The sequence below is a fragment of the Schistocerca cancellata genome, chromosome 3 (genome assembly GCF_023864275.1).
Source record: "Schistocerca cancellata isolate TAMUIC-IGC-003103 chromosome 3, iqSchCanc2.1, whole genome shotgun sequence".
In the NCBI taxonomy this organism is placed as follows: domain Eukaryota; kingdom Metazoa; phylum Arthropoda; class Insecta; order Orthoptera; family Acrididae; genus Schistocerca; species Schistocerca cancellata.
The window spans coordinates 899952094-900096272 of NC_064628.1; the positions used below are offsets into that span (position 1 = coordinate 899952094).

At 38.8% G+C, this 144179-nt stretch overlaps 1 protein-coding gene across 1 annotated transcript; it reads left to right on the forward strand.

Annotated features, from left to right (window-relative positions):
* The first annotated feature begins 8944 nt into the window (after nt 1–8944).
* On the forward strand, nt 8945–89584 carry LOC126176639 (transmembrane protease serine 11D-like). Its single transcript, XM_049923797.1, has 9 exons — nt 8945–8963; nt 12233–12352; nt 36410–36663; nt 49080–49490; nt 69437–69588; nt 72932–73155; nt 82539–82741; nt 87754–87942; nt 89142–89584. Exons 1-8 carry the CDS (start codon nt 8945–8947, stop codon nt 87937–87939), a joined length of 1569 nt encoding a protein of 522 aa, XP_049779754.1. The 3' UTR covers nt 87940–87942; nt 89142–89584.
* Nucleotides 89585–144179: the final 54595 nt, after the last annotated feature.

The window sequence follows — 144179 nt, forward strand, 5'->3', positions numbered from 1 at the left end:
ATACAGCATTCCCTATTGAAAGCACATATAATCTGGAATGGCTGAAATGAAATAATAATATGGATTTATTGACCAGGAGACACTGTTGGGGCTGTTAAACTGCCAGGTATAATTCTTTCTGTTAGACACTAATTCAGTGATTTGTGCATTTGATGAAGATGAGATGAATGATAATGACAATGGCAACATACAGTCTGGAGCAGAAAAAATGCCCAATCCATATGGGAATTGAACCCAGGGCCCCACAATATGTGGACAGCAATGCTAACCACTAGATAATGAACTGCCTACTAGAGTGGCTGAGGTCAACTCTGAGATGCAATAGTTTGAAAATGGAATTGATCATTCTGCTTTTGATTTACCATCACCAATTTCAGTTCTTGGGTCATTCATGGGTGCCTAGACACTAACTTCGGCACCACTGATAGCATTTACATATGACCAGAATTTCTTTGGATTCTGTGAGATATCTGTTGATAAGATTCTGCTGTGAGAGCCATCAAAGGCTTCATGCATTGGCCTTTACAGTCAAACATGTTACATTTAGAGCTTCTCTATCTATGGCCCTACATTTTATTTTACACCTACCATGCAGTAGTTGCTATTTTTTAGAAGTTTCTTTACAACACTGTACCATGGAGGGCCCTTCCCATTATAAACTGTACTATTAGGTACATACAGGGACAGGATAAAAATGTGGGAACACCAAGAACACAATACATTACCATGTCTAACACAGTGTATGGAAACCTGTTGGCATTCAGAACAAATTCCAGCCATCTCGGAATGGATAAATGCAGGTCCTATATGGTTTTCAAGAGAATCATATACTATGCTTCCTGCAAAATAGTAGCAAGTTCAAGTAACAATGATAGAGGTGGATCGAAATCATGCTCCCTTCTCTCCAAAGTAGAACACAAAGGTTCAATAATATGGAGATCTGTTGGTCATGGGAGATGCGAAAAACTCACAAAACCAGTCATGGATGATGTGAGCAGTGTGTAAAGGGGCCCTGTTATCTTGGAACATGGCATCACCATTGGAGAACAAACACTGTACCATTAAATGGATTTGATCAGCCCAAATGGTCACATAATCATTGACAGTAATGTGACCTTGCAGAGAAACCATTAGGCCATAGAATACCGTGATATGGCCACCCAGATTGTTACCAAACCCCCACCATGTTTCGCTCTTGGGATTTATACTTGTCTAGAATTTGGAAACGCTGTGAAGCAAGATTCACCTCACCAAATGACTTTCTTCATAATTTTTCATCATAATCCTTTTAAATGACTATCTGCCACGATCACACAACACACATTTTCATCTGCTTTGTGACTTAGCAGATCATGTTTTCCCACTTTCCCTTTAAGCAGTGTAAACCTTTGATACAATGCCTCTTGAAACACCAAACACTTCAAATACCTTGATTACAGAAGCACCCATCATATGAGCACCAAATATTTTCCCACATTCAAATGCACTGAGCTCTGACTCACAACTCCTGCCCAGAGCTCAGTGTTTCAAATTACTCCTTGATATATGATATAACTGCCTCTTTTTTCAGTTTACTCAAAGTATCTTATTCTTCTTTTGTTTGAGGCTCTGTAGAATAACATGTAGCCCCATCATGGATTGCATTTTCTTCTCCTCCTCCCAGAACTCCTTCATCCACTCTCTTCTTCTCTCCTTCTCATTTTTTGTGATCTTCAATATCCTCTTCTCTAGTCTGCTTTGTTAGTGACTCTCTTATCCTCTTTTTGTATCCTTCTCTGTTGTTAACTCTGGGATATTGGTCAGCGCATACTTGCTTCTGCAGTTTTTCATCCATTCCACCTTAATCACCAATTTTGACCAATCCTTCCTGAGTTCAACAATCCACTTGGCTCCTATCTTTGCTCTTGTCCTTTCTGTTGTCCCAAATACTTTTTGTCATTCATCCTCATCACGTCTCAAAAAACTTGCCCTTTTCATTCAGATTTCTCCTGATATCATACTCGTGCTCTGGCACAGTTCTTCTCTCAGTCTTCATATTCATCTCTGGTCACCTCTTTTAGACTCAATAATCTCCTCAGTACTTTTATTTCTTCTTTTTTCCAGATGTTCCATGCCATATCTTTCTATTCATATCTTCTCACTTGCATATGTTACTGCATTCCTGATCATTGCCTTGTAGGGTATGATCTTTATGTCTGTAGACATATTCTTTTTATTGTATGTATCTCTGGCCATACAGGAGGGTGACCCCATCTTCTTCATCCTCTCTATTATTCCCCCACTGCTCCTGTTGCTTCCTATTGTAGATTCTCTCAGGTACTGAAATGTCTGCTTTTGCATGGTGTTTTTCAATCGCAAGTGGTAAGTAGTGTCTTTGTCTTGTCATAAGTCAGAGTCAGCCATGCTTGCACATGTGCAGTCCAAGGCACTGCCTGTATCAGTACCACTCAGTATGAGAATCACAGAGAAGGATGAGGACACTCAATAACTACTATGTAGATACATAATCAATGGCTACCACAAATTTGCTTCTAAATAACATTACAGAACCATGTAGAAAGAATTCAAAGATTTAGTTTATGATGAAAGAGTTAAAAATTTTAATGATCAACAACTGATTGGTTCTGGATTAATTGTTCTGTACACCAAGAGGAATTTTGAATTAAATATGCAGCGATAGAACACATGATGGAATTGATGGTGCAAATAGCAAATTTTCTGAAGTTGCACACATTTTTACATCAACAGTTGCAACAGTTTTTGATGTAATTGAACAAAGAGTATGGAGATGTTATACACTGAAGCGCCAAAGAAACTGTTATAGGCATGTGTATTCACATACAGAGATATGTTAACAGGCAGAATATAGCGCAGCGGTCAGCAACACTTATATAAGACAACAAGTGTGCGGCGCAGATGTTAGATCGGTTTTCACTTCTACAATGGCAGGTTATCAAGATTTAAGTGAGTTTGAATGTGGTGTTATAGTTGGTACATGGGCGATGTGACACAACATCTACGAGGTAGTGATGAAGTGGGGATTTTCCCATACGACCATTTCATGAGTGTGCCTTGAATATCAGTAATCTGCTAAAACATCAAATCTCTAGCATTGCTGCGGTCAGTAAAAGACCCTGCTAGAATGGGACCAATGGTGACTGCAGAGAATTATTCATTGTGATAGAAGTGCAACCCTTCCACAGATTGCTGCAGACTTCAGTGCCAGGCGATCAACAAGTGTCAGTGTACAAACTATTCAATGAAACATCATCGATATGGGCTGGACTGTTATTGATGGAAAATGTGTTGCCTGGTCGGATGAGTCTCATTTAAAATTATATCAAGTGGATGGACGTGTATTGATATGGAGACAGCCTCATGAATCCATGGACCCAGTATGTCAACATGGAACTGTTCAAGCTGGTGGAAGCTCTGTAAAGGTGTGGGGCATGTGCAGTTGGAGTGAAATGGGACTCCTTATACATCTAGATATGACTCTGACAGGCATCCTGTCTGATCACCTGCTTCCATTCGTGTCCATTGTGCATTCTGATGGACTTGGGCAATTCCAGCAGGACAATGCAACATCTCACATGTCCAGAATTGCTACATAGTGGCTCTAGGAACCTTCTTCTGAGTTTAAACACTTCGATAGCCATCAAATTCCCCAGATGTGAACATTATTGAGAATATCTCGGAATCCTTGCGATGTGCTGTTCAGAAGAGGTCTCCACCCCTTCGTACTCTTACAGATTTATGGACAGCCCTGCAGCGTTGACGGTGTCAATTCCCTCTAGCACTACTTCAGACATTAGTACTGTCCATGCCACATTGTGTTGTGGCTCTTCCGTATGCTTGCAGGGCCCCTACACAGTATAATACTGTTTCTTTGGCTCATCGGTGTTTATTGCTCCAAAGAATGTTGGTTAAGTAAAAGGACATGTCTGGAATGAGTTTTTGATTTAAGCTTCATTATTGTTGAATTTCTGAAGGAAAAAGTAAAGCAAGAATGAAAATCAGAAGATCCTAAATGGATTGCATACCTCGCATTTGAAATGGAATTGACTGGACACAGCACTCAGTACAACATTGAAAGATGAGAAGCAATTTATTTCTGATTTCATGGCAAAATTGGATGTATTTAAAAAGATAATTGCATTGTGGGAGGGACAACCTCTGATAAGGAACACTGTATATTTCCCTAAACTCATTGGCATTAAGGAAAACACAAATTTTGAAAAATCCATAGCTGCATTGAGAGAAATGCAGGAATAGCTTTTTAAACATTTTGAGGCCACTGCCAGTGTTACATCTATGTGGTTTTCAAGACCATTTGCTGTTTCTGTTTAAATTGTGCCAGTGCATGTGCAAATGAATCTGGTTGATCTGCAATGCAATTCCCATTTGAAAGAAAAATTCTTTTATTTAGTAACTGTCCAGATGTTCCATGTTGTTTCCTCAGGAAGAGTTTCCTTATCTCCATAATGAGATTGGACACATTATATCAATCTTTCAGTGAATATATGTGCGTGAAAAGCTTTTTTCAATTATGAAACTAAGTAAGTCACAATTACATAGCAACTTGACTGATGAAAATTTGTGAAACTGCCTATACCTGTCCAAATGTCAACAGTTTGTGCTAGATATATATTTTGTCTTCAGTGTGCCAAAAATAATAAAATAATACCAAAAAACTCTTTTGTTTGTGATCTATGTTGTCAAGAGATATGAAACTAATACAAATGCTGTATGTGGCACTTTTGCTGTTCCCTCTTCCCCCTCTTTCTGCTACGGCAGTGTGGTTTGGTAGAGAGGAAAGTGTGCACTCAGGTGAGAGTGATTGACAATAAGTGTTCTTCAGTCCCACTACCTTGGCTGTCTTGCTTAGGCTGTCGAATCATTTCTTTGCGTTTCCTTCTGTCTCACTTACTATCGCTACATTGTCGGCCAATATTAGGCAGTCCACATGAACTCTGTTGCTCTTTTTTGTGCCACATGCATCTACAATATTCACACTTTCTCATTTATTGCACTCCAGTGTCTAATCACTTCATCCAGTGTTTGGTGAACATAACAGGTGATATTCCATATTCAAGTTTTACACTGATCTTGATCACAAACTCATCCAGTCTCCTCTGCACCTTAGTCTTCCTTTGTTTCTGTCAGAATTCCCATTATCACTTCACATTTACTACCACCTTGTCCTCTGCCCATGAGTATCCATCCAAGAGTATGTCTGTCAGAGGAGTCTATGAATGTTACTACTATTTTTTTGATCTTTAAGACACCATGTTCTATCAGTTGATTGTTGAATCACAGTGATTAGCAAGATGCAACTACTGACCACTGTCCATGATTTGAGGGACTTTGCAATAATCAAGGTTTATAATAGATGGAGAAAAATCCCATGCTAAGATTCTAATAATGAAACTCCATGTTTACTCTTTTTCAAATTAATATATTTTTGTAACTGTTCAAGTGTTACCTTAAGGTTCACATTTGTGTGTATCATACTCTCATTGGATAAATGGAGCTTCTTATTATTTCCTCAGGATCCAGAAAATTATTTTTCTGTGTGAGAATTATTTTATTAATTGATAATTTTCAATTTGAATATTAATGAACTTGATTTAGTGTAGGTACAGTGTTGGCACTAACTTCAACACTGACAAATCTGATACTATGTGTATATTCAGATATTAAACAGATATGAACAAGAAAGTAATTAACCAGAATTGATCTAAAACAGGAACAGGTTTAATCAGAACACTCACTATGTGTTATGGTACATCATATGCAGCCAGGCATGGTGCCACAATTGTTGGATTGTCTTTTGACGTGGAACATACTGCCTTACTTGACAATATATTCACTTCTATGGGTGCACTACTTATATGTCAGAGAGTGAGCTAGTTTTCTATGTAATAATGTACTAAAAGTGTTGTTGAAATCAAGCACAAGTTTGGATACTTTTTTTTGTTCTTTCTATTAAATGAATAAATAACATTGTATTCATGTACTCCTTGAATTGTATAGTGGTGTCTTAAAGGTACAAAAGAGGGGATGACAAAATATCTTTTAAGTTATAGACCTATTTCTTCTGAAAGTTATAAAATTTACGTGAACAAAAACCCTCCACCGTCCGCCTCTATCCAAACAAGTACACTCCTAAGCAAAAGTAGTTTTCCTGATACTAGACAAGTACAGCATATCATGACTCTTAATGAGTTCTTAAATTTGTTAATAAACTTTACAACAGTTCTAACCACAATTTTTGCATATTTTTGTGATTATTTTAATAGACTCTGGCCAGCATGGGAAGCCATATATGTTAAAGCATCACTGCCCATATTTGGAGAGGTGAGCAAGCCCTAGATCAAATCCACCTTGCAGATTGACAGCAAATACTAGTGGTCCAATGGTTTTAGGCAGTTTCCCATGGCCATCTAGGTAAATAGCAGGCTATTACCCATGTCCTGCCTCAGAAACATGTTATACAAACATTTAGAAAACATTCTCACATTTGATAATGAGATTTACTCTAGATGTAGACAGATGGGATATGCAGGTTACAGGTTTCATCCGAGGGGGGGGGGGGGGGGGGGGGGAGGCTAGTGTTGTCAGTACTTAGCACTGGCATCCTGACACCTATTGTCAGTGACATTGCCAAAACCCATATAACAATACTGACATCACAGAGAAATGGAGAAAAGGCAAGGAAGAAGGATATTAATAGAATCTAGCACAAGTATATCTTAGTACACACCTGATGCATTTGTGTATTTGTTTAATGTATTCATTTCAGTCATCTATGTTGGTATAACAACAATGGTAAATCTGTGATAAACTGTAATTATCTGGTGAGAGATCACTACTAAACAAGCAGAAGAGGTACGTAGCCCAGATTTATTGTCTTTTTCTATTTGTTCATCTGATGCTCAGTGCTTTTTCTGCTTGCTGAGTAAGGATCTATCCTGTGGTACATAATTAGTGTAGGACCATTATTATATAGATACTTTACCTGAGATACCAAACGGCACTTAAGAATTTGAAAAACTTAGATGAGTTACAATGTCCGTTGTTGTCCTCATTGGAATTTATAATTACAGGCTACTTACTTTGTTGCTGTGGCTGACTGTGCTTCTAAAGCAGTGTAATGGAGACTTATTTTTTTTTAGAAAAAGAACTAATATGATTGAATAAGAAGCTTCTCTAGAAGTTTGCTTCCACTATCCACTTATAGGTACAGTGGACTACAATAGCAATTATAAATAATTCCAGGTGCATTATTCCTTTGTCCTGTTACCTCAATAAATAGCATGGAAATTGATTCCTTCTTCAAATGCTTGAATTTTTACAGTTGCACACAAGAAGACACCAAAGGAAAGTTGCAACTTAATCTCAAGTGAACCTCAGGTTCTGTTTGAAAGCCCAGGCTTTCCTGGTCCAGTAGGACAACCTGTAGTTTGCAGTTTGGCATTAGTGACATCTCCTGGAGACTGCGGTGTTCGGTGAGCCAGTCACATTTCTTCTGAATACTTTGTGTATTCATTTGAATATTCATTTGCTGCTCATATCGTAACTGATACAAATATAGAACTATGATAACACACCAGGATTACATACCCACAAATATATATACAAGTACAGATAATTCCACCAATGAATAACTATGGAATGATCCAGTACTAGCACAATGAAGACATATGCCATTACAAGTGTCTTACATTTCCAATAAGATAGCAATGTCTTGTTAGTTTACTTTCATTTAGTGGAAGAGTTCTGTGTAACTGCCTTCTTCTTTTATACAGGAAATTGTAATGACAAAGGAGAAAGTTTTCAAGCTATTTTCATCTTATAATGACTTGAGACTCCCTTTCTTATCTTTTATAATGTTATATGCACAGTAATTATATATAAACAATTTTCCATCTAATAGACAAAAAGCAGAACTAGTTCTTTTTATAGATGATTGAAGCATATACACTTGAACAGAAGAAATTGTAAGCAATGTTCTTAATAGCCTCACTGACTGGTTTTTTGTGAGTGGTCTCACTCTTGATTTTAAAAAGACACAGCATATTCAATTCTGCACATCTAGAGGTACTGTACCAATAATGAAGGTAACACATGGTGAAGAAATACTAAAGAGGGTAGAAACTTTGACATTTTTAGGTCTCCATATTGATGAGAATTTAAACTGGGAAACACACATTTTGGAACTTCAATAAACAACTTAGTTCAGCCACATTTGCACATAGAATCACTGCAAATCTTTATTGCTGAAATACATGCTGTAAGAATAATATTTGGTCCTCACCTACAATCAGTTTCAAGCCACCTGTTTAAGGAGTTAGGCATTCTGCTTACTGCCTCACTGTATATTTATTCCCTCATTAAGTTTGTTGTAAATAATCCTCTGCAGTTCAAAAAAAACAGTGATGGGCATAATTAAAATACCAGAAAGGAAAATGACATTCATTACTTCAAATTAAGGTTCTAATTAGCACAAAAAAGGGTGCACAATGCTGCAACTAAAACTGACAGACAGTGAAGTGAAATTTGAAATGAAAAAGTTTCTCCTTGACAGGTATTATTCCATAGAAGAATTTCTATTATTGTAATATGTAAAAGGCGGTGGGCAGGAATTCCTAACCCACATATTTAAGAATAATAATAGAAGAAAAAAACTTATCAATGTTCAGCAATTAACCAAAATTACAAATTAATTTGTGATATGCATGTAAAATGACTCATTCCATGTCATTACAATTTATCTTGCAAATAATCCATGGAAGAGGAAACTAGCTAAATAACTCATTTGCTTTGAAGGTTAGACTTCGTACGTGCAAATCTTACACCTGCAATGGATGTAGTGTGTTATCAAGACATCGTCATGCTGATTTCATCTCCGTCAACAGTACAAAGTGCGCCTTTTTGTGGCATGATTGAAGGTTACTCTAGTAAGTACCTACTATCAAATTCAATAGCAGAATAATGCATTTTTCCTTTTATACATAAGTATACTTACTTGAACATATGAAATGCACCAAAGTATGGATTTCTATTTGTGTCCATTCTTTGCATGTCCTTGTGACTTAACATGCTAGTTGAACAAATATTTTCTGTTTCATCTCCTACAGCTTCTTACTAGCAACTTCCTCTTTATTTCTCTGCAGAAAGTCAGAAGTCTCTGAACATTTCAGAAATGCAATTACTCATAAATTGAAGAATCCTCATTTAGGACTAATATTTATTATATTAGCTTTTAAATACAAGTTTTTCTATTTGTAAAATGCCCAAATATGAAGTACAGAGTTTTTATTCATATACTGAGTGGATAACATTCAATTCTGTGGGATATAATTAATCTTTTGTGTCATCTATAAAATTTAGATCTTATGATGGGACATGTCTCAAAACTGACCCATTCATTACAAAAAAATAGCAGTTTTAGACCCTTGCTGCCCCATGGAAAAATATTTGTAGACACCCATGCCTCTCCCTCCCTCTCTCTCTCTCTCTCTCTCTCTCTCTCTCTCTCTCTCTCTCTCTCTCTGTGTGTGTGTGTGTGTGTGTGTGTGTGTGTGTGTGTGTGTGTGTGTGTGTGTGTACACAATTGTCTTGTGTGTGTGATAAGCAGTATGTTGCTCAAAAATCAAAGTATGTATGGGCAGACCACACAGGACACCTGTGGGAGGCCCATGAGGCTTTCCAGAAGTGATAGTAATGCTCTTGTTAAATTTGTCTGCCGCATGTGATGAGTTTACAGCAGGAAACAATGTGACACAGCCTGAGATGTTGGAGTTGGTGGTCATATGTGTATGAGATGTGCTTGCTTATATGTATGAATGGAGTGTGATCCTCTTCTGTTGATGAAGGCTGTGGCCGAAAGCTTCATATAAGTGTCTTTTAATTGTGTCTGTGTGCATCGTAATGTGTCTTCTTTACAGTAAGTAGCAATCTGTCTTTTTCTACATTGTTGATATTCTTACCTGGAGTTTCCATTGTTTGATTTAAACCTTGCAATTCAATGGCATATTTTATATATGATTTACCCAGCTATTTCACACAGATTTAAGCCTTGTGGCTATAACGTGTGTTTGCTCTCTGTAACGTTTGTCCTTTAAATGACAAACTACAGACTCTCTGAACTACTTATGTCAGCCTATAACTTTTGAACTAATTTGTATTCCTTACTGTGCAAAGATAGTAAAGTAGCACATTTGTAAACAGAGTCCAAATGCCACTCATATTCTAGTAATGATGAAAATGTTGGTTATAGACTTCCCAATCTTACTACATCTCATCAAAAACTGTTGGCTGTTGCAGAAGCCATTTCAGCTGCAAATGTAGTTCCTCCTGTTGCTGTTGTAGCATCCTTTTTTGCTGACACCATAGGTGTTGCTGATCTAACTGTTATTTCCACAAACTGAAAACTAGTGAAGCCACATTCCAAAGTTCATTACATCATGCGAATTTATCGACTATTGTGCATGATAGTTCCACTAGAACATGGTCACTGAGTGGGGGAGCAAAGTTGGTGGCAACTGTTGCTAGCGGCAAAAATGTGAAAGTCACTGTTCATTGTAGTAGAACTATTGAGAACTACTATAGAACCCCCCCCCCCTCCCCCTCCACCTATGCCCATCCTTCCTCTGCCACATTTGGTTGTTAAATTAGAATACAGATTCACAGAGTCAGTTAAAAAACCAATAAAAAAAACAAGATTAAGTCAGAGTCATAGTGAAAAAAATTTGTGATACCAAGTTGCAAGTCTGTCAGCATAAATAGGAAGAGAGCACCAGGTTGTCATACATTTACTGCAATATTGCTTTGCTGGTGGTTTCAGTCAGTATACTGTATGTAGTGTCTGAATTACACCCAACTGTTTATCAGTGTTTTGCCAGATGGTGTCTCTATTTGACTCGTGAGGCACATCAAGAGTGTAGGGGACTGAAAGATATATATTGCGATATCTTAATGTGTGGTTTGTTATCATAGACAACACTTCAGTTAATCAATAATAAGCCAAACATCTAAACATTATAAATATGACTGCTAGGAATGTGGTTAAGTTAAAAGTAGCACACCCAACTTGAAAGCCTTACCATTAAAAATTCACTTATCATACATTAAAAAAACTCTGGAGTTAGTTCAACCTATTCTCCAACAAATTTTGAGATCAGTTTACATAAGGATAGTGGTATGTGAAACATTAGTTGTATTTATATGTCCTAAATTATAGACACTCAGTGCTGCTCTTCCCATTCTTAATATTTGCCATATCTTCTCTAACTTGCTGTCCAGTAGTGGTATTATTTTGTAGATAAGAGAACCCATTACCCATCTTTTCATGCTTATTTATATCTTAATTAAACATGCTTTCATTATTGCTTTGTTCATCTTCATTTATTTACAATATATATGACTGTAATGACTATTTTCATGCTGTTTTCTTATATTTGTTGAATGATGCCTAAAACAATAAGAAAAGAGAAAGGAATATCAGGGTTTAACATTCTGTCAACAATGACGTCATTACCGACAGAAAACAATCGGATTAATCACATTTGTTAAGATATAAAATAAAACTGTTTTGTAAAACTGTATGGAAATTACAATGTTTGAACATAGCAAAAATGCCAATAATTATTTTCAGGTTGTTGATGCTGACCATATTTTTCTACTGTAAGAGAATTACTTATCAGCATATAGTTTCCTCTCACACTACTGCTGCAGGAAATCATTACACATTCCATATGGCAACACTGCAGTGCAATGACAACTTCATGAGCGTGAGCAATGACTGTGTGTAAAGAATTAAGTGTGAAATATTAAGAAAACTGAACCTACGAAACTATTCTATGAACCACAACACCCTAGTATATCCTATCTTACTTCTTCCTACATCCCTTTATTCCCATCACTAAGATAAGACCCAGATGCTCTAAAGCACTGTTCAAGAAAAATGAACGGGTAATAAAGGACCTTATGAAACATAGTGTGCATCATGGTTTGGAGGGATGCTGTAAGAAACATACTGCAACAAACGGGAAGCACTGGAAGACTATATAAATGTATATCAAAGTCCAGTAACAAACATCAATCACAGGAAACAAATGCATCTTTTTTTATTGTGCCCTTTGTCTTAATATTCATATCAAACACAGATACGCTTTGACAAGTCCATATATGTCATACAATTGCTGAAAATATTAATTTTCTGCAGCTGTACTTGAGATAGCTGGAGGATCTACTGTGACTCTTGTTGTCCTGACACAAAATCCATCATCTTTTTGGAAGTTCCACATTGGCACCGTCAGCTGTCAGCATAACATAACCCCACCAGGTAAGAGAATATTTTTATTGTTTCAATTTTAATAATAATTATCATTCCTCAATGTTTGTTCTACTGACTGAGAAGTGACCTCTCTTCAAATAAACATTTATTTGCCACCTAATTTACTGGAAATGATCTCTTGTTCTGCATCTTTAACCCTTTTTTCTCCTGCATCTCACCTTCAACAGGAAATTTCCCTAGACAACACATCTGAAAGATCGTAATGTCTTAAAGTGTCTCAGTGGTATATCCTGGAGTAAAACAGGTCATTGTTGCTTTTTTTATTTTTTTATTTTTATTTTTTTATAGAGGCTTTGTTCAACCCGAGCAGGATTTTTTTGGTAGTGTGTATGGTTTGGCACAACCATCCTATCTGAAGAACCCGGGTGCTTTCCACCACAAGCACATAATAATGTGCAGAGCAAGCCATTTGCAGCCTGTGTGCTGAGTCTGGAGAACTGCCTTTAACCTGATCTTGCAATTTGAACACTCTAAGACAGCAAAGTGAAAAGTTCTCAGGTTAGAGTTTTTTCATAGTGTTGAGTTTTTTTAACTCCGAGCTGGAGTTTTCTTCAGGAGTAATCATGAGTCATCAGGTAGATGAACAGAAAGTCATGGTAAATGACACTAATGCGGAACCAGTGTCCTCTTCTTGGGGCACAATAAACTGTGGAGTCCCACAAGGCTCTGTTCTGGGTACTCTACTTTTCCTTGTTTTCATAAATGACCTTCCAATGTGTACAAGGGCTATGGTAAAATTTACTTTGTTTGCCGATGACACAATGATTCTGATAGACAATTCAACAAATACTAATCTTGAGATCACTGTAAATGCAATTTTTCAGGCGACCTTTAACTGGTTTACCTCTAATGAATTATCACTAAATTTTGAAAAAACTTAATTGATCCAATTCCATACAAGCCAGAATATCGAAGGTGAGATTAATGTTAAATACAATGATGGGAATTTAACAAGAGTGAAGTCAACAAAGTTCCTGGGTCTACTTGTTAATAGCAATCTAAACTGATCCTTAGACATTTCTTGCCTATATAAAAAACTAAGCTCAGCAATTTACACTATTTTTTGCGATTGCTTCCTTCAGTGACTTAAATACTTTGAAAGCTGCCTATTTTGGTTATTTTCATGCCCTGATGGCCTATGGAATTATATTCTGGGGAAACCAACCAAAGGCAAACAAAATCCTCATAGCCCAGAAAAGAGTCAATTACAGACATTCCTGCAGAAAACTCTTCCAAGGGCTGAGAATACTCACAACAGTATCTCAGTACATTTTCTCTTTCATGTGTTTCTTGTGTAAAAACAATTCCCTTTTTGAAATTAACAGTGTGTATCATAACTATGACACTAGGGTAAAAAATTATCTACATCTTGAACAAAAGAATCTAAGTATGGTACAAAAAGGAGTACACTACTCTTGCATAAAATATTTAATGCTCTCCCTCAGGCAATAAAAATGTCAGTTACTGATTCACATACTTTTAAAGATTAACTTAAACAATATCTTCTAAGTAGAACCATTTACTCACTGGACAAATTTATGTATGAGAATATATGAATTGATTTTGATCTATTGTAAGTCTGTTCAATGTAATTTGTAACTTAAAAAAAACAATTATTGTAAAAATTTTTTCTATGTAATATATTATACATTTTACAACCTATTATTATAAACAAATGTCTCAAATCTATGTAAATGACACATTCTACACACAAGCGATTTATCGCTAACGGGTCTGCAGAACATAAATGAAATAAATAAATAAATTGTTCAAAATTAATGTTCCAAATCAGAATCAGAATTTCTCTCATGACACGCAGATATAAATAATTGCTTTTAAGTACAGGAGGCTTATCAGTATGAATAATGTTGCAGACATACAATATATAAAAAAGCTAAAATCAGTCTTAATTTACAAAAATCATTATTAATTTTTTTAGTTATACTACAAAGAAATATTCATCATTTAAAGATTACATGAGTGAATAATAACATTTTTGCACTAGGATGATGAATGATTTTATCTTCAGTAAACCTAGTACCGTGTTGTGAAAGTTTTTCATTTTTAATTTATTATAAATTTTCATGGCCTTGTATTGAGTCTGGGAGTAGAACTTCTTAGTCCATATTTTTTGAGTCATACATATATATGATTATGTATAAATAATATTGAATTGGTACAGATAAGGATAACAGTTCATAAATGTAAATACAAGGGATAATTAAAATTATTATATCCCTGAATAAAGGTCAGCTCGACTGTCTAGGATTAATATTACACATATTTCTAATAATAGTATTCTCAAGTAATAATATTCTGTTTACACTACTTTCATTACCACAAAAGATTATTCCGTATCTAACAATAGATCCAAAATAGCTCCAACCAATAACTTCTCTAGTGCACATGTCACTTGTGTAGAGCAATGTTCTCATGCAAATGCAAGACTGTTAAACTTGTTTGCTTAGATGATTAATGAGAAAAGCAGGATAATTTTTTTTTCAAGAAATATCCTCAGTTCCTAATTTTTGTGGGTAATTTGGAAGTCACTTGATTTTGACTGCTTGGTTTTAAACTGTGTAAGTTGAGTTCTTTCAGATTTAATTTTAATCTATTTACAGGGCTATTACAAATGATTGAAGCGATTTCATAAATTCACTGTAGCTCCATTCATTAACATATGGTCACGACACACTACAGATACGTAGAAAAACTCATAAAGTTTTGTTCGGCTGAAGTCGCACTTCAGGTTTCTGCCGTCAGAGCGCTCGAGAGCGCAATGAGACAAAATGGCGACAGGAGCCGAGAAAGCGTATGTCGTGCTTGAAATGAACTCACATCAGTCGGTCATAACAGTGCAATGACACTTCAAGACGAAGTTCAACAAAGATCCACCAACTGCTAACTCCATTCGGCGATGGTATGTGCAGTTTAAAGCTTCTGGATGCCTCTGTAAGGGGAAATCAACGGGTCGGCCTGCAGTGAGCGAAGAAACGGTTGAACGCGTGCGGGCAAGTTTCACGCGTAGCCCGCGGAAAATTGGCTCGTGCCTCAACTGGAGACTGACAGCGCCGACTTCATCTTTCAACAGGATGGTGCTCTACCGCACTTCCATCATGATGTTTGGCATTTCTTAAACAGGAGATTGGAAAACTGATGGATCGGTCGTGGTGGAGATCATGATCAGTAATTCATGTCATGGCCTCCACACTCTCCCGACTTAACCCCATGCGATTTCTTTCTGTGGGGTTATGTGAAAGATTCAGTGTTTAAACCTCCTCTACCAAGAAACATGCCAGAACTGCGAGCTCGCATCAACGATGCTTTCGAACTCATTGATGGGGACATGCTGCGCCGAGTGTGGGAAGTACTTGATTATCGGCTTGATGTCTGCCGAATCACTAAAGGGGCACATATCGAACATTTGGGAACGTCTAAAAAAACTTTTTGAGTTTTTGTATGTGTGTGCAAAGCATTGTGAAAATATCTCAAATAATAAAGTTATTGTAGAGCTGTGAAATCGCTTCAATCATTTGTAATAACCCTGTATATTAAACCAATGTTCTAAACTATTTAGGGTGTCAATGACTCTTTCGGGAATTTGTTCTGTGGTTTCATTTTCAATGAGTACAGATATGTCATCTGCAAATGAAACTGAGTGGCATGTTATATTTAATGATAATCAGTTACATAAACTAAAAATAGGATTGGGCCTTAGATGTAACCTAGTGGGACTCCCTGTGAAATATTTTTTTTCCATTCTGAGAAACACTTTCCTGTGCCTGATGTCACAACTGCCCTTTGCTTTCTACCTGTTAAATATTATTTGAACCATTTCAAAACACTCACATTTATTCTGTATCTTTCTAATCTATGTAACTGTAGAGTGTGGCTAACACTGTCAGAAGCCTTTGTAAGGTCATAGAAAATGTGTGTGTCTTTTTGGGATTTATCTAGAGATAAGCAAATTTTCTCAACAAATTTGTTGGTGGCACATATTGTATTCTTCCCTTTCTGGAAGCTGAACTGGTTTAATGTGATGTTATTAGATTTTGCTAGAAAAATTTTGGATCTGGATTACAACTTTTTCAAATACCTTTGAAAATATTGGGAGAAAACTTACTGGTCAGTAGTTTCCTATATCTTCCTTTGAACCTTTCTTGAATAATGGCTTTACTATTGCATACTTAAGAGCATCTGAGAAGCATCCTCCCTCAAATGATGGTTTTATTATTTCAGATAGGGGTTGTTACATTATACTAGAAAATCCTGTAATTACTCTCATGGGTATTTCATCCCATCTAGATGATTTTTTTCTCTTAAGGGAGAATACTTTTTTTTTTTTTTTTACATCTTGAGCTGTGACTCATCAAATTTAGTTAGAACTTGCCTATTATCCTGATTTAAACGAAAGGGTTGGGCATTATCTATGTAATCATTTACACCAACATCTGATTTTTATATATTACAAAAAACTCATTGAAATATTCTGATATTTCTGAATTATTACAATGCATTTGTCACCTATCTTAGTTTTGGAAATCTGTGGACTTCCAGCTATGACATCAAGTTCACATTTCTCCATTGATCATACTGTGTTTGATTTATTTCTATGGTTTAGAATGAATTTCTTGTTTGCCATTTCTTGTTGTGCTCCCACATAAAACATGTTCTCTAGCAAGCACATCAGATTGAGTTTGTAGATGAGAAAAATGATGCAGCCTAATTGACCAAAAAGGATTTACTTTAATAGTCTACCTTTCTCTTTAATCCTGTAACATTTGTTTCCTTTAAACCAACTATAGTGCTCTTCCTTCAAATTGCTTTTACCTATAATTACTTACAGTTGTTTACTTTCTTCTGAATCACTTTTCTTTGCTGTTTGCCCTTTAAACATCACATCAACATCCATGGGATATCTTATCTTCAAACTGTTGCCTACAGAACACTCAGCCTGAGGCATATAATATTGTTTAACCATGACTCTCAAAAAGAAGTTAACACAACTGCAGAGACTCCAATACACTCCATTTGTATTCCCAATGCTGCAGACTGACGGAGCCCCTTAAACCAACTATAGTGCTCTTCCTTCAAATTGCTTTTACCTATAATTACTTACAGTTGTTTACTTTCTTCTGAATCACTCTTCTTTGCTGTTTGCCCTTTAAACATCACATCAACAGCCACGGGATATCTTATCTTCAAACTGTTGCCTACAGAACACTCAGCCTGAGGCATATAATATTGTTTAACCATGACTCTCAAAAAGAAGTTAACACAACTGCAGAGACACCAATACACTCCATTTGTATTCCCAATGCTGCAGACTAAATCTTAAGAATGTACAAATATATGTTGTTTAAGGTGGGACTTATGTGAAATAGGTCAAAAATTTTGAAATCTTTTTGACACCAGATAGTTCTGTAGCATGTTAGAAATATTGTCTCCAACTTGCAGAGTTTAATTTGTGCTACATATTATGTAAAAGCCATCTTGTTTCAACAAATGCACAGTGCTATGCCTCCTTTTCTACATGACTCTGTCCTTTTTTGCAACATTTTACTATGTCCTGCCATCAGAGAAGACATGTGTAGAGTATAAAAGGCTGTGAGCCCATTTACAATGTGATTAACTGTGATTTATTAAGGGAATGTACACATGGTGGAACACAAAGCCCAAATGCAAGCTTTACTGACCTCATTTAAAGAGATGCCGAAAGACAACATTTTGCTCATCTACTATTGCTAAAATCTCCTCATATCATGCTTATCTCAGGTTCATTGATGGTAAGATTGAAAGAGTGATGACTCTTATAATCCTAGGATTTGATTCAGTTTGATTCACTAAAACGTAATGAAGAAGACTGATGATATGCGTCGTACTGCTTGTTCTGGAACGCAGTGAAGATTATTGCCAAAAGGACATGTCAGATGGATCAAACTATAGGAAAAGAGGTACATGAAGTCCAAAAAGACCAAATTTATGCTCATGGCCAACACTAAGGTACTTATTTCTGGCATAAATGCGAAAAAATCTTTTTTCTGCATTCCCTGCAACTTTTTCTGCTAAACCATTGCAGATAAAAATGTGAAATTTGCTTTGGACTTTGTACATACTATACTGCAACTTCTTGTGGTACAAAATTTTTCCAAGTGCACTGCTACATAATTTATTTAAATTTTTGTGAAATAAAAATTGCTATGTATCAGACACATAAATTTAAAAAACTCTTATGAGAGTTCCTAGACTGATATTTAGAAACTGGTACACATATTTGTTTATCTAATTACTAAGGATATCCTACCACAGAGAAAATACTCCTCATGTGATATAATGTGTTCTTAAAGTAAGTCAAATTATTTGACAAAATAATTGGAAAAGAATCCAGATTATAACTACTAGCATAATGACACATGCAAATGTGGTTCAATTATCGCTCAAACAGCGAAAGTTACATTAACTTATATGCACTTCATGTACCTGTATATTTTCTCATATGTCTCCCCTTAATAGAGCTATAAATACACTATCTGATCAAAAGTGTTTGGACACATATTGGTGGACATTCTAATGGTGTGTGTCTGCTGTTCAACTTTATGGCAGCTTGGACTCTGCTGTCCAAATCTTTAGAGCAATGGTGCTCCATTCTTCGTCAAGAGCTGAAACCAGAGAAAGTAGTGATGTTGGATTTTGGTGTCTGGAATGAAGCTGATGTTCTAACTCTTCCCAAAGGTGTTCTGTCACATTCGTGTTGGGATTCAGGGCAGGCCTGTCCATTTCAGGAATGTTACTGTTCACAAACCATTGCCTCATATATACTGCTTTATGACACAGTCCATTGTAATGCTGATACAAACAGTCATCTTCTCCAGACTGTTCCTCTACTGTATGCAGTATACAATGCTGTAAAATGTATTCATTTCTTTCCACATTTAACATTTTCTTAAGTGCAGTAAGAGGTCCACACACTAACCATGAAAAACACCTCCATACTGTAACACCATCTCCTGTGTATGTCACTGTTGTCACTAAACATGATGGCAGGTAATGTTCTCTAGGTAACTGCCAATCCCAAAACACTCCATCACATTGCCACAAGGTATTGATTTGATTTGATTAATCAGGAAGACAAAACAACAGTGGCCTTAGCCTCCTGTTGCCTGCACAGAAACTAAGTTTGTTGTGTTGTTTCTCACTCTATCTTCTAGTACGGCCTTAAAGAGTAGTAGGAGACCCTTTATTAGATCTATTCAGGAGTTAGTGACCAAATATTTGGTGTCTTTTGGCCTCCAGTGGTTATCACTGGAACAAATAGACTGTCACTGTGACAGTCTTTTTGTTGTGCCTATCTGCGACTCAGCATTCTGTTATATGGTGAGTAGCAACTTTCCTTTTCACAATATTGAATGTAAATACTACAATCCTTGTAGCACCTATGTAATTCTCCTCTGGATGGTATGGTTTCATCCCCCACGTCATACAGTCTGCACTTGGGGCTTCTCTCTCTATACCCATCATGTGAAGGTGTTTCCTGAAGTTCCCATAGGCAATCACTAGACTTACCATGAGTTCAATGTGCTTCCCGTTGAAGCGCAGGGTTGCAGAACTTCTCTTAGAACAAAGCTTCACCCTAGTTGTGGTTAAGAGAGGCTATAGTCTAGCAAATGGAGTTATCACCCCTGCCCTGGCCAGCCTATCAGTTTATCCATAACTATTAATTCTTGAAATGACCGGACACCCACAGAAGATTTACCCTATTGCTTTCCCCTAGTCTCTCAAAGGATTTATGGCATTCCAGGATGACCTTTGACCTTGTTGCAGGACTGATAGAAATTTCAGAGCTATTTGGCTGTGTGAATGAATGTAAATACTCAAATAAAGGAAAATCCAGGGTGGAATGTAACAATATTATGAAAAGGAAAGTTGCTACTCACCATATAGCAGAGATGCTGAGTCAGAGATAGGCACAACAGCACAACAAAAAGACTGTCACTGGGACAGTCTTTTTGTTGTGCCTATCTGCGACTCAGCATCTCTGCTATATGGTTAGTAGCAACTTTCCTTTTCGCAATATTGAATTAAATACTACAATCCTTGTAGCACCTATGTAGATTCTCCTCTGCACGCTTTCTGATAGCAAATATCTCCACCAATTCTACGTGTAGCGTGATTCACCATTCCAGATTATTCATTCCCATTCATCCAATGTTCAGCGCTATCACTCTTTACATGACACCAAATGTTGCTTAGTGGTGACTATAGAAATGTGTGGTTTATGAGGAGCTGCTTGAAGATTGTACTCTATTCTCTTTAACTCCCAATGTACAGTGATTGTGCTAGCTGGACAGCTGGTACCACTTTGGAGTCAACTCACTAGTGATTCCTTTAACTCATTTCATATTATATTTTACAACCACCCTCCACAGTGCCCAACAGTACATGTCTATCACTATACGAGATCTCCCTGGGCTTGTTTTATCTGTTGTAGTTCCTTTGCATTTCTGCTTCACAGTTTGCATCACCAACAGCTGACTTCAGCTGCTTTAGAAGGGTGATATGTTTCTGATAATTTATTACTCAGTTAACATGCAGTGACTAGCCATGTTTGATGTCACAGAGCTTTCCTGACTGACCTATTCTGGTGTAATACATTCTCTACTGACAACGCATTACTCTTACCTCCTTTCATACTGGTGGGTCTGCCACTCATGACATTTCACATTACATAGTGGTGTCTAGATACTTTTGATCAGATAGTATATTTCTGACTGCACTTAAGATGAGTATTCTACATACTGGAGCTCACTATTTATAGCAGTTGTTCACTGAACATCCAATATTAACCAGTGTGTTTTTTCTGCCCCAGTAACTCTGTTGGTAGTAGTTTTTATATGTGTTCCTTTTCAGACAACCCTCTCTCATCTTAACATCAACTCATGATAGTTTTTATATCCTACTCAGCATACACTGTTCATCCAATGAGTGATGTCAGTGCAGTAATTATGATGGCAGCTTGAACGAACAACTGTAAAGGACAGATATGCATTTGAACAGTCAGCTGTAAGCAAGTAGTGCTAAGTAATGGATGTGAAGCCATAGTGTGTCAATGTTGTTGTGTCACAAATTACAGCGGAGCAACATCTCTAAATCAAGTGAACAAGGAATTCTCCAGAATGTTTCAAAGAGGAGAAAAAGGTGAGCAAAATTTGTTCCACACACCTTGCTTGACTCTTGAGCAAAAGAAGCATGGAAACCTGCTGTGACTACACTGAAATGCAAGACATAGTTCTTTTCTGGAAAAGAATCATTGTAGGTGACGATGTGTGTTGCTACCAACACAAACCTACCACAGATTAACAAAGTGCAGAAATTTACATGAAGAGTCAACACTTTGACAATACAGTCAACATTTGGGCCAATGTGAGGCAAGAGTTGACAACATCCAAAATGTGTTTTACTCAAGTGTGGGGAGAAGAACTGAAACATTAAAACCATTAACTTAATTTTTCACTTTTGTCAGCAAATGTACATTGTAGCTGTCCAACTCCAGTTCCATTGATCCTATAAAAAAGTATCCATTCATCCATTTTCGTACCCTGTATCCAGCCAATGCTGGGTTGGGAATGGTATGGTACTTCTTCAGTTTCGCAGAGAACCATACCTGTACATAGGCTATTATTATGGTGGGGTCACCACCACCAAAGGCATTTAAAAGCTTATTGCCAGCTCTCCCAACAGCAGAATCCAAGTACCCCTACTGCCTGGTCCTACATAAAATCACTAAGCAGGTCAAGTCTTCTATCCAGTCACCCCAGAACAAGTCTGATTCTGCAGTAAAACACACCAAAACAAACAAACCACATAAAAAAAATCATTCATGCAGGAGGATCATCACACAAATTCTCATATGGAGGACATAGAAATAGGTGTCCCTGACACTGAGAAGCAACTGAAATAGTTGGAAAGAGATAAGTTGCCAGGGGCAGATGGGATTGGCCCTTTGCTCATCTTGCACTTATCATGGATCTTCTGCCCAGTACAAAGCCCCAATGACTGGAAAAAATACTTGTTTTGTAAATAAACCACCTTTCCTTGCTGCCATTTAATTTATTTTTTCCAGATGCATTTTGCCTTTTTCTTGTTCTAAGGCATCATCAGTGGGATCTATAACAATACAGTTTTGTTACTTTTAGGTTATCAAACAGTTCACATTGCAATTACTTTTTTACATAAAAAATCGCAACATGAACTGTTTTATAACCTAAAAATAACAAAACTGTATCATTATAGTATTTTATGTAAAAAAGTAATTACTTATGTAATAGAGGGAAACATTCCATGTAGGAAAAATATATCTAAAAACGAAGATGATGAGACTTACCAAACAAAAGTGCTGGCAGGTCGATAGACACACAAACATACACACAAAATTCTAGCTTTCGCAACCAACGGCTGCTTTGTCAGGAAAGAGGGAAGGAGAGGGAAAGACGAAAGGATGTGGGTTGTAAGGGAGAGGGTAAGGAGTCATTCCAATCCCAGGAGTGGAAAGACTTACCTTAGGGGGAAAAAAGGACAGGTATACACTCGCACACACACACATATCCATCCACACATACACAGACACAAGTCAATGACCTTCCCTGCATTACATTGTCTTTATAGTATCGTAATCAGTAGTATTGTAATCAGCATAATCTGTAGCAGAAATCTTGTATGGACTATTATCTCCTTTGAAGCTGAAAATTATATCCAGTTGTCCACACAGTGAAGTGATGTATTTTGCCTGCAACATGTCTGTATATAAGGCAACCAACAAGCATCAAAGCCACTATGTTGTGTTATACATAGGTCCAGAGTGACAATGGCATTCAAGACAACAAACAAATTTCAGACTGAGCTGATGTTCACCCTCCACTTTGATGGAGAGGACATGGTATTGCAAGATGACATGGAACTGCTGCTTCATAAATTTATGGAAATATGTAGTTCTCTAATGATCACGATAAAAATGTTGTGGCCCACTTTTTTGTAAATTACTTTATGCAGCCGTATTTTTGTTGACAACACCTAGTATAATTTTCATTGCATGAAGCAGTTGAGTTAGCAAGGCTAAAAGACATGTGAGTTACATTGCCTACATCTTATGTTGTGTCAACTACCTTGGCAATATTATTGTAATAGGGACTGTATGGGGTAGCATTTGCATAATTTAAAAATTTTATTCATTCTGCTCCAAACTAGTGGATTATGGTGAAGTTAGATGAATACAGTTTCTCTGGGGCAAGTATCGAATACCAAGGCCACATGCTGAGAGGACAATAGACCACTGTCAAAGCAGTTAACAGCAAAGACATCTTAAGAGCACCTAAAAACATAACGGAAGTGCATTCTTTCCAGTCTGATGTTTGTTAATATAATGAATCAATTCCCAACATGACTCAAGTAACGTTTTACTTCACCTCAAGAAGAAATGTTTCAGATTTGAATGGCCTATGGCTCACCAGAAGGCTTTTGTACAACTAAACAACTGTCTTATATCGGTTTCTTGCTTGGCCACATTTATGCCAGGCAATGTTTTATTTTTACTTATTAGGCTGTAAGACAGCTTTCAAGCTACATTCCATGCAGTTACATACTTACATGTTATCTGTGTTGAGATACAGGCTGTATTGTCAGTATGCAATTCTATAACTATACTTTAATTAAACACATGGCAGATAAGCTAACTTTAGTTATACTACACATAGTTGTTATACATACACTCTTAAGAATAATAAGGATAGAAACTGTTTGTTTAGAATTAGATTAATAGATTACTTGCATCATTATTTACCAATTCTTCAACACTACAGAAAGTTTTTTTCAGCAGGATTCTATAGCTTATTTGACCTTATTAGCTTTCAACTGCTTCAGCCCACTAAGTAATTTGTTAATAAGAAATTCTCCTGTCTGCATAATTTATTTACACTCCTGGAAATTGAAATAAGAACACCGTGAATTCATTGTCCCAGGAAGGGGAAACTTTATTGACACATTCCTGGGGTCAGATACATCACATGATCACACTGACAGAACCACAAGCACATAGACACAGGCAACAGAGCATGCACAATGTCGGCACTAGTACAGTGTATATCCACCTTTCGCAGCAATGCAGGCTGCTATTCTCCCATGGAGACGATCGTAGAGATGCTGGATGTAGTCCTGTGGAACGGCTTGCCATGCCATTTCCACCTGGCGCCTCAGTTGGACCAGCGTTCGTGCTGGACGTGCAGACCGCGTGAGACGACGCTTCATCCAGTCCCAAACATGCTCAATGGGGGACAGATCCGGAGATCTTGCTGGCCAGGGTAGTTGACTTACACCTTCTAGAGCACGTTGGGTGGCACGGGATACATGCGGACGTGCATTGTCCTGTTGGAACAGCAAGTTCCCTTGCCGGTCTAGGAATGGTAGAGCGATGGGTTCGATGACGGTTTGGATGTACCGTGCACTATTCAGTGTCCCCTCGACGATCACCAGTGGTGTACGGCCAGTGTAGGAGATCGCTCCCCACACCATGATGCCTGGTGTTGGCCCTGTGTGCCTCGGTCGTATGCAGTCCTGATTGTGGCGCTCACCTGCACGGCGCCAAACACGCATACGACCATCATTGGCACCAAGGCAGAAGCGACTCTCATCGCTGAAGACGACACGTCTCCATTCGTCCCTCCATTCACACCTGTCGCGACACCACAGGAGGCGGGCTGCACGATGTTGGGGCGTGAGCGGAAGACGGCCTAACAGTGTGCGGGACCGTAGCCCAGCTTCATGGAGACGGTTGCGAATGGTCCTCGCCGATACCCCAGGAGCAACAGTGTCCCTAATTTGCTGGGAAGTGGCGGTGCGGTCCCCTACGGCACTGCGTAGGATCCTACGGTCTTGGCGTGCATCCGTGCGTCGCTGCGGTCCGGTCCCAGGTCGACGGGCACGTGCACCTTCCGCCGACCACTGGCGACAACATCGATGTACTGTGGAGACCTCACGCCCCACGTGTTGAGCAATTCGGCGGTACGTCCACCCGGCCTCCCGCATGCCCACTATACGCCCTCGCTCAAAGTCCGTCAACTGCACATACGGTTCACGTCCACGCTGTCGCGGCATGCTACCAGTGTTAAAGACTGCGATGGAGCTCCGTATGCCACGGCAAACTGGCTGACACTGACGGCGGCGGTGCACAAATGCTGCGCAGCTAGCGCCATTCGACGGCCAACACCGCGGTTCCTGGTGTGTCCGCTGTGCCATGCGTGTGATCATTGCTTGTACAGCCCTTTCGCAGTGTCCGGAGCAAGTATGGTGGGTCTGACACACCGGTGTCAATGTGTTCTTTTTTCCATTTCCAGGAGTGTATTTATTTTTTTTTTTTTAATTTAATCCAGGGAATATTGAAAGAGTTTCTGTTCCTAATTCTATAGGAGTAAATACTCAATCTAGCATCATGTTTACCCCAATTGATTTTGGTGTGAAATATGTATAGATATGGGATAGTTATTATTCTGTTTTCAGTGAAATGCATTTTGCAAGGAGTGTCAGCTCTTATATCATATCTGCATCAAATAGTATTTCTGTAAAAATAACTCTTCTGACTCCAGCTGGGCTGTTGTTGGTGTTGTAGTTGTCATCATCATCATTATCTTCAGCATCATCATTGTCTTCAGCATCATCATCATCATTGTCTTTCGATGCTACTCTATCCTAAGCAAGCCTCTTCATCTCTGGATAACTACTGCAAACTACATTCTTTTGAACCTGCATACTGTATTTACCCCACACACTGGCCTTCAGTACAACTGGTGACCCCTTGAGTTGCAGAATGTGTCCTATCAACCAGTCCCTTCTCTAAGTCAAGTAATGCCAAAAATTTCTTTTATCCCCAATTCTGTTCAGTACATACTCACTGGTTGCATGATCTGCCCATCTAATCTTCAGCATTTTCTGTAGCACCACATTTCGAAAGCTTCTATTCTCTTCTTGTCCAGACTGTTTTCTGTCATCATTTCACTTCTGTACAAGGCTACATTCCAGACAAATACCTTCAGAAAATACTTCCTAATACTTGAACCTATATTTGATATCACAAATTTTTCCTCTTCAGGTATGCTTTTCTTATTATTTCAGCCTGCATTTTACGTATTCTCACTACTTTGGTCATCATACGTTATTTTGGTACCCAAATAACAAAATTCACATAGTGCTTTTAGTGTCTTGTTTCCTAATCTAGTACCCTCAACCTCTCCTGGTTTAATTCGACTATGTTCCATTACCCTTATTTTTTTATTTTATTTTTTGTAAATGTTCATCTTATATCCTCCTTTCAAGACACTGTCTATTCTGTTAAACTACTCTTCTAAGTGTTTTGCTGTAAAGTAAAAATATCACCAGCAAACCTCATACTTTTTATTTCATCTCCTTAAACTTTAATTCCTTCCTCAGCATGATTAGCTCACATTGTTATACTATAATTTATGTGGGTGTGAAAAAGTGTGCAAGGAGTAGCTGTCTTTCACTACACAGGTTCTTAATTTCCTGATTAGGTACAATGCAGAAGATAGTTTGCTGCATAAATTATCTGCGTGTGTTTCAGTTCAATTTGATGTTGATGTGGATACCCAGTAATTTGACAGAATCTTTACCTTCTCATAATCATCACTGATACTGCACAACATGGCACTGGTACTGTCTTACTGTACCACAAAAAGAGATCATTGACACAGATCATCTACCGACTTTTTTCGTAATTTAATTTCTCCTAACTAGAGGAGGATATTTTACCAAAAAACATAGGAGGTTAAGAAATTTCTCATATATCTGCATGGAATGAAATTTCGCATAATGATTGATAGTAAGTCATCTCTTTCTGGTAGACCACTGCTCTATGTTCCCAAAAGAGACAAAGCATGCTTACAATGGTGGACCTTATTCTTAACCAACTACCAGTACAATATCAATTACAAGCCCACCCCACAGGGCCTGGCACTGAATGTGCATGTTTAAGGAGACATGCTTTAAAATAGCTGATAACATGAAGAATTCTATAATCTATAAGCATTCTCCATTACTGCTCATGAAGTAGCCCAGCTTATGATGCAGGAACTGTTATTTCACATAGTACTGTTGTCTGCTTGGCATTGCTAGTCAGAGTCTACCAAAAGGGTCAGAACCAGGTTTTAAGATTTACTTCTCACCATAAACTGTATGCAGCTAATACACATACTATTATTGGCTATAAGGGACAAGAAATGCAAGGTTTATCCCACCTATGCTCTGGCCATGGCTCCTCCCATTACAGTGTCTAAACCACTGGGGGGGGGGGGGGGGGGGGGGGGGTGTTTGCATGCCTGAAGGTCCTGCTATGTACTGGCTAAGTAACCCATTACTACACAGGCAACTGACAGCCATGGCACAGATTACCTTTTCAAAACATTTAGAAAATGATGTAAGGAATGACAATGGATGGTAGTTATTGACATGTGGAGTCACCCATCTTACAGAGGCAGGTAACAATGGTCTGGGAAAACACCCTGAATTAATTATGCAGTACCTAGTTGACTAAGGATATTACATATTATAGGGCCACAACATGTTAGTGTCTTACTAGAGACATTATCCACCTCATATGATTTTCTCTCTCCTATTCTTAAAAAGTAACTGCTAAATTATCTGCTACACATGAACTGTCTTTGTCAGTACTCCAATTCCCTTTAATGAAATAATATCATCTTCTACAGCTTCTTACCTAGTGTCTCTTTTAGTAATTCTCCTTATATATTTTTGTCTAATCAGTCAGATACATACAAAATGCATACTCCTGGATTTCTTTCACAGTTAATTTTTCTTAAAACATTACAAAAAAGTTTACAATATCATTTTGTTGTTCTGGCTATTTTGCACATATCCTTTTTTCTTTGTGCAGAGACTCTGATACTTACAGTAATCCAAGTTTTTTTAATTACTGCATCTAATTATCTTTATTTAGGAAAACAACACTAAAAAACTGATACAAACTCATTAAAAAGTGTGTTGAATTTAGAGTTAGCATTTAGCTCATTGTAGATTTCATCTCAATAAAAAATTTTAAGTTTTCTTTAAAATCTTCAATAGTTTTATCATCAGTTAGCCTTACTGCTTTCTTTGAGTGTTTTTATATGATACATGGAGCTGAGTCATGTAACATGACTAATTGTGCATTGTGTTCTGACAGTCTGTTTATCACAGGATAACCATGCATTTATTTAACTTCCCCTTCTTGCTTAAATACATTATGTATTAGGGTTCTATTATTTTGAGCATCTTGGATAAAACTGATGACTGATATTAAGTCATAAGTAGAGTGTAACTTGATGATGATGACCAAATTATAAGTGGCTGCCAGCAACTGTAAACCACTTTTCATGTTATATTCCTTCAAGAAATTTACATTTCAAACATCACATATCAATAATCTCTCTTTTTTTGTCCAACAAAATAATGAATTTTTGAAAACACAATGTCAGTGGATGGATAAAAATCCACTCACTGTGCAGCAGTAGGAGAAAACACGTATAAAAGCTGACGAATGTGCAAGCTTTTCAAGATTGTGGCCCTTTCTTCTGACAGAAAGGTTGAAGAGAAAGAAAGAGGAATGAAGAAAAAGGACTGATGAGTTTTAGGATAAGGGGAGTGTTACAGAAAAGTTGCTTGGAAGTCCTGGTCAGGGAAGACATACCAGTTGGGATTTATTTATTTTATTTATTTATTCTATGTGATCTGATGGTACACAGTGTGTTACAGATGTTGGAAAATATCAGTTAACATTGTTAACATATTTTAACATATAGTATCCTGTATTATATTGCAAAGATTGGTTAGGTTTACTTCACTCCATTGCTCAGTGTTTCCAATTTAACATAAATAGCAAGATTACTGTTCTAGGTATTCATTTATAGAGTAAAAACAGTGACACAACAAATATGACTTTGCAGCTTTGCTAAATTTTATGTTGTCTTTGATGTATTTTATACTAGTGGGAAGATTGTTGAACAGTTGGAGGCCCATATGGAAGGCTCCCTTTTCACACAGTTGAGTGTTTGTACATAAAACATGCAGATTTGAGTTTTCCCTGGAGTTGTGTTTATGTATTTCATTATTTTTGTGGCTCTGGAGTCAGTTGGCACTATATGGTTTCTGAAAAATTTTAGAGTCTCGAGGCAGTGTAAGGATTTCCAACTTTCTGAAGATGGGTTTTCAGGAGTCTCTGGGTTTGCTCCCAGTAGTAATCCTCATTGCTCTCTTCTGGATTTTGAATGTGCTCAGGGCAGTTGGAGAATTTCCCCAGCATATCGCACCATATTTTAGGTGGGTTTGTATGTAAGTGGAGTATGCGCTGCATAATGTTTTCAGGCTAGCACATGATTTCAGTACACTCAATGCATAACAGCCAGTACTACTTCTAGCATTTACTTTTCCTGTATGTGTATTCCATTTCAGGTTATCTTGAACCCATAGACCCAGGAATTTGAAAACAGTGTCAGTTTCTGTTGGCTGGTTATTTACTGTGACAAGCGGCTGAGAGGAATTTGCATTTTGTGTTGTGTGAAAGTTCATGGAAGCTGTCTTTTTGGTGTAGGTAGTTAATCTGTTGATTTTAGCCCAGTTGCTGAGTTGTTCAGTGGCCAAGTTCACAGCTTTTTGCACAGCCTTTGTATTCTCCCCTTTGAGAAGTACAGTTGTGTCGTCAGCAACTATTATTGTTTTATGTGCAACTACGTTCAGGCTCAAGTCATTAATGTACAGGAGGAAAAGAAGAGGTCTCAATACTGAGCCCTGTGGTACACCTTGCTTTACAGTTTTATTACTCAATAGGATTTCGGTTATTGAGTTGCTTTGTCTATTGGTGTATTTCATGCTGACTCTCTGCATCTAATTGGTTAGGAATGAAGCAGTCCTATTGTTTACAATTCCTCTGATACCACAGTGTTCTATTTTTCCCAGCAATATTTTGTGGCCAACAGTGTCAAAAACCTTTGACAGATCCAGAAATATGGCTGTTATGGGTTGTTTTTTACCTAACAGATCTAATAGCTAGCGTATTTATGCAATCATATACTGCAGTTTCAGTAGATTGTTGCTTTTGAACCCATGTTGAGCTAAACTTAGTAAATATTTCTTTTTCAATTAAGTCTATCAGTTTTTTGTACATTATTTTTTCAAAAAATTCAGAAAAGCAGGATGAGATTGAGATAGGCCTTTAGTTATTCATATCTTTATTATCACCTTTTTTGAAGACAGGAATTACTTCAGAAAGTTTCAGAGCTTCAGAGAAAGTACCTGCCTGTAAAGAAAAGTCACAGAGGTGAGTTAATGGTTCAGCAATTGTGTGTGCACAATTTTGATGACAGCTGCTGGGATACCATCAATTCCAGGTGAATATGAATTTTTTAACTCTTGAAGAAGGAAAGATTGCCATGGATGAGATTCGAAAACCTGAGAGCTAGGAAGTTGATAGAGTAATAAACAAGACAGAGGTTACTAGAGCGGAAAGATAGATGCATTGTGTGGCTGACAAGTGGAGGTGGGAGGTAAGAAGAAATAAACAGATCAGAAAATAAAATATATAGAAAACTAAAAGGGAGTGAAGAAAGAAATAGTTACTGAAAAGAAAATAATATAAATTAAGGCCACATGGTTGATGCAAACCAAGGAGATGTAATGCCAGTTCCCACCTGTGGAGTTCTGGGAAACAGGATGGAACTGGCGTTACAACATACCCTTAGTTCTCGCCACCCACCTGGCCTTAATTTATCATTATTTTTTCAGTATCAGCATGTCTTTTCAGTAACTACTCCTTTTTTCATCCCCTTGTAGCTTTCTTCATATTTTATTTTCTGACCTATCTATTTTTCCTGCCCCCCCCCCCCTCCCATCATCTCTCATGCATAATACACTTAGCTTTCCTCTCTTATTAAGTCTAGTAAGCTTTGTTTTGCTTATTGTCATTTCCATGGCAGGCAATGAAAACCTTATAACTCCATTTTGTTAAAATTTGCAAGAGGCACAAAAATTGCTTCTTAAAAAATAATATAAAGTGATAAAGAAAGTTGCTGCATGTGCAGCTGTATAGTAGAAGCCTAGTTATTGACAGATTAGAGAAACCCATGCAGTTTCAAATCTCTCTTTGACTATGGAGTTACTGGTTACTGATGGAGTTACCAGGTTTTCATTGCCTACCATCAATATTTTTCACCCCCAAGTTCTCTAGTTTTCAAATCTCATCTGATGTTGTGCCCAACAATCACTCTTTCCTTCTCATCCTGTCAGCTAAGTCTTCCCTGACCTGGGGTTCTAGACAACTCTTCTGTAACTCTCTCAATTTCCTAATCCTTGCCAGTCCTTTTCCTTCAGCTATTCCCCTACAACCAGAAGAAGGAGCCACTGGTTTTGAAAGCTTGCACATTTCCTTAACTTTTGTGTTTTCTCCTCCCACCCACTCGTGAGTAGATTTTTTTATCAATCTAATTACTAAGTGGGTAGATTTTTTATCTATCCAATTATACCTTTTTTGTCTGATATACAGCACAATAAACCATCTAAATTTATCTCAAAAATTTCCCAGTCAACCAGTGGAGACTAGTATGTTGTATAAATCACAAATACCACATTTCCCAACATTAACTTATAAGCAGATGCTTCTGTATCCTAATATATACCAAATTTACGTATTTCTACAGTTTTTTTAAATTTATATCCCTGTTTTATGAATGTGACAGTTGCTCCATTCTTCATTTTGGATCTACATGAATGTGCAGTTAATTTATAACCACTTACATTAATATGCTCTACCCCTGTGGTTACATTATGTTCAGTCAGACAAATGACATCAGTTTCCTTCTAACTATTAATATCTTGCAAAAAAATTAATAAATAGTTTCCTAATATTCTGATGAAGCAAAATGATTTCACCTTTCCTTTTATTACTGCAAGATGAAGTAGGAGTCTCTTTCAATTTAAATTCCTTTAATACTGTCTGACTGAATTTTCCCTAAAGTTGCTATCTCACCTGACTCCAACAACTACAGGGTTGTGTGCTGATGGATCCCCTTATGCCTTCAAGCTATGATAATTATATCACCATCTTCCTACTGCAACTACTCAAACGATGTAAATATGAGATTTTATGTCCATCTGAAGGAGCCCCTCAGCTCCGTGTTCACTCGCTTAATGTCAGAGTCAACCCAGTGCTGGTCATGGCACCACAGAATCTTCTCAAAACCCATGTTTGTGTCCTAAGTAGGTATTCCTATTTTGTCCAGATAAACTCTGATATTGTATTTTTTTGGTTTTTGTCAGGTTGTTTCTGGATCCTCCAACTATCAACACCTGATCTTGTTTGATGATATCATGATATCCTTACTCTTTCAATATGATTCTAATTGTACAATTAGGCCTAAAAATATAACTGTAGACAACAGAAGAAAAATATACTTTTCACGCTGTTTTCACTTATTTAACATGACACTAACACTCAAGTGTAAGTAATCTATATTATATGTATAACAAGAAGAAACGTTTTGAAGTAACATCTATTTCTTATTAATATACTTATTTATGAGAGTAGGATTCACAATAATCTCATGGCTGCAGTATTGCCACAGTTGTGTTACTGTATTTGTAGACACATCACATTATACAACACATATTTTCAGGTGTTCATCCAGACTGCCTATTGCATTTTTCTGCATAATATTTCAATAACTGACTTAACAGCATTATGAAAAAGATAGATTGATACTCTGGTGCTGGCCAGAGCAGCTGGAGATAGCGGTCACGCGTGTGTGAGGTGTGCATGCTTGTGTGAATGTGTGTTTTCTTTTCATTTCTGAAGGAGGATCTGGTTGAAAACTAAATGTGCAACAGTTTTTTCTTGTGCCAGCAATTCAATGGTCATCTTTATGGTGAGTAGCACTCTACACTTTCATAATATTGTTGATATTCCTAACTGGACTTTACATTGATCAACAACTGACTTAGTCATTTTCGTAGGATGCTGGAAGTGATGATTTTTCTTTCTAAACAGAAAAGTCTAACAGCAGGCCTATATCTTCTATCAGTCATGCTGAGAAAAACATTGCATCATTTGGACTTAGTGAACATGCTATACGTAGGAGCAAGTATTTTCCTCAGAATACACACCGAGCGAGGCGGCGCAGTGGTTAGCACACTGGACTCGCATTCGGGAGGACGACGGTTCAATCCCGTCTCCGGCCATCCTGATTTAGGTTTTCCGTGATTTCCCTAAATCACTTCAGGCAAATGCCGGGATGGTTCCTTTGAAAGGGCACGGCCGATTTCGTTCCCCATCCTTCCCTCCCCTGAGCTTGCGCTCCATCTCTAATGACCTCGTTGTCGACGGGACGTTAAACACTAATCTCCTCCTCCTCCTCGGAATACAGGTGTGCTCTAAATTTAGCCCAACTGTTTGGAAAATTAAATCACTTTTGTTTGCACACAAATATTTTTATTTATTTATTATTTATCTAGCCTGACCAGATTATGGCCTTAAGTTCCTCTCTTACATCTGACTGTGAACAACATATGCTAAAGATATTACAAAAACTTTCATAACAATAATAATTACAATAATGGCAATATGGTTGTTGCCAAGACAGTGAATACGACATCCGTGTGTCACATAATTATACACAAGTGAATTTACCTTTATCTTCTTTTCCTTAATTTTTGGTGTTTCATGAATGTTCAATCAGGTGTTTAAATTTAGTGATGCTTTCTGGAAATGGACTGTGGGTATCTCCTGGCAAATTGTTCCACTCCTTCACTCCTCTACCAACATACGACAATTTGCTCCAGTTGTTGTTTCATAATCTCACACTTATTCTATGCTGGTGGTCTCTCCTTTCTTTACATACCATGTCAGAGATCAGTCTATGTCCTACATCTTTCCACACATCCTTACCCACATTTGTTCAGTAAATTCTCCCCAAGTCTAGTTCCTATTTATCTTTGTGTGAGGTTTCCCTTTTCAGTTTCTTATTCATTTCTGTGATAGTGCATGCTGGACTGGTTTAAGGCACAAGCAACACAAGGTGCCACATGGGGCACCATGTTGACATAGTTGCTGCAACTGTAAGAATTCTGTATGGAACATACCACAATTAGTAGCTGTCGCTTGTCATACCTAGCTGAGAGAGGCACCAGGGGCATCCAAGAGCAAGATCTGTGTATCACAATTAGTAGTAAAGACTGACTCAGGTGGAAGTGTACAAGGGAAAAGGGGGGTGAGGGGTAAGGGAAGGCTGCCAAATAATAAATTGCTTATGTGAAAAAATGTTGTCAAACTAGCTGTGATAACTTGTGCAGGTTGGAGCAGAGGAAACACATCTTTTTCACTACTGAATGACTCAGACATGGCTTGATCAAAATAAAAACAAGTATTGAGTGATAGATTTTTTAATGCAGGTTTGAAATATACATACTTTAATTAGGTTCAAAAAATGTCTTGGAGATGACGTCCTTCTTGCTGGATACAAATTTTGCTCCTTTACCGAAAGTTACGCATTGCTCTCTCTAACATTTCATTCAGCACGGCTTCAATTTCCTGATGAATGGAGTTCTTCAGGTCATTGATTGTGTGAGGCTTGTTCATGTAGACTTTTGATTTTAAATATCCCCACAAAAAGAAGTCACATATCGACAAGTCGTGTGAGCGATGGGGCCAGTAAACATCACCATATCTCTAAATAACATGTCCTGGGAACATATGTTGAACCATTTCCATGGATGCTCTTGCCATGTGAGCTGTGGCACCATCCTGCTGAAACCATATTTCTCTCATGTTCACTTGATGCCTTTCAAGTTCTAGACAAAGAAAGTTGTTTAACATTCTAACATAGAACACTGATGTCCCAGTAACTGCAGTTCCCTCCTCTACAAAAACATAGGGTCCACCAATCCCCATCTTTGAAATGCAGCACCACAGTGTTACTTTTAAATTGTGGAGAGGTCTTTGGTGTAATTAATGTGGGTTCTCTGGCACCCAATACTGACAATTTTGAACATTGACATAACCATCTACATGAAAATGTGCTTCATCACTCATGAAAACTGTAGCATCTGCATCTTCCGTAAAAATTTCGTCCATTACGCGACAAAACTCTCTGCACTGAACAAAATCCTCTTCACTAAGCTGCTGGATGATCATTATCTTGTATGGGTGAAACTTAAGATCATCATGTAAGATGTGGTGTAGCGAACAACGTGACATACGCTGCGCTACAGCCTGTTGTCTAGCCAATCGTTTTGGACTAGCAAGAACTGCTGTTCTCACTCGGTCTGCATTTTCTGGAGTATGAACTGAACAGGAAGACCAGGTGGTTTCTTTTTCATCACAGATCCAGCGCTTCTAAATGCTGCAACCCATCAGAGTACAGTATATCGATCAGGCACTGCACCTTGACGTCCAACTCTAAAATTTTGACGGAAAAAGACGTTGCACTGTGACTAGGGAATCATTGTTTCTAAAGTACTGCTCGACAACAAACACACAATTCTCTATGCTCCAATGCTACATAGCGACTGAAACTACATTGTATGGGCAGTTTGGCAACATTCATTTAAGGTCAATACCCCCTCTCGTCGCTGTTTACTAGTGGTTCAAAAAACATGTTTTTCCTCTGCTCCACCCTGTACATTTAGAAGATTTGAGATGGATATTTAGATTTACCAGAAGTAGTGTGGCAGTTTATTGAGTAAAAATCAGGAACTTCAAGCCTCCTTAAAAACATAATATGATAGTAGTTATAACCGCTAATGTAAACAGCATCTCAGAGAAGACAACAACAAACTTTGCAAAACAGATATATTAGTAAGAAATTTTGGAAGAGTAGGCTGTCAGTACCATCATTGTGTAACTTTAGTTTCTTCTTTTCACTCTGTTCCCTTTCATTTCCATGTAAATATTTCTGTATAGCAATAGTATTTAATATACCAATAAAGGAATGACTTTTGTTCCAGGAAAGGATGCATGTGGATTGCGAGGACCACGTCATGCACGGCATCGGTGGGATAAGGTTGGAGAATGGGATAAAGTGGTTCTGAAGAAGAAAGAGCAAGACATTCCAAGTACACATTCCAATACAGCTCAATCCATGAAACAAGAGTCTGAAAAGTTCCTTGCTGCTTTCAACCTGCGGAATGATATTGATACTGGAGACATCTCTGAATATTCGAAAAAAGTGAATAACTCAAAAGAGGAAAACTATGAACAGGTTAGCAGAAATAATATTAACTATGTTGGAAAATCATAATTCCTTCAAAAAATTCCAATTTGTGTCACAGAAAGCTACACATAAAGTTAGAAAATGTGGAATAGATGAGCAGTTTCTTTCAAAATGAAAAATCAGTCAAATTTTCCATTCACTGACAGTTAGTAAACAATTTCATTAAGACTGCTATTATTAATTTATACCTTGTTCAAATTATCAGTTCATTCTGCATGCATTTTTCTGCAGAATAATAGCATCCCTGCAGAATGGTAGCATTCCTTCAACAACGTCCTAAAACCTGCTTTTTAGATAATATAGCTTCATGTGAGTATGTTATAGCCTACAAATTTTGTATATTTTCATCCCTATATGAACACATCATTATAGTTGGTGTGTGGGAGCATATAATTATCTTTTTTTCCTGTGTTGAAAGTGTAGTCAAAATGATTTTTTATCAAATAATTGTAGTATCTATATAAAATTACATTATATGAACACATCATTATAGTTGGTGTGTGGAAGCATATAATTATCTTTTTTTCCTTTGTTGAAAGTGTAGTCAAAATGATTTTTACCAAATAATTGTAGTATCTATATAAAATTACAATTTTATAAATTTATAGGAAGGGGTCAATTAAGAGAAACAAGTCTGTTTTTGTTGTGTACATCCTATTAAAGAATATTATTTTGAAAAGCATTTACATGAACTCTCCTTTGAGTGGCTAGTATACAGAGGAGCAAGGTGCAATGCTCACTTGATTGTACAGGTAATGGTTGGTGTGGATAAAAATTTTGAAACAGGTAGTAGAATTGGCACAGTTAAACTCATCACTCACTGCAGGCTCTCTACATCGCTGCACTTTAACTGCCAATACAAACAGTGCCACAAAATTTAATCCAGAAAGGTTAAATCTGGCACTCATTCAATCTAAGAATAATTATGCAGACCAGTGTATACTTAAATTGGTGTCTTTTATTATGTAGTCCAGAAATATTGAGATAATGTTTGAATAATCTGGATGACAATCTCCATGCCCAAGTTTTCACACACAACCGTGAATTGATACAGAGTCCTTAACATCTCATTCCTTTGTAAGACAATGGATAATGAACAAACGACTGGTAGAAGAGAGAACAATAAGCATTGGGCACAAAAGATCACTAACACACAGTCAATAGGAATTCTGGTGAACAGAAATCTTGTAACACAACATTAATATACTAAAACATGTATCTAACAATTTTCTTCTGCAGCTTCAGTATTCAAGATATGATATTTGACCTTTCCTGCAGAAATATACCTTACCTAATAACAGACTGAAAATAATTATGATACACTACTTTTTAGTTTTGATGTCAAAAAAATTTGCTAATATTTGCAAAGAAAATGCAAACCAATAATTTGTTTGCCATGAATTCAGCATGTGTATTTTAACTGAAATTCCTGTCCCAATTTAAACCAAGAAATTTGATCACATGAACTTCTTCCATAAGTTGAGTATTATGATCTATTTTAATCTTTTGGCTTTATTAATGTGCGATTTTGAACAGTACCAGTTGGGTTTTTATAATACGGGTGGATTACCTCCAACCAAACTGAGAGAATTTATATTTATTGATAATTCATTGAGATGATACAGGAACATGACCTAATATGAGACCCCCAGGCACAACAACTGCATTCGAAGAAGCGAGTATTCTTAGTTTTGTCTTTGTGTTGAGCTGCTGTGATGTGATCAACTGCAGAATACAGCTCTTAATCCCACATATTTGTAATCTGTTGATAAACAATGCATAGTTTACTGAGTTGAAGGCCTCATTAATATCACAAAAGGTACTTGCAACATTAATCCTTTGATGTAACACTATGCTAGTCTTTTCGAGAAAGATGTTTACTGCATCTGCAGTACTTTTTCTGCATTCAAACCCAATTAGTTTACTTACAATATTCTCATATTATACCACAAAATTCTTGATCTAGATTTCAGCTACTTTCACCTGCATTTTTGATGGGGTTTGAAAAACAAAAATAAGTCAGTAGTTTCCCATGTCTCACCTTGACCTTTCCTTGAGCAAAAGTTTAACTTCTGTATACTCCAACATATTGGGAAAGCAGCTCTATTCAAAAGTTTGTCAATTATTAGAGTTAGAAGAGGTGCTACTATGAGATATACTGCTTTAATTACTTCAGTGTGTACCCCATCTCAGCCTGCAGAAATATCTAATCACAATTTTTCTGAATATTATATTGAAACTTTGGAAAAGATTCTGAACATTCTAAACCTGTCATTTTGTAAATGTAATTTCTTCAGTTTGAGTACATATCATGTTCAAAAACTAAATTTGATAAGAAGGTGCCAAAACATGTTGTATTTCAAACACTAAATACGTATGTATGTTTCCTTAATGTAGGCCACTTTTATCTTTTTATATTACTGATATGAATATGAATGCCAACTTCTTATTCAGTTACATTTATTTATTTATTTATCTGTCCATATAAATCTCTTTCTCAGTACATATATTGTACACAGGATATTGGACAGAAAACCTTTTCAGCTATTGGTTTTTCAAATGTCAAACATACATTATTTAAATTTTTATAACAAATTGGATCTAGACATTTAATAATTACAATTTTTTTTAAATACTGTATAATTATAACTTATTATGAAATGACTTTCTCATTATCATTAAATATAGGATATTCAATGAGTTATCCCAAAGTCTTGTTATTCCTGTACCAATAATTTCAGGTCCACTCCCTGTCCCTCCCTCTCCTTGCTCACTACACCTGACCCACCCTCTCGCACATGTCAAGCTGCAGTACTGCATATCTACCACAGTGCATTCAGTTGGCACAATATAGCCAGCACAATATGTTTGTTTGTTCGTTTGTGTGTGTGTGTGTGTGTGTGTGTGTGTGTGTGAGAGAGAGAGAGAGAGAGAGAGAGAGAGAGAGAGAGAGAGTATGTGTAGTTTAGCTCAAAAACAGATTCATGTGATAGCTAGCAAAGTTCAGTTTTGTCTGTGTGCCTATCAATGTCTCAACACCTCTACTATTTAGTAAGTTGTTGCCTTTACTCCTAAATTATTTATCCAGTAACCAGAACTTCAATACCATAGTTACATAATGTAACCTAATGAACTTTTAATTAGTGCCAAAACTATAAAAGTATGATAGTGTTACTAGCAACTTCTTTGTTTATATTTATTCGTTTATTTATTTTGGACCCAATAATATGGTATTGTACAGTGAACAAAATATATATGACAAGTCATGTGCATTGAAATACAAACATGTAGCATAAAAATATTTTAATATGCTATAAGGAGCAGTTACATGAAAACTGAATGTCCACCACAGTGGGGCCATGGAATAGTTACATTCAAAATTAATCACCAAACATGTTAAGACATTTATACCACTGGGAGTTGAGATGACCAATTTCTGTTTGGTAGAATGCAGTTGGCTGCTGACTGATCCACAACCACACCTACTATTGTACTACCTCATTCAACATAAACTGACATCCACAAGTGTTTCTATAGGTCACCGGTGAAAGATCCAGGCTGTATAGAGGATGCTGCAGTATTTCCCAACCAAACAGCTGTAGCGTAGCCTTTTTGTGACTGGCAGTGTGGACATTGTGCAACAAAATGATCATCCTGTCCAACAGTATTCCTGGGCATTTTGACTTTATGACACAACACACTTTCTAAACTGTGTTTTCATACTGCTGTGCATTGATTGACAAGCAGATACCCCTTGCAGTTGAAGATGGTCATCATGACCTTACCAAACCTGTGTAAACTGCTTTGGATTTCTTTCGCAGAGGAGATGCAAGATGTTTTCATTGTTGGCTTTACTTTTTGGCTTGGTCTGTCAAAATGCTGTTGGACGGAATTGTCCTATTGCACAATAATGCCCACCTCACACTGTCAATCAGATGAAGGCTATGCTTCAGCGATTTGGTAGGGTCCCTACAGCCTTGATCTTTCACAATGTGATTTTCACATCTTTGGCAACCTGAAGAAAGACTTGCGTGGACCTCGGTTTCATTCAAATGTAGAAGTGCAAGAGTGGGTGCAATTGTGGATCTGTCAGTGGTGGCTGACCGCATTCTGTGAAACAGGAATTGATCATCTCATCTCCCAGAGGGATAAATGTCTTAAAGCATGTTGTGATTACTTTTGAATGGAACCGTTCCATGGTCCCATTGTGGCATGTGTTCAGTTTTCATCTCACTTCCATTCATATAATAAGCTACAATAATACAATTATATAGCACGGCTTAACAAAAATTATGTAACTTCTGTGTCAGACTTATACAGTACAATTTAGTAACACTGTAACATTGAAAGTGATAAAACTTATAATACTAACAATAACTTCAATAAAAGTTCAACTGGTGCTAATGCTAATTGGTCTTTAGATATTCGTTAACTGAATAAAAACTGTGTACATAAAATATTTTTAACTTTATTCCTAGATGAGATGCATTATTGTTTTCATGAACGGGGTGGGGAGGATGATTTACTCCCCATATTTCTCACAGCAAATGGACTCCTGGCCATTATTTGGTTCACAAAATGTTTGCACTGAAAAATGTATTATAATTGTTAACAGACACGTTGACCTCACAGGTCCTTGTTAACAAAGGTTACTGCCTCTAATGTTGCTAATGCAAAATAAACTGTCTTCAGTGTTGTGATATCACAGGACTTCCTAAAAATTTGAAATGCATCGCACAGACTGCTCAGTCTTTTGAGTAGCATTCCTCTCATAATATTCTGTTGTAAGTTACTGCCCATTCATATCCCAATAAATTTTAATTTCTTAACTTGTTCTATTGTTTCAAGTTTAGGATGAGATCCATACAGGTAGGGTGATTTTTGAAGGCCCTAAATAGGTTATGTGCAGCTTTGCTTTTATTTTACAATAATCTATTATTATACAACCAGGAAATTAATTTGTTTATAGAGTCAATAGAATCATCCATCAACACACCATCATTTGGATGGGTTGTGAAATGCTACCACAATTCTAAGTCAGCAACAATGATGCAACTGTGAACATTAATGTCCCACACATTTTGATTTGGCAGCAAAAAAATTAAGGGACCAATATAAGTGTAGAAAATTGTCTATTTTAAGGGTATATACATCTCCTATTGGAGATATGTATATATTTTTGTATAAACTAAATCAAGTTTGTGATATGACATCCACTCCAAGGAGCAATATCCTCAGATGTGGAGACCTAAATACATATACATTTACTGAATTTTGGTGTTACCTCTGACCTATTCTTAAGCATCAGTCCAAGTTTCAATTTAGTGTCAATGGTTAACAAAGCTACAAGAATAACAAACCAATTTAGAGCAACTACTGGTGATGTGTTAGCAGATTTAGACAAAGAAATCTGTTGGGTGGGTTAAGTAAATCTAGAATTATCTGACTGCTTCAGTCAAATTGCAAAGTATAAAGTGGCTATAGAAAAACAAAGAAAATGCACACCTACAGTTGAACATTTTCTAATCGAAAAAGGCATAACCTTGTCAAATAAATAATAGACCAAACATGTGAAGTAGTACACACAGAGGTAGATGCAAATGAACACATCAAAAATTTCATGATACTATTCAAACTAAAATTTTAAGGAACTTTTCATAAAGTATTACATCCTCTAAGAACAGTCAAACAAACAAAACAGTGACAAAAGATATCAATAAACCATCCCAAACACTGAAGTACCTGAGCTCCATAAAAACAGCAAAACTAATCCATCTTTCTCACACTTTTATAAACAGTCTAAGGGAACATATGGGAAAGTGTTCCTTGCAGCAAAGAGTGCTCATAATTCCAAACTGATACTCACTGCTGAAAAGGATAATAAACCACTATGGAAGGTTGTAAAGCATGAAATACATAACATAAAGATGAATCGATCAAACATAAAAATCAAAGACAAAAGGACACTAATAAAAAATCCAAAGATTTGGCAAACTATATAAATAACTGCTTTAAACAATGCAAAGTCCAGGATGGAGTAATACACTATGATAAAGGATAAACTGCTACTCACCACACAGAGGAGATGTTGAGTTGCAGACAGGCATATTGAAAAAGACTGCTAAACTATTTGAGCTTTTGTACTTGGTCTGCATCAGACAGAGTGACAACTCACCCCGGTGCCTGGAGATAGTAGCCATGCGTGTGTGAGTTCTACTTCAGAAGAAGGAACTTGTTCAACAGTTCATACATTTTATCAGTCTGTTTCATTATGTTAATGTATGATGATGAGTAACTACTCCAGGAGTATCAGAGCTAAATTACAACCCATTATCTCAAAAACCTAAATAAATGTGTATTACCACCTGCAGTAAAGGGGGAAGTTTATAAAGCAGTTTTCAAATCCAAAAACAAAATTTCAGTAGGTTTGGATGAAATACCATTTTGCCTGAATCTAATATCCCCCATTAGCTGACATCATGAATCAAACATTCAAACAGGGCTGCTTTTCTGGCTCTTTCCAAAGACCAGGTCTGCTTTCAGTCAGGGAAAGACACTGAATTGGCAACAATATACCTCACAAAACATGTCCTAGAAGTATTGGATAAAGGAAAGTATGAGGCAGGTATATTTCTTGGTCTAACAAAGCATTCGATGTGATAGATCACAAAATACTGCTCAATAGATGAACCAGGAATAAGGAATGTGGTGATCAAGTTGTTCCAGTACATCTAGAAAATAGAATACAACTGAGTAAAAAATATATATATGGTATATGTCTGCTTGTGCCTGTATATGTGTGGATGGATATGTGTGTGTGTGCGGGTGTATACCCGTCCTTTTTTCCCCCTAAGGTAAGTCTTTCCACTCCCGGGATTGGAATGACTCCTTACCCTCTCCCTTAAAACCCAAATCCTTTCGTCTTTCCCTCTCCTTCCCTCTTTCCTGATGAGGCAACCGTTGGTTGCGAAAGCTAGAATTTTGTGTGTATGTTTGTGTGTGTATCGACCTGCCAGCACTTTCGTTTGGTAAGTCACATCATCTTTGTTTTTAGATATATTTTTCCCACGTGGAATGTTTCCTTCTATTTTATATATATATATATATATATATATATATATATATATATATATATATATATACACACACACACAAAATTCAAGCTTTCGCAACAAACGGTTGCTTCGTCAGGAAAGAGGGAAGGAGAGGGAAAGACGAAAGGATGTGGGTTTTAAGGGAGAGGGTAAGGAGTCATTCCGATCCAGGGAGCGGAAAGATTTACCTTAGGGGGAAAAAAGGACAGGTATACACTCGCACACACACACATATCCATCCGCACATATATGTGTGTGTGTGCGAGTGTATACCTGTCCTTTTTTCCCCCTAAGGTAAGTCTTTCCGCTCCCGGGATCGGAATGACTCCTTACCCTCTCCCTTAAAACCCAAATCCTTTCGTCTTTCCCTCTCCTTCCCTCTTTCCTGATGAGGCAACAGTTTGTTGCGAAAGCTTGAATTTTGTGTGTATGTTTGTGTCCGTTTGTGTGTCTGTCGACCTGCCAGCACTTTCATTTGGTAAGTCACATCATCTTTGTTTTTAGGTATATTTTTCCTACGTGAAATGTTTCCTTCTATTATAACTATATATATATATATATATATATATATATATATATAATAGAGGGAAACATTCCACGTGGGAAAAATATAATTAAAAAGAAAGATGATGAGACTTACCAAACAAAAGCGCTGGCAGGTCGATAGACACACAAACATACACACAAAAATCTAGCTTTCGCAACCAACGGTTGCCTCGTCAGGAAAGAGGGAAGGAGAAGGGAAGACAAAAGGATATGGGTTTTAAGGGAGAGGGTAAGGAGTCATTCCAATCCCGGGAGCGGAAAGACTTACCTTAGGGGGAAAAAAGGACAGGTATACACCCGCACACACACACATATCCATCCGCATATACACAGACACAAGCAGACATTTGTAAAGGCAAAGAGTTTGGGCAGAGATGTCAGTCGGGACGTCCTTTTTTCCCCCTAAGGTAAGTCTTTCCGCTCCCGGGATTGGAATGACTCCTTACCCTCTCCCTTAAAACCCATATCCTTTTGTCTTCCCTTCTCCTTCTCTCTTTCCTGACGAGGCAACCGTTGGTTGCGAAAGCTAGATTTTTGTGTGTATGTTTGTGTGTGTTTGTGTGTCTATCGACCTGCCAGCGCTTTTGTTTGGTAAGTCTCATCATCTTTGTTTTTAATTTTATATATATATATATATATATATATATATATATATATATATATATATATATATATATATATATAAAAACAAAGATGATGTGACTTACCAAATGAAAGTGCTGGCAGGTCGACAGACACACAAACGAACACAAACATTGCACAAAATCCAAGCTTTCGCAACAAACTGTTGCCTCATCAGGAAAGAGGGAAGGAGAGGGAAAGACGAAAGGATGTGGGTTTTAAGGGAGAGGGTAAGGAGTCATTCCAGTCCCGGGAGCGGAAAGACTTACCTTAGGGGGAAAAAAGGACGGGTATATATATATATATATATATATATATATATATATATATATATATATATATATATATAGTTATAATAGAAGGAAACATTCCACGAAGGAAAAATATACCTAAAAACAAAGACGATGTGACTTACCAAATGAAAGTGCTGGCAGGTCGACAGACACACAAACGAACACAAACATACACACAAAATTCAAGCTTTCGCAACAAACTGTTGCCTCATCAGGAAAGAGGGAAGCAGAGGGAAAGACGAAAGGATTTGGGTTTTAAGGGAGAGGGTAAGGAGTCATTCCAATCCCGGGAGCGGAAAGACTTACCTTAGGGGGAAAAAAGGACAGTTATACACTCGCACACAAACACATATTCATCCGTATATACACAGACACAAGCAGACATTTGTAAAGGCAAAGATCGAAGGCATGTTTGCGGAGGGAATGTAAATAAAACTTAATGGGGTCGTTGTGGAGGTGTTGTGAGGGTGACATGGTACTAGAAGGTGGAAAGTGTAACATGAGGCTGAAATGAAAATTAAAATAAATATAAAAATATATGGGGAGAGATAAAGGTGAAGTAGAAAACAAATGGAGATCTGGTGTGAAAAAAGGCGAAAAAGGGTGGGTTAGAGCTGGGCTATGTTGATCCTGTGGTGAACTTGTGTAGGTAGATAACGATCTGCATAAAGGTTAGGTGGTTGTGTTGCCGCCAAAACACGTTAAAGGCTGGAGAAATTCGGGAAAATTTCGAAAAAACTACGTGAGGATGTATTAAAAGGAGTGGTATGGTGGTGGCAGATTATGGAAATGAGGCTAACAATTGTCTGATGAAGAAATAATGACGTTAAAACCTGTGGGAAGCGGCTAAAAATGATCGGTGATGTGAGAAAAACGGAAATGGAAATAAAGCAAAAGTTATTAAAACTAGCCGAAAAGGTTGTTTAATAGCTGAAAGAAACTGTTTGTGAATTAGAAATGGTGGATTTTATAGCAGCGGTAGTGTTGAAAGTGGAAAAAAAAATTTTTTTGGTTATGGTTTGGAAGTGGGTTACGTATTATTACGTATTATTGAGTATATATTGGTGGGATAAAATTTTATAGTGGATTATGGTAAAAAGGAGAAGGTGAATACAAAGTGAAACTACTGGCAAAAACAGGAGGAGGAAATTTTCCTTTACAAATGTCTGCTTGTGTCTGTGTATATGCGGATGGATATGTGTTTGTGTGCGAGTGTATACCTGTCCTTTTTTCCCCCTAAGGTAAGTCTTTCCGCTCCCGGGATTGGAATGACTCTGTACCCTCTCCCTTAAAACCCAAATCCTTTCGTCTTTCCCTCTCCTTCCCTCTTTCCTGACGAGGCAACCATTGGTTGCGAAAGCTAGAATTTTGTGTGTATGTTTGTGTTTGTTTGTGTGTCTATCGACCTGCCAGCGCTTTTGTTTGGTAAGTCTCATCATCTTTATATATATATATATATATATATATATATATATATATATATATATATATATATATATATATATATATATATATATATATATATATATATATATATATAGAAAGGCATTTACAAATGTCTGCTTGTGTCTGTGTATGTGTGGATGGATATGTGTGTGTGTGCAAGTGTATACCTGTCCTTTTTTCCCCCTAAGGTAAGTCTTTCCACTCCCGGGATTGGAATGACTCCTTACCCTCTCCCTTAAAACCCATATCCTTTTGTCTTTCCTTCTCCTTCCCTCTTTCCTGACGAGGCAACCGTTGGTTGCGAAAGCTAGAATTTGGTGTGTATGTTTGTGTTTGTTTGTGTGTCTATCGACCTGCCAGTGCTTTTGTTTGGTAAGTCTCATCATCTTTCTTTTTAAATATATTTTGCTCTAACTATACTGAAAAACATGTTTGTAATCCAAAATTCACAAATCAGATATACCACAGGGTAGTGTGCTAGGTCTAATACTGTTCCTAATTTACATTGAAGATTTCCCCCCAAATATCAAACATGGGCAAACAATACTGTTTGCAAATGACCAGCATACTAATCACTGACTAGTCACCAGAAGTACTAAGAGTCAAAGCTAATTGAACACGTAACCATGTATCTAAGGGGGCAACAAACAATGAAGTCACCACAAAAACCAGCTTACAATAACCATAAAGTAAATAATGAATCCAATCAAAGTGTGAAACATAAAAAACTTCTTGGAATGCATGTTGACTGTCAAAATGGGAAGATAATGTAAAAATATTCAGTAACAGAGTCTACGCTATAAGGAAAAGACAGACTGCTACTCACCATAAATATGACACATTGAGTTGCAGGCAGACACAATAGAAAGAGAATTACGGATTTCACTTTTGGCTGAAGCTTTCTCCAGAAGAATAACACACATGCTTTCATTCACATAAGCAGGCACACCTCATGCACACAATTGCCATCTGTGGTAACTGTCGCATAGAATGGAAGCAGCAATCTGGAGGAATGAGGTTTGTGTATTTTGGGGAGCATGTAGAAGGTGGGTGTGCAGGGTTTCATAGGGGTCAGGAGGGAAATGGATTCAGGGGAGGGCTCTGGGAAGGGCCTGAGGCTCTAAGGAGGGATGGGTATTATGTTGGACTTCCAGAAAGGGATAATTCTGGCAGAGTTTATAGGTGGAGGAGGCAGATAACTGACAGAATCCTTCTGCTAGATAATGTCATTCAAAATAACAGTGGTGGAACCTTTCTCTGCAGGTACAATGATTAGATCAGGATTTATTTTGAGATTGTGTATGGCTGTTCTTTCTTCTGCTGAAAGATTTGTGTTCTGAGGGAGGTACCTGGGGAAGGGTGCTGAAGTCAAGTTGGAGCTAAGGAATTTCTGGAAGGTGACCTTGGAGTGGTTAGGTGGGAGGGGGGAGGATCAATGTTAGAGGGTGGTATGAACTGGGAGAGGCAGGGTTCTTGTTGGAATTAGGTTGACTTTGGTTGGAGGGATTGGTGGCAAAAAAGTGTTTACATTGCAGGGGTTGGGAGACGGAGAGCAGGTCTTTGAGAGGTCCAACATGGTTAAATTTGGGTGTAACACCTAAGGTAACAGAGTCTGTACAGCATGCTATGCCCTCTGATTTCTTATGTCAGTTTGAGATATTTAATGTATCAGATCATAGAAAAGAGCAATATGTATAATAATCAAGAGTGGAGTATGGTTCACTACCTTAAACTTCTTAAAGTGCTGGACATCTTACCTGTCCCTTGTGAATATATTTTTCAGAGTGTCACATATGAAAAATATTGAATACCATGTTCAGAATTGTTTACTACAGGATTATGAAACTAGAAAATAAATTACCACACCATATAAAAGACATCGATATGATCTGCTATTTCAAAGCAAAACTAAAAAATTATTTACAAATTAAAAGTTCTTATACAGTAATTGAGTATATGCATTAAAATTTTTACTTAATTAAAAAGTTCTGTATTATAATATATGAAGATATAATAAATATTTAAGACTAAAAAACAAATGTAATTAGAGATTAAAAGATAATTCATTGTCTGTTATTATGTAAGAAACCAAATGTGGGCTGTTAATTTGTCTATGTCTTGAATGATGAAATCCACATGGTGTAAATTGTTTCATGGATTGAGAAAGAAATCAAATCAAATTTATAATGAAGATACACAATGTAAAATGTTTCTTCCACATCATACAATTTTCAAAAGTAACAGTGTTCATGTGTGCAAGACTTACACAGTTTGCATGTCAGTAGTAGAAGCAAGCATGCACATTTCCAGCACAGACATACAATGTTGGTGGAATTTGCCGTAGTGTTGGCTTTGAGCCATACAGCTAACTGTAAACTTTCATTTATCTTTTCATGCTTTACAGGTGCCATCCAATATTAATGCTGCAGTGAGAGGACATCAGGACAGCGGATTCAGATTCATCATTCCAGTCAAGATAAACATCAATGAGCAACATGGAGGGATTTTTCAACAGAATATTTTCAATATTGCCATACAGCTTTGGAAACCAGATGGTACAGATGAAAAAACAACAGGGTTGCAATCCAAACAAACAGACTCCCAAAGCACGGGAAACACTAATTTGGATTTAATTGCAGAAAATGGGCCTAACAAAACTGCAATCAGCACGAACATTACAGAACTTGCTGATAAACATAGCCTGGGGAAGCTTGGTACAATTTCTGACAGCACAAGTGAGCACCCAGTTAAGAAACTTGACTCAACAGATGCATCAATTAGACAGTCTGATGTTCAAACCCCAAAAGAAGAGCTGGTAGAGTTTCTCATTGCCACATAAAGAAAATTTAAAATATTATAAGCTCTATATTTATACATTACTTTTAATGTCATGTAAATTTGTTGTCAACAAATACATCTGACAATCAACATAATTATAAAATACGGTTATAATAGAAGGAAACATTCCACGAAGGAAAAATATATTTAAAAACAAAGATGATGTGACTTACCAAATGAAAGTGCTGGCAGGTCGACAGACACACAAACAAACACAAACATACACACAAAATCCAAGCTTTCGCAACCAACGGTTGCCTCGTCAGGAAAGAGGGAAGGAGAAGGAAAGACAAAAGGATATGGGTTTTAAGGGAGAGGGTAAGGAGTCATTCCAATCCCGGGAGTGGAAAGACTTACCTTAGGGGGAAAAAAGGACAGGTATACACTCGCACACACACACATATCCATCCACACATACACAGACACAAGCAGACATTTGTAAAGGCAAAGAGTTTGGACAGAGATGTCAGTCGGGATGGAAGTACAGAGGCAAAGATGATGTTGAAAGACAGGTGAGGTATGAGCGGCGGCAGATTGAAATTAGAAATTAGCGGAGATTGAGGCCTGGCGGATAGCGAGAAGAGAGGATATGCTGAAGGGCAAGTTCCCATCTCCAGAGTTCTGACAGGTTGGTGTTAGTGGGAAGTATCCAGATAACCCGGACGGTGTAACACTGTGCCAAGATGTGCTGGCCGTGCACCAAGGCATGTTTAGCCACAGGGTGATCCTCATTACCAACAAACACTGTCTGCCTGTGTCCATTCATGCGAATGGACAGTTTGTTGCTGGTCATTCCCACATAGAATGCATCACAGTGTAGGCAGGTCAGTTGGTAGATCACGTGGGTGCTTTCACATGTGAAAGCACCCACGTGATCTACCAACTGACCTGCCTACACTGTGATGCATTCTATGTGGGAATGACCAGCAACAAACTGTCCATTCGCATGAATGGACACAGGCAGACAGTGTTTGTTGGTAATGAGGATCACCCTGTGGCTAAACATGCCTTGGTGCACGGCCAGCACATCTTGGCACAGTGTTACACCGTCCGGGTTATCTGGATACTTCCCACTAACACCAACCTGTCAGAACTCCGGAGATGGGAACTTGCCCTTCAGCATATCCTCTCTTCTCGCTATCCGCCAGGCCTCAATCTCCGCTAATTTCTAATTTCAATCTGCCGCCGCTCATACCTCACCTGTCTTTCAACATCATCTTTGCCTCTGTACTTCCATCCCGACTGACATCTCTGTCCAAACTCTTTGCCTTTACAAATGTCTGCTTGTGTCTGTGTATGTGCGGTTGGATATGTGTGTGTGTGTGTGTGTGTGCGAGGGTATACCTGTCCTTTTTTCCCCCTAAGGTAAGTCTTTCCGCTCCCGGGATTGGAATGACTCCTTACCCTCTCCCTTAAAACCCACATCCTTTCGTCTTTCCCTCTCCTTCCCTCTTTCCTGACGAAGCAACTGTTTGTTGTGAAAGCTTGAATTTTGTGTGTATGTTTGTGTTTGTTTGTGTGTCTATCGACCTGCCAGCGCTTTTGTTTGATAGGTCTCATCATCTTTCTTTTTATATATATATAAAAATAGAGGGAAACATTCCACGTGGGAAAAATATATCTAAAAACAAAGATGATGTGACTTACCAAACGAAAGTGCTGGCAGGTCGATAGACACACAAACATACACACAAAATTCAAGCTTTCGCAACCAATGGTTGCTTCATCGGGAAAGAGGGAAGGAGAGGGAAAGACGAAAGGATGTGGGTTTTAAGGGAGAGGGTAAGGAGTCATTCCAATCCCGGGAGCGGAAAGACTTACCTTAGGGGGAAAAAAGGACAGGTATACACTCGCGCACACACACACACACACACATATCCATCCGGAGCTTCCATAAATGGCGGTCATTTATGTTTGCTTGTGTGAATGACTGTGTGTGTGTGTGTGTGTGTGTGTGTGTGTGTGTGTGTGTGTGTGTGTCTGTGTGCACTTCCTCTTCTGAAGAAGGCTTTGGCTGAAAGTGCTAATGTGCATTTTTTCCTTTTTGTTGTGCCTATCTACAACTGTTGTGCCTGTCTGCAACTCAACGTGTCATGTTTATGGTGAGTAGCAATCTATGTTTGCCTTATATTGTTTATAGTAGTTTGATATAGTGCATGTATTTATTGGCAACAGATTTAGCTCATCCAATCTTCTCACAGTCTTCTCAACCATTGTTTTTGATTAAGAAAGCAATAGTTTAACATCCATTTTTGTTTAATAAGAGTGTAGTGAAAAATCATTTTTTCCCATTGCACATAATTATGCGTAATTGGTTACAGTACCCAAAACTTTGTTGAAAAATTATGTTATTTTAATTAATTCCAATTTATTACCATTGGTATGCTTTTAGAGCAATGACATTATGTATGAAACAGATTTTCCCCTGTGGAGGAGTTCTTTCATGAGGTATGATTCTATTGATTCAATAATTTTGCAGTTGTTGACAATAAAAAAATGACACAAAAATTAATTTACCATGTTCCAACTTTCTGGTTATGGTACTGAATGAATACATTAAAATCTTCATTTAGGTTCAGAAAAATCAGCTGTGGAATATTGCAGCACACATCACTAGTCTGCTGCTGCACATAACTCTCAAAAATGATGAAAAAAGTGTGACAAAGTTGTGACGAACTATAGAAATTCTGAGCCATCATATACAGCCATGATATATTCCAGCAGGCTTTTACAATTAGAAAATCACTCTGTATGGTTTGAGAATATAATTAACATACCTTAATGTTAACAATATGTACAGTGTACAACTGAAAGGTGGATATCTACATTTCACAGAATGCGTTTTGTTGTTGTTGTTGTGGTCTTCAGTCCTGAGACTGGTTTGATGCAGCTCTCCATGCTACTCTATCCTGTGCAAGATTCTTCATCTCCCAGTACCTACTGCAGCCTACATCCTTCTGAATCTGCTTAGTGTATTCATCTCTTGGTCTTCCTCTACTATTTTTACCCTCTCCCTCCAGTACTAAATTGGTGATCCTTTGATGCCTCAAAACATGTCCTACCAACCAATCCCTTCTTTTTGTCAAGTTGTGCCACAAACTCCTCTTCTCCCCAATTCTATTCAATACCTCCTCATTAGTTATGTGATCTACCCATCTAAAAATGGTTCAAATGGCTCTGAGCACTATGGGACTTAACAGCAGTGGTCATCAGTCCCCTAGAACTTAGAACTACTTAAACCTAACTAACCTAAGGACATCACACACATCCATGCCCGAGGCAGGATTCGAACCTGCGACCGTAGCAGTCGCGCGGTTCCGGACTGCGCGCCTAGAACCGCGAGACCACCGTGGCCGGCCTCTACCCATCTATTCTTCAGCATTCTTCTGTAGCACCACATTTTGAAAGCTTCTATTCTATTCTTGTCCAAAGTATTTATCGTCCACGTTTCACTTCAATACATGGCTACACTCCATACAAATACTCTCAGAAACGACTTCCTGACACTTAAATCTATACTCGATGTTAACAAATTTCTCTTCTTCAGAAACGCTTTCCTTGCCATTGTCAGTCTACATTTTATATACTCTCTACTTTGACCATCATCAGTTATTTTGCTCCCCAAATAGCAAAACTCCTTTACTACTTTAAGTGTCTCATTTCCTAATCTAATTCCCTCAGTATCACCCGACTTAATTTGACTACATTCCATTATTCTCGTTTTGCTTTTGTTGATGATCATCTTTTACCCTCCTTTCAAGACACTGTCCATTCCATTCAACTGCTCTTCCAAGTCCTTTGCTGTCTCTGACAGAATTACAATGTCATCGGCGAACCTCAAAGTTTTTATTTCTTCTCCATGGATTTTAATACCTACTCCGAACTTTTCTTTTTTGTTTCCTTTACTGTTTACTCAATATACAGACTGAATAGCATTGGGGAGAGGCTACAACACTGTCTCACTCCCTTCCCAACCACTGCTTCCCTTTTATGTCCCTCAACTCTTGTAACTGCCATCTGGTTTCTGTACCAATTGTAAATAGACTTTTGCTCCCTGTATTTTACCCCTGCGACCTTCAGAATTTGAAAGAGAGTATTCCAGTCAACATTGACAAAAGCTTTCTCTAAGTCTACAAATGCTAGAAACATAGGTTTGCCTTTCCTTAATCTTTCTTCTAAGATAAGTCATAGGATCAGTATTGCCTCACGTGTTCCAACATTTCTACGGAATCCAAACTAATCTTCCCCGAGGTCGGCTTCAACCAGTTTTTCCATTCGTCTGTAAAGATTTTGCGTTAGTATTTTGCAGCTGTGGCTTATTAAACTGATAGTTCGGTAATTTTCACATCTCTCAACAACTGCTTTCTTTGGGATTGTAATTATTATATTCTTCTTGAAGTCGGAGGGTATTTCGCATGTCTCATACATCTTGCTCACTAGATGATAGAGTTTTGTCAGGACTGGCTCTCCCAAGGCTGTCAGTAGTTCTAATGGAATGTTGTCTACTCCCAGGGCCTTGTTTCGACTCTGTTAAACTCTTCATGCAGTATCATATCTCCCATTTTATCTTCATATACCTCCTCTTCCATTTCCATAATATCGTCCTCAACAAAATCGCCCCTTTATAGACCCTCTATACAGGGTGAGTCACCTAACATTACCGCTGGATATATTTCGTAAACCACATCAAATACTGATGAATCGATTCCACAGACCGAACTTGAGGAGAGGGGCTAGTGTAATTGGTTAGTTCATACCATAAAAAAATGCACGGAAGTGTGTTTTTTAACACAAACCTATGTTTTTTTAAATGGAACCCCGTTAGTTTTGTTAGCACATCTGAACATTTAAACAAATACGTAATCAGTGCCATTTGTTGGATTGTAAAATGTTAATTACATCCGGAGATATTGTAACCTAAAGTTGACACTTGAGTACCACTCCTCCGCTGTTCGGTCGTGTGTATCGGAGAGCACCGAATTACGTAGGGATCCAAAGGGAACGGTGATGAACCTTAGGTACAGAAGAGACTGGAACAGCACATTATGTCCACATGCTAACACCTTTTTATTGGTCTTTTTCACTGACGCACATGTACATTACCATGAGGGGTGAGGTACAAGTACACACGTGGTTTCCGTTTTCAATTACGGAGTGGAATAGAGTGTGTCCCGACATGTCAGGCCAATAGATGTTCAATGTGGTGCCCATCATTTGCTGCACACAATTGCAATCTCTGGTGTAATGAATGTCGTACACGCTGCAGTACATCTGGTGTAATGTTGCCGCAGGCTGCCACAATACGTTGTTTCATATCCTCTGGGGTTGTAGGCACATCACGGCACACATTCTCCTTTAACGTACCCCACAGAAAGAAGTCCACAGGTGCGAGATCAGGAGAAAGGGCTGGCCAATTTATGCGTCCTCCACGTCCTATGAAACGCCCGTCGAACATCCTGTCAAGGATCAGCCTAGTGTTAATTGCGGAATGTGCAGGTGCACCATCATGCTGATACCACATACGTTGATGCGTTTCCAGTGAATCACTTTCGAGCAACATTGGTAGATCATTCTTTAGAAACCCGATGTATGTTGCAGCTGTTTGGGCCCCTGCAATGAAGTGAGGACCAATGAGGTGGTCGCCAATGATTCCGCACCATACATTTACAGTCCACGGTCGCTGTCGCTCTACCTGTCTGAGCCAGCGAGGATTGTCCATGGACCAGTAATGCATGTTCCGTAGATTCACTGCCCCGTGGTTTGTGAAACCTGCTTCATCGGTAAACAGGTAGAACTGCAACGCATTCTCTGTTAATGCCCATTGACAGAATTGCACTCGATGATTAAAGTCATCACCATGTAATTGCTGATGTAGCGACACATGAAACGGGTGAAAGCGGTGATGATGCAGTATGCACATGCCACTACTTTGACTCAGTCCACTGGCTCTCGCAATGTCCCATGTACACATGTGTGGGTTCATGGCAACAGCAGCTAACACACCAACTGCACCCGCTTCTCCTGTGATGGGCCTGTTACGGACCCGTTTGCGTGCTATGACCATACCTGTTACATACAGTTGGTGGTAGATGTTTTGCAATGTGCGGCACGTTGGATGCTCTCTGTCCTGGTACTGTTCTGCATATACCCTGCAGACTTCAGCTGCATTTTGTCGACACTTGCCATATATGAGTATCATCTCCGCCTTTTCAGAGTTCGAATACACTATGGTCACAGTTCCTACAACACTGCACTATCACAGACGTCTGGTAACATGGTGTACTGCAGTTGGTCTGCGTGCAGAGACAAATGCAGAATAACAATAGCAGCAAGTGCTACATGCGGACACTGCGACAGCTAGACCAAACCACAACAGTGCACTACAGCCACACTCGTAAACATGGTCGTCATCATAAACATGTCCCTGCAGATGCTGCTCGCCGACCGTGGCCCGTGTTTGTTACAACACGCAACTGAACGTCGGTGGTTTCAAGTGTCAACTTTAGATTACAATATCTCCGGATGTAATTAACATTTTACAATGCAACAAATGGCACTGATTACGTATTTGTTTATATGTTCAAATGTGCTAACAAAACTAACGTGGTTCCATTAAAAAAAACGTAGGTTTGTGTTAAAAAACATACTTCTGTGCATTTTTGTATGGTTTATATTAAACAATTACACTAGCCCCTCTCCTCACGTTCGGTCTGTGGAATCGGTTCATCAGTATTTGATGTGGTTTATGAAATATATCCAGTGGTAACGTTAGGTGACTCACCCTGTATACACCTTCCACCTTTCTGCTTTCCCTTCTTTGCTTAGAACTGGGTTTCCATCTGAGCTCTTGATATTCATGCAAGTGGTTCTCTTTTCTCCAAAGGTATCTATCTTACCCCTCGTGAGATAAGCCTCTTCATTCTTACATTTGTCCTCTAGCCATCCCTGCTTAGCCATTTTGCACTTACTGTCGATCTCATTTTTGAGACGTTTGTATTCCTTTTTGCCTGCTTCATTTACTGCATTTTTGTATTTTCTCCTTTCATCAATTAAATTCAGTATCTCTTGTGTTACGCAAGGATTTCTACTAGCTCTCATCTTTTCACCTACTTGATGCTCTGCTGCCTTCATTATTTCATTCGTCAAAGCTACCCATTCTTCTTTTACTGTATTTCTTTCCCCATTCCTGTCAATTGTTCCCTTATGCTCTCCCTGAAACTCTGTACAACCTCTGATTCTTTCTGTTTATCCAGGTCCCATCTCCTTAAACTCCCACTTTTTTTGCAGTTTCTTCAGTTTTAATGTACAGTTCATAACCAACAGATTGTGGTCAGAGTCCACATCTGCCCCTGGAAATGTCTTACAATTTAAAACCTGGTTCCTAAATCTCTGTCTTACCATTATATAATCTATCTGAAACCTTCTAGTATTTCCATGGTTCTTCCATGTATACAACCTTCTTTCATGATTCTTGAACCAAGTGTTAGCTATGATTAAATTATGCTCTGTGCAAAATTCTACCAGGCGGCTTCCTCTTTCATTTCTTAGCCCCAATCCATATTCACCTACTACGTTTCCTTCTCTTCCTTTTCCTACTGTTGAATTCCAGTCACCCATGACTATTAAATTTTGGTCTCCCTTCACTACCTGAATAATTTCTTTTATCTCATCATACATTTCATCAATTTCTTCATCATCTGCAGAGCTAGTTGGCACATAAACTTGTACTACTGTAGTAGGTGTGGGCTTCGTGTCTGTCTTGGCCACAATAATGCATTCACTATGCTGTTTGTAGTAGCTTACCCGCACTCCTATTTTTTTATTCATTATTAAACCTACTCCTGCATTATCCCTATTTGATTTTGTATTTATAACCCTGTATTCACCTGACCAAAAGTCTTGTTCCTCCTGCCACCAAACTTCACTAATTCCCACCATATCTAACTTTAACCTATCCATTTACCTTTTTAAATTTTCTAACCTACCTGCCCAATTAAGGGTTCTGACATTCCACTCTCCGATCTGTAGAACGCTAGTTTTCTTTCTCCTGATAACAACGTAATCTTGGGTAGTCCTCGCCCGGAAATCTGAATGCGGGACTATTTTAACTCCAGAATATTTTACCCAAGAGGACGCCATCATCATTTAATCATACAGTAAAGCTGCATGTCTTCAAGAAAAATTACGGCTGAAGTTCCCCTTGCTTTCAGCCGTTCACAGTACCACAACAGCAAGGCCATTTTGGTTAGTGTTAAAGGGCCAGATCAGTCATCCAGACTGTTGCCCCCTGCAACTACTGAAAAGGCTGCTGTCCCTCTTCAGGAACCACACGTTTGTCTGGCCTCTCAACAGATGCCCCTCCATTGTGATTGCACCTATGGTATGGCTATCTGTATCGTTGAGGCACACAAGCCTCCCCACAAACAGCAAGGTCCATGCTTCATGCTTTAGCAGACCAGTTTAAGTGAAGATATTAGACAGCACTGTTACTACTAACATCATATTCTTAAAATTACCAAAAAGGCATATCTGATACAAATGCAGGATTAATATTGTGGAGTCAGAGAATTGTCACAGACTGCTCATTCATGAGGTTAGCTCTGGAGATAAATCTCTAACCCCACACAGGATTATGTACTAAAATAAACTCTAATAGCTTTGTTAGAAGTGTTGGACAAAAACAGCAGCTCTGTAGTATAGCTATATTTTTTTCCTAACAATCATTTGCAAAGTAATATAGACTAACTGCTTTAATTACAATTTGAGTAGATTAGGGCACTTCCATAATTATAGTTTGAGTAGATTAGGGGTTATCATAATTTGCTGTTAGCTTAATTTACATAAGTAGCTAAAATTGGTTACTTCTGTCTCCAAATTTATAAGTTGGCTCATTCCAGAGCCCTGAGGGCTCTGTACTGGATCACAGGATTTATGGAACACAATGTTTGTATGAAGAATGAGTTAATGATTAGAATAAGAAATAAATATTTCTCTTTGTAGTGGAAAGTGTACAAAAACCCAGTGGGGATTACAGCAATGTACCTGGCAAGAAACTCTGTCCTCTGTTGGCAGTAATGCATTGTCTGACCTATCTGAGGATGAATTTCAGAGTGATCCAATGCTTTTTTGCAAAAGTTCTCTCCTTTTCCACTTAACCTCCCGTTCCCTTCCTGCCCTCCATCTAACCTCCTGATTGCACCCTGTTGCCCTACCCTCTCTCCATCTTGTCCTGGTATGCTCCCACAAGCAGCACTTTACTCTCACCCACCCCTATCCTAGCATCCTTCCCCATCCTCACTCCAGCCTCCTTCTTATTCCCACCAACTGGTTACTTCTCCCATCATGCACTGCTGCTCGCAGTCTGGCCTCAGAGAGTGTTTGTGTGTGTGTGTGTGTGTGTGTGTGTGTGTGTGTGTGTGTGTGTGTCTGTTGTCTATTCACAATGACAGGCTTGTTGGCCGAAAGCCCACTTTCTGAAAGTCCGTTTCTTGTTCTTATCTATGACTCATCATCTCCACTTTATAGTGAGTTGCAAATATCCTTTTCATAATATTGTTACTCCTAACAAAGCATTTAAGTAATAGTACTAGATAGTTAGTATAAGATTACCTGCAACTAGTTGGTAAAGTAAAGAAGTATACTGGAGTAGGTTAAATTGTGGAGCATAAAAGGCATTTAAGCATGTAGTTTTAATTGGCTATGAATGTTCAATTCAACATGCACTCAAAAAAAGTGGATCATTGTAGATTTCATTATAAACTGTAAATCTGTTTAATGGTGGCTCTATTTTATGTCACGACAGTGAGTGAAAAATGTCTGATGATGATGGCGATCAATACTTTATTTACCATATGCTTAAGAAAATAAAAACAATGTTCTCTCCGAATGACAGAAGTTATGTTTGTGCTTGCTTTGCAATACTGACAAAAATACATACTGTTGGACATTTACTACAGGAAACATCATGTGCAATGTTTTCAAGGATCTAAACAGACAATCTGAAGTGTAACCAAAAGATTCACAAGCTTATCAATACACTTAGTACAAACTTCTTTGTCTTTAAAAGTTTGCCTCTCATTATAACATGCAAACATAAACACATACGTAACTACAAAAGAAAAGTCTAACATGTTATATGTATTTTCACACTCTTATATCTTGTGGGATTCCTTTTTGGGGAATGAAGTTAAAGCATATAATATTTCTGTTGAAAAAAAAACTGTGCAATAAGGATATTATGTATATACTTTAGGATGATACAACTGTGCATGGATGGCTCCCAGGTAGCAGTGAATTTCAGAGGGTACATATCCCCCACCTTTCCAATTAAAACAGGCTTACAACAGGGAGATGATCTTTCATGTGTCCTCTTCAACCTTGCATTAGAGAAAGTGGTTCAGGAGAGTAATTTACATCTATACAGTGGTCTCCGACTCGAACACAGTGAAGTAAAACTCCTGGCTTATGCAGATGATATAGTGTTGCTGAGTGAAACTGAAGAAGAACTGAAAGACATGTACAGATCTCTCAGGCAGAGTGCCAGAAAAATTGGGCTTTTGATCAACCAAGAGAAAACCGAATATACGGAAATAGGTCGAGTCATAAACCCAAATCCTTACTTTGAAATTGACCAACATTCTATATCCAGAAAAGTTCTCCAGTTTAAATACCTTGGATCACATTTCAACAGTAAAAAAAACATAACAATGGATATAAATGAAAGAATAGCCTCAGGGTCAAGATGTCTGTACTCACTAATCAACCCACTCAAAAGTAAAGCTTTGTCAATCACCACAAAGAAAGAGAAAAACTGAATGTTTTTGAAAGAAAAGTAATGAGAAAAATCTGGGGACCTGTGCTGGAGAATGGAGTATGGAGAATTCAAAAGAACAATGAAATTTATCAGTTAAGGAAGCAACCCACTATCATCCAGACATTAAAAAGTGGGAGACTGCAATGGGCTGGACATGTGGCCACAATGGAAAACAACAGAATCGCCAAGAAAGCATTTGAAGGAACTCTCCAGGCAACAAGACCATTGGGCCGACCTCGTACAAGATGTAAAGATGACATAGAGAAGGACTTCACAGCATTAGGAATTTCCGCAGGGTGGAAAGAGGCTGTGAGAGGTAGAAGGTGGTGGAATCAGATTGTTGATGCAGCACGCGGTCTACAGGGCCTGTGAAGAGAGAGAGATAAAGGAGAGAACTCACCAAACAGTAGAAGCACAGAGTTGTCAACAGGCACACAATAATGAAGAAAACTTCACTAGCTTTCAGAAAAATCCTTTAATGAGCTAGAGTACACAGAAAAATACACACACACACACACACACACACACACACACACACACACACACACACACAAAAACAAGCACACACCCACATACACACTTGTGTTGCTACATTATGTCAGTTAAACACACAATGCTGGGGCTGAAGTTTGGCAGGTGGGTGGAGGCAATGGGTTGTATAGGGTGAGGTGGTTAGAGGAAGAAAAGAGGTTGGCAGTAGGAAAGGGGTTTTGGAAGTGTGACTGTTGGCACAGAGGGAGACAGTAAGTATGTGCGATAGGAATTTGACACAATGGTGTGTGTACGTGGGTTAGTGGACATTGAGGCAGGAAGGTTATGGGAATGAAGGACATGTTGCAAGGATAATTCCCTCTCCATAGTTCAGAAAAAGCTGGTTTTCATGGGGGATGGCTGGGGGGAAGTTGGGAGCCAGATAGCATGGGTTGTCAAGCAGCCACTGAACTCTTGTGGGGTCAGCAGCATGTGCCACTATTAGCTTATCAAGTCTGCTCTTGACCACACTTTGACAGTGGCCATTCACTCTGGTGGACAATGGGTTGGTGGTCATACCTACATAAAATTCTGTGTAGAAATTGCAGTGGAGCTGATAATGAGATGATTGCTTTCACAGTTGGCCACACCTCTGACAGGATAGGATAAGCCCTCAACAGGACTAGAGCAGGAACAGATTGGTGGATGAATCATGTAGGTCTTGCACCTGGGTCTTTCACAAGGATATGACCTCTGTGGCAAGGGGTTGGGAGGCATAGGGATGGAAAATTATCCTGAGCAGGTTCGCTGGGTGGTGGGAAACCACAGTAGGAGACGTGGAAGGATTTGAGTAGTGTGTCCCCACTTTCTGGGCAGATGATAGATAGTCAAAACCCTAGCAAGGGACACTGTTCAGTTGCTCCAGTCTGGGTAATCCTGGGTGATGAGGGTGCTTCTTTGCAGTTGGTTTTTAGAGGCACTGGGGGGATTAGGGGTGTGTGAGAATATGGCATGGTAAATTTGTTCAAATGGCTCTGAGCACTATGGGACTAAACTTCTGAGGTCATCAGTTCCCTAGAACTTAGAACTACTTAAACCTAACTAACCTAAGGACATCACACACATCCATGCCCGACGCAGGATTCGAACCTGTGACTGTAGAGGTAGCGCAGTTCCAGGCTGTAGCCCCTAGAACCGCTTGGCCACCCTGGCCGGCGGTAAATTTGTTTGGGAACTAATTTTGAAAAAACGTGCCTATCTGTGAAGGCCTTTGAGAGCCCTGAGTATACTCGGAAAGGGGATGCTCATCACTGCAAATATGATGTCCATGGGTGGCTAGGCTATATAGCAGTGATTTTTTGGTTTGGAAGGGATGACAGCTGTCAGATTGTGTGTACTGTGTATGGTTAGAAGGCTTGACATGTACAGAGGCATGGATGGATCAAAGAGCTTGAGGACAATGTCCAGAAAGGTGACACATTGGGCTGAGACATATGGGAGAGAAGGTGTTGGAGCTGTGGAGGAATTTGAATAGGGTATCTCGGCTCTGGATCCAGAACTAAAGATATTGTTAATAAACTTGAACAAGACAAGGAGTTCATAGTTTCAGGAGGCTAGGAAGGTGTCCTCTAGATTGCCCATAAACAAATTGAGAGAGAAGGGCACAATAAGGGCATTCATGGTCATGCTGTGGATTTGTTTCTATATCTTCCCCTCAAAGGAGAAGTTGTTCAATGTGAGGATATAATTAGTTAGATGTATAAGGAATGAGGTAGTTGGTGTGGAGTACGAAGAATACTGGCAAGGTTACTTCTCAGTACCATGCCATGTTCATATGGGATGATGGTGTATAGGGAGGTGACATCAACAGTGACAAGTTGGGGTACACCATTGTCATGTGCCCCATGATTACACCTGCTATGGTGCCCGTGTGTCACATTCCTATCCCACATAACTGCTGCCTCTGCCTCCCACACTTCTATCCCACACACCTGCCACCTTCCTCTGAGCCATCAGCCATCCTTTCCCAACCCCTGATCCCACTTCCATCCTCTTTTATAACTCTACCCACCCCACAATCCATCACCCCAGCCTACGTGCTGAACTATAGTCCTGGCATTGTGTGCAAGCCGGCACAATGTAGTGACGCAATGGCAGAGGTGTGCATGTGCGCTTGCGTGTGTGTGTGTGTGTGTGTGTGTGTGTGTGTGTGTCTGTGTGTGTGTGTGCGTGTGCGCTTGTGTGTGTGTGTGTGTGTGTGTGTGTGTGTGTGTGTGAGAGAGAGAGAGAGAGAGAGAGAGAGAGAGAGAGAGAATATCGATCCATGTGTTAAAAAATTTGTCGAATGCTTGCAGAGTTTTCAGTCCTTTTTTGTGTCTGTCTACAGCTCAAAGCTTTCATTGTTTGGTAAGTTCTTTCCTTCACAACTGAATTAGAGACATTCTGCCAGAATACTATGTGGCATCTACTAGGGATGGACAAACAGTTCCTGGCTTTGTACAGAAAAAATAGTCAGTTTTAACAGTACACATGTACAACACAATCACCTATCCCCTTCAACACTGATGAACTTGTGACATTGTTTTTGCAGATTCTCTGGTTCACTTTAAAAGAAATTATATGATGAATGATAAACCAGCTCTCAGCAGCATGTTTGACATCTTCAGTATCATCAAAACAAAAACTCTGTATCTTAGGAAACAAATGGAAGTTGAGGGTGTCAAATGGAAATGCAGGGATTCCAATTTGGTAGCCACAACAGTGGGCATTGGTAAATTGTCCTGCAATAAAAGCATCCCTTTAGTTAACTTTCTCTTTTCTCCTTAAATGCCCCCTTTGGTTGGTTGGCTGTTTATCCTTGCAGCCTTCAGTTACAGTCCACCAACAAAATACCATATTAATCCCCCACAAAATGGCAATATGACTTTTTTGGCCAGTTTCTGGGTGCTGAGTTTCTTCAGTCACAGGGACCCCACAGTACTGCCATTCTTTTGACTTTTCTCTGGTTTTGGGATCATATAGGTGAAGCCTTGTTTCAACCTCAGTCACTAGCCTAGCCAAAACGTCTTTTACAGCATCAGAATAAGCCTCTACAGCTGTGAATGCTTCAACCCATGCCTTCTTCTGTTCACTGTCCAAATATTCTGGCACCCATTTTGTCATAAACATCCTCATGTCCAGGATATTGTTAATAAAAAAAAACCAACATGCTACTAGGAGATGTGCACGTATCAACTTATAAACAGCATCACACATTGCTAGTTCTATTCATCTACAGCTGCATGTACATGGCAATTCTACATATCACACTTAGGTGTGTGGCAGAGGGCTCATCGAAGCACTTTCACACTAATTCTCTATTATTCGGCTCTCCAATGGGAAAAAGTTGGTGACTGAAGTTTCATGAAAAAATCCCACTGCAACACAAAAAATGCCTTTATTTTAATGATTTTCACCACAAATTCTATATCATGTCCATGACACTCTCTCCGCTATGTCTTGATAATAAAAAAATGTGCTACCCTTCTCTGAGTTTTTTCAATGTGGGCTGCCCGTTATAAGATTCATTTTCAATTATGAGATGTCCAGTTTGACATGAGACACCCAGGTGTTGACAGTGTTGCGGGAAAGATGCTCCCCTTGTGACTGTGACACATCAGTGCGAATTTTTTCAGGACTGTCTATGGAGAAACGAAAACTTCACAATCCCCAATAACTCCAAAGACGCAAACCTTGTTTGTGCCTCTGACAAGTCACATTCTCCTGCAATTGAAAATAGTTATAAGAATAGGAAATGTGGTATTTGCACAGTTACATAAAAAGATATCAGGTTTTCATACAGTCTGCTACTAATTTCATTTTTCAATTGCAGGCCAAAGCCAGGTGCTTTTCTGCCCCTATCCCCTCCAATAACTGAATATTTTGTAGAATACTCAACAAGGACATTGTAATTACTACATTTACTTAACAGTGGTGTTATTCCATAGTATTACCTATTGTAAGCAATAAGAAGTTGTAAATGAACTACAGAATCCTTGCCATCAGTAGAAAAGATTTTGGCTCTTTGTTGTTGTTCAGCTATACAAGTGGAGTTCTTTATTGACTTAAAAATACACCCATAGACATAAGAAATGAAACTGGTAAGGTCCTGAAATTCAGCTGGAGGAATATGTTATCAAATGCTTCTGAGTCCTCATTAACTCACATACTCAAGCAGTGGGTGAAGTATGTTGTGATAGATTAACAGCAACTGAGTTGTGTAATTATAAAAGCAGAATCTTTTCTTGAGTAAAAGTAACTTCCTAATTATGTAAGACCCTAACATCAAGATTTTTAAGTGTGTGAAATAAAATACGCAAGAATAGTTCATTGCAAATATAGATTGCTGAAGCAGTTCACCATAGCTATGTCTCTATTACAAAGTATGTTTTGACTCATTTTATGTCTCAGAAGGTTCTCCAGAACACAATGTGTGTTTGAGTAAACGAATAAATTATGTGAAGAAAGCATATAAAGGTACTACCAATACCTTAAAAAATTAGGGCCAAATTTATTTTAAGCAAATTGTGGTACTCAGTATTTCTGAACACAACCAAAAAAATTAAATGGCGTTATTCACTTGACACAGTCATACATAACTTCATCATAAGCAATAATTTGCACAGTATAAATGTTTTTAAGATGCAGTTAACAGCAGAACGTAGCACAGAAAAATCTTACACTTCCATCTCACTACAGCAGAACGAATTAATAGCTGATAGTATTTCAATGTACTTTAGTTGTAATTTCTATTGAGATATACAATGACCATTGTTGTTATATTTGTGTAGCACAGATTCATCCTCAAATATTCTTTATATGTAAACAATATGACAGTGGAAGCTCCAGGTCAGAATACCAACAATGTAAGGAAAAAGATAGATTGCTACTAAGCAAAAAAAGATGACAGGCACAGTGAAAAGACTGTTACATATTTAGCTTTGGGCCAAATCCTTCTTCAGAACATGAAACACACACACACACACATTGATTACACAAGGAAGAACGTATCATGCACACATGACCACCATTTCCAGCAGCTTGGATCGGAATGCTTGTTCTTAGAATAAAGTTAGTAAGGTCAGATGAATGGTTGATTGATTTGGGGGAGGGTACCAAACAGTAAGGTCATCAGTCTCATCAGATTAGAGAAGGATGGGGAGGGATGTTCACTGTACCCTTTCAAACAAACCATCCCAGCATTTGTCTGAAGCGATTTAGGTAAATCATGGAAAATCTAAATCAGGATGCCTGGACATGGGTTTGAACTGCTGTTCTCCTGAATGCGAGTCCAGTGTGCTAACCACTGCGGCATCTTGCTTGGTTTAGTAAGGTCTATGAGGAGTAGTGGGTTTGGGGTCTGAAGGACATTGGCAAAAATAATGTTCAAAGCTGCAAGTCCATGGGCAGGAGGGATGCTGGTGTTTAGGGAAGTGGCATGAACAGTGGCAAGTAGGGTCCATGAAGTAAAGGAGTAGGAATGGTGGAGAGTCAGTGTTGGTTGGGGGCACAATAATCAGCTACAATGGGGCATTCAGGATTGTTAGGGTAGTGGATTCTGGAGAGCATGTAGAAGATAGGTATGTGGCATGTCATAGGGATGAGGAGGGAAATGGATTCAGAGGAGAGGTTCTGGGAAGGGTCTAAGCCTTTGAGCATGGATTGGAGGTTATGTTGGTCAAGGGATAGGATCACTAAGTGGACAAGTCATATAATTGGTAGAGGCCTTCCGCCAGCTATATACTGCAATTCATAATGACAAAGTGGAACTTTTGTCTGCAGGTAGGATGACTAAGTCAGGATTTGTTTTGAGGTTGTGTACGACTGTCCTGCTGAAAGGTTGGTGTTCTTAGGAAGGGACCTGGAGAAGGATGGTGAGGCCAAGTTGGAGGTAAGGAATTCCTAGAAAGTGACCTGGGTGTGGTTAGGTGGGAGCAGGGGACAATCACCATTGGCTGATGATGTAAACTGAGAGAGACAGGGTTCAGTGTTGGGATTAGGTTGGCTTTGGTTGGAGGTATTGGTGGCAAAGAAGTAATTCCATTGCAGAGATCAGAAGGAGATTAGATCTTTGACAAATTCAATGGTTAAATTTAGGTGTAGGGCTAAAACTGAGCCCTTTGGATAGGACTGAAACTTCATGGACCTGAGGGTTTTGTTGGAAAGATTAACAACAGTGTTCCAGGAATGTTCTAGCTCTGGATTTGGTGGAGTGTAGATAAGTTGTTTGCGAATGTGGCAAGTTGAAAAGGTCAGTTGGGCTGGGTCTGGGAACTATGAGGGGTGATGAAGAGGAACACTGTGGGTATATAGAGGGTTGTATAGTGGTGAACCAAGGAGGCAGCAGGATGCCAGCAGTTGGATACCTTATGGAAGTGCTCCCCTAGATGCTGGAAGTAAGGGATTCAATTTCAGAGATGTGATGTATGTAGAGGGATTGTATAGTAGCAGTATCTTGCAGAGGGTGGACAGAGGTGGTTCTGGGATGCCTGTGCCATGGAGGTTGCGATTTTGCAGTACTAGGTATGTTAGTGCCAGTGACCGACAGAATCTGAAAAGGTGGTCATTGTGAAAGTAGGCGTGGGATCCAGGGAAAGGAAATTTTATGGTTATGCCATTGGGGCTGGGGGAGTCACATGGTTTAGGTAGCATTTACAGGACAGGATGCAGGACAGGGTTTTAGTCAGGGATAGGGGTAGTTTTCAGGACTGGTGCAGAAAAATGGATCAGGGGTCCATTGGGCAGGGATGGTATAGGGGAAACAGGGATGATGCAGAAATGGGCAATGGAAGTGTTGGTGGTCATGAAGGGAGCTGGATAACAGAAAAGACATGTAAAAATAAATAATGACATGCAAAAACACCTACAGATACATAAAAAATGTTCAAATCCATAAAAATAACCACAAATACTTTAAGAACATGCAAATACACAGGAGAAAAGGAACAGATGAGATTTTGGAGTACATATGGGTTGGGATAAGGGAAGAGGGTGCAAAGGAGGACTGGTTAGGTCAAGGATCACAAGTTTGTGTGACACAGGAAGATGTGGAAAATAAGAAGCAAAAATATCGAGGATGGCACAGGAAATGGGCTCAGTAGGAAAAATTATAACTATTGGTGGGAGGAATTTGAGGCATCAAATGCTGGCACCATCAACAGTCCACACAGTCATGTAGCTGTCTGTTGTGAGCAGATAAGATTCTTGATACAGTGTGGCTTGGAAGTCAGAGCATGTGCAGATTGAATGGTGATGAATAAACACAGGAAAGAAGAGAGAAAACAGACACTGAGAAGATTAATGCTTTAGAAAATAGTAACTAAACAAAAGATCACAAGATTGTGGGATGGAAGAAAAGGCATTAAGCAAAATCAAACAATGGAAACTCCAGGTTGGAAGTAGATTGCTACTCACCATAAAGATGACATGATGAGTTGCGGACAGGCATGATGAAAAGACTGCTACACCCTTTGCTTCTGGCAAAGCCTTCTTCAGAAAAAGAAACACACACACATTCATTCATACATACAAGCACACCTCATGCACACATAATCACCATCTGTTGCAGCTCGGACCTCTCTATCCTACCCTCACTTGCCTGTCGCACCGTATCTCGCCTGTGTGCCCTTTGCTTGGCCATTTCTCTCACTTTGTATTCTCTGCCTTTTCTTATACTCTTTTCTCACTGTGTGTTCTATAAACACCTGTTCTTCCTAAGCGATTTCCCTGCTATCTCATTCTATTCTGCACCTCTTCCATGTTTCCACCATTCATGTCACCCAAGATCACTACTTATCCAAGTTCAGCCACTGAGGGTTTTGTCTGAAATTTCATTTGGTAACAGTCCTGTTACCTACTGTCAACACCACCTCTATTAGATGAATACTATTGCTATGTAAATTATCTGCACCTACTGTCAAAACCACCTCTATTCGATAAATACTATTGTTATGTAAATTATCTGCAACGTGCAGAGTCCACATGCATCACAAATTGTTTAAATGACAACATTTGGCCACAATGACTGCCACTGGATGGGTTAAAATATCTCTCTGTTTTATATTACACTGTGACAAGAACAGTAGGGGGTAGCAAGGAATAATCTTTCTAAATGGGAATATTTGAAATGTAATCATAGCACTCAGTAAGTCACACAACAGTAAAAATAGATCATACTGTACAATGATTTGGCTTCACAACCTAAACTGCACAGCACTAAAAACAAAATAAAGGGCTGTTCTCTCCCATCTGTCATGCCAGTGTGGTGGAATATTGTCAATCAGTAAATTATTAGTGCTCATAAGTATTAGTGCCCAACTTTTTAAGGTTGATAGCTATTTTCTCTATTTGTACTATCCAAATTAAATCTTTATTTTGCGTGCCAGAAATTTCAGCATCACTTCTCATCAATTTCATTAATTCTGCTTTTGCTAAAAAAAAAATGTTCAAATTTGATGATTAGTTGAAGTGTTCAGACATCTCTTGTGGTATGTGGTGACTGTCATTTAACAGTTCTGTTTTGGCAGCCATTGTCTTTACATATTTTGCTTGTTACTTGTTTGTATGCAAGTAGTAGTTGTGCACATGTGTGTCTCATTCAGGCTGATGACACAACACGGATCCTTGGAGGGAATCCAGTGCTGCCGCACCAGTTCCCTTGGCTGGCTGCCCTCCTGCTGGATGGAGAGCTACAGTGCGGTGCAGTCATCATCTCCCATCGCTGGCTGCTCACTGCAGCTCACTGTGTCACTTTGTCAGTACTCCTCACCAAAAAAATTAAGCTCAACACAAGTAACTTCACTCTAGCGTTTGTTGTTCATCAAAATAAATTATAGCAAGCTCCTGATTATCACAAAGTGGATTTTCAGGCTTGTGGATTATCTGTGTATATGTTCATACCGTATTTACTCGAATCTAAGCCGCACTTTTTTTCCTGTTTTCGTAATCCAAAAAACCGCCTGCGGCTTAGAATCGAGTGCAAAGCAAGCAGAAGTTATGAAAAATGTCGGTACATGCCGCCACAACTAACTTCTGCCGCTGAATATATGTAGCGCTACGCAGGCATGTTTTGTAGGCACAAGGATAAATACTGGCGCCAAAATCTCAGCGTCAGTAAATAAATTTAAAAAAAAAGTGGAAGACGAGCTTTTTTTTCTCCGCCGTGAGTTTCGACCACTGCATTTTCACACATTATCCAATGAAGTAAATACAAATTCCGATTTGTTCATCTTCGAATGTAGCACAATTTCAGTGTACTACGAAAATCTGATTGGCAAGACTGTTTGGGATGTTTGTCAATATGGCCAACTCTACGTTCTGAATTTTTTCCTATCTGTGAGAAGAGATGGTTGCTAATAGGAACCTGATGAAATTTGAACCATATACAGTATTCTCTTCACCATAAGAATTATACAAATATAAACATTTTGCCATGTATTCTTTTGTGTTTGCTGCTATCTCATTTAAATCCTGTCTGCCTAATAAACTACGAAACTGGAGTGAGACAACAGCAAACGCGGAAGAATATACGTATCGTGTCATGTTTATATTCGTATTATTCTTATGCCTAATAGTGATACAGTCAGAAATGAAGCACGGCAAGTGACTAGATTTTTAAATCTAAAATGACTAATTTCTGTGCAGAATTTGATGTAATAAAGAAGCGACCGCAAAGATTTTCAAACGGAGAAAAATTTTCGCCTAACTTTCGTTCAGAACATGTTCTATCATATGCAGTATATTATTTGATTCTTGTTGATCATTATCAAAGAAAGCAGCAGTGTAAGTAACAACAAATTGCGGTCTCTTGCCATTGTTTCGCTAATGAGACGATTCCTCTTTTTTTTTTAATTGTACGCGGTGGTAGCGCGCACAAAAGCAAGCCGAGCCGCGAGCCGCGACAGGCCGTAAACACGCACTATCAGAATGCGACAAACAATGCATGACACAGTGCAGTAATGCATTTTCAGCTTAAGAGTGACGCAAACACCTATAAAAAAGAAAACGGCAATTATCAGATCAAAGCAAAATAAGCAATCGATTCAAACTAGACGAAGCACGTGAAAAAGGAAGGGCACCCGTATAAATACGGACGGAGCGCCTGACGCATAGCAATGGCTACGTGGTAAAGCTTAACTGCTAAGCTTAGACTCGAACCAAACTACTGTAGCTGTATCGTCATTCATTCAACCTAAATTGTGTCTCATATTACAATGGACAAACTTTGTTTCGATTTGGAGGTGCGGCGCAAAACTTTTCTCTCCCCTTGAATTTCGAGTCTCAAATTTCAGGTGCGGCTTAGATTCGGGAAATTTTTTTTTCCTTTATTTCGAGTCTCATTTTTCATGTGCGGCTTAGATTCGAGTGCGGCTTAGATTCGAGTAAATACGGTATTTGCCTTGTTATTGGCCAAGAGCATTACTTTTCACTATAAAGTTTATTTCAAGCAGTGCTCACAAAATTATTTAGTGGCCACACCTGGTTTCAACTGTCTACTTTTTATGAGTATCCCAGAGATTTTGATTTGCCAATGGCTGCACCAAAATGTGCTAGGAGCCAACATTTCATTGAAGATACTAGTAGAGGACTTCCTCTAATAGAAGTTCAATATTAGAGGAGGAAAGTTCTAATCACCACATAGGGGAGATGCTGAGTCATCTGAGGCACAACAAAAAGATACAATTATAGCTCTTGGCCATTAAGGCCTTTGTCAGCAGTAGACACACATACACACACACACTCACACAAATGTGACTTGTACACACGTCTGCAGTCTCAGACAACTGAAACCACACTGCAGTAAAGTTGCGTTTGTGTGAGTGTGTGTGTGTGCATGTGTGTATGTGTGTCTATTGCTGACAAAGGCCTTAATGGCCAAAAGCTATAATTGTGTGAATCTTTTTGTTGTGCCTATCGCGACTCAGCATCTCCGCTAGACGGTGAGTAGCAATTTTCCTTCTCTAATATTGTTACATTCCATCATGGATTTTCCATTGTCTAATAGAAGTCCCAAAGAAACGTTTACTCCCAGCATGTTTTAATGCAACCATCAGCCAACCTATAGTTATTTGGGCTACTGATAGTACACAGTTGAAACTGGTGTAGTCACTGAATAATTTTGTGAGAGTTGCCCAAAAAACAACTTTATGAGATAGCCATGTATAGTTTGGTGACTTTTGAAAAAATAAAAACCTGACACATTAAATTATAATTAGGTTGAATACTTTTATTTAGAATACAAACTTTTGGTTGTGAAGATGTAGATGACCAAAAACATTTGCAAGTGGTTAAATAGTGATGCCTATGAACCAATATGTGAGCAGTTAACTGATAGTGAAAAAAGTGTGTTCAGTAGGCAAAGAGAGTGAAGATGAGGCACACTGAGGCAATATGCATGGATCTGTTATTAGAGTATGCAGGACAAAATTCACCTGACTATACTACTGTTTTGATTCTCCAATAAATGAGAACCATCATCAGCAAAAATGGAAAAGAAAGACAGAGACAGGAAAAAAAATAGCTTTTTATTTTTCAAAAGTGAACTGAAGGCAAGTTGTAAGAAATATAGTGTGTTTTAAGTGTAGTTTTGTTAATAAGTTGTCAGTGTTTGCACAAGTAATGCAGTGTGCTTTCAAATGCGATATGTAATGCGCTTTTTAAATGTAGTAAATACCTGTTATATTTTGGATTATTCATGTTGTGTGGTTATCTGTGGCATACTCAGTCTGCATTAACTCAGATACTGGGAGGCTGCTGAGGGTAGCTGAAAATTTTGTTTGAAAGATCACTTGATTTGTTGTAGTTATGCACATATGAAGAACATTTCAAAACCAAATACTGATACTCTGAAACATTGTAACATGTGGATGAGTTATATTCAGTCATTTCTTCACTGTAATTGAATCAAACAATTTCTCATTTTTCTTATGTTCTGTGTTCACTGTAATGATTGGTTGTTATTAATTTAAGTTAAATTATACAAAAATGCATATGCCTGAAGGAACAAAAATTCAGGACTAAGTATGCTTGTCTATTATTGATTCCACTTTTTATTTTGTGGTTCCTGCTCAGCTTATTGTTGTGCACAACTGTTGCAGGTACTCCAGCTCACGGCCTCTACTGGCTAGATTCTCGGTGTACTTGGGCGCACATGACATATCTGCAGTCTCCGAGCCTCAACGTTTACAGATGACACTCAGTCGTGTGGTTTTTCATCCAGGGCATTTGACTATTCTCAGAGACATTGCCCTTCTCGAACTGAAGGAAAGCATCAGTTACTCATCTGTGATCAGGCCAATTTGTTTGCCAAATGCTGAACAATGTGAGTGCATGAATTACGACTAGTCATTACTTTTATCTTACCATAATCAGAGAAGAGTATAAAAAGTAAGAATTAATATTCATAAAGGCAGTTTTTTCTGATTTATAATCAGTCATCCAAACCATATGACAGAGATTACCAAAGATAAAGCAGTGTTTTGCAGCTTTGCATGTTGACATGATTACAACAAAACTGGTAACCACAGACTATGTACACTGATAGTTCCCAGAGCTCTGTGGGACACATGCTATGTAAAGTTGCATCTGATTCCTATTACTCACAAAACATAAAGAGTGATTCCATCAGTGTTAAGCTTACGCTTACCCAGTCACAAATCTCCTTTCCAAGTACATCTGTGGTCCTACCTCCAAATTATGCCTGTTCTATGCAGATTTCTTCTGCAAAAACCTCTTGCCCTTTGTCAGTTTTATCATCAACCATTACTTTTGAAACATGCCCCTTCTCAATAACTTTTTTTTCCTCTTATGACAACACTGTGTCTCACTTTCTCCACCCATACCATTCTCCTAAACTTAGAGGCTGCTTCCCAGGCTGTGTTCATTGTTCTACCCTTTTTGTCATTGTATTCTGCCTCTGTGTTGGTTTCCTGCCTCTCATATTTACTCTCCCACTTGTACTAACTGTTGTTATTGGCTTCTCATACTCATTTTTTCTTGCTGTTTGCAGTGACATCTTCAGCTCCCTTCCCCTTCTGTTTTACTGCTTTCATCTCTCAGAGATAAATTGTCTTTCCTCATAATATCTCTTTTTCACTATTGCCCCTTCATTCTCCTGCTTGTCGATTAGTCATGACTTTTTTTTTAACTTTTGTGTTACATACTTTTGTATCTTTACATGAGTAATGTGCTTTCATTATTTATCGCCTCTGCCATCATAATTCATGTAGCTTTGGGTGAAAGAGGGAAGATTTTGGAGTTAAGGCATCAAGTGGGCCCATAACAACAATCTGATACACAACATTGTAATATTAATGTGGAAAACCTGTAATATATAGAACTCTGAGACTAAAACTCAAATGGATGGATAGGATGTGTGACTGCTGTGTACGGACACAGGAGGAGCTGGGCATTGTTCACGAACAGCTGAGCATGTTGATGGCCGCGGTCAGCCATCTTCAGGCTGCTGCCTCGGAGTGTAGTGGCAGTGGTGAGTCTGGTGCATCGCATGGTACACCCCAGGTGTTACATGCTTCACCCACTGTCCCTGCTGTCGAGACATCTTCGCGGGTACCGGGCGCGGTTGGGCCACCCTCTCCCCAAGGGGAGTGGCGGGTTCAGCGGCGTTCACGGCGCACAAGGCGGAGGGTCAATGTGGAGGCTGGCTGTGTGGCATCGCCCACTCTGCCTGTGAGTAGACATGTGGTCGCTCCTTCAGCAAGGTCCGAGCAGGCACACGGGTGGAGGGGTTTATTAGTTATTGGGAGCTCCAACGTTAGGCGGGTGATGGAGCCCCTTAGGGAAATAGCGGAAAGGTCGGGGAAGAAGGCCAGTGTTCACTCTGTCTGCTTGCCGGGGGGTCTCATCCGAGATGTGGAGGAGGCCCTGCCGGCGGCGATAGAGAGCACTGGGTGCGCCCGACTGCAAATTGTTGCTCATGTCGGCACCAATGACTCCTGCCATCTGGGTTCAGAGGTCATCCTCAATTCATATAGACGGTTGGCAGAGTGGTGAAGGCGGAAAGCCTCGCTCGTGGGGTGGAATCAGAGCTAACTATTTGTAGTATAATTCCCAGAACCAATCGCGGTCCTCTGGTTTGGAGCCGAGTTGGAAGGCTTAAACCAGAGGCTCAGACGATTCTGCAGAGATCTGGGGTGCAAATTTCTCGACCTCCGCTATCGGGTGGAGAAATGTAGGGTCCCACTGAATAGGTCAGGCGTGCACTACACGCCAGAAGTGGCTACAAGGGTAGCGGAGTACGTGTGGAGTGCACATGGGGGTTTTTTAGGTTAGAGAATTCCCTCCCTAGGCCCGACAAGACACCTCCTGAGACGCAGCAAGGTAGGAGTAGGCAAAATGCAACAGGGAATAACAATATTAATGTGCTAATAGTAAACTGCAGGAGCGTCTATAGAAAGGTCCCAGAACTGCTCTCATTAATAAACGGTCACAATGCCCATATAGTACTAGGGACAGAAAGTTGGCTGAAACCAGACGTAAACAGTAATGAAATCCTAAACTCAGATTAGAATGTATACTGCAGAGATAGGCTGGACAGTGAAGGGGGAGGCATGTTTATAGCGATAAGAAGTGCAATAGTATCGAAGGAAATTGATGGAGATCCGAAATGTGAAATAATTTGGGTGAAGGTCACGGTTAAAGCAGGCTCAGACAATTGGATGTCTCTATAGGCCCCCTGGCTCAGCAGCTGTTGTGGCTGAGCACCTGAAGGATAATTTGGATAATATTTTGAGTAGATTCCCCCCCCCCCCCTCCACCACCATGTTCTGGGTGGAGATTTTAATTCGCCAGATATAGACTGGGAGACTCAGATGTTCATAATGGGTGGCAGGGACAAAGAATCCAGTGAAATTTTTTTAAGTGCTTTATCTGAAAACTGCCTTGAGCAGTTAAACAGAGAACCGACTCGTGGTGATAACATATCAGACCTTCTGGTGACAAACAGACCTGAACTATTTGAAACAGTTAACGCAGAACAGGAATCAGCGATCATAAAGCGGTTACTACATCGATGATTTTGGCCGTAACTAGCAATATTAAAAAAGGTAGGAAAATTTTTCTGTTTAGCAAAAGTGACAAAAAGCAGATTATGGAGTATCTGATGGCTCAACACAAAAGTTTTGTCTCAAGTACAGATAGTGTTGAGGATCAGTGGACAAAGTTCAAAACCATCGTACAATATGCGTTAGATGAGTATCTGCCAAGCAAGATCGTATGAGATGGAAAAGAGCCACCATGGTACAACAACCGAGTTAGGAAACTGCTGCAGAAGCAAAGGGAACTTCACAGCAAACATAAACATAGCCAAAGCCTTGCAGACAAACAAAAATTACGCGAAGCAAAATGTAGTGTGAGGAGGGCTATGCGAGAGGCGTTCAGTGAATTCGAAAGTAAAGTTCTATGTACTGACTGGGCAGAAAATCCTAAGAAATTTTGGTCTTATGTCAAAGCGGTAGGTGGATCAAAACAAAATGTCCAGACACTCTGTGAGCAAAATGGTACTGAAACAGAGGATGACAGACTAAAGGACGAAATACTAAATGTCTTTTTCCAAAGCTGTTTCACAGAGGAAGACTGCACTGTAGTTCCCTCTCTAGATTGTTGCACAGATGACAAAATGGTAGATATCGAAATAGATGACAGAGGGATAGATTGTTGCACAGATGACAAAATGGTAGATATCGAAATAGATGACAGAGGGATAGAGAAACAATTAAAATCGCTGAAAAGAGGAAAGGCCACTGGACCTGATGGGATACCAGTTCGATTTTACACAGAGTACGCGAAGGAACTTGCCCCCCTTCTTGCAGCGGTGTAGCGTAGGTCTCTAGAAGAGCGTAGCGTTCCAAAGGATTGGAAAAGGGCACAGGTCATCCCTGTTTTCAAGAAGGGACGTCGAACAGATGTGCAGAACTACTGACCTATATCTCTAACGTCAATCAGTTGTAGAATTTTGGAACACGTATTATGTTCGAGTATAATGACTTTTCTGGAGACTAGAAATCTACTCTGTAGGAATCAGCATGGGTTTAAAAAAAGACGGTCGTGTAACCCAGCTTGCGCTATTCGTCCACGAGACTCAGAGAGCCATAGACATGGGTTCACAGGTAGATGCCGTGTTTCTTGACTTCTGCAAGGCGTTCGATACAGTTCCCTACAGTCATTTAATGAACAAAGTAAGAGCATATGGACTATCAGACAAATTGTGTGATTGGATTGAAGAGTTCCTAGATAACAGAACGAAGCATATTATTCTCAATGGAGAGAAGTCTTCAGAAGTGAGAGTGATTTCAGGTGTGCCGCAGGGGAGTGTCATAGGACCGTTGCTATTCACAATATACATAAATGACCTTGTGGATGACATCGGAAGTTCACTGAGGCTTTTTGCAGATCATGCTGTGGTGTATCGAGAGGTTGTAACAATGGAAAATTGTAGTGAAATGCAGGAGGATGTGCAGCAAATTGACGCATGGTGCAGGGAATGGCAATTGAATCTCAATGTAGACAAGTGTAATGTGCTGTGAATACATAGAAAGATAGTTCCCTTATCACTTAGCTACAAAATAGCAGGTCAGCAACTGGAAGCAGTTAATTCCATAAATTATCTGGGAGTACACATTAGGAGTGATTTAAAATGGAATGATCATATAAAGTTGATCGTTGGTAAAGCAGATGCGAGACTGAGATTCATTGGAAGAATCCTAAGGAAATGCAATCCAAAAACAAAGGAAGTAGGTTACAGTACACTTGTTCGCCCATTGCTTGAATACTGCTCAACAGTGTGGATCCGTACCAGATAGGGTTGATAGAAGAGATAGAGAAGATCCAACGGAGAGCAGCGCGCTTCGTTACAGGATCATTTAGTAATCGCGGAAGCGTTACAGAGATGATAGATAAAGTCCAGTGGAAGACTCTGCAGGAGAGCCGCTCAGTAGCTCGGTACGGGCTTTTGTTTAAGTTTCGAGAACATACCTTCACCGAAGAGTCAAGCAGTATATTGCTCCCTCCTACGTATATCTTGCGAAGAGACCATGAGGATAAAATAAGAGAGATTAGAGCCCACACAAGACTGGAATAGAAGGGAGAACCGATAGAGGTACTCAGGGTACCCTCCACCACACACTGTCAGGTGGCTTGCAGAGTATGGATGTAGATGTAGATACAGACATACAACTAACCATCTGGCTTCAGTATGTACTATAATTCAAATATTCCCACATCAAAAAATAAACAAATAAAAATAAAACAATGGAAGCTCCATGCAGGAATACTGATGATGTTGGAAAAGACAGACTGCTACTTCCATAAAGAAGACATGTCAAGTGGTAGACAGTTAAAAGACACTCACATGTAGCTTTTGTCCACAGCCTTCATCACTAAAAGACAGACACACAATATTCGCCCACACACAGAAGCAAGCACATCTCATGCACATATGGCTGCCAACTCCAGCATCTCGGGCCAAGATGCTGGAGATGGCGGTCGTGTCTGGTTGAAGTGTGCTTGCTTGTGTGTGTGTGTGTGTGTGTGTGTGTGTGTGTGTGTGTGTGTGTGTGGCCGAAAGCTACATGTGATTGTCTTTTAATTGTGCCTGTCTGCAACTTGACATGTCTTCTGTACAGTAAGTAGCAACATACTTTTCCTATATTGTTAATAAATAAAAATGTATATGTAAGACATAAAGATAAAAGTACAAAAACACATCAAGGTTAATAAGCCTAATGTTAATGTTGTTCATAAACTCTGCAAATGGGGTGAATTAGCTACTCTGGAATATATTAAAGTCTCAAGAGAGAAGACTGAAAGTCTCTTCTTGTCAATACTTACAAAGCCCAAATATTGGTGAAGAGGTAATGTATAGTAAATTTTCACGTGAATAGGCAACCACTTTCCTGGAAATGACAAGGGAGTGGCAGAGAGACAAATTTAAATATTGAGGAAGGTTACTGACACACACACACACACACACACACACACACACACACACACTCACTCACAGACACACACACACATACACATGTGGAACATAGCGATCATTTTTGTCACAATATTTTGAAATAAAAAAGCATGTTAAATAGATAGACAGTCCCTGTTTGCAAATGCAGTGTGCAATGGAAAGAATTTGACAACTTCAGAAACTTTTTGCCACACTACCTGTACTATCTGATTATCAGTTAGATCTGTAGCCTGCATTTTTACTTGGGTATATTTAGTTCATTATCTTTAATATCATCTTATTCCTTTATCAGATCAGGCCCATAAGCTCTAACCCTTATGCATTTAACCATTCATATCTCCTTATTTCCCTCTTTACATTATTTGCTCAGCTGGACCAAGGCACCACCAGACCGAACACTGTACTCTGTGTCATTGTCATCATGTGTTGGACACAGAATGCCGTTTTTGTCCACATATGGCACAAAATAATACTGTACTGGTTTATGTGTTGCCACCTCACTAAACCACTTTATCAACTCCATTTTCAATTATTATTTGGGCATTTCTGTCTGATGGATAATATTTACAAGTGTTTACTTTTATGTACAGCTGCAATTTTATGACATCCTAGCGTCACCCAAACTATAATTGCTGAAGGTGCCTCACCAGAGTAAGCATAGCAAAAGTAGGATTGGTTTCAGGTCACATGGGATCCATTAGCACCTATGAATTGCGGAGTCCGTATCCAGGAACATGTACTGGTACTCATAACTTTTTAAATATTTTATTTTACTTCCATATGACATGTAAAGTAACATCTAATGAAATTCAATTATGCTAATGTAAACCATAAAAAATGCTTTATGCTTTGATTTCTAACCATTATCTGACCAACATAATAAACATTAGTCAAGACATTAAAACTGCCCATCACAGCTGACATTTGTAAACTCCTTTACACAGCAACAAAAAACCTCTGTTCAGCCAAAAAAATAGCAGAATGTATTTTTTTGCGCTTTCCAAACAATAAATTTGTTAACCTGTTGAGGTGGCTCTGCAGCACCATTTCAGGAATGTTAAATTACAGAGGTGACTGCTGTTTACATTCCACATGTGATCTGTTGGTTACCCTCACTGTTGTGTTCAGGCAGTTACCTCTACTCATCAATGCATTAATGAGTTGGGTAACCATTTTAGCCCCAATTGTACAGAAATAATGTGTATAAACATTCTACATTAGAACTCCATGACACAGATAAATTTCACCACTAATACAACCACTTGTATGTTTAACTACTAGTCATCTAGTCCAAACAGAACACACAGAGGACATTTAAACAAAAAATGGTCACTTTGAAATCATGTTGCATGCACTCAGAACTGTATTTATGATGTACAGTATATTTTTGTTTGTGCTGAGGCAAACCACAATTTTTGATCATGTAACTTTTTGCTAGACTAACATTGCCATAAGATTTAAACATTTACAGGCTATTCAGTTTGCCTGATGTGTGTTTCTCTCCATCACAAAACTGAAATAAGATTTTATACTTTTACGTGCATAGATAATGTATATACCGAAACTAACCAAATGAACACGGTGTTCTTACTTTTATTTTTGTTACTGGAAGAGAGTTAATCTCTATTCCACATCTCTACCATCATTTGAATTACTGGCAAGCAGGACTGACAGTTATGCCAGGGTGGCCAAATGGTTAGCACATCCACATAGTGAGATGGAGACACGGGATTGAAACCTGGCCATGGTACAAATTTTCATTTGTTGCTTTAGTTTGCATATATATGTCACAGAACTGACAGTTGCCCATCATTGCAGGCACTGACTTCTAGATTCTCTCAATACTGATCATAAGTTATTACAGATCACATTCAAAATAAAATTAATTGTATTACGAACATTAAATTTAGACTTCAGCCTAGAATAAAATTTCTTAATACTCTCTTGAGGATGCTACAAAGGTTATAAAAGTCACATTGTTGTATTTATCGCTGGAAGCTGGAAACCTACTACTGCAACACTTGGCAGCAGGCAATAAACTAACTGGCACACCTGAATGCACCTGAAAGTTTTACATATATCACAACTGGGCTGAAACAGGGTATACAAACATATGGTAAAGGCTGAACATGAAATTAGTGAAAAGCAAGTGCTACACACTGAGGTGACATAAGTCATGGGATAGCAAAATGTACTTATACAGATGGCAGTAATATCACATATACAAGGTATAAAAGGGTGATGCATTGCCAGAGCTGTCAATTGTATACAATTAATTCATGTGGAAAAGGTTTCTGACATGATTACAGCTGCATGATGGGATTTAGCAGACTTTGACTGTGGAATGGTAGTTGGGGCTAGATACATGGAACATTCCATTTTGGCACTTTTTAAGAAATTCAATATTCTGAGATCCACAGCATCAAGAGCGTGACAAGAATACCAAATGTCAGGCATTACCTCTCACCATGGACATTTCAGTGGCTGACACCCTTCACCTAATGACCAAGAGCAGAACTGCTTTGCATAGAGTTGTCAGTTCCGACAGAAAAGCAACACTGCATGAAATAACCACAGAAATCAATGTGGAATGCACGATGAACATATCTGCTAGCACAGTGTGGTGAAATCTGGTGTTAATGGGCTATGGCAGCAGACAGCCAACACAGTGCCTTTACTAATGGCAAGACATTGCCTGTAATGTCTCTCCTGGGCTTGTGGTCGTATTGATTGGACAATAGACAACTGGGCTGTGTTTACATGTAATGGACTGGGTTCTGGTTATGTTCAGCTACTTAGAAACCATTTGCAGCCATTCATTGATTTCATGTTCCCAAACAACAATGGAATTTTTACGGATGATAGTGTGCCATGTCTCTAGGCTACAATTGTTTGCAATTGGTTTGAACAGCATTCTGGACAATTCAAGAAAATGATTTGGCCACTCAGATCACCTGACAAGAATCCTATCAAACATTTATTGGACATAACCAAGATATCAATTTGTGCACAAAATTCTGAAACGGCAACAATTAAGCAATTATGTACCACTATACCACTATACAGGCAACATGGCTCAATGTTTCTGTAGAGATCTTTCAACAGCTTGTTGAGTCAATCACATGTTGAGTTGCTGCAAAATAAGCTGGGCAAAAGGAGGTGTTATATGATATTAGGAGGTATCCCATGACTTTCATCACCTCACTGCATTATCACTAACCATAATTCAAACAAACAGATATCAGACTGTTAAAATACTCTGTTTTGCTTAGCAGCCTACATTATTTGGTGTGAGAATATCAACAAACAATTTTTAGACTAGCTCAGTTAATGACTGAAAGCAAACAATTTCTGTGGTGACAATTTGTAGTAATGAACAGCAGAGCAATTGTAAAATGTGGTTTAATAAATTAGAATAGTGACAAATATAGTCTTCAAACATTGTAAAATATACATCATTTTATGTCAATGGTCTATTATTTCTTGAGCTTCAAAAATACCATACAGTTATGCACACACAATGCTAAATAGAATTATAATTTGCAATTCTAAACTGCTAGTGTTTAATTTTCCAGCACTATGACACAAATGGTGTCCTATTCTTATGCAGTAATTAATTTCTATTCCAAGAATTCTGTATAATCTTCATAAGTGCACATTACTCCAGTCAACACTAGTCTTTGATTCCTTATGTGCAGTTCCTCAAACAGTAGAAACATTTGTTACAGTTGAAGCTCTAGAAGAGGCAGGCACCCTGTCAGAGGTGCTGGGCTGGGGAGAGGTGGGAAACGGCCAAGTGTCAGCACTGCCGCTGCTGGCCCCAGTGCAAGTGGTGGGCCGTTCCATCTGCCAGCGTGCCTGGGCTGCACTTGGGGTCACGCTCCCACCCTACACCCTGTGCTCTGGCTCGCAAACTGCTGGCACTTGCAATGTGAGTCTGTGTGTACAAATGTCACAATATTAGTGCAAAAATGTTGTTTCTGCAATTAGACATTTCAAAGAATGTTACAGAAAAACTTCAGATATACTTCAGGATGAAAAGCATGTTGACTAACAGTTGACCATTATAACTGCTGTTGTACATTTGACCATTATAACTGCTGTTGCACATTTGACCATTATAACTGCTGTTGTACATGTGAGTAAAAAGCATGCTGTCTCCAATTTTGTCACTTTGAGTTAGTCATTACTTCTTGTAGCTGAGAAAGAGATATGTCAGGGACAAAGTATACCACGTCCTGGGGTGTATATTTCCCCAACAATTTATCAGTTTACTGATCCAGTTGAATGGGTGTTTTAATATGGCTTCTTCTTTTCTTTGTGTCCAGTTAATGGTTGCTTGGTGGCACAAGTAAATTTTAAATAACTTTTCACAACTCCAACAAATTTGATTTTCCAAGTTTATGTACATTTATTATCACAGACCTTGGCTGATGATGAACAGTTTTATATAGTAAATTTCACAGATTAGTAAACCTACAAAGACTACAATGAGTTTAAATTGCACCAACAAGTGGCAGTATGGCACTGGTACATATTCAATAAATGTCCATTTGAAAATATACACAACTGTCTACATGCATTTGACTGCGTTTTATAGCTGCTTGGCATGGACTGAGTTATGTATCAATGACTACAAACATTACTTAAAGAAAGCTGTATGTGGACTGACACGGAAGTTTACATAATGAATGTTAGATGCAAACTGACTGTGGCTTTGTGCACAGCACCTATTAAAGGCATGCATAGGACAGTTATTGCAAAATGTTAAAATATACAGTTATTAAATTTTCAATGTAAACAGAAAAGAAACTTCTCTCTGTCCAAACAGGCCTTGGAAGGCCCAACGGTACTGACCGACAGCCATGTCATCCTCAATCTATTGGCGTCACTGGACACAGGAGCACCTGGTCAGCACACTGCTCTCCCAACCACTGTCTGTTTTCATGTCCAGAGCCACTGCTTCTCAATCAAGTAGCTTCTTAGTTGGTCTCACAAAGGCTGAATACACCTCATTTGATAACAGCACTTAGTAGATCTGAACAGTCACCTATCCAAGTGCAAACCCAGCCGGAAAGTACTTAACAACGGTGATCAGATGGGAACCAGTTTACCACTGTGGCAAGGCAACTGGCTAAACAATAAAAGAGATGACTGATAATTAATAAATACATAGGGTTTTTGACCATTATAGGTATCGATGGAAGGGGTGAGTAGAGGAAAATGAAACAAGCAAATAATCCTAATAAACACAGGTCCAGAAATCAATTGTTTCCCCAATACGACATATGTACAAGTGCAGTCATGACATTATTACAGCACTGTTAATATCTACAGCTAAATATATTATGTAGCTTCATTTCTGGCACATTGCTGTCAGTTATTTCAATACATTACTTTCCTTTGTTGAAGCAAAGAGTGAATTCGAAGCAACCAATCACAGATCGAGTTTTGAGCAGTGCCAGCAATATGTGGGCAGTGAAGCTGTTGCATAAACATGGCCTTATGATTCAGGTACCTGTTCCTGGCCTACCAAACACATTCAAATGAAGAAATGACCGTTTTCCACAGCTCACTAGGTGAATACGAGGCTGTTCCCCACATCCCACCTCAGTTACACGACTTGCAGACATTTGAAACATGTTCACATTATTTCATGGTTTACTCTAGATGCAAAGCTGGAGTACACTGATCACTGATTCCATCCCAGGGTGTGTGGGGTGGTGGCAGGAAGGGCAACTGGCCACCCCTTTCAATTAACCCGGCCACCCCTTTCAATTAACCGTGCCAAATCTGTTGAAACCATGCCGACCCTGCGCAGACTGCGGGACAAGGCACTAGTGGAACAAGTAGAAGATTGAGGGGTATTCATCCCTTTCTTAAAATAATCTGATAGAACATCTGTGAGTCAATATTGCTCATGACATGGAGCAATGAATGATTATCAGAAGCTAAGAAGATGCTCCAACAAGCACCTGGCATGGAGCTGTCTGAGGATACTGTACCCCTAACTAGTGTCTTTGAATTTAAAGATGAACAATTAGAAAAGCTGAACGAAGCAAGAATGGCACATAAAAACTGAATCTGCTGTTACATATATTCCTACGTCTCTTCTCTTAAGACAGATATGGATAAATTTGAACAGAAGCAGGAAGAATGGTTAGCTAACATCAGGTCTTAAAGTATCAAATGGTAAAGAGAGACAAATTCCATTTGATATGAACCATTAATGATTAGCAAGGGGAGGTTCCCAGTGGTGTGATCGACTTTTTGAAATAATTTATGTGGTGATGCAGGTTAAGGTCCCAGGTATCACACCGTGCAGTCATTCATCCTGGTGGGCCTCTCATCTGATTAATTGGCCAAAAAAGTTTTCAGAATTTCACATAATATTGTATAGCTTTAAAAAGTATTGTACTACAGATTGATTGCATAGTGTAATGGTTATAACGCAAGAGGTTGCGGTGTTTTGAATTTTTTTAATTTTTAAATCTGTATCATAATTACTTTGAGCATTATTTTTATTCATTTAACTGGACTAAACGTATTTTTTAAATTATATCTACACTTTTGTCACGTTATGTTACTCATGAAATTAACTTTTTCAGTTACTCTCATTGTTTGCTCCTATACTATTTTTCCTCTTGGAATCGTTGTACATGTGTTTTTAATTATTTCTGCATGTTAACATTATTTTAATTTCTTCCATTTTATCATCATATATTATCATCCATGTTGTTGCATTCACTATTTTTATGCCTCAGTTTGCTTGGATTTTCTTTCTCCTTATAGACCCCTCTTTCATTTAAATCTTGATCAGTTTTTTTCTCCATAGTGCAGTAAGAATCTGTGTGTTAAATATTTGTGTGAGGATCACTGTTCAAGAAAATTTACATATTTTAACGAAAACTACATTTACGACACCACTGCCCTCTCAGTATAAATAGATTATTTTGTCCTTTGTTTTTTAGCTAGTAGAATGGCATTTTCAAATGTTTAAATATTAAGGCAGGTAAAAAACACTATTATATTTACAGGAAGAAAAAATGAGAGCAGTTGAAAAAATTAGTATGTTGACTGAAATGATGTGACAAGGGAATAGAAATAATAAAAATTGCATTTAAAGCAATTAATTGAATAAAATAATAGTAAAGGTCATTTTGATAAAGATTTACAAATAAAATATTCAAAGCACTTAATGATATTCATACACACAAACCCTGCATATGAGGCCTATACTGCAACCACTACACAACTGATCTGTACAACATTTCTTTTTTAAAGCTGTAGAGCATCACACATCATTCCAATCTTTTTTTTCCGATTACTCACAAACGAGGTTGCAGAGTCTGATACCTGGAACCTCAGCCTACAATACCATATAGATGGCTTCAAAAATTTGATCCCATCTTGTAAGAACAGAGGCTATATCACAAGCTAATCTCAATTTTCCAAAAATAGTGCTTTAGAAATTAGTGAGGACATATTAACCAAACAAATATTCCAATATTTTTGGAAACAGAAGCAAATAACATCTTGCATCACAAATACTAAAAAAAAATCTAGAAAAATGGTATTTGGAAATCATATACAGAAACCCTTTCAAAAATAAAATGCAAAATTTACAAGCATACATGTACATTAAAAATAAGATATAAGGTGTAGTTTGTTGGAAGAAAGAAAGTGACAACACAGAGAAAAGATAAACAACTGTTGGAAACTGTGTAAGTACTAGAAAAAGAAACTGAATCTCACCTTTCTATGCAACACATTTTCAGGCAAGGATGTAATGTACAGCCTTACTGTAGCACAGCTAAGAAGTTTTCTTGAGACTGAGCCTGCAGTAGTTGGGTTGCCAGCCTTGTCTGGACTGACCACAGCTTAATTCATTGAATCACTCCAGCATGAGGTACTCTACGGAAGTTAATAAAATAGAACTGGATGTTCATTAAGCAGGAAACAAAAAGAGAAAAAATATGGAATTCTGTTCCCTGCACTGACCACAGCTTAATTCACTGATGTACTCCACAGAAGTTAGTAAAATGGAACTGGATGTTCATTAAGTAGGAACAAAAGAAGAAAAAGATATGAAATTCTGTCTCCTGAACGTATTACTACGACAAATGGGAATAATTTTAAATCGCTGGCCTCCAAAACTAAACCATGTGTCAAGCATTTATCACTTAATAAAGGATTTTAAACCTAACTGTACAACTATTGCAGATTTGGTATTCCTAAAGCCCATTTAGGGTTTCTTCCAAAGAAATAATGAAAGAAGACTGCTGCATTAAACTCTGAGACAAATTTTTAGCCAAAGTTACCTTGATGGACTAGCACCACTGGAAGAAATGATGTTGAGGAGAAATGGATTCTCCATGTTGTAGCCAACTGTTTCCAGAAAGAATGTTTTGAAACATCCTAGCAGATTAAAATGGTGTGGCAGACTGAGACTCAAACCAAAAAACTTCCTATTCATGGGTAATGATCTCATTGACTGATCTATAAAGGCTGCGGCTAAGCCATTTCTTCACAATATCCTTTTTTTCATGGGTGCTAGTCCAGCATGGTGTGCAGGAGAGCTGTTGAGAAGTTTAGAAAATAGGGGAAAGTATTTGTAGAGATGAAGCTGTGAGGGCATGCTGTAAGTTAAATTTGGATAGAATAGTAGGAAAAATCAACCCACGCACAAGGCACAGTTCTGGTTTCAAATGTGTGTCTCATACATAGTTTTAATCTAAAAGGAAACCTCAAACAGTGCATACTCAACTGCAGTGTGATAGATTTAACTGTCAGTTGTAGTTTGCTTATGATTGTTCTTAGTAAGCACTTAAACAGAAAAATGCAAATATAAATGGAAAAATAGTTATCTGCAGATTTTCATGTCACAAGTTACTTCCTAATCTATCATTTTTTAATGATCTGCATTATACATTTCTTGATCAGGGAGACAGTGGAGGAGCCCTGATGGCTCAGGATGTTGACGGACTTTATTATGCCACAGGCATAATCAGTTTTGGAGCTCCAAAATGTGGCACTCCTGGTATCCCAGACGTCCACACTCGCATTGTCTCCTACCTAAATTGGATTTCTTTGGTCACCAGCGGTGGTGGTGCCTGGAATTACTCATAAATGGTGATTTAATTTTATCTTATGGTTGTGAAAATTAGTTAAAACACTTAATGAAATACATTCTGTAGTAAACTGCAAACATAAATTGACACGATACAGAGATTTTATGAAACATCAACACATGCACTCACAAGACTCAAGTTGTAACACATATGTTATTCTTTGATTATCTTAGTCAATAGTGCTAGTGAAACATGAGGAAATAAAAAGCAGAAACAATGGCCTTAAAACACAGAAACAATGGCCTTAAAACAAAAAAAAGTTGACAGTGTACCTTTATAAAGATATATTCCATTCCACAATTCATTTCTCTGTGACTGAATGCACGGCACATATTTAACTGTTTGTCCTAAACTTTTTAGTGGGTGCTATTAGTCAGCTTGTAGTAGGTGAACATACAGAATTTGAGTAGATATGTAATGGGCAGTGTAAGATATTAATTTACACAAGAACTGTTAAACATCCAATTGTTTTCCAGGATGGAGAAAACAAATGCTTCAAACTAACATGTGAAGTTACTGAAGCACAATCAATATTAATGCAATGAAGAACTTATTCCCATTTCATTCTTAACTGAGTTAGCAATTACATATACTTACATATGTGGTATAGCCAGTAACCTCAAATACTGATGGTAGGCAAGGAAAGAAATTGTTACCATTTTTTCTGCAAAGAGACTGCATAATATCAGTTCTTTTACTTTCCTACAAAAATAGTTTGTATCTCATTTACATTATTATTTTTGGAACTGGTGAAAGAAATGAATATTACTCTCATAAATTTATACTTACACTTTTATCAAGTGATACCAAAGATTGACAGATATGCTCATTTAATCATTTCCGAGTCTGTCTATAGGTTTCAGAACACCATCAATGCCCAGTGCTGTTAATATAGCACAAAAATCACTGTTAAATTATGTACAATTCAGTTTAGTAAACATTTCCTTGTTGATGGATCTCCAGCATACTGGATTAATATATTTTATATGTTTATCTGTCACTCTTCATGTTTAAACATGACTTTGTTGTACGTGTATGTATAATTTTGACATGGTTTATATGCTATTTCAGAGAATACTGTTTTGTTCATGTGGATGATTTTGAAAATGGATTCAGGTAACCTGAAACTAGTCATCAATTAAATAAAAAGAGGATCTTGCAACTTTGGCTGTCTTTATATTGAAGCGATTTCCTTTCTAGGTTTGTAAATACTGCAGTGGATGCTTTCACGCACAACAGATAGAAGTCTGTAATGCTATTACACCTGAAAAGCCCATCAGGATGATCCTAGAAACTATATCTCATTGTTCAAATTTTTGCTAACTAATGTACACTTTAGGAAACAGAAAAATCAAAGCCATATGTTAATATTGGATTTATGAAAGGGTTGCATTTTATAATTTTGTGTTGATTTTAATGACAACATTTTTTAATAATTATATTTCCAAAATAACATTTTTAAAAAAAGGTAGTGTTCTAATAAATCAAGAAAATCAGGGCTTTAAAATTAATTATATGAATTCTGCAGCAGACACTTATCAGCAGGGCCAAAACTTTGAGTATTCAATGGCTTACTAAATATCTCCTAATGTAATCTTCTTTATACTGAATGTTGTATACTTTTGTATCATAGTGATCAGTCAAATGCAAGCTATACTTTAAACAAAAGGTTCATAAACATATATCTTGTAAATCAATGCTGATATTTTATGTAAATTTTGTATATATATTATACTGATAAAATTATGAGTAAGTTTTATCTACTGGTAGTCATTTCGAATCAACATGACAAATACACTGCCAAGGCAATATTATACCAAAACTATAATTCTAAATTACACAAATGAAAAATAGAGAATTTCATAATTCTAGTGTCTGCATTTTTATTTATTAGCAAAATAGTAACCTATTACATGTTGTAATAAGGCTAAACAAACAACAGTATATCCTTTACAACTGTGCAAGTACATAAAGCTGTTCCACATGCTCTCTCTAAAGCATTGTAAAAGACATGTAGCTGAGTGCAGCATTTTGTGAACATTGTGGAATTTACATCAAAATCAGTGACTTAATATAGACAGGTAAGTGTTCCATCAGTTCTCAATATCAGGTGCCAACTGTGTTTTATAATCAGTGACTCTGTACCACATACCCTGGAATAAAATTTTCCGGCTGAAGATACTGAAGAAAAGAGACCTAGTGTGCAATTGTACTTGTCAGTAATTTGCAGCTTTCTCTTAGCGCTTGGGCTTGCAAGTATTCTATTCATATGAAGACTGCATTACAGTAAATGCCTAGATCCCATGCCTCTAAGTTGATATTTCATTCTTTGAGCAACCATAATACAACCTTTAGCTCTTATGAATTATTGATCCATTTCACCAAATCAAGACTTAGTAGTGTCATTAATTTGGTGAGTTCTTAATACAAACAATTTCCAATTGTGTCAGGTTCTATGCTGGTTGTGAAATCACTTATAAAAACACTTCTATCTACATGATAGACAACAACAGGAAAAGTACTTTCATATTGATCAGCTAGTTGACTTAGTGTTATGGAGAACAAGAATGGGCTTCATGTTATGCCAAATGGCATTCTAATGACTCATTTCATCCTTTGATCTGGTAGTTCCCATCCCAATCTTGGATTAGTTCCATAGCGATCTAGTTAAGTTCCTATTGCCTTCATGTGAATCCAATTGCAAAAATGCTTGCATAATATCACTGATGAAGTGTGAATATCAAAAACATGAGTATCTCCAGCAGATGGTGTGCTCCCCCCCCCCTCCCCCCCCCCCACGTTTCCCCTTCTAATGTCTTAATGAGAGAAGGTATGTTGGTCTCATGAGTAGACACACCAAAAATTATTTTCCACTTTATCTTCCCAAATTTCTCCTTAGTTGTAACTTGATGAGGAAGGTTTAAAAATGGTGTTTCCATGATCTTCTGTGAGGGTGTATTCCACACATCCTGTTGCAATTTAGTCCAGCATGTGACTGCGGTACATACCCTTGTGACATTATTGAGAAGACTTTTATGCAAGGCATTAAACTGATATCCCATGTCGAGCCTGTTGATGGAAGAACATCTTGTTTTCTGGGAAAACATACAACTCTTTGACTATCTTGCATACTATATGTCAAGAGTATGTGAAACTCATCAAAGAGTGCATTGCTAGTTACATCCAAAGCACGGTTTTCACTATTCCAAATGTCCAGCTGACGTGTGATGAATAAGATTTGCAGCAAGTGGATGTGCACCAACTCCCAAGTAAATTCAAGTTAGAGTTCATCCAAATATGGTAGGAATTGTATCAACTGATGGTGAAATACAAGTCATCAAACAGTTCTCAGATATATTCCAATAATGGTCATTAACAGTCAATAAGTCCACGTTAAAGCTTTCTTGTGAACATGTTTTAGGATGGGCTAACTGTATTTTTCAAATTCATGAAATAGTCTGAACATCATGTGGGGCTAACAACTGAGATGAAGAGTAAGCACCTTCATAAGCATTGAAGCATGAAGTTGGCAAGGTAGCATCTATTTGACTACAAGAGGCAACATTCATTTGATTTCCAAACCACTTAGGGGGCTGTTTTTGATTCACAGAGGTTCCTAGTATGATTTAATATAGTAAGTTCACAGTGTCTTTCTCATCTTCCCACAGATGGTTGTCTTATGTTCCATATCAGCTATGAGAATCACCAGTTATTTTCTTCGCTTCATGATTTCTGCAATTGTTTAACAATCCTAAGTCCGTTCATAGAAGGGGACAAAATGATATGAATTACATATATCCCTTCTTAATGTCTGTTTGGAATCAATGTATTCATTAAGAGCTGCTGTTGTAGAAGAGTGACATGGTGTATGTTCCATAGACTTTTGTATGATAAGAGCATTGTCCACTTCCTCTCCTATGAATTACATTAGTTTAAGGATGCTGTCCTCTACAAAAACTTTACACTTAACAACAATACACAAATAACACATCGGGGAATACCCTAAGAATCCATGGTGAATACCGTATTTACTCGAATCTAAGCCGCACTTTTTTTCCGGTTTTCGTAATCCAAAAAACCGCCTGCGGCTTAGAATCGAGTGCAAAGCAAGCGGAAGTTATGAAAAATGTTGGTACGTGCCACCACAACTAACTTCTGCCATCAAATATATGTAGCGCTATGCGGGCACGCTTTGTAGGCACAAAGATAAATACTGGCGCCAAAACCTCTGCGTCAGTAAATATTTTTTTTTAAAAAAAAGTGGAAAACGAGCTTTTTTTTCTCCGCCGCGAGTTTCGACCACTGCATTTTCGTACATTATCCAACGAAGTAAATACAAATTCCTTATTGTTCATCTTTGAATGTAGCACAATTTCAGTGTACTACGAAAATCTGACTGGCAAGACTGACTGGGATGTTTGTCAATATGGCCAACTCTACGTTCTGAATTTTTTCCTGTCTGTGAGAAGAGATGGTTGCTAATCGGAACCTGATGAAATTTGAATCACATACAGTATTCTCATCACCGTAAGAATAATACGAATATAAACATTTTGCCATGTATTCTTTTGTGTTTGTTGCTATCTCATTTAAATCCTGTCTGCCTAATAAACTACGAAACTAGAGTGAGACAACAGCAAACGCGGAAGAATATACATATCGTGTCATGTTTATATTCGTATTATTCTTATGCCTAATAGTGAAACAGTCAGAAATGAAGCACGGCAAGTGACTAGATTTTTAAATCTAAGATGACTCTAATTTCTGTGCAGAATTTGATGTAATAAAGAAGTGGCCGCAAAGATTTTCAAACGGAGAAAATTTTCGCCCAACTCTCGTTCAGAACATGTTCTATTATATGCAGTCTATTATTTGATTCTTGTTGATCATTATCAAAGAAAGCAGCAGTGTAAGTAACGTCTCTTGTCATTGTTTCGCTAGTGAGACGATTCCCCCCCCCCCCCCCTCCCCTCTCTCTTTTTTAATTGTACGCGGCGGTAGCGCGCACAAAAGCAAGCCATGCCGCGAGCCGCAACAGGCCATAAACACGCACTATCAGAATGCGACAAACAATGCATGACACAGTGCAGTAATGCATTTTCAGCTTAAGAGTGACGCAAACACCTATAACAAAGAAAACGGCACTTATCAGATCAAAGCAAAATAAGCAATCGATTCAAACCAGACGAAGCACGTGAAAAAGGAAGGGTACCCTTATAAATACGGACGGAGCGCCTGACACATAGCAATGGCTACGCGGTAAAGCTTAACTGCTCGAACCAAACTACTGTAGCTGTATCGTCATTCATTCAACCTAAATTGTGTCTCATATTACAATGAACCAGCTTTGTATCGATCTGGAGGTGCGGCCTAAAACTTTTCTCTCCCCTTGAATTTCGAGTCTCAAATTTCAGGTGCGGCTTAGATTCGGGAATTTTTTTTTTTTCCTTTATTTCGAGTCTCATTTTTCAGGTGCGGCTTAGATTCGAGTGCGGCTTAGATTCGAGTAAATACGGTACTTGGCCATAGGTGTCCACCTCTTCATCAAATACACACAAAACTTGAATAGGGGTAATTATTGGCAGTGAAGGTGAAGTTAAGTAATTTTGCAGCTACAAACTGAATATGCTTAAAATTATCCAAAATTGAACAATGGAAACTCCAGGTAGGAATTCAAAAATGTAGGAAAAGGTAGACTGCTACTTATCATAAAGTCATATTAGTATCATAATCATTTAGTAAACACAGTCATGATCACATATAAGTTGTTACTTTTTATTTGTGGATAAATCAAAAGTAACAACTTATACGCTACCACGACTGTGTTTACTAAATAATAGTAAAGATGACATGTTAAGTTACAGACAGGCACAAATAAAAGACACTTCCTCATAAGATTTCTGCCACAGCCTTCATCAGAAAAAGCTTAATATTATCCAGGTAGTCCAAGTGGGCCTATATGATTCTGTCCTTCCTGCCATAATGAGCATTAATAAATTCTTCACCTCCTGGTGTTTAGCTGCTTCTAAAAAACCATGCAGAAATAAGTGCTTACGAATTATAGGCAGTTCTTCTTTATGGGATGCATGATCAAGTCCCCCAAACCATGCCAATATTTCTATGTCTCCTCAGAATGGCTCAAGCGTTATTGAGGGGGATATTACAATTGTTAATGGAACAACTGAAGTGAGATGCTGCAGGCTTCACTTTATTTAGGGTGACGTATGACACTGTACCCAGCACTTGCTTCCCTACTGCCTATGAGAGCACATTTTTTGGTATCTGTATATTCATTGCACTTATTTAAGTAAGCAGCATACTTATTATCATTGTGGAAGCTGTGAACATCATCATCAAGGTTTTTCGAAGTCTCCAATATTCTCTCCTCACTGGAATCTACACCTTTCAGTAAACTCCTGCACGTCCCTGAGAAAGCACAGAATATTCTCTCTTTTTCCAGCCAATCATCTCTTCACCGATGTAATGTGTGACAACACCACTGGTTTGTATATCTAATGTCTTGGTTCTGTTAATGAGGTAGGTCTATCTACACAATTTTACCTGTCTATAATTTTTATTATTGTGTGGAATGCAGTACAGTGTGCAAGGCATAAACAAAATAGCTAATAGCATGGATTACATAAGCTGGCACAATACAGTTTTTCTTTGCTATCTATGAAGACAGTGTAGCGATTTGCCTTCTTTGTTTCTTCATTTGTTGATTGTCCTCAGTGTCGAGGTACTGCAATGCTACACTGGCTGAAAAATGGAGTTAGTAATTTGGACACTGACTACAGTAAATAATGTAGCCGACAGATGTACAGTTGTGTTTCACAGTCTTTTACTTTCACTTTTCACAGCCCCCCAATAATACACATTTATATATGGCCAGTGCACTATTGCTCTAACTTCCTTTAAGCCTCATTAATAGTTAGCAGGCAAATGATCCACATACTGCTACAATAGTTTACTGTTAAACATCTATGAGCTGTAAAAGCCTAGCCACAAAGTTCACAGTTCCTGAAGAATAAAAAGGTACATATGGAGCAGACACTGTCATGCAGCATAATTGTGTAACCGTTAAGTTGATGCATTGTTGTCATTCTAACCAACACAGGTTCCTCGTCTGAAACTAGGCCGTGGCCAGATTGTCTCGTGACCAAAAATCGTGCCCTTACATATACTCACAATAATAGGTACTGAAACTATACGTTGTTTAAAGTTAAATTTACAGAAATTACAATTAAAACTTAACTCATTAAATTAATTGAATACATTGAAAAATTGGTCATTTTAACAGTTTCTTCTACAGCAAGAGTTAGGCCAAATTATTTGTTTAAATCATGAAATTAACATATATATACCTAAAAACAAAGATGTATTTAAAAAGAAAGATGATGTCTTTAAATATGTCTGCTTGTGTCTGTATATGTGTGGATGGATATGTGTGTGTGTGCGAGTGTATACCCGTCCTTTTTTCCCCCTAAGGTAAGTCTTTCCGCTCCCGGGACTGGAATGACTCCTTACCCTCTCCCTTAAAACCCACATCCTTTCGTCTTTCCCTCTCCTTCCCTCTTTCCTGATGAGGCAACAGTTTGTTGCGAAAGCTTGAATTTTGTGTGTATGTTTGTGTTTGTTTGTGTGTCTATCGACCTGCCAGCGCTTTTGTTTGGTAAGTCTCATCATCTTTCTTTTTAAATATATTTTTCCCACGTGGAATGTTTCCCTCTATTATATTCATATCATAAAAACAAAGATGATGTGACTTACCAAATGAAAGTGCTGGCAGGTCGACAGACACACAAACGGACACAAACATACACACAAAATTCAAGCTTTCGCAACAAACTATTGCCTCATCAGGAAAGAGGGAAGGAGAGGGAAAGACGAAAGGATGTGGGTTTTAAGGGAGAGGGTAAGGAGTCATTCCAGTCCCGGGAGTGGAAAGACTTACCTTAGGGGGAAAAAGGGACGGGTATACACTCGCACACACACACATATCCATCCACACATATACAGACACAAGCAGACATATATATGCCTTCTTTGTTTCTTCGTTTGTTGATTGTCCTCAGTGTCGAGGTACTGCAATGCTACACTGGCTGAAAAATGGAGTTAGTAATTTGGACACTGACTACAGTAAATAATGTAGCCGACAGATGCACAGTTGTGTTTCACAGTCTTTTACTTTCACTTTCACACTTTGATATATATGTCTGCTTGTGTCTGTATATGTGTGGATGGATATGTGTGTGTGCGTGCGAGTGTATATCAGGTAAGTCTTTCCGCTCCCGGGACTGGAATGACTCCTTACCCTCTCCCTTAAAACCCACATCCTTTCGTCTTTCCTTCTCCTTCCCTCTTTCCTGATGAGGCAACAGTTTGTTGCGAAAGCTTGAATTTTGTGTGTATGTTTGTGTCCGTTTGTGTGTCTGTCGACCTGCCAGCACTTTCATTTGGTAAGTCACATCATCTTTGTTTTTAGGTATATTTTTCCTACGTGGAATGTTTCCTTCTATTATAACCATATCATTAATTAACATATATAGTTATACAAATAATACTTTTGACAAAACTGTTAATTAATTTGGAATTAATTAAGGGCTGGCTTTGCTAATATTTTTTTTTTTTCAAATAGAGCCAAATAGATACTTTAAGATTACTAGTATTTCATATTCCAAATGTTTACAATTAGTACAGATTTATATTTGTTTATAAGTCAACAGTAGAATTTAAGTTACGAAACAATTAATGATTTCACCCAATAACAAAAGATGCTAACTATAAATTGTCAAAATAAATAAAAAAATTAATTACATAAATAACACTAAGCACAAAATTAGATCTGGTGTTATATTTTTTTAAATTGAGGGACAGCCTTTCTCTTACATGAAAAGGCAGTTTATATTCATGTATATTAATGATAATTAGTTAAAATAGAACAAAAGAAATTAAGGAGGCAGATGGCAAAACAAGAGGGGAAATAAAAATTATCCCAGCTTGCTTCATCACAACAGCATACATATGTATGCTACATATTGCAGGTTTATGCAATTCTAGTGTCCTTACTAATCCACATACGTCTTACTCACAACCAAAGCAGTAATTAAATAGTGGGTAGAGTCAGTGAGCATCTGAGACATCATTAGGAGCATAGTAAGACCATCTGTTACTGTTCCACAATCTTCTGATATGGCATACAGTAAATATGTACAAATCCATGCTCTCATGGCAATATCCATTAACAAAACATTATTGTATTTCAAGTCGTGTCAAGTGGTTAACTGCCCACTCGCTTTCAGCAGAGATCTCCTCTGCCATTGTCAAGTTGTTGACTGTTACGTTAATGCTGCTGCCGTGCTTATATAGTCACATTGCTGCCAGCAATGTCTCTGTTACCTAGTCTTGCACCACATATGGGTTTGTTTTGGTGGCTTGACCACTGAGCCCCCTTGAACTTCCAAATCACAGGATCCCAGACCGTACTCAGCTGTGATCTACTGTCTTTACTGAGAGTGTTGTCCAATATTTTTGTCTCTATTGCTTCATCTTTTATGCTATCCCAGAAACCACTGGTCCTTTTAATAACAGAAGTATCACTGAATGCAACTTGGTTTCCACTTTCCAGTGCATGCTCTGCTACAGCTGATTTTTCGGGATAACATATGTGGAAACACGTTTCATGTTTTGCATGGCACTGTTCAATAGTTCAGACAATCTGACCAACATAAAACTGCCCACACCCACACAGGATTTTGTATTTCCAGTTGTTCTGAGACCTACAATGTCTACTGTTTTGTGGCTCAATAACAGGGAAGATTAGCCGGCTCCTCAAGAAACATAAAACAGACACAGTCTTCAGAACGCCAGCAAAGATATGGCAACTGATGAAGCCTGTGAAAAACAATGTAGGCCTTACAACACCTGGAATATATAAAATACCATGTGGGTGTGGGCAGTTTTACATTGTTCAGACTGTCTGCACTATCGAACAGCACTGCACAGAACATGAAACGTGTTTCTGCCTACACTACCATGAAGAATAAGCTGTAGTGGACCATGCACTGTAAAATGGACACTGGCAGCAGCACAGTTATACAAGCATGGCAGATGCATTCGCATGACAGTCAATCACTTAACAGTGGCAGAGGAGATCTCTGCTGGAACTCATGGGCAGTCAACCAGTTGACATAGTAATGTGTGTTTAACCAATGTTTTGCCTCCACTATGTAGTACATAGGCCCATTTGTACCAGTTTTCCATCTTATCTGGTTTCGGCATCAATTTCTTATATGGTGTGAATATCTAGTTTTGAATAATAACACATGTGAGTTTTGGCTTCCACAGCCATTGTCACCTGCATATCACCACCCACCATCATCTGAAACAGGAAGAATTCTACCCTCCAGATATTAACTGAGAGGACACACCAAATGACTGATACAAGACTCTTGAAGGAGAAACTGCAGAAACTGTGATCCACTTTCAGAGCTGATGGGTCTGACAACAAACTATCTGTAGCATTACGTTACCAAAAAATAAAACTTAATAGTAAGAAGAGGCAGAACAAAAGCACATTCCCTTCTATCAGTGAGCAGCACATCAGTGAATGAGTGGGAAAAGTTCTTAATTATGTGAACAATGAGTTGACCGACCAAAGCAGTAAAAAATTCCAACATGTGAGGCTCCATGAAGGATGCTATCAATACGCTAGACATGCATGGAGCATACTAAGTCACCTGCAAGTGAGGAATATAATACATTTTAACATACCTAATGGAACATGAAAGGCAATAACAGCTTGAACAATGCAGCAAGATGGCAGTGGAAAACGTCTCAATGAGTGTGGCAAAATGTTACAATTTCAGGTAGCTTGTGCACTAAATAGGCAACCACTTACCTGCAAGAGAAAAGTAGCCGAGATAACAGAAATTAAAAAGCAGTCTTCCAACATGAATCGTGATGAGGGATAAAGATTTGCCTTGTCCCAAAAGCCAACAATAGCCCAAATATTAACTGACAGTGTTCACAAGGCTGCCACATAAGGCATGGCACATAGTGGCCACTGGCACATAATGCACTTCAGTTGTCTAGGTGTGGGAGCAAAATATTGCATCACTGTAATGACTTGTCCCTCATTTGATGATACCGCCCAATAGAAATTAAGATAAAACCTACTATAAATAAAGGTTTTTATTTATTTATTTAACCCAGCCATATTAGGGCTATCAGACCCCCCCCCCCTCTCTCTCTCTCTCTCTCTCTCTCTCTCTCTCTCTCTCTCTCTCTCTCTTTTTCTCTCCAGTGTCCAGCACCAGCTGGACACACAATGCAGGGATGCAGGAAGATTGTAGTTTGGCAAGTGGATTAGGGTGGGGTGGAGGTTGTTAGGGGGGTAGGTAGAGGGAAGGGGAACGGGTAGAAGGTAGGAAGAGGGGTTTGGGATTGATAGCTAGAGGCACAGAGGGAGGTAGCAGGTTTTCTGGCTAGGAATGCAGAAGGGAGGGACAGCAGGTGCACAGATTGGACATGTGATGCATAGGTGCAGGAGGTTTTGGGGAGCGGTGCATCCCCTCCCAATACAAGTGTCCCAGTCACCTTCCTTATGCATCACTCCCCACCAGCTTCAGCACCCTTGCATCACACACCCAGCCTCTGAACGTGCCACACCTCCCTTCTGCATTCCTAGCCTGCTTCCCTCCTTCCCACTAACTACTCACCACCAACTCCTCTTCCTGCCACCCACTTCTCTCTCCTTCTACCCTCCCCATCCAACACAATCCCCACCCCACTCCACGCCACCTTAGCCCACCCGCTGAACTGAAGTCCTGGCACTGTGCATCCAGCCGGCGCTATGTAGGGGCATAGTTAGCAAGTTTTCTCTCTTTTATCTGTGCCTCTCGAAGACCCAATACTTCCGCTATCTGATGAATGGTTTCCTTTATTCCTAAATTACATTACATTCACTATGAAAAGCATGTTATGCATTACATCTAATATAGAATCCAATATTTAGAAATTATTACAACACAATTAGCACAGAAAATACGACACAATTTATAATTCTTCATGACCAGCACAACATAATGACGTATTACAGACAGATTTAACCAGTGAATCTCAGCAACAATGAGCAAAATAGAAGGGGAGGAAGAGGGAGAGAAAGGGGAAATTGATAAAACACTAGTAATTAAGAGAGTGGGAAAGGAAGTGGCACATCTGATGTAAAAATAAAAAGAGGAAGAAGCATAACTGAGAGATGAGAGAATTTTCTTCACTGGTTGACAGGGGGAAACAAGCCATATATGTTACTTTTTGGCAAAATATTATGAGGCTGACAGAAGAAACTGCTTTGAATTTTTCTAAATGCAATGGGGCATTTAATTGTGGACAGAGCACAGCATAGCTTGTTTCAGAGATGAATAGCAGTGACAGATAAGGAGTCTGTGAAAGTTTTTCTTTTAAGGATGGGCACAGCTAGCCAGGGTGCTGGAAACGAGAATGAAAAGGATAGATTGCTACTCACCATATAGAGGAGACATAAAGTAACAGACAGGTACAAAGAAATAACTGCTTTAAATTTTAGCTTTCAGCCAAAAAGGCTTTCTTCTAAAATAGAAAACACACATAATATTGTTATTTCATTCTGGTTCTCCATTGTTAGAGACTAAATATATGTTATTTTAGAATACATTATGGGAGTGGCAGTGATCAATGTGTTACAAATATTTACTATTAAAAACAGTCTTGATCATGATTTATTTATCAAAGTGACCAGTTTCGATCACTAAAATTATTAAGACTTTTAGGAAATACATTATATTTACATTGTAATTTTATTTCACCAAATGTTATTTTATGACTGACTTTAGACTGCATATTGCTAATTCACATCCTTTTATTTTTGACCCTATGGCTCATAGTATTATAATTTTAAATTCCTTCCATTTTCATTACTTTTATTTGTTTAGAAGACTGGTATACAGCTTAAGGAATAGCAATTCCTTTTAAAAATTGTCACATGTAATTTACATACGAACTTCATAGACCATATTTCATAAATATGGACAACTACTTCGTATCGTATTTGTGCAGCATGTAGTATACATGTCAGCTAAGATTATTGCAGCCTACTCATTGAAAATTGTTTCAATAAAGACATGTTGCCGCTCAATAATACATCATCTGATGTGACAGTCTTCGCCATTCCACTTTCGCAACAACTTTGTTAGAAAGAAGCCTGCTGCCACATCTTTGCACTGGCATTTGTCCTCACCATGGCAACCACTAGTTCGCCTATCGACTTTACAACAACTTCAGTGGAAAGAAGCCTGCTGCCTCATCTTTGGAATGGCATTCAACTTCACCATGGCAATCAGTGGTTCCGAATGGTTCACTAACAGGCCTTGAGAGGGCAACCCATGTACTGCCAAACCGAAGTTCATTTATCTTACTCATCTAAGGGCAGCTTATGATACAGTTTGGAGGCAAGGTATGCTTTGTAAATTATTACAACTTATTTCATGCATAAAGATAATAAAACTAATTGAAAACATGTTAGCTGGAAGGACATTTACTGTAACTTCAGAAAATGACAGTAGCTGTGCAAAAGTATTGAATAGTGGCTTACAAAAGGGATCTATCCTTGCTTCTCTTTTGTTTCATTTATATTTACCTGATATCTCTCCAACACATCACAGAAAGCTTGGTTATCCAGATGACTGAAAGGGCAATAGCTACCCATCACAGAACAACTGAAGAAATCCTAACTTCTGATCCACACATCTTAAGCCAGTACTTCTGTAAATGGTGATTACAACCAGATGACTGAAAGGGCAATAGCTACCCATCACAGAACAACTGAAGAAATCCTAACTTCTGATCCACACATCTTAAGCCAGTACTTCTGTAAAAGGTGATTACAACCTAACTCAAATAAAACAGGTTGCATATTTTCATCTGTGAAATAGATTGCTACACAGAGCCATTTATGTCTATTTTGAGAGAGACCAACTGCTTCATAACATGCATCCAAGATATCCTGAGATAGTATTAGACAGGCTGCTTTCTTTTAAAGAACACTTGGCACAAACATCTGCTAAGCTGAAAGTGTATATAACATTCTCCATATGCTTTGTGACAATAGTTAGGGATCGTCTGCAGACACTCTTCAAGTATCAGCACTTCATTTTTAACGCTTCTTAATTGACAATAGCTGTTTAATAAGCTAAGTTTAGTGTATATTTATTTTTAATTCTTGACAATGTTCTTTTAACTAAGAAATTTTACATTGTTATTCGACTTATAACTCATTGGTTAGTAATGACATCATGCCGTCAGAAGTGGGTGGAGCTTCCATTATATATAATAAGACGTGCACTGGTTTCTCCAGTAGTAATTTTCCAACAGAAAGAGGTTCCTACTCAATGGGAATTCATCATTTTATAACTTTATGTATTTTCTTTAATGTATATAGCCCTCTAATTATAGCTTTGTATACAACTTGTAGGTCTGAAGATGACCACAGCAGGGGTTGAAACCGGTCACCTTGATAAATAAATTGTGATCAAGACTGTTTTTAATAGTAAAAAAAAAATGTGATTAGATGCAAGGTACTAGGATACACAGGTATGGCAGTCACAAGAATTGTCTGGCTGCAGTCATTCTGACTGGGTGTAATATGCACTGACATGGTCAAATAGATGCATGCTCAGATGTAAGACACACAAGCATTCACTCTTAGTTCTAAATATCTAGAGTACCAAGGAGTGCCCCATCCACTGATTCTGATGCCACCTACAGCCTTTCTTAAGATTTTGTTAAACTCCACACCCATACGTGTTCATAGAGAGAAAGATGTGGCACTTCACAACAAACAACTCCATCCCCCCACCTCCCCCTGTGGAATCTGGAGCATAGAGTTTTTATTCATTACATAATGTTACTAAAACAAATATTTTGTGCATAATCATCAATTCTCTGATTTTTTTGTGCCACCTATAAAATTTAGTTCTTTTGGCATGACACAATTTGAAATTGATCGACTCAATTTCTGAATCTGTTTGAAAGTGTTCGTCCTTCTACATTTAAAAAAAAAAAATTCAGTACACTGGAAAATGTTTTGTTCCTAGTGTAAGCACACTATCACCAAGATGTTCAAGACACTGCTGCTCAAGCCTGTCCCACTATCACAACAGCCCTCCTGTTGTCATCCAGTGTGTGTGGAGCAAGGTTGTAATGCACTGCAAGCACACTCAGTCAGATACATGTCAAAATACACCAGCTGCAATTCCATTTAGTTGATTCCTGCTGCCTGAAGAAGATTGTTCATGAAGTGGCATTTACTGCGCTCATGCATTATCATCTGAAGATGACACTAAAATGACACAAAATGCTGACTGTAAAGCTGTACGGTACTGGTACTACACATATCTCAAATTAACCTCCGTAGTAATGAGAACTTACAGCATCTGTATATCATACTGCCCAAAATATAACTGATCAACCTCCTTGCTGAACAATGCATGCCTCATCAAACATTGGTACACAATGGTCATCAGGCATTTTACAAATCCTGCACTTGTTGGTGAATAAATATAACACCACTGATCCAGGATCAGTTCCATATGTTTCCTTGTGTAATTTCTCACACATCACAGTGCCAGCAGAAAGACACTGGATAGTAAAGGAATCCATCCAAAATGTCTTCTGCATTGTGGGCACTATGCAAGAGGTGGTTGGCATTTTTCTTCTGTGACATCATTATACCTGGTTCAGTCCCACAAAAATCATAGCAATATTCAAATGTGGAAGTCATCAGACCAGTCAAAGAACCATCACACAATCTTACTATTGAACACTGTAAGTTCTTCATAAACAGCATTTATTGAAGCAGGATAACAAATGAAGAAGAGAAGATCAGTTGCTTTCACTGATATAAGGGCAGCTTTTGATACAGTTTGGAGGCAAGGTCTGCTTTGTAAATTATTACATCTTATTTCATGCATACAGACAATAAAACTAATTGAAAACATGTTAGCTGAAAGGACATTTACTGTAACTTCAGAAAATGACAGTAGCTATGCAAAAGTATTGAACAGTGTCTTACCAAAGGGATCTGTCCTTGCATCTCTTTTGTTTCATTTATATTTACCTGATATTTCTCCAACACATCACAGAAAGCTTGGTTATCCAGATGACTGAATGGGCAATAGCTACCCATCACAGAACAACTGAAGAAATCCTAACTTCTGATCCATACATCTTAAGCCAGTACTTCTGTAAATGGTGATTACTACCTAACTCAAATAAAACAGGTTGCATATTTTCACCTGTGAAATAGACTGCTACACAGAGCCCTTTATGTCTATTTTGAAGGAGACAAACTTCTTCATAACATGCATCCAAGATACCCTGAGATAGTATTAGACAGGCCGCTTTCTTTTAAAGAACACTTGGCACAAACATCTGCTAGGTCGAAAGTGTATATAACATTCTCCATACACTCTGTGACAGTAGTTGGGGATCCTCTACAGACACTCTTCAAGTATCAGCACTTGGGTTGGTATACTCAGTAGCAGAGTACTTGGTGTCTCTTGGCTTAAATACGTCAAAAAGATAGATATAAAACTTAACAAATCCAAGGGCATTGTTAGCTGATCAATACAATCTTCTCCCACATACTGGTTACCCACCTTCAGTCATATTCCACTTCCTGATATAATGTTGCAGAGTTCACTAGTACCGAAATACCAGAAGATGGATGATAACTCCGACTTTACAATATTGAATGATGTATTCCCTATGGAGCAAAAAAGATTACACTCAATACATCCCACTCTTATCACAACCAGAATTTTTACTGAAAATGAATGCAATGTCATCAATGAATGGAAATGCTGTTGCCAACAAAACTGTCCTCCACAATGCCTGAAACTGCACTGCATCTACAAGAAACATTCAGGATTTGCCCAGCCTCGAGCAATCTGGATTACCCTGAATTACATCTGAATGTGCAATGGCAGATGTGCAGACATTCTCCACAAGTGGGACAAGTCTTCCTCACCATCTTGTATCTGTGGTGTGGAATGACAGACAATTGCTCATGTCATATCAACATGTCTTGCATGTCCTTCTGATGATTTCCTGGCAATGAAGAACGGTGTAGCAAACTATATAAAAGATCTTGATATTCGTCTATAGCTATTGTCATTTGTGTTACATCATGCTGGGCTACTTTGTTGAAATGTTGATATGTAATAGTTTCATAATCTTCTTGTCAATCAAAAACTCTTATAGTAAGTGTCACAGTAAATACATAAATTGTGTCAAGGGATTTGTTCTCTAATTCAAAAGAGACACCACAAGGCCCTACTGATCATGTGGTGATGGTTGCATACTATCGAGGTTGGCACATTCTTCCCAGTACCTCAAAAAAAGCCAGCACAATGAATATACAGTCTACAAAGTGACAACATACACACAGTCTATAAGTGACGACACACACACAGTCAAAGCTTGAAATAATCTTTGAGTCATGTCAACAGGCTGAACATTCCGCACAGGCTGCATTGTCTTGTTCATAACTGGAGACACAGTGGACTCTACTGAACTGCTCTGAGGAAGCAATTTTACTTTTAACTTCATTACTCACAAGACTTTTAAAATGGTATTGGGAAAGAGATTTCCGATTAGAAACACACAAACTATGCAAGCCATAACGGTGCTGCAAAACATTTTTTGTAACACCATGCGTATTACAACTTAGGATTAATTTGTGTGTGTGTGTGTGTGTGTGTGTGAATAATAAAAGAGATGATGGAGGGCTTTAAAGAAAATAACATGCTTAAATTAAATATCTGCAAAATGGTAAATAACCACTCAGAAATACAAGCATTCCCTAATAGACAGGAATGTTTACAAGAAAAATTACAAACTGATCTTTTGGATAAAGACCTTAAATGAACTGATAATACGCAAACTAAAACTCATCCGAATGGATATCAGAAGGCCCAATGGTACTGACCGACCGCCGTGTCATCCTCAGCTGATAGATGTCACTGTATTTGAATGTGGAGGTGCATGCGATCAGCACACCATTCTCCCAGCCTTTGTCAGTTTTTGTGGTCAGAGCCATTACTTCTCAATCAAGCAGCTCCTCAATTGGCATTACAAGGACTGAATGCATCTTGCTTCCCAACAGTGCTCGACAGATGCAGGTAGTCACCCATCTAACTGCTAGCCAAGCCCAACAGTGCTTAACTACTTGAATCTGATGGGAACCAATGTTACCACTGCGGCAAGTCCATTGGCACTGAAAACATTGCTCCCACTTATACTACTTACACACACACACACACACACACACACACACACACACACACACACACACACACACACACACACACACAGACAATTAAAGGCAATTAATTTAGCTCTCATTGCACATTTACACAGAGATTAATATTCTGGGGGGCAATTCTATAGTTATGTACAAACAAATGCAATAAGAATATAGTAATGTGTGGTATACACAGTATAAACATAATCTATGAAACTGCTATATAACTGACTGATGGAAGTGGCAGCTTATAATATTAGGTAAGTGACACAGTATTACTGTAACGAAACAAGATATTTACTCGGAAAACCTTTTCACAGGTTACTTTTAAACACACAGTTTCAAAATCAATACAGTTGTATGACATTATATCTTCAACCACAGCTACCTACTTCGATGTACATAAACTACACAATAATTTCATTGGATATGACAACACAAAATAATATTTGTGTCATAAGAACACAACACATATTTCACAGTTAGGATGTCAGAGATACATGGCCAGGATAGCAGGCACCAGCGACACAACTAGCAGCTGCAGCGTGGCACAGAGAGACTTTTCTGTCTCTGCCAATTCCTCACTACGTTCATTGAGTCCTGTGTTGCAGTATAAAGACAAGGCTTCAGACAATGAAAACCATTTTAATTATCATTTTATACAATGCACACACACACACACACACACACACACACACACACACAAATCAATTTATTCTACTTTTGTTGAATTTTAAATAAAAAATGGGCAAAAGTAAACACTCACATGCAGCTAATGGATGGGCAACGCATATCCTCGCATAACAATACCACTCTTATTCTGTTTTAAGTATATACAAAAAATTTGGACTCTCTTACACACTCACACATCAAATGCAGTGACAGAAATGGAATATGTTTGTTTCTATATGCACATATGACAAAATATTTTGTTAGTGAGCAAACACCAGAATGACAGGAAAGTAACCAGTCATGCACAATATACATTGACTGTGAATTGTCTCAAAATATTATATTGTTACATCATCAGTTAACTACAGTCTTGGTAACGATGAATATTCACCAATGTTATAACTGTAGACTAAACACCCAGATACAAATCCCAGGAAGTTTCAAATCAGCACACACACTGCTGCAGAGTGAAAATCCATTCTGCCAAATAGCTTCACTCCACAAGGTTCAATTGAAGAATCTAGGGGAAAACACGAAAAGTCATAATTCTCATTTTTTTTCCAGAGGATGAAATTTAAAATTTAAAGAAATAAAATTTTGGTTTTTCATGTTATATTCTTCGTTTTTGTTTAAGGTGATTAACAAATATTCCAGAAAAATTGTACCGGTTGAAATTATGTGTGTGAATTCTGGAAAAACTGACACCAGTCCTTCGGGATTCCTGAGCTTGGTTGATCATACCAATATTTTTATCACATTCAATGTACTAATGACCTCTTACAGGAAATGTCATATTTATAAAGTCCAATAGTTTTTCTGTATGGGCTAGATGGTGAAGGAATCTGAACACAGTGGCATTCTTGTCTTTCCCTCCATGGGATTCACAGCAGATCTCCAAATGTCTGATTTCTGAAACTAGAAAATTGTGTACAAAATGAAGAAGGAACAATGAAACATTGTCTGCTTCCTTCTGACCTGTGGTCTTTCAAACATATATAAAAATAGTTATTCTGTTGCCAAAACATGAACACTGAAATTAAATCAGACAACTGGTGTTTATAATAAACTTCATTTGTCTTTATATTTGGACAAGAGAAATTTTTGCTGTAGTCCATAATTATTGCATCCTTTGATGGACTTTTTGACACTCCTTCTTTGCTTCTTTCTTCCTGTCATGTAACACACTTGATTTCTGTGATGCAATTCATGAGCTGCTTCATTGGATCGAAGTTCAGAATGAAGTCTTGCTTTATTTTCAGCAGACAATAATGTCAGTTCCTTCTCCAAATTTTTCTTCTTGGCTAGAAGCTCATGGACATCCAAAACTTATATTGAAATCTGAATTGAATATCATGCGGTATGTTCCATGCGATACAATCTGATCCTTAAACTTCTCCTTCAACATACTGAACATTTTTTTTATTCAGATACTGTGGTAGGTGAATTTTTTTCTGTCTTCATCAAACTGTAGAGGCTGTTGTAACATTTAACTGATTTAATGTGCAATCTTATTATTTCACGTGTTTCATCTTCCTCTGCCATCTCGCAGACATTGGTCTACCAACTTAAGTTTCTTGAGTAAATGATTTACCTTGTCCTTCTTTATTCCATATAATGACATAAATGTTTGCTTGCGAACATGTATTTCCTGGACAGTTCCATTAAGGGTAATACAAACACAGAATTTATAAGATGCATCACAAAACTGTGCCTCCTGCTCTTCTCTTCTAGGATGCCTGTGATGTATGGGGGCTACTGTGATTAAAACGCTTAGACAGAGGTTTATTTCATCATGATTTTCAAATTGGTGCATATTATTAATAAGATGCCTTTTATTTTCATCATTGACAATATCAAAACAATTGTTTTTGCACTTACATGGTTCTCTTGTTTCACGTGACTGCAGTCTTAAATGTTTTGAAGCATCTCTAATGCAACCAAACTTCCATTTCTTGGTCAGCATCACCAATGACATTCTCTATTTTTCTTCATGATTAGATGAATCACTGTGTTCTTTATTCATATTACATTGACACAACATAACTCTAGGTTGAACTTCCTTCACAGTCTACACAAATTTTAGAGACATTGATGACAACAGTAGAACCAAGATTACCATGCCAGCCACAAAAAATAGTACAGCAACCACCACCAACTACAGCAGTGAAACCATCAAAAACTACAGCAACAAAAAAACCACTCTCAATATCAGAAACAAAACCACCATCAGCTGATTCAGCACAGCCCTCACCAGTGGCAGAACAACCAGCATCGACTGAAGCAAGACAATCCTCATCAACAGCAACAGCAGGCATAGTCACAACATTAGCTGACAATCCACCATCAGTCATGGCAGAACCACTACCACCACCAGCAGCAACAGCAGATGATGAATCAGCATCATCACTAATGCCAGCAACAAGACCAAATACTAACAGGGTGAGTAAATGGAAAACAGTGCTTCCCTCTCATCTAAATGATTTTTTAGTGGTAGGCCGAAGGGGGAGGAAGATCTCAAGGTAAACAGACTCAGGCACAGATCAGACAATTTTAATGTCCTTCACTGGAATGTACAGTGTTTATCTAATAAGTTGGAAGTAGTGGAAGATGTCATAGAGACTTATCACTTAGATGTAGTCTGTCTCGTAGAACACTGGTTAAAGCATGATGAAATAGATCTATACTGCCCTGAGGGCTACACCCTAGCTATCAAATATTGCAGAACTAATAAAAATCATGGTGGGTGTGTTATATTTCTAAAAAAAGGGATTAAATATGAACCAATAGCAAAAGTTAAAGCATTATCTCTAGAAATGTTATGTGAAATTGCAGCTGTTAGGTTAACAGATTTAAATTTAATAGTTGTAGCTTTGTACTCAACTAAGTCTGGAGGCAATTCAACAGATGATTTTGTTAACAAGTTAGTGTCTTTATGTGAGACAGTCTGTAAGTATAAGTGTAGGATACTAATCTGTGGAGATTTCAATTTGAATTTTCAGTTGTCCAGTCTCTATAACTCATATGTAAATAATTTATTAAATTCTTTTGGTCTTTATATTACAACCACTGAAATAACAAGGCCACATTGTAGAGGTACTGGTACCTGTATTGACAATATAGTTGTATCAAATGAGTTAATGCATCTCAAGTCAGAGGTAATTAAGACCTGGGTATCTGACCACTGGCCACTATTTCTTAGAACAGATATAACAAGAAATTGTAACACTGACTCAGTGCACATGGCAGGAAAGAAAGTATGTGTGGTCAATTATGATAATCTAAATATGTTTAAGTCTCATATTGATAAAAGTAATTGGTTGCAGGTTTATCGAGAACATGCAATAGATAGAAAGGTGGAAGAACTCATATCTACTCTTTCTATATATGCTAAGATGTCCATTCCCATTAAGTTACTAAATAATAAAAAGGCACATAGAGCAAATAAGGTCAAGGATGAAAAGGTGTTGTAGATCAAGAGGGAGTGTGATCAATATTATGACTGGTTCTCAAGTATTTAAAGACATGCTCACAGTGAAAAAGAAAAGATTAAGACAGGCCTTAAAGAAAGCTAGGTGTAAAAAAATGATATAATACTAACATCTGAAAATAAGACACATGCAATGTGGAATATCATTAACAGTAAATGCAACAGGAAAATGACTTCACAGGCTGAAAGCAGTAATCTGAATGCTGCACAGTTAAATACATTCTTCACTGAGAAGGTGCAAGAAATAATAAAGGTGATTGGCACTTCCAATATAGCCACTGACCATAAATACTACCTGAAAAACACCATAAAGCCTGAAAGTACATTTAGCTTTAAACTGGTCAAGGTACAGGATGTTACTAATATACTGAGGAAAATGAAGAACAGTTTTAGTAATGATGTTTATGGTTTAAGTTCAGCCATGTTAAAGTGTGATTCAGTTCAACTGCCAGAATTGATAACACATGTAGTAAATACATGTATTTTGGAGGCTCAGTTCCCAAAGGCACTAAAGTTTGTTAAAGTCACTCCAGTACACAAAAAAGGCAGCCTCTCAAGTTGTGATAATTTTAGGCCTGTTTCAATTGTGCCAATCTTGTCTAAAGTGATAGAAGCTATATTAAATAATCAAATAGTAACCACCTCTCATTGCACACAAACCCAGTCTCTCCCATCTACTCAATCTCCCACTTCCAGCTCCACTCCCTCCAAAACCTCAAAATTCCAATCAACACAATCTGGTACCACAACACCCTAATTCAGTAGTTAACTTTTCCTCCAAACCTCTCTCCCAATCCGAAACCTCTGTCCTATCCAAAGGCCTCACCTTCAGCCCCACTCCCAGATTCAACCAAACAGCCCTCGTCAAAGATTTACTGTCCTACACTCGTACTCTCTGCTGGAAGTATCACTTTGCCACGAAGAAAAATGATCCTAATCCTACCCCTAATGATCCAACTCCCCAAGACACTATCCAAATTGAACCCTGCCTGGAACAGTTCCGTCCTCCGTCACAGCGGGACCCACCTCCTCTTCCTCAAAATCACCCTCTCCAAACCTTCCAGGAATTTCTGACTTCCAGCCTTGCCTCTCAATCCTTCTTAAAAAAACCTTAATCCTACTCCCAACATCACCACTGCTGAAGCCCAGGCTATCTGTGATCTGAAGGCTGACCGGTCCATCGTCATTCTTCCGGCGGACAAGGGTTCCACGACCGTGGTACTTGATCGTCGGGAGTATGTGGCTGAGGGACTGCGTCAGCTTTCAGACAACACCACATACAAAGTTTGCCAAGGTAATCCCATTCCTGATGTCCAGGCAGAGCTTCAAGGAATCCTCAGAACCTTAGGCCCCCTACAAAACCTTTCACCTGACTCCATCAACCTCCTGACCCCACCGACACCCCGCACCCCTACCTTCTACCTTCTTCCTAAAATTCACAAACCCAATCATCCCGGCCGCCCCATTGTAGCTGGTTACCAAGCCCCCACAGAACATATCTCTGCCTACGTAGATCAACACCTTCAACCCATTACATGCAGTCTCCCATCCTTCATCAAAGACACCAACCACTTTCTCGAACGCCTGGAATTCTTACGCAATCTGTTACCCCCAGAAACCATCCTTGTAACTATTGATGCCACTTCCTTATACACAAATATCCCGCACGTCCAGGGCCTCGCTGCGATGGAGCACTTCCTTTCACGCCGATCACCTGCCACCCTACCTAAAACCTCTTTCCTCATTACCTTAGCCAGCTTCATCCTGACCCACAATTTCTTCACTTTTGAAGACCAGACATACCAACAATTAAAGGGAACAGCCAAGGGTACCAGGATGGCCCCTTCGTACGCCAACCTATTCATGGGTTGCTTAGAGGAAGCCTTCTTGGTTACCCATGCCTGCCAACCCAAAGTTTGGTACAGATTTATTGATGACATCTTCATGATCTGGACTCACAGTGAAGAAGAACTCCAGAATTTCCTCTCCAACCTCAACTCCTTTGGTTCCATCAGATTCACCTGGTCCTACTCCAAATCCCATGCCACTTTCCTTGATGTTGACCTTCACCTACGGTCCGTTCCCTACAGCCTAGGTCTTCGTGGCAAACAAATCCGCTCCAGTCCGGAATCCCTGAACCATTACACCAACAACCTGACAACAGTTTTCGCATCCCGCAACTACCCTCCTGACCTGGTACAGAAGCAAATAACCAGAGCCACTTCCTCATCCTCTCAAACCCAGAACTTCCCACAGAAGAACCACAAAAGTGGCCCACTTGTGACAGGATACTTTCCGGGACTGGATCAGACTCTGAATGTGGCTCTCCAGCAGGGATACGACTTCCTCAAATCCTGCCCTGAAATGAGATCCATCCTTCATGAAATCCTCCCCACTCCACCAAGAGTGTCTTTCCGCCGTCCACCTAACCTCCGTAACCTCTTAGTTCATCCCTATGAAATCCCCAAACCACCTTCCCTACCCTCTGGCTCCTACCCTTGTAACCGCCCCCAGTGTAAATCCTGTCCCATGCACCCTCCCACCACCACCTACTCCAGTCCTGTAACCTGGAAGGTGTACACAATCAAAGGCAGAGCCACGTGTGAAAGCACCCACGTGATCTACCAACTGACCTGCCTACACTGTGATGCATTCTATGTGGGAATGACCAGCAACAAACTGTCCATTCGCATGAATGGGCACAGGCAGACAGTGTTTGTTGGTAATGAGGATCACCCTGTGGCTAAACATGCCTTGGTGCATGGCCAGCACATCTTGGCGCAGTGTTACACCGTCCGGGTCATCTGGATACTTCCCACCAACACCAACCTATCCGAACTCCGGAGATGGGAACTTGCTCTTCAATATATCCTCTCTTCCCGTTATCCACCAGGCCTCAATCTCCGCTAATTTCAAGTTGCCGCCACTCATACCTCACCTGTCATTCAACAACATCTTTGCCTCTGTACTTCTGCCTCGATTGACATCTCTGCCCAAACTCTTTGTCTTTAAATATGTCTGCTTGTGTCTGTATATGTGTGGATGGATATGCGTGTGTGTGCGAGTGTATACTCGTCCCTTTTCCCCCCTAAAGTAAGTCTTTCCGCTCCTGGGACTGGAATGACTCCTTACCCTCTCCCTTAAAACCCACATCCTTTCGTCTTTCCCTCTCCTTCCCTCTTCCTGATGAGGCAACAGTTTGTTGCGAAAGCTTGAATTTTGTGTGTATGTTTGTGTTCGTTTGTGTGTCTGTCGACCTGCCAGCACTTTCATTTGGTAAGTCACATCATCTTTGTTTTTAGGTATATTTTTCCTACGTGGAATGTTTCCTTCTATTATAAACAAATAGTAAAATACTTTGAAGAAGCCAAAATCTTCACTGAGAGTCAATTTGGCTTCAGAACAGGTTTAAGTACTGTTAAATGTGCCTTATCACTTTTAACACAGTGTGTGAAGCAACTAGAAAGCAAGCTAGTGGTTCAGAATAAACTCTTTGATTTATCAAAAGCTTTCGACACTGTGTCTCATGAAATCTTATTGAACAAACTGCAATTCTATGGCTTTACAGGAAGTGCTCTGGAATTTATAAAATCTTATCTAAGTAACAGAGTGCAGAAGGTGATTTTTAATAGTGCAGAATCAGATTATTTATCTGTGGGCATGGGTGTCCACACGGTTCTGTACTTGGTCCGATTCTATTTATTATTTATATAAATGACTTACCATGTAACATAGTTGGGCCATCAACTAGGACTTACTTATTTGCAGATGATCTTGCAGTCTGTATAACTGCAGAAACAGCTCAGAAGGTGAAATATGAAGCAGACCAGTGCACTGTCAAAGATGAAAATTGGTGTAAAGCTAATTCCCTTTGTGTCAACCGAAAAAAAAATACAAGATCTGTATGTATCGTGGAGTAATAACACTAAACTTGAGCAGAGCTCAAATGCTGTTAATTTCCTTGGAATCTCAATTGATTCAAAATTATCCTGGGGTAGCCATATAGAAAAAGTGGGAAGCAGCATTAGCAAAGGAATATTTGCTCTAAGGAAGCTGTGTCTTTGTCTAAACGTGCCAGTACTTAAAGTGGTTTATTTTGCTTTAATACACAGTCACATTTCCTATGGTACAATACTGTGGGGACATCAAAGCAAGGCAGCTAATGTCTTCAAACTACAAAAGAAGGCAATAAGACTGATATGTAGCTTGGCACCCAGAGCTCACTGTAGGGCAAGCTTTAAAAAATTACAGATTATGACCCTGCCGTCAATATTTGTACTACAGTGTGTAATGCATATTAAGGAAAACTATCTGAGTTATCAACAGTATGACATGCGACATAATTATATCACAAGAAACAAGCAGGACCTAGTTTCTTTCCAATGTAACTATAAAAAAACACAAAAGTGCTTCTTATACAAGTCCATAAAAATTTTTAATGCCATACCCCAACATATCAGGGATCTTCCAATCCAACAATTCAAAAAAAAGTAAAAGAATTTCTTCTTGAGCTCAGCATTTATGAAACTGATGAATTTTTAAGGGAGGTAAAGAATATGGTATGACTTCACTTTGTGATCAGTTTTTATATGCTTCTATATATGAGTAAGTCTGTAATTGGCTAAATTTATTATGCAATATCAATTTGTACCAGAAGTTTCTCTGTTTTGTATTTGTGTGAAGGTACCATGATTATTTGTGAATATTTATATTGTGTAATATTTTTCTTGTTTTTGTTATTATTTGTGTAACATTTATATTGTGTAATATTGACTTTTGTAATGCCTCGTATGATCTCTGAGGTCTCTACAACAATAAAAATCAATCAATCAATTACATTGGTGAAATTACACATAACAATGACTGTGACAACAATGATAATATTAGCAGAAACAGACCTATACAGGCTAGGAATCAATACATCATAACATTTTGTAATTGCATTCCATGGAATTGTCGGAATATTCCCCTCTTTTGCATGGACTTGCAAGGTTTTTCCCCTACACACATTTACATATTGAAATATCCCTCTACTTGTCAGATTTATGACAAGTTGTGCAAAACCATCCAAAACTGCACTGGCTGAAATATTAAATTACGAAAAAGAAACAGAAAATCTGGAATTTTGGACTTATCAGGTTTTCCTCCTGGATTCTTCATTTTATAACACTGCAGACAGCCAAATGGTTTAGAAACAGAAAATATACTCACAACACAGAAGTCACAGTCTTGGGTCAAACATAACAGATTACTTTGAAGGAACATCAACTAACAATTAAGTAAGCCTCTGATGCCACCCCTGGTATTAACATTTCCTATATGATGATCATATGCCTGCCATTAGAGACATTATCACATTTGCTATGTATCTTCAGTGAAATGTAGTCTACAGTATCATTCCCAATGGCATAGGTCATAAAAATAATCATGTCCAAATTAAAGCAAGGAAGAGTCTGGCTACATGGGATTTTACAGGTTATGCATCTGCAAAGCATTCAAACATACCATTAAAACTGTAATGGTGACACAAACACAATTACTCATTGTCAAGTACACAAAATGGCTTCAATAAAGAAATGCAAAGACAATAATACAATACTAATGAGTGACATTTTGCCAATGTTTGTCTGACGCAGTGCATTCATCACAGTTTCCAAGATGTCTCAGCTGTCTGTCTCCAACTGCTAAAGAATGAGCTTATGTATGTGTGAGTTGCATTTGCGTGTGTGTGTGTGTGTGTGTGTGTGTGTGTGTGTGTGCTGCCTATTTTTGAGAAAGGCCTTGATGGCTGAAAGCTAACTTACCGACATTCTTTTTGTTGTGCCTTTCTGTGACTCAGCATCTCCACTTTATGATGAGAAGCAACTATCCTTTTCATTATATTGTTACATTCCATCCTGGATTTTCCATTGTTTGATACCTCAGCTGTGTGTGACAATGTAGAAGTCTTTGTCTAATCAATATAATATCAACACAGGTATCTATAGTGACCCCAGACAAAAAATTGCTAGGTCTCCAAGAAGCAGCACTCATCCACTTATCATATAATATATGCTGCTGACATTCAAACTTCTCTACCAGCAACTATTAAACTATTATAAAACTATACAGACTATATATATCTCTACACATGGGCCATGTCTCTCTGGGATAGCAGCCACAGACTAAAGCATATTGGCATATAACTTGACAGTCAGTTGATAAAAAGTTGGCTTATAGTATCACCCTGCACCGAGTAGTGACATTTACTTTCAAATATGTGCAGCACTTTTTCATGCAACTGGGGATTTTGTTTGCACTGTCTATCCAGCATTGTTTGCAGTGCTGTCCTTTGCATCTGGTGGTAAACAGTGAGAAGTCATTCTCTGTGCTTTTTCTTTATCAAGTGCAAGCTTCCTACAGCAGTCTGTATAGACCGGCTCATGTAACTTTACCACAGTGGTAAAGAATGTTATACATTCCCAGTACACTCAGGACAAGATTATCCTTGACTGATCACAATGTTTCTTTAATTTTGATGGGTGGCTGGAAGACTGGTCTGATTTCACACCTGTTTAGGTCTCTCTATCTTTCTGGTACTTGTAACACAGAATGGAAGCAGCACTATGTGTTGATCCTTTTGGCTTGTTTGAACAGCATTGCATCTTGGTTTCCTTGACAGCACTTATCTATGATCATGGACAGAATACCCACTGCTTCTGAACACTGTCATCAAATGATTAATCATGGAGCTGATGTGGCCCTTGTCTGAAATAGACCTAGCTCTGTGAACTAAGGCACTCTTCTGAGCTGGATGATGAAAGCTATGCCCATTGGGAAAGATCTGTATGCATTAGTTCCCTGTACATAAAACAGGCAAGTTGTCCATTTGATTTCTGTTCAAACAACACATTAAAGAAAGGTAACTTCCCTTTCATATGCTTGTTCTTCAAAATCCTCCATAAGAAAGTTAGCTACAGCTGGTGACAGTGGTGAACCCATGGCTGTTCCATCAATTATTTCATAATAATTTCCACCATACGTGAAATAAGTGGACATCAAAGTGTGCTGAAACAATTTCAGAATTTCAGGGGGGATATGAGTGTCCAACAGTTGTAATGTGTTTTCCACTGCTACCTTCATAAACAGGGAGATCATGTCAAGACTGAACATGGCTTAATTTGGCCCTACCCTCATCTGTTTCACAGTATCAACAAACATTTGGGAGTTTCTAATATGATGTCTACAATGGCTGATGACATAGGTGCCCATAATTTAGATAAGTACTTTGCCAGCCTGTATGTAGGAGAGACAACAGTACTAATAATTGGTCTCAATGGAATGCCATCTTTATTTGTCTTGGGCAGACTGTACAGCTTGGCTGGCCTAGGCACTCTTGGCCATTAATTCATCACAAGTTTGTCAGTGAAACCAGACTTCTTTCATAGCTCCCCTGTCTTCCTGGTAAGTATCAATGTTAGATCCCATCTGAGAATTCATTATGTGCTGTCTTCCAATAACAGAACCACTTTCTTATGCTAATTTGTAGCATTGAGGATAGCCATAGTATCCTACTTGTCAGCTGATAAGACAAATAACTCTTCATCCTTCTTCAATGCTCTCAGTCCATGTTTCTCCCATCTGCTAATATTGGACTTAGAGGGCTTGACTGTCACTAAAATCTGGCTAGCAGAAAGCCTTACCTCATTTGCTGCTTCTTCAGGAAGATGCCAAATCACTTGTTCTACTCCAGTGATAATCTTGGTGATTGGGAGCTTATGTGGAGCTGGACCAAAGTTCAGACTTTTACTGAGAACTAAAATGGTAGTTTCATCAAGTTCCTTGTCACAGAAGTTGATGAAAAAGTGGTGAATGTCGGTGGGCCCAGAATTTCTTTGTTCAAGGTGAAGCTGCTCAAATTTATCAGCCTGTTGTTTTGCTGAAATTAGCTTGATGTTGTGCACAAAAATTCAAGTCTACCCATCCAAGGCTCAGAGAGAACTGCAGACAGAAACAGATGGCAACTATATAAAGTGCAAGCATTGACACCAAATTCATACCTCATATGACGTGTCTTCTTCTTGACGATAGCATGGCCTTTCTTCCATAAAATTCTGTTCACTGCAGCAGCCTGGATGTGATATTTGGCCACTGCAAACTTTGGTACAACTTCCTTGTCATGACAGTTTTGTAAAATGCCAGATTACTCAGCAGTTGAGACAATTCGAGAGGCAGCTTCTCCAGGTGACGAACACTGCACAATGTGTCCTCTCCGTAGAGGAAACTAATATGGCTACAAAGCTTTTGTGATGGGAGTCCTTGCATAAAATGTTCTCAGTTTATCAACCCCATCAGATTCAGATAAAATTCCAAGATTTTGACAATTGCTCCATTATCATCAAGGGGCTAAAACTGACTATTGTGAACTGGTGTGGCTCCCACTTTTATACCCACAAGGCAGGATAAGATTGTTTTACTTCATGGTGTCAACATGGAAATGGCGCATACTGAGATGTGGTGCCCTCTACACACATAGATTTTGTTTGTGTGCTCTATCCAGAGTTGTTTGCAATGCCATCCCACACATAAGGTGGTTAACTTAAAAAGTCTTCCTCTGTGCTTTGTCTTTATCAAGTAAATGCTTCCATGCATTGCTAAGGGCATAGCCCGTGTCTCTATTGAAGCTGTTTCCACAAAGTCTAATTTTAACTGCTTCCCTGATCGCAAAGTCCCAGTGGGTCAAAGCATTAGCAAGTATTCTCATTTGTTCAGACAAAAATCTTGGCTTATTTAACAGACTCTGCCACGGCTGATTTATCCAAATACTTGTACTTAAGGAGACACTGATGCTCAGAGCAGAGGTTGGCAACAGTCCATAAAGACTGGCCCACATAACTTTGCCACTAGGCAAGAAATTTTATAAATTCCCAACACTCTCAGGCCTAGATTATCCTCGCCTGGTCACAACGTTTCTTTATTTTCCTGGTAGGCCAGAAGAATGGTATGATATGCTGCCTGTTTGACTTTTACTATCTTGCTGGTTGTTGCAGTGAAGAATGGAAGCTGCACTATGTGTTGATCCTATTCGTTTGTTTGAACAGCATTGCATCTCTTGGTTTCCTTGACAGCACTGATCTAATATCATGCACAGAATACACATTGCTTCTGAACACCACCATCAGATAATTAATCTCGGAGCCAATGTGGTCCTTGGCCAAAATAGAATTGGCTTTGTATACTAATGTGTTCAGCAGAGCTCTCATAAGAGATAGATGGTGAAAGCTTCACCCAATGAGATACAAAAAATTAAAGAAATGTTGTGACCAGCCAAGGATAACCTCAACCTGAGAGTGCCGGGAATCTATAACATTCCTTGTGAGTGTGGCATAAATTACATGGGTCTATTCAGACTGTTGCCGATTGCCACATCAAGCATCAGCTTAAATACAGGTATTTGGATAAATCAGTGGTGGCTAAGCACAGCCTATTAAATAAGCACAAGATTTTTTAAAAAAAATGATAATACTTGCTCAAGCATTGAACTGCTGGGACTTTGTGATAAGGAAGCAGTTGAAATTAGGTTTTGTGAAAACAAATTCAACAGACACAAGCTATGTTCTTAGCAATGCATGAAAGCATGCAAGCAGTGATGGAGATAGAGCACAAACAAAATCTATGGATGTAGAGGGTGGCACTTCAGTGTGTGTCATTTCCATGTTGATACCTTAATGTAATACAGCCAACCAGATGCTGTCCTGTAAAGTGGGAGCCATGCCATTTAATGATAGTCATTTTTAGCTCCCTGATGATGGAGTCAGTCATTGAAAGCTCAGAATTTTATCCATGGCAAGTGAACTGAGAACTTTATACGCATGTTTTCCATGTATTTCTGTTCTCACTCTTTCTACATAGAATCTCTTCATTTTTTATCAGTCCACCTAATTTTCAGAATCCTTCCACAGCAACACATTTCAAATGCTTGAGTTCTATTGTTCTCTGGTACTCCTACAGTCAACGGCTCACTTCTAAGCAATCCTGTGCTCCAGACATGCATTCTCAGAAATTTCTTTCACAAATACACCCAATGTTTGATACTAGGAAATGTCTTGTGGCCAGGAATGTCCTTTTTGCCTGTGTTAGTCTGTGTTAGGTCTCTTTGCCTTGTCTGTCACACCTTATTTTACTCCCCAGGTTGTAAAATTCTTTCATTTTGTCGACTTCATGGCCTCCAATTTTGATGTAAGGTTTATCACTACACTCAATATACTACTCCTTATCACTACTCTCAATCTATTACTCCTCATTAATTTCGTCTTTCTTCAGTTTACAGTCAATTCATATTCTGTGCCCAGTAGGCTGTTCATTCCATTCAGTATGTACTGTAACTTTGCCTCCCTCTCACTGAGGACAATAATGTCATCAGTGAATCTTTGTGTTGATGTTTTCTCACCCTGGATGTTAATCCCACTACTGAATCTATTTTTTTATTTACATCATTACTTGTTATGTATAAATAAAACAGTAGGACAGAAAACTGCATCCTTGCATCTATTTGTTTAAGAATTTTGAACATCTTGCACGATTTTACATTGTCAAATACTTTTTCTGGGTTGACAAATGCTTTGAATGTGTCGATTTTTCTTAACTCTTGCTTCTACTAGCAAGTGCAATTTCAATCTGTCTCCATGATGCCTTTGCCCTTCCCTAAAGACAAACTGATCATCATCTAATTCACTCTCAATTTTTTATTCCATTTTTCTGTGTATTATACTAGGCGGCAGCTTGAATGCATGAACTGTTGAGGTGATCGTTCACCCTCATCTGCCCTTGTTATCTTTGGCATTGTGCAAATGGCATTTTTCTGAAAGTCTGACAGTATGTCTCCAATCTCATGGATTCTTCATGCAAATATGAACAGTCATTTAGCTGCCATTTCCTCCAGTGAATTTTGAAATTATGAAGGAATGTTTCTTATTCCTTCTGTATATTTTTCCCATGTCTTCCAAAGCTCTGTCAAACTCTCCCTCTAATAATGGACCTACTTTGACGTACATTTCCTCTTCTATCATGTCAGCAGACAGTTCCTCCCTCTCATAAAGACCTTCAATGTAATCTTTCCATCTAACCACTCTCGTGTTTACATTTAACAGCAGAATTCCTCCTGCACTCTTAATGTTAACATCTATGCTTTTAATTTCCCCAAAGGTTATTTTGACTTTTCTATATTCTAGTCTGTGCTTACATCAAGCATTTATGATTTCTTCACATTTTTAGATGTGTCCCATTGCCTCAATATACACATTTCATTCCCAGGTGACGTAATTTCCTGTATTCTTGAGTATTTTGTACTTCTCTCTTTCATCGATCAATTGACATATTCCTTCTGTTATACAAGGCTTTTTCACAGTTACCTTCCTTGTTCCTGTATCCATCCGTTATACTTCTGTATTGTCACTTTTAGAGGGCAATCGCACTTCCTTCTGTCATATTCATTATTGCTGTATCTTCAGCCTGAGAGGACTTCAGATGCATTCTTCAGAACTTCAGTATCTCACTTCTTTCCACATTTATATTTCCTGATGATTTTCTTTAACTTCAGCCTACTCTTCATCACTACTAAATTGTGGCCTAAGTCTACATCTGGTCCTCCTGGGTATGTCATACAGTCCAATGCCTGATTTTGGAATCTCTGTTCCACCACAACATAATCCAGCTGGTATCAAACACTGTGTCCAAGTCTTTTCCAAGTATACCTCCTTCTCTTGTGATGGTCAAGCAGTGAATTTGCTATTACCAGTGGAAGTTGGCTGGGTACTCTATTAGTCTTTCTCCTTTCCCATTCTTACTACAGAGTCCATATTCTCCTGTACCACCACTTTAAGTTCCTTCACCTATGACAGCATACCGGTTCTCCCTGACTGTCAGAGTATCATTTCCCTTTACATAATGGTACTGAGTTACATGTTCAGTGCCCTCATATAATCTTAATCTTCTGCAAAATCAAACAGTGGAAAATCCAGGCTGGAATGCAATAATATTATAAAAAGGATAGTTGTTACTCACCATATAGTTGACAGGCACAACAAAAAACTGTCAGAAAATGAGCTTTCAGCCAACAAGGCCTCTGTCGAAAACAGACAAATACACATACACATACACACACAAACACAACTCACACTCACTTGACTGTAATCTCTGGCTTCTGAGGCCAGACACTAAGTCTGACCTCAGCAGCCAGAGACTGTGGTCATGTGTGTGTGAGTTGCATTTGCAAGAGTGTGTGTGTGTATGTGTGTATTTCCAACAATGGCTTCATTCGCCGAAAGCTCACTTTCTGACAGTGTCTTTGTTGTGCCTATCTGCAACTCATCTCCACTATATGTTGAGTAGCAACTATCCTTTTCATAATATTCTTAATCTTCTGCTTGTGATATAGGCATGTATACCTGAATTATTGTTGTTGGCTTTATACTGATGGGAATAATCCTATCACTGAATTGTTCATAATAACTCATTCTCAGCTCTACATTCCTATTCATAATGAATATAATTTTCTGCTTCTGCTGATATTACCCCACAGTCACCTGACCAGAAATCCTTATCTTATTCCCAGTTTACTTCAATGACTCACACAATATCTAGACTGAAACTCTGCATGTCCCTTTTCAGATTTTCTAACCTCCCTACCACATTCAGGCTTCTGACACTCCAACTCACAGAATGTTATCCTTTCATTGATTATTCAATCTTTTTCTTGTGGTTATTTCTCCAGTTCCCCTCAAGAGACACCACCTTAATGAGTCACTGTCCACATGGGCAAGAGGATTTGTGTGTTCCAATGAAGTGGAGGGCTATGCTGGTGGTAGGGTAACTGTTCACAGCATCTCCCAAGCTTTGCAAGTCTCCACAGAGAATCCAGACAAAGTGTGTTTCACAACATCCTGTCTAGTGTCCTATCCTTTCCTTTTCCTCTCTGCATTTGCATGACAGCAGGCACAGTGCCCTGATGTGGGCAGCAGAAGATCCTTGGTAACCAGAACAACATTTATGCACATAGGCCTTAGTGTGGAGGGATTGCTAGCATTCTGTAGTCGAGGTGAAGACAATCTGTCTAAGGGCTAAAGTCCTGAAATAAAACTTTGGCAGGTGTCCAGGCCATGAAGTGGCAGTCCCACTAGTATACTCAGAAGGCTGTAGGCTGATAACTCTCACCACCAAAAAAATTCAAAGTACAGAAACTAGAGGAGGAATAGCCAGATCACTCTTAAGAATATGATGTTTAGTGTGAAAACAAAAACCCATATTGGGATTTGAATGTAAGAACACTGAGAGAGGCTAGAAGGTTAAGACAGGTCATAAAAGATATGGAAAACTTCAGATTGGATATATTGGGATGAAGTGAAATAACATGGCCAGAAATTGGAGAAGTTCAAACACAAAATGGTGGAATTTTGCTGTATGTAGGACACACAGGTGAAGATGTAATGTCTAGGGATCTTACTACCTAAAAACTGCAAAATGAGGTTACTGGGATGGAAACCAGCCAAGAAAGGATAACAGCTGCATGCTTTAAAGCAAATATGTGAAATATCACTGTAATTCAATGCTGTACACTTACTGAAATGGCTGAAGGAGAATTAAAAGATGCATTTTGTACAGACCTAAATGGAGTCCATAGACAAAATTATTATAGAGAGATAACAATTTTAATGGGAGACTTGAACACAAAAATTGGTACAGAAAACACAGGACTTGAACACATCATGGGCATACAAAACATTGAGAATAGGAACAAAACTGATGAACTGCTAACAGATATGTGTGCTGAGTGTGCCATGGTCATTGGAGGCACACTGTTTCCTTATCGCAGCTGCCATAAGATAACATGGGTCTTACCATATTGCGTTACTAAAAATCAAATGAATCACAGAGCTGTAAGCCATAAGTTTTGACACTATCGACTAAATGTCAGAAACAGAGAGAAGTGGACATTTGAAGTGACAAGCACCTAGTTTTGGGTGATTTCAGATTGAAAGCAGTGGCAAACAGAACCAAGCTCAATCACAGGCACAAAAAATAGATGTGTAAGGTTAACAGACCAACATATCACAGGAAGATTTGTCCTTGAACTATAAAACAGATTCCATGCCCTCTCTGATGAAAACTTTATGCAGAAAAGAATCAAAACAGGTTGGCAAAAATTTAAAGACAGGTGTCTAACTTGTTCTATAAAATTTCGGGAGAAGTGCTGGGTGTCTCTAAGTCACTGGTAGGATATTTTGGCGCAGAGTCTTCTGGCCATCTTCAGATGACCACTGATGAGCAATACACTGAGCTCCCCTATTTAAGATCCTGATGGCACATTTGTAGTGTCCTAGATGGCACTGCGTATGTGTTGCCTGAGAGCATGTACTTTTGCTGTAAGTCTGTGCATTCCATGATGAAAGCTTGTCTCTTTGCATGGCAAGGTTGCAGGATGATGCTGATTATGCAGAGCAAAAATTTTTTCTCTAGTCGTGTCCAATGCAGAATTTAACTGGAATCTGCTGACTCAATTCATGAGGGATTCAGAAGGTTGTATTTCCTCTGATTCATTCATATTGAGCTCCAAAAGTCTGATGTATGGGCCAACATTTTTGTTTCATTATATTTCCTCAAGTGACCAGTAGAAATACAGTGTTCAGTGATAGTGGGCTTATTTGCCTGGCGAAGGTGATTATGCCAATGATGTTCTATAATGCAATCCTCCACAGTGTTCCTCATTTGCCCTATGTAAGATTTGCTGCATTCACACAGAATCCTGTTAACATCTGCTTTGTGTAACTATAAGTCATCTTTAACAGAGCCGCTGGTATTTTGGAAGGAGGTCAAAAGATTAATTTAAGTTTACGTCTTCTTAATATTCTGCCTATTTTATCTGAATCGTTTCCAATAAATGGTAGGCAAGCACTCATTCTGAAGACCTCATTTACTTGCTTGTTATGTCATTTGTATGCCTGTAGCAGTGGATCAGGGTCTTATAATACCCATCATTTATGCACCATGGTGGCATCTAGTATACTGTAAATAAAGGTCAGTACGAGTGGCCTTTCAAAACACTGAATGTCCAATTGTGCTATCACCCTTACATCTCACCAAGATGTCTAAAAATGGCAAGCAACCATCTTTCTTCACCTCCTGCAAATTTTATTTTTTCATATATGAAGTTCACATGTTGAAGGAACTCTTGGAGACTGTCCAACCCATGAGGCCAAATTATAAAAGTGTCATCAACATATTACCAAAATACTGTTGGTTCTAAGATAGCTGAGGCAAGTGCTCGCTCCTCAAATTTTTCCCTAAAAATATTGGCTGCCATGGGAGACAAAGGACTCCCATAGTGACAACATCGATTGTTCAAAAACCTTGTTGTTGAATAAATAATTGTCAAGGAGAGAATATGCTCAAACAACGCTTTAATGTCAGCCACAAACCTATTGCCAATGAGATGTGGTGAGTCCGCCAAAGGCACTTTTGTAAAAAGCTAAAAGACATAAAAATTAACAAATCTCCATTTTCCAGCTTAAATGACTGGAGTCTGCTGATAAAATCAAATTTCTTATATGATGTGGACACTTGCCTACAATGGATTTGAGTAAAGATGCCAAGTATTTGGACAAATTATAGGTAGCTGCTCCAGTATTGCTCACTTCAGTATGTAAAGACAACCTTCTTTCTGGATCTTGGGCAGTCCATACAGTCTACGTGGAACTGAATTTCACATCTAATAGATTTTGGAGAGAACATCTTAGGATTTAAGACACATCAAAGGAAAGAGTGGGTCTCTGATGACACTTGGAATTAAATTAGCTGCAGGAAAGAGTGCAGGAAGAGTACATGGAGACAAACAAAAGAGTACAAAAAGGGGTACAGCAAGATAAAATGAAACCAATAGATGAGCAGGCACAGTTATCAGAAGAGGGAAAAAGACAGTGAAATACTAAGGAGTTGTACTGTTTTGGCAAACAACTCTCAATGGAGAACTTTAGATGTGAAGGACCAGTTCAGAGCAAGGGTGGGGTGATGATTACAGCCCAGCAGGAACAGCTAAGAAATAAGAGCAACATTCAATCTTTTAAATTGTGAAGACAACCAAGAGGAATATGTTCCAGTGTACATTGAAGCAGATCAAGATATAAATCTACAGTGTTCTGCCAAAAGATTAAATTAAGAGTGCCTAAAATATGCAAAGGCTCCAGGCCTAGACAACACAGCTCCAGAAATCTTTTAAGCCAGTATCAAAAGTACTGTAAAATGCTCCATTCCTCGCTGAAGCATATTTGGCTCTAAAAGAAATCCTCAAAGGAGTGGAAAAATGGCTTGGTGGTAAAGCTCCCCAAAAAAAGGAAATTTGTCTGATTGTAACAACTGACACAGTATTACATGCTGTCAGTGTCCAGTAAGACCCTCACCAGAGTTATTTTAAATAGGATTAACGATTCACTTGAACATTGACTGCATAAGGAACAGGCTGGTTTTCAGGAACAATGCAGTTGTGTTGATCTTATTAATATTCTTAAGATCATATCAGGGTGAAGCAAAGGATTCCAGATGACCAAATACTTCATATTCATTGATTTTGAAAAGACCTTATATTCTGTGAAACATCAAGTGCTGTGGTAGGTGTTGCAGATGGATGGTGTAGTGTCACAGAAAACTCTAAACACTATTCAATATCTCTATGATGGCTACAAATGTCATGTGCTCTACAAGGGAAATCTCTCAGAGACAACAGGGTTAAGAAGTGGAATCCAGCATAGTTACATTTTGTCACCAACATTTTTTCTATTTGTCCTTGACTCAGTAACAAGAAAAGTCACAGCAGGGAGGAGATGTGGGGGATGCAAGAACATCTAGAGGATTTGGATTTCACATACGACATAGTTTTGTTAGTTCAAAGGCTGAAAGATATAAAAGCTAAACTAACTCACAGGAAAAAGAAGAAGAAATTGCTGGCCTCCAGATAAATATAGGTAAAACAAAGAAAATGGGAATAAATTCAGGGAATATGGAAGTGCCATCATTCATAGAGGCGCAGCAAGTGGAGATTGTCAATTCATTCCTCTACATTGGTAGTGTGGTGACAGAAGGTGGTGGAGCCAGAGAAGATGTACAGAATTGCGCAAACAGGGCAAATGCTGCCTTCATACAGTTTCATCCAATATTAAGTAATGAGGATCTCTGGAGAGAAACAAATCAGATACTTATCAATAACAGATATGTGAGAGAAAATGGAGATGGTTGGGGCACAATCTGAAAGCCAGATGGATCAATTTAGAAGGAGGCATTGGAATGGAACCCCCAGGGAACAAGGAAGGGAGGCAGGTCTAGAGGTATATGAAAGAAGACAGTGGAAGGAAAAGCACGGAGAGCTGGTGACGCCAGGGCAGAATTGAGGGAAATGGCCAAAGACAGAGATGAATGGCAAGTTCTCCTGGATGTCCTCTGCTCCTATAGGAACCAAAGGAATTTAGTCATGTAAGTCACCTCTGCCTTGGCAGTCTCCTCCCAGAGTTCCAATTGGGGGACTAATCTGCAATTTTTGCCTATGAAGAGATCGTCAATGACCATTTTTCACCTACAGGTGACATGTCCTGTGGGCATGCATTAAGTTTCTTTGCCTTCTGCATCCTCATGCTGTTGATCATTGCTGACTCTTCTACTCTTCTATCTCTTTTCCCATTGCAAGGGCAAGAGGTTGCACTGAAGCTCTGTTCTCTCTTCTGCCCTCTTTGGCAAGGATAACGGTAGAATGATGGAGGCTCATTACTCTGATTTTCATTCAAAATTTAAGCAGTGGCTATGATCCAAACAGTGACCCTAGCCATTTTGATTAGTAGTCAATGACACTATCCCTAGACCATGGCCAAATGGGGTAGCCGTGCAGTCTGAGGCTTCTTGACACGGTTTGTGTGGCTCCCCCTGTCAGAGGTTAGAGTCCTCCCTCAGCCATGGCTGTGTGTGTTGTCCTTAGCGTTAAGTTAGTTTAAGTTAGATTAAGTAGTGTGTAAGCCTAGGGACCAATGACGTCAGCAGTTTGGTCTCATAGAAACATGCCACAAATTTCCAGATTTCCTAGACCATAGTGGCCCCTGCCTCACGACTAAGGTACAATTTTATTTCCACTTGCATCGGCACAGTGACATGATGTCTCATGTTTTCAAAACTTCATCTCAATTGTCTAGTGTTTGTTTCAGTCATCCATTATTGGTATTGCACCATGGCAGAAGAATGGTACACACCTCAGCACCATGATCAAGATATCATTGAGATTCATATACTTCCCTTCCCATTAAAATAATTTCCGTGTTCAATAATCTCTGTCAGCTCTCTGTACAGGCTATTGCAGTATCCACTTATGACAGCCGGTACCTGAGTCTTCTCAAATCAGAAGTGATAGTCTCCAAACTGCAAAATGTGTTCCAGAACACAGTATCTGTCTCTTTACCCTTCTACAGTTCTTGTAATGGTCTTCTAGCTGTTTTTCCTGCAATTCTTTTTGTACTACTAACATACACATTCCCACAACTAAAAGGCAGCCTCTAAATTCTTGCTGTCTACAGTGATTTCAGAGTATCCTTGGCCAGCCTGCCTGGTTGGCCGTATGGTCTAACGCACGGCTTTCTGGGCGGGAAGGAGCGCCGGTCTCCGGCATGAATCTGCTTGGCGGATTTGTGTCGAGGTCCAATGAGCTGGCCAGTCTGTGGATGGTTTTTAGGCAGTTTTCCATCTGCCTCAGCAAATGCAGCCTGGTTCCCCTTATTCCGCCTCAGTTACACTATGTCGGTGATTGCTGCGCAAACAAGTTCTCTACGTACGCGTACACCACCTTTACTCTACCACGCAAACATGGGGGTTACACTTGTCTGGTGTGAGATGTTCCCTGGGGGGTCCACTGGGGGCCGAACTGCACAATAACCCTGGGTTCGGTGTGGAGCGATGGAGGGGTGAAGTGGACTGCGGTAGTTGTTGTGGGGTTGTGGACCACTGCGGCTGTGGCGGGGTCGGAACCTCTCCGTCGTTTCTAGGTCCCCGGTTAACATAACATAACATAACATAACATCCTTGGCCAACCTTAAGTGTCCTTGTATCTTTCTGGTAGGTTTGTGAAGTACAGTGATATTCTATTTCTCCAAGCTCTTCCAAACACAGTCAGTAACATCTTTAATGTATGGTAAAAAAAATAACTGGATTTTGATAACAAAATCAGGTCTCTGTGCTGGAGCATAAGGAAACAAAATTTCACCTCACTCAGTAATGAGCCACAGTGTGTATTGGACCTGTACAGAAGCTACAAACATCCTTGAAGATGACCTCCACAAATGGGGATAAAACATTTGGTTTCTCTAAGAAAAACATTTGACCATGGCATAATAACCCAAAATATTTTACTAAGTGTGACATTTCTGGGTATGATAGTTTACATTTTACAATCACAATTCATGATTATATTCAAACTATATTACCTATATTATTAAAATTATTGCAGATGTGACATATTTTTGAAGTCCATGACCTGAAATTAAATCCTTTACAGTGGAATAACAAAACTATTCTATTAGTAAAAATGCATTTTATCTGTAAATAATGTAAAATCTAGCAAACTGGATCCAAACCGACCTTAAATGGAACACAAATATTGATAATGTCTCAAAGACGTTAAACATAGCACATTAATGACATTTCTTGAAAACTGCTGTCACCGAAAATCATAAAAAATTATTTAGCTGTTATACATTTGTGTTATATTTTGGTGCAAAACGGCATGCAGTGAGAAGCTTTTCCAAATGTAAAAAAGAATCTTAAGAATAACTGAATGAGTTGAAAACACAAAGTCTCGAAAACCACTGTTGAAGAATACATAAATCCTCCACTTCTATAATAGGCAGCCCAATGAAAACAAGACAGACATAAAAAAAGTTGTTTATTATTTCAAAAGTGATAACCATACTTGTTAATACATTTATTCCACTGTGAGACATGGGAAGAGTGCGGGACTGTAGGAAGAATGTGCAAGGGCTTCCCACAGAAACTTCTGCAGGGTAGTAGAAACAGCCTTGACAACACGCAGGCAAGCAATATCCTGCAACAGAACGATGCCATCCCATCAACACTCCTGATCATTGGACGTGATGGTGCACTTCAATTTGCAAAGTATCTACTTACTGCCATGCATTAATTGTGGTGCCATGTCCCAGAAAGCCAGTGAGCACCGGGTTAAGGTGCAGCATCATTCTGTTAAAGGATAATGCCTGCCCACAAGCTGCCAAGATTGTTTCAACTATGCTACAGAAGTTTTGCTGGAAAGCACTTACAGATACTCCATACATTCCCGATCTCATCCTAGGTGATATCCATATTTTTTGAGTCCTGAAGAAAGACATTTGTGGCCACTGATTACTTTAGAAATAATAAACAGTTTCTTGCTTTCTTTCCATATATCTCATTTTCATTTGACAGACCCTTATATGTATGTTTATTTGTGAGATAGTTACATTCACTAAGAAATATTCAGTTGAAAAACTGATCAGCCAAAACATTCTGACCAACAACATACTATCGATATAAACTCATCCAGGTGATGACAGCATCACCATAACTGTTAATACACATCTATTCCACTGTGAGATGAGACAGTCAGTGCTTTCGTGGAAAAATGCTTGCAGTTGCCTATGGAACTGTGATTGTACCCAGGCATGCAGCTCTTTGTCCGAAGCAAATGATGATGGTCAGACACACTAATAGCATGTGTATTATTAGTGAGCACGTTGTTCCTGTGTAGAACGGGGAAGTCATGCAACCTATCTGAGTTTGACCAAGAGCAGATTGTGATGGCCCGGAGGCTCGGGAAACTTGGAAACTTGTGAGGTGTTAAAAGTAGTACAGTGGTCAGTGCCTTCAACACATGGCAAAATCAAGGTGAAAACATGTCCAGACATTGTGGGGTTGGAGGGCCACCCCTCATTACAGATGTCAGATGTCGTAGGCTGGGCAGAATGGTAAAACACAACAGGTGGTGAACTGTGGTGGAACTAACGCCAGAATTTAATGCTGGGCAGAATACAAGTGTGTCTGAACACACAGTGGGCTGAACACTCATAATGATGGTCCTCTGCAGCAAATGACCCATGCATGTGCCAATGTTAACACTACAACATCGGCAACTATGACTGAAATGGGCATGTGACCATCGGCACAGGATGTTGGCACAGTGGCAGAGTATTTTTCACCAAGATAATGTGCCATTTCACAAGGCCAGGAGAGTAATGGAGTGGTTTGAGGAACACAGTGGTAAGTCCCAGATGATGTGCTGGCCCCCCCAACTCGTCAGGTCTGAACCCGATCAAACACATCTGGGATGTGACTGAAAGTGGCGTTACAGCTCATTGCCCCCTTCCCTGGAATTTACAGGAATTACATGACATGAGTGTGCAGATGTGGTGCCAACTCTCTCCGGTGACATATCAAGGTCTCATTGCTTCAGTGCCATGATGCGTCACTGCTGTTATACATACCAAAGGAGGACATACCAGCTATTAGGGAGGTGGTCATAATGTTCTGGCTGATAGGTGTATAATTGGTCTAGTCTTGTCCTCGCAATGCTTAGGGGAATGGTAAGTAGGGAATTGTAGTATATTTCTAGATTTATCCTTTAAAGTTGGTTCTCAAAACTATGTAAATAAGCCTTCTCAGGATAGTTTGTGTCTATCTTCAAGTGATCTGACTCTTCAGCATCTCCGTGACGTACTCCCAGACATCAAACGAACATGTGCGCATTCATGCTGCCCTGTCTCTATACATTCAATACCCCCTGTTAATCCTATTTGGTTAAGGGCCCACACACTTGAACAATATTCTGGAATGATTCATACTAGTGCTTTATTACCAGGAGTTTGTACACTAATCACATTTCCCCAGTATTCTACCGGTGAACTGATGTCTGTCACCTGATTTACCTAGCCTAAGTAATAATTCCATTTCATATCCCTACAAATTGACACAATGAGATATTTGCATGAGTTGACCAATTCCAGTTGTGGCTCTTTGATATTGTAGTCATAGCATTTTTTATTTGTTGTGGTGTGTGTGTGTGGGGGGGGGGGGGGGGGGGCGCACAATTTTGACTGTGCCTTTGCAACACTTTGAAACCCTTTCCAGATCCAACTGAATATTTGTGCAGCTTTTTTCAGACAGTACTTCATTACAAATAACTGCATAACCTGTGGAAAATCAGAGGTTACCATTAATACACATGAACAGCACGAGTCCCAACACACTTCCCCAAGGCACGCCTGAAGTTACTTCCACATCTGTTGACAACTCTTCATATAACATAATAAGCTGCTTCCTCTCTAGCAAGAAACGCTCTATATAGTCACAAAAAGTTTGCCTCATATGCCATATGACGGTACTTTCAGCAATGAACCAAAAAACACTGATTTTCAATGGAATAAGTTACGTATCAAAAACACTCATACTGGTAATGAAAATAGTTTTGTAAGTGTATGAAAATTCTCAAAAATAATCTATCTCATACATAAGTATACAATGACATTGAAGAATGATTTTTTGAATGAGTAGAAGCCTGCTGTTCTCAAAAATTATAAAGAGAACAAATAAGTTTATGCCTACAATTGACAATAACAATACAAGTTTATCATGGCAGTTGCCAGTGTTTGAAATTTCAGAATATATCACAACACAAACCGGTATTGATAGTCAATGAAAGATTACCCAGAAGTGACACAATCAGTAAAATAGGCAAATCTAGAACATTGCATTGGCACACAAATCTTGTATACGCGGTCTCACACAAAGAAAAATTCCTATGTCAATTTTTATATATAAATAAACTTGTGTATTGCATGGGTTTTTCACTTAGCAGTTTCCATAAACGCTTCTGTACTGGCAAGCCAACGAGGAACACTGCCGCGTAAATTTATCTCTGTCAAAATCGCTAAAATGTGCAGCACCAACAAAGTATGTCTTCCGTCTGTTGCAGCTAACAACGTAAACATGCAACCTACAGTCTATGTTGATAAAGTCATGCTCATACATGTAACCTTAACAACAAAATTGTTCTGAACATTTAAAATAATGATGTTGTAGCGACAGAAACTCAATTTAAGCTCAAATTTACTTCTTATGAATAATAACTAAATAATTTATCTCAGATATGAAACACAGGAACATTTTACATGTGCTACATTGTCCAAATTTAAAGTCTGTATAATCCTCTAACACACATTTTGATCTATTTTTCTGTTCACTGTTCATCATCTGAGATATGACTGTTAGCATTTAACACCCTGAAATCTACAGATGGTAATATGTTTGGTGCTCTTGTCTGTTTTGTTGGTGGACCATCATTGCCATCATCATCAACAGCAGCAAAAATGCTCATTTTCTGGCACCCCATACAAAATGTGATATTGGACAACATCAAGGTTCAAAGCTTAATACTGTATTCTGTCTTTCCTCATTAATTTATTATTCTGCATTTCTTGCCTATATTCTAGTTGTGCTGCTGCAACAGCAAAATCGATGAAGTGGTGGAACACCCTTACTGCTTGTCGGTGCTACCTCTCATTGTGTAGTTAGATCTGCACCACCCATTTGTGTGTTATATTTTGTAATTGCATTTGGTCTAGGAATCTGTACGTAAGCCTCATCCATCTTTGACCAACACTGGATGTAGACAATATGATGCATGCCAAAACTGGAAAATGCAATATCAATAGGATTATTCTCAAACCATTTGATAACAGATACTTTTTTCTTTCATCAGTTCTTATAACCAGATCAAATGAACTTCAGCCCTCCCTTTTCAAATCTAAATCTCTCCTGAAATACATAGATTTTAGGAGGACTAGCCATTGCTAACTTTGGCCCACAAGTTAGGAGACTGTCTAGTAAGTGTACAGATGTGAAGTACCTGATTTATATACGTGAATATATATCTCTGTCAATGTATAATGTGTTTGCATTTCCAAAAATTCTCAATATATGGAATCCCAGTAATACAGTTGACATATGGAAACCAAAAAAATTTTTTTTTTAATTCTGCTCCACTACAGTCCACTGATTTTCCTGTTAGTGTAACAAGATCTACAATCACAAGGCAAGTCATATTATCAAAGACGGTTTGGTCAAAATATTATACAAAATGTTAAAATGTTGACCTCATAGCTGGAGTAATATCAAATGTTGCTGTTTCTGGTACTTCAGCATTAGACCTGGAAATAAAAGTAAAATACACTACTGGCCATTAAAATTGCTACACCATGAAGATGACGTGCTACAGACATGAAATTTAACCGACAGAAAGAAGATGCTATGATATGTAACTGATTAGCTTTTCAGAGCCTTCACACAAGGTTGGCGCTGTTGGCGACACCTACAACGTGCTGACATGAGGAAAGTTTCCAACCGATTTTTCATACACAAACAGTAGGTGACCGGTGTTGCCTGGTGAAACGTTGTTGTGATACCTCATGTAAGGAGGAGAAATGTGTACCATCACATTTCCGACCTTGATAAAGGTCGGATTGTAGCCTATCACGATTGCGGTTTATCGTATTGCGACATTGCTGCTTGCGTTGATCGAGATCCAATGACTTTTAGCAGGATATTGAATCGGTGGGTTCAAGAGGGTAATATGGAATGCCGTGCTGGATCCCAATGGCCTCATATCACTAGCAGTTGAGATGACAGGCATCTTATCCACATGACTGTAACGGATCGTGCAGCCACGTCTCGATCCCTGAGTCAAGAGATGGGGACATCGCAAGACAACAACCATCTGCAGGATCAGTTCGATGACGTTTGCAGCAGCATGGACTATCAGCTTGGAGGCCATGGCTGTGGTTACCCTTGATGCTGCATCACAGGCAGGAGTGCCTGTGATGGTGTACTCAACAACGAACCTGGGTGCACGAATGGCAAAACGTCATTTTTTCGGATGAGTCCAGGTTCTGTTTACAGCATCATGATGGTTGCAGCTGTATTTGGCGACATCGCGGTGAACGCACATTGGAAGTGTGTATTCATCATCGCCATACTGGCATATCACCTGGTGTGATGGTATGGGGTGCCATTGGTTCCACGTCTCAGTCGCCTCTTGTTCTCATTGATGGCACTTTGAACAGTGGATGTTACATTTCAGATGTGTAAGCCGTGGCTCTACCCTTCATTCAATCCCTGCAAAACCCTACATTTCAGCAGGATAATGCAAGACCGCATGTTGCAGGTCCTGTAGGGCCTTTCTGGATACAGAAAATGTTCGACTTCTGCCCTGGCCAGCACATTCTCCAGATCTCTCACCAACTGAAAACGTCTGGTCAATGGTGGCCGAGCAATTGGCTCGTCACAATACACCAGTCACTACTCTTGATGAACTATGGTATCGTGTTGAAGCTGCATGGGCAGCTGTACCTGTATACACCATCCAAGCTCTGTTTGACTCAATGCCCAGGCATATCAAGGCCGTGGTTGTTCTGGGTACTGATTTCTCAGGATCTATGCACCCAAATTGCGTGAAATTGTAATCTCATGTCAGTTCTAGCATAATATATTTGTCCAATGAATACCCGTTTATCATCTGCATTTCTTCTTGGTGTAGCAATTTTAATGGCCAGTAGTATATATACAATAATGTTTTGCTAACTATATTGTAAATATGCTGTATAAGCGGGTCTGTAGCAACTGCTTACTCTGTCTTGTGTCTCTTTTCCACATTTGTGCTGGACTTCACTCGTACTCTGAACTGGATGATTTCTCCTCACCTGCTGGTGCTTGTGGCCTGACAGCTACATCAGTTTCATCTTTTTCTTCAGGTACCTCAAATTCTGGATCCTTCACTGCCAATAATTCCACTACTTCTTTATCAGCTAAACCTACAGCAAAAAGGGAGTTAATGTGTTAATTTTTTTTCTACTGAGCATAGTTTACACTATAACACTAGGCTGTACACAACTGTGCTACCAGCCACTGCACATGTGTGGCACAATTTTGGTGAAACTAAACTGTTTCAGCTTGTTCCAACTTTGGCAACACTATCTGCAAGAGGTTTCAAGTTAGGGGTGTCAATATAGTATAAACAAAGTGAAATATGAAGTGGAGTATAGAGGGAATTGTTCGTTTTTTGGACATCTATGCTATACACAGATGTTTGTGAGATTCCAATTATACTGATTAAAGACTCAAGCAGCGATGTATTTCTGCACTTGGGGCTGTACTACACCATCTAAAACATTGATGGAATGAAAATATCTGAGATGAAGAGCAAAATAAACTAAATTAGGAGTACATATAAAAACGAACGAGAAATGTAGGCAAGCTAAATTGACTGTGGAACCATCACACCTGCAAGATGAAAATCCAATTGTTCGAGTTTGCTAATTCTTTTCTCAGAAAAACTGTGTACAGAAGAGAAAGCTACATAATTCTGGCAAGCTGAATTCTGTATTCAATATTCATTTACTTCAAACGTCACAGTAGTGTTTCACATTAACAATCTATAGTACATATTTTTAAACTTTGTAATGTTGCCAAGATAGAGATCCATTTGCAAGGACAAAGTTTGCAATCTATCCTCTTCTTATTGTGATTTGCTTTGTATTATTGTTGTTTCCAGATCACAGCTTTGTATCTATCAGCCTGTTACCGCCCCTTCCCAGCATGCTTCTCCAAGTTCCTAGCTGGTAAACTGTTGTAATTATATTAATTTAATGCGGTAACCATCATTCAAATTCAGTGCCACTTGCAGCATTTAGAAGCCAAGAGTTTCTAGAGTATGCTTCTCTTTTCTGTAAGTGCTTCTTTGTGCAGTTTGAGTAGGGTACGAAAAAACATCTCTGTGTACAGAATGTAGTGTGACGGTAGTGCCTTTCTGTGTTCTGTAACAGCGACAATATGAGTGTTTTAATTCAACCACCCACCCATGTCCATGCATCAGTACTCACTGCACACATAAAAATTACAACAGGTTATGGGCCCAGTGCACAGGTGTGGTGAGCGTGAAAAAAGAACACAAGGTACAAGAGCTGATGAAGATGATCTATCTGATGTTCTACCTTAACTGAGGATAAAGGGAACAATTCAGAATAACGGAACCATCTGTAAAGATTGATCACCTGTGCAGCAGTAACTATTTCCACTGGTCAATTCATGTTCGTCCGTTGATACAACATTGTGAGGCATCACTCTATGGCATAGAACCCAGATTTGGAACATGTTACAATCAGCTGGACAGGGAGAAAAGAAGAAAAATGAGAGAGTCTTGTCTATCATTCTAAACCTGGTTGAAGACCACTACCTAGAGATGACTGGCACTCTAAACCTTGTGAAGGAAGCCTAGGAGAAACTGGAAAAAATACACTGCAACAGAGGCCTGCTTAACATTATATCCAAGGTGAAGGACTTAGTAAATATGAGGAAAGAAGACAATATGACTAGGGACGACTATGTAGTGAAGATACTGGCTGCCAACAGATTAGTGAAGCAAGGAGGCCTTACCTTTGATGACAAAACAGTTGCGAGCTTCTTGCTTCTAGGACTGCCTCTGTAGAAATATGAAGGACTCACAAGAAGTTTAGAAAGAGACGAAAACAGACTGACCACAGACCTTGTCATCAACAGGCTAGAATTAGAAGTGCCTGGAACCAGATTCAAAGCCCACTAAGAGCCGAAAAGAAGCCAAAGCATATGCAGCACAAGGTGGAAGTCATAAACAACACATGTTTTTCTGGAGCCACTACAAACACCATAAACAAAACCAAGAAGGTGAGAGTAACATAGCCAGCAGAAACACCCTATTTATGTGATCAAAAGTATCTGGACATCCCCCTAAATATACGTTTTTCATATTAGGTGCATTGTGCTGCCACCTACTGCCAGGTACACCATATCAGTGACCTCAGTAGTAATTAGACATTGTGAGAGAGCAGAATGGGGCACTCCGCGGAACTCACCAACTTTCAAACGTGGTCACATGATTGGGTGTCACATGTGTTATACATCTGTATGCAAGATTTCGACACTCCTAAATATTCCTAGGTCCACTGTTGCCAAAGTGATAATGAAGTGTAAACGTGAAGGGACACTTACAACACAAAAGCATACAGCATGACCTCGTCTGTTCACTGACAGAGTGCCGACAGTTGAAGAGGGTCATAATGCGTAATAGACAGACATCTATCCAGACCATGACACAGGAATTCCAAACTGCATCAGGATCCACTGCAAGTACTATGACAGTTAAGCGGGAGGTGAGAAAACTTGGATTTCATGGTCGAGTGGCTACCCGTAAGCCACACATCACATTGGTAAATGCCAAATGATGCCTCACTTGGTGTAAGGACCGTATACATTGGACGATTGAACAGTGGAAAAACGTTGTGTGGAGTGACAAATCACAGTATACAATGTGGCGATCCAATGGCTGGGTGTGGGTATGGCAAATGTCGGGTGAACATCATCTACCAGCATGTGTAGTGCCAACAGTAAAATTCAGAGGTGGTGATGTTATGGTGTGGTTGTGTTTTTTATGGAGTGCATGGTATTATCACAGCATAGGCCTACATTGATGTTTTAAGCACCTTCTTGCTTCCCACTGTTGAAGAGCAATTCGGGGATGGCGACTGAATGTTTCAATACGATCGAGCACCTGTTCATAATGCATAGCCTGTGGCAGAGTGATTACACAACATTAACATCCCTGTAATGGACTGGCCTGCACAGAGTGCTGACCTGAATCATATAGAACACCTTTGGGATGTTTTGGAAAGCTGACTTCATGCCAGGCCTCACCGACTGACATATATATCTCTCTTTGGTGCAGTGCTCTGTGAAAAATGGGCTGCCATTCCCCAAGAAACCTTCCAGCATGTGACAATGTATGCCTGCGAGAGTGGAAGGTGTCATCAAGGCTAAGGGTGGGACAACACCATATTGAATTCCAGCATTACTGACGGAGGGTGCCATGAACTTGTAAGCCATTTTCAGCCAGGGGCCCAGATTCTTCTTATCACATAGTGTATCTCCTGTGGTGAAGCAGATCATATTGCCAAGGAGTGCCCACATTTCCATGGAAAACAAGAAGGGGTGCATCAAGCAAGCAGAATGTTACCAAGAAATCAGCATAGAGGGCAAATGAGTGCAAGCTCAGCAGTGGTAAGAATTATCCTAACAGTGAAGACTCAAGTGCAAGTGCAAAGAAAGCTGATGCAATAGTGGCATTGACAATGACCAAAAGTGGATGAGGTGTTGATGAAAACTTGTGGGTCCTGGATTCAGAAGCATCACATCATATGACTAGTCACTGAGAGATGCTACAGGACTTAGAGATGGATAACTTGGGTGAAGTGGAATTGTATGATGGAAAAGTTACTAAAGTGACTGGTAAGGGAAGTGTTGTTATGAAAGCAAAAAAGTCATGTGGGGGTAAATCAATCCAATTGACAGAAGTTCTGGTGAAAGAACTGGGTGGAAACTTGTCTGTTAAACAAATGGACAAGAAAGAAACATGTATTACATTAAAAAAAACTGTGCTGTTGGTGTGTCTATTGGTGAGAAGGAACTGCTGAAAGGAAGACCGTCAGGCAGTGATGTCTATTTAGTGCACTGTGAATATTACAAATTGAATAACAATACATTGATTCCCCAAAACAACGAAACATGTCAACCAGTGGAAAATTAAGCAACAGCCAGACGAGTAGAAATTTTGTGGCACCACAGACTTGAACACTGAGAAGTTAGCCCAAAGTCTGTGGAGTCACTAAGTAAAAAGAAAAATGTGAAGTTAGTGTGCAAGAAAAAATGAAAAGACAATCTTTCAAATCAAGCCAAACTACTACTGAAAATGTTGTAAAACTAGTACATGGTGATGTGAGCTATATTAGACAGACCTCCTTAGGTCAAGCGCATTACTATGCTACTTACCTGCATGATCACTTAAGATATTTGGTAGTATAAGTGCTAAAGCAGAAAAGTGATGTGTTTCTCTCTTTTGTGGAGTTTAAGGGAGATGCAGAGTGTGAGATTGTGAGACAACCGCAAAGATTATAATTGGACAATGGAACTGAGTACGTCAACAGCAAATTTGAACAAATGTTCAAGAAAGAGGGCATATTTCACTGGAGAAGCACAGTTTACTCTTTCCCATCCAATGGAAAAGCTGGTTGCCTGAATCAAACACTTATGTCCATTGTGAGGCATCTATTATTTCAAAGTGGTTTGCTCAACACTTTTTGGGGAGAAGCTTTGATGTTGGCCTGCTACATCTGTAATAGATGCCCAGCTAGATCCTTTGGTGGAAAAATCATGTATGAAGTACGGAAACAGGAAGAAGTTATTGAAGAAAACTTGAAAACACTCCAAGTGTTTGGTTGCAGAGCCCGGACTAGCATATTGAGATCTGACAAACTTGGGGAACGGCGGTAGAATCTGTTTATCTCGGAGTAGAAGCAGGATCAAAAGGATATCAGATGTGGAGCCTTGGACACATAAAAATCCTTTTGAGAAGAGATGTAATCTTTGATGAGAGAGTATTCACTCTGAAAGCTACAGTAAATAAAGAACTGTGTCTTCCAGGAGAAGTAATCACAAAGCAGACAGCAACAGCTGATCCACACAGTAATGAGGTAACAGCAGACTATGCAAGATGGTGCAGTTGACCTTTCCTGATCTATCAACAGGTGGCGACAACATACCACTGAGAAGTGCAGAACTGGTAGCAGATGATGTGGTTGAGTCAACAGCTGTTCGACGAGATGGGAGCCAATCCAGGATAGGAGAAGAAGATGGATACAATACTGAAAGTGGTGTAGTTACAAGCAGTGGAGATAGTGATCTGATTGAGAAGTGCGATATCATGTTGGAAACCAAAATTTCTAGTGCAAATAGTGAAGTAGAGTTATGGTGGTCTTCATGTCTGGTGAAACCAAAAAAGTGTGGTTCATTTTTTTTTGCTCCCATGTGCCAAGTGAATCTAGCTTATCGAACATTAGTAGATGAGCTTTCAGCCTCAGTTCACAGGGGCAAGTGTACAGCCATGGAGTCAGGGATAAGCAGCCTAAAATGCTACAATACGTGCCAACTGGTCAAAATATCAAAAGCTGATCGTTTTATAAAAAGCAAGTGGGTGTTTACTACAAAGAGAAACAGAGAAAGTGTGAAACTTCCTGACAGATTAAAACTGTGTGCCAGACTGAGACTCGAACTTGGGACCTTTGCCTTTTGCGGGCAAGTGCGCTACCACATTCCGCTGCAGAGTGAAAATCTCATTCTGGAAACATCCTCCAGGCTGTGGCAAAGCCATGTCTCCGCAATATCATTTCTTTCAGGAGTGCTGGTTCTGCAAGTTTCACAGGAGAGCTTCTGTGAAGTTTGGAAGGTAGGAGACGAGGTACTGGTGGAATTAAAGCTGTGAGAACAGGGGGGGAGTTGAGTCATGTTTGGGTAGCTCAGTTGTAGAGCACTTTCCTGCAAAAGGCAAAGGTCCCGAGTTTGAGTCTCGGTCCAGCACACACTTTTAATCCGTCAGGAAGTTTCATATCAGTGCACACTCCACTGCAGAGTGAAAATCTCATACTAGAGAAAGTGTGATTACTACATATAAGTCAAGGTTAGTAGCTCTGGGTTATAACCAGATATTTGGAGTATATTACTGGGAAAGCTACAACCCAGTAATGAGATGAAGTAGCTTGAGGATTCTCATAGCAATTGCAGTACTTAGGGGATGGAAAATCCAACACATTGACACAGAAACTGCGTATCTCAATAAGCACCACAGTTTTCATGGAGCAAGCAAAATTGTTTAGTGTGGGTAATAAAGTGTGTTTATTCAATAAGAGTTTGTATGGGCTTCACCAAGCAGGTAAGGACTGGAATGATGTTTTCTGTTGTGTGATGAAAAATTTAGGTTTGCAACAATGTGAAAAGCATCCTTGCGTAACATATTCTACTCTAATCATTTGCTCATTGAGGTTCATGTTCCTTATGTTGTTGTAATAGGGGAGGAAGAGAGGACTGAAAAATTCAAGGATGTTGTGAAATCTCACACTAGCATTAAAGAAATGGATGGCATGTTGTTTTCTTTAGGACTTAAGACTGAGCAGTCTCAAGGCCAGTAAAATTAAACCAAACAAGTTGCATTCAGTGGACAATGAGACAGTTTATGTGCATGACTGCAAGGGCATAGTTACGCTGTGTAATGACAACCATTTTAGCAAAGGCGAAAATGACAAGCTATCTATCAAAACCTGTATCAACAGGCGGTGGATTGTTTATATATATATCCACATGTACTCGACATGATATTGCCTTTATTGCAGAAAGGTTGAGTCAGACCAACTCTAAACCAAGTGTTTTCACGGGGTCAGAGAAAAAAAGGATGTTTCGTCACCTGCAGAAAACTAAAGATTTGAGTCAGCTGTTCTGATCCTAGCGCATTCAGTGATGCTGTCTGGTCAAATGACCCAGCTGATAGTAAATCTGTAACAGGGTATACAGTGTTGTTAGCTGGAGCAGCGATCAGCTAGGAGAGTAAACGGCAATCCATTACAGCCACCTCCACAGTAGAAGCTGAATATGTTGCTATGTTCGAGACATGTAAGGAGATGGAATGGTTTGCAGATTTTTTTAAATGAGATTAAGTATCCTCAATTTGTTGGACTACCACTGCAGGTCAAAGCTGACAACAGAAATGCCATTGAGATCACCAGGAAAATGAGTGTACCAGAAAGAACCAAACATCTCAGAGTGCACTATCATTAAGTCAGACAGATTGCCTTGGGTGGTATTCTTCAGTTCGACTATGAGTCAACTGATGACAACACTGCAGACATTTTAACTAAAGATCATAGCAGTATCAGAACTGAGAGATTATGAGACATTTTAAGATTAAAATAAGTATTATTTCATGTTGGACTACCTGCCTGTTAATTTTTGACTCTTTTGTGTTCTTATGTTTAATAATGTATTTTTGCAATGTGAAACTGATAAGTTATTCTCTTATCATGTCCAACAAGGAGAAGTGTTTATGTGTACTTGTTGCGGTGACCATCATTCGAATTCAATGCCGTTCCCTGGTCACTTAGAAGCCAAGGGTTTCTAGTGTATGCTTCTCTTCTCTGTATGAGCTTCTTTGGAGAATTTTGAGTAGGGTGCGAAAAAAAACATCTCTGTTAAAAGAATGTAGTGTGATGGTAGTGCCATTCTGTGTATTGTATGCGTGGGTTTTCTGTAATAGATTTATCAACAATGATGTCAAGTGAGTTTTAATTCAACTGCCCACCCACGTCCATGTGTCAATATCCGCTGCACACGTAAAAATTAGAACATAATCTGTACTGAACTATCCACATTCCCCTGTCTATCAATTCTGGATATACGTATTGTTGGGAAGCTGCATTTCTCTAGCAGTTATGTATTGCACTTGAAGCTTTCATAATTTTGCCTGCTATTTGTGCATGAAACAACATTGGCTTCTCAAACAGATGGAAATTTGTAAACCAATTTCCTTTAAACTCAGTGGGACATGCTTTGAAAAAGGCTTCATTAACTATCGAGTTAATGGAAATGTGTCATCAGCAACTAAACTGCTCTCCTGGCAGGCCGAGAGTTCTGGACTCCAGTTCCAGTTCTAGCTTACAGCTTGCAAAAATGCCATCATTAGATGCCCTTCCTGCTTCACCTATGTCAACATAATTGAAATGGTAAT

What these genes read in the sequence shown, in the direction of transcription:
- LOC126176639 (XM_049923797.1), top strand. An exon ending in GCATAACATAACCCCACCAG is followed by an intron (nt 12,353 to 36,409) that starts GTAAGAGAATAT and finishes CTTTTGTTCCAG; the next exon opens with GAAAGGATGCATGTGGATTG. An exon ending in GCAGCTCACTGTGTCACTTT is followed by an intron (nt 69,589 to 72,931) that starts GTCAGTACTCCT and finishes CAACTGTTGCAG; the next exon opens with GTACTCCAGCTCACGGCCTC.